Raw genomic sequence first — 102,990 nt, 5'->3', positions numbered from 1 at the left:
CGATCGCGGGTGCCCGGCGGAGATCGCGACCACCGGGCACACGCGCGGGAGTCAGGAGCGAGCGGGGGGCGTGCGTGCGCGCCCCTATTGGCTGCTGGGAGAGATGCCGTAGATCTACGTGATCTCGCCCAGCAGAGACGACCTGCCGCCGTAAAACTGCGGCGGCTGGTCGGCAAGCAGTTAATGTCTAAACTGCTGGCAACAAAAGTAAGTACACCCCTAAGTGAAAATTTCCAAATTAGACCCAAAGTGTCAATATTTTGTGTGGCCGCCATTATTTGTTGCCAGCAGTTTAGACATTAACCACCTCAACACTGGGCACTTCCACCCCCTTCCTTCCCAAACCATTTTTCAGCTTTCAGCGATGTCACAATTTGAATGACAATTGCGCGATTATGCAACACTTTTTTCCCCACAAATAGAGCTTTCTTTTGGTGGTATTTGATCACCTCTGCGTTTTTTTTTTTTTTTTCGCTATAAACAAAAGAAGAGCGAAAATTTTGAAAAAAAAAAAGCAATATTTTTTTCTTGTTGCTATAATAAATATCCCCAAAAATATATAAAAAAACTTTTTTTTTCCTCAGTTTTGGCTGATACGTATTCTTCTACATATTTTTGTTAAAAAGAAATCGCAATAAGCTTTTATTGATTGCGCAAAAGTTATAGCGCCTACAAAATAGGGGACTGTTTTATTGCATTTTTATTTTTTATGGCAGCGATCAATGATTTTTATTGTGACTGCGATATTGCGGCGGACACACCGGACACTATTTTAGGACCATTCACATTTATACAGTGAACAGTGCTATAAATATGCACTGATTACTGTGTACATGTGACTGGCAGGGAAGGGGTTTCCCACTAGGGGGCGATCGAGGGGTTAAATGTGTACCCTAGGGAGTGATTCTAACTGTAGGGGGAGGGACTGACTGGGGGAGGTGACCGATCGGTCCTGCTCAGTTACTGGGCAATCGCGGGTGCCCAGGGGACATCGCGTCCGCCGGGCACGCGCATCGGGTTCCCAGTAACGCGGTGGGTGTGCGCGCTGGCGTCCCCTAGTGGTTCGGCAAGGCGAGGATGTCATATGATGTCCTCCCAGAACTAGAGTATTATGCAGGGCCGGTAGTAAAGTGGTTAATGGTTATGTGTTGAGTTATTTTGAGGGGACAGAAAATGTACACTGTTACACAAGCTGTACACTCACTACACAACATTGTAGCAAAGTGTCATTTCTTCAGTGTTGTCACTAGGGTTGTCCCGATACCACTTTTTTAGGACCGAGTACAAGTACCAATACTTTTTTTCATGTACTCGCCGATACCGAATACTGATACTTTTTTTTAAAAATGTGTCCCCAAATGCAGCCATGTCCCCCCCCATATTGCAGCCATGTCCCCCCACATATGCAGCAATGTCCCCCCCATATATCCAGCCGTGTCCCCCCACATATATCCAGCCATATCCCCCCACATATATCCAGCCATGTTCCCCCATATATATCCAGCCATGTCCCCCCATATATTCCAGCCATGTCCCCCCACATATATCCAGCCATGTCCCCCCACATATTTCCAGCCATGTCCCCCCACTTATATCCAGCCATGTCCCCCCACATATATCCAGCCATGTCCCCCCACATATATCCAGCCATGTCCCCCCACATATATGCAGCCATGTCCCCCCACATATATATAGCCATGTCCCCCCACATATTGCAGCCATGCCCCCCCACATATTGCAGCCAAGTCCCCCATACCTAGTAGATGATGATGCCGCCGCTGCCGCTTTAATCAGTGTGCGGGGAACATTACAGGCAACTTTCGTTTGAATAGCTGTCCATTCCTTGCCGCGCCGTGTATAGACACTCCCCCTTGCTCGGGATTGGACGGATCTGTCCAATCCCGAGCAAGGGGGAGTCTCTATATACGGCACGGCGGGGAATACAGCTATTCAAACGAAAGCTGCCTGTAATGTTCCCCGCACACTGATTAACGCGGCAGTGGCGGCTTTGCGGTATGCGGCGGCGGCGGGAGGGGGGGCAAGTATTCTATTCAGGCATCGGGGGCATTTGCAGGAGTACAAGTACTCCCGCAAATACTCGGTATCGGTCCCGATACCGATACTGGTATCGGTATCGGGACAACCCTAGTTGTCACATGAAAAGATAGAAGAAAAGATTTACAAAAGAGAGAGAGAGAGAGAGAGAGGGGGGGAGAGAGAGGGAGAGGGGGGAGAGAGAGAGGGAGAGAGAGGGAGAGGGGGGGGGGAGAGAGAGGGAGAGGGGGGGGAGAGAGAGGGAGAGAGAGGGGGGGGGGGAGAGAGCGAGATCTGCCTCTCTCTATATACACTGACCGGCCACTTTATTAGATACACATGTAAAATTGCTTGATAACACAAATTGCTAATCAGCCAATCACATGGCAGCAACCCAATGCATTTAGGTATCTAGATGTGGTGAAGACGACTTGCTGACGTTTTAACCGAGCATCAGAATGGGGAAGAAAGGGGATTTAAGTGACTTTGAACCCACGTGGCATGGCTGTTGGTGGCAGACGGGCTGGTCTGAGGATTTATGGGATTTTCACACACAACCATCTCTCGGGTTTATAGAGAATGGTACGGAAAAAAAAGAAAATATCCAGTGGGTGGCAGTTGTGTGAAGGAAAATGCCTTGTTGATGTCAGAGGAGAATAGGCAGTTCCAGATGATAGAAAGACAACAGTAGCTCAAATAACCTCTCTTTACACCCAAGGTATGCAGAATACCATCTCTGAACGCACAACACGTCGAATCTTGAAGCAGATGGGCTACAGCAGCCGAAGACCCCACTCCTGTCATCTAAGAACAGGAAACTGAGGCTACAATTCGCACAGGATCACAAAAATTGAACAATAGAAGATTGGAAAAATGTTGCCTGGTCTGATGAGTCTGGATTCAGATGGTGGGGTCAGAATTTGGAGCATGGATCCATCCTGTCTTGTATCCCCGGTTCAGGCTGGTGGTGGGGGTGTTATGGTGGGGGGGGGATATTTTATTGGCACACTTTGGGTACCACTTGATCATCGTTTAAACACCATGACCTACCTGAGTATTGTCGCTGACCATGTCCGTCCCTTTATGACTGCAGTGTCCCCATCTTCTGATGGCTCCTTCCAGCAGGATAATGTCACCATGTCACAAAGATCCAATCATCTCACCACTGTCACTATGGAGCAAAATCTCTGAGGAATGTTTCCAACACCTCGTTGTATCAATTTCATGAAGAATGAAGGCAAAAGAGGGTCCAACCCGCTACTAGCAAGGGGGACCTAATGGGGTGGGCGGTGCAGGGGTCAAGTCCTGGGGAAAAAAGTGTGGAAACTCCCACCCAAGATCCACTCCCCCATCAAGAAAAAAAAAATGATTAGCATAATTACTAAACCGCAAGTTCTTTCTAAATCCCGCGATAACTGGCGGCAGACCTCCTCAATGTCTCCTGGGAACAATGACAAAAGCTCCCAGGAGACATTGCGGCATCGAGGAAGTGACGGAATACCCGCACACTACCCGATGAATCCATATACAGGAAGCGGCCAGTAACAAAGGCTTACTAAGGTTCGCCTGCCCCTGACAGTGACTCGAGCTGGGCATCGCCGCTTAGTAAAGGATTGGCTCGGACGGCTCGACTGCTCTAGTCCTGCAAAGGGAACTGAGTTCCTGCTGTGAAAAAAGTGCAGGAACTCCGTTCCGTTCCTGCAGGACTTGAGTCCTGTGGCGGTGAGTGTATAACAATAGAGCAAAATTAAAGAGTGACTATTAACTGCTTTCCGACCAGCCGCCGCAGTTATATGGCGGCAGGTCGGCTCTGCTGGGCGGGAGCACGTAGCTATACGTCACCTCGCCCAGCAGCCAATAGAGGCTCCCGACTCCCGTGCCTGGCGGGCGCAATCGCTCGTTACAGAGCGAGGCCAGGGAGCTGTGTGTGTGTAAGGAGACCCCTGACCTATAGCATTGAGGGGGTGGAGTTTGCCCTTGCCTATGCTGCCAATGAAAATATGTCCGCAACGAAAAAAAAGGCTGTATTTGTTGCACAGTCAAATACTGAAGGTACTGTCCTCACACATCCAATCAGGGAAGAAGCCTCCCAGGAAGCGGCTGCAGGAGGTCACATGGCCCATCAGGAATGGGACCGGCAGCTCTACAACTGTACCTGTGGATAGTTGCCACCCAGGCTAGACTCCAGCCATGGCTCCCTTAGTTCATCTCATTACATAACGGGTTGAGTAAAGAAAGATAACATTGTTTTTGATTCCAGTTCATTTCACAGGAAGTAATAGAGCCACTTCCATTTGTGGCAGGATCAACCGATCTTTTCTGTACTTACCAAAACTTTTCTTAGCTTGAAGAGTTAAAACAAACAAAACCACCACATCTAAGGACTGGTAATCTGAAATGGTTTAATTTTTGTTTATGGGTTTTGTTATCCTTTGCAGGGGTGTCAAACTGGCAGCCCTCCAGCTGCTGTGGAACTACAAGTCCCATCATGACTCTGCCTGTGGAAGTCATTCTTGCAATGCATCATGGGATTTGTAGCTCTGTAACAGCTGGAGGGCCACCAGTTTGACACCTGTGCTTTAGCGGGGTAGATGAAAGTTAATCTGCCCCCGGCTTTATTAGTACAATCCTTGGAGCAGGGAGCCAGATCATCAGCATTTTCAGCCAGCCATACATCAGTGACAGTTCCTTAGATTTCACCCATTACTTTTACAGAACTGACCAACTATGTTGTGAGAGGCAGGCTGGATTGGATATCAATTGGGTTTCCCTTCACACTACAGAACTTCAAAGTTGGTAAACTGGAATAAAGACACCAGTCCATCCAGTTGAACCTGTGTGGGTGTGTATGTTTTTTGTCAATACCATTTACCTGTTTGCATGGGCTAAGATGCCAATCTAAGAGTTTCTTTTTAAACTATTAACACTTCCAGCTAACACCATTGATTGTGGGAGTTCCACATCCTTACCGCTCTGACAGTAAAGAACACTCTACGCAATTTAAAGTGGAAGTTCACCCTAAAAGCAATTTTCTAACATTACATTGTGCTCACTCTCGACATTGACTGTACGCTGATGTTTTTTTTTCCGTACAAATCGTTGTATCGCTATTTTCCCCACCGACTTCCGGGTAGCGGCTCCCGTGGGAGTGGGCGTTCCTATGCACAAATTGACGTGATGACAAAAGCTTCCCCCCCGGCACATCACAAGTTGCCAAAAGAAGCCGAACTTCGAGTCGGCGCCTGCGCACCGACGTTCGGCTTTTTTCGGCAACTCGTGACGCGCCTTATTTGCCAGGGGGGGAAGCTTTTGTCATCACGTCAATCACTTAGCCTGTGCATAGGAACGCCCACTCCCACGGGAGCCGCTACCCGGAAGCCAGCGGGGAAAATAGCGATACAGCGGTATGTACGGAAAAAAAAAAAAAAACACATCAGCGTACAGTCAATGTCGAGAGTTAGAAAATTGTTTTTAGGGTGAACCTCCGCTTTAAGGTTGAACCACTCTTCTCCTCCAACTTCATTCAGTGCATGAGCGTCTTCTTAAAGTGGCCCTTCAATATTTTTTTCATCTTCTAAATCCTCTGCCCTTGTTGTTTTAACTTTGGATAGTAAAATATTTTTTGCCAGTAAAAACCTTATACAGCCAACTTCCTGATTCTTGTCTGGTCATTAGCCTAGGCTTATGACATCATGTACAGCTCTCTTTCTCTCTCATGAGTTTGCCAGGAACGGAGGGGATGAGTTATAAGAGGGCCAATGAGAGCTGCAAGCATACCATCAAGTGGCTGTGTAAGGCCTGATTCACAACAAAGCTAATAAGGGGACCTCAGGTACGAGGAACGACTACAAGCATTCGACGTATTCTCCCTGGAGAAGAGACGACATGATGATGATGGTGATATACACCTACCTCAATGGTGATTCTTGCTGTTGCCTGGTAACTTCCTGGATTCACACCTATGCATTTTTAGTGCTTTTTGCACTACAGAACGTGTTCCATAGAAAACTAAGTTAAATGGACTGCAGTACGAATCTGCAAAATGCAAAAAGCACTAAAACTGCATAGGTGTGAATCCGGCATAAATCCAGGAAGTTACCGGGCAGCAGCTAGAATTACCATTGAGGTAGGTGCATATCACCACCATGTCTCTTCTCCAGGGAGAAGATGTTGAATGCTTGCAGTCCTTCCTCGTACCCGAGGTTAGCTTTGTTGCCCTGCTCTGGACCGTGTCCAGGTAATGCATATGCTTCCTGAGGACTGCTGACCAGAACTGGACTACATACTGCAGTACACTGGTATTGTGCAATTATGCTGATCTCAGGGATATAAGAGTGGCAGAATAAAGGAGAGGTTAAAAACAGGCGACAGGATTTCATTAAAGATCAGAAAAGACAATAGATGGTTGATAGAAGTAGTGCCTCCAACTTAAAAGGGGAAGTGAAGTCTTTCTTTTTTGTACTTATACCTACAGGTGAGCCTACAAGGAGACTTACCTGTAGGTACAGTGACCATTTCCTAAACTTGCACGGTGTAGCAGATATTCACACTGCATGCAGCAGGTGACATCACCAGCCCATGCGCTCTGAAGGGATAGCATACCCATGCCATCCTTTCAGAGCTTTGTGCCGCGGCTCCTGCGCACATGCATGGGAATGACAGCATCATGGGTTAGCCATTCAGGGCACATGGATCCAGAAATAAGAGTGATGCCCTGCCAGCAGTGCTGCTGGAGGGCTTTGGTCTAAGGAAAGCAATTCTTGCATTTTTTTTTTTTTTTTAAAAGGAAACAGTTACTACCACTTTCACTTCACCAATGGACCTCGGTAAAGTCTTCACTCCAGTATAAACGCTGACACTTTTTCAACACTGTTGCTGGAGATCTCTGCTCCATCCAGACTCTATGCCCACTAATCAACTCTCTGCACTGATGGAGGACTTGGCCTCCTTCCTCAAACACTGCTAAAAAAAAAAAAAAAAAACAATTGCTGCTGGAGCGCACTGCTCCTTCTATTTAATTCTCCATCACAAGAAGATTCTGCTTCTTCCTCAAAAGCCTGATACATACTACAGTTTTTGTGCAACCCGCAAGTTGCACAAAAAAAAACTGCCAGTGAGACGCTGTACTAACAATCAGCGATCTCTCCTGCTGTACACTCCCAATCAGCACTCTCTGCCATTGGCTGAGAATGGTGAGCGGGAGTCGGTCAGCTGCTAGTTTTCCCAGCATAAACGACCAGCTTTATTAGGCCCGTGTATACAGGGCTTAAAGTGGAGTTCCACCCAAAAATTTTACTTTTTTGGAATCATCCCCCCCCCCCTTTCTGGTGTCACATTTGGCACCTTTCAGGGGGGGAGGAGGGAGCAGATACCTGTGCAATAGAGGTATTTGCTCCCACTTCCTGGCATGGATCACTGCAGAGATCGTGGTGACCTACGCCTACTCTGTACTCCCCCCCCCCCACTGGCTTCCGGAGACATAGGTCCCAGAAGACAGCAGGTACCAGTGAGAGTGCGACTCACGCATGCGCAGTAGGAAACCAGGAAGTGAAGCTGCACGGCTTCACTTCCCGAGGATGGTGGTGGCAGCCAAAAGCGACGCGGGCGCGCTAAGGTAAGTGTCCATATGTTAAAAGTCAGCAGCTAAATATACAAGGTGGGCCATTTATATGGATACACCTTAATAAAATGGGAATGGTTGGTGATATTAACTTCCTGTTTGTGGCACATTAGTATATGTGAGGGGGGAAACTTTTCAAGATGGGTGGTGACCATTTTGAAGTCGGCCATTTTAAATCCAACTTTTGTTTTTTCAATAGGAAGAGGGTCATGTGACATTAAACTTATTGGGAATTTCACGAGAAAAACAATGGTGTGCTTGGTTTTAAAGCGGGGGTTCACCCTTAATTTTTTTTTTCTAGCATGCCATCGCGAGCTACAGTATGCCTTTATTTTTTGGCACCGTACTCACAGTTTAATCCTGTAGTGAAGTTTTAGACTCCCCGCAGGGAATGGGCATTCCTATGCAGAGGTGAACATGATTGACGGCCGGCTATGGCGAGTCACGCTTCCCAAAAATAGCCGAAATAGGACTTGGCTCTTCACGGCGCCTGCGCAGTCAGCTCCTAGTCTGTGCGCAGGCGCCGTATAGCGCCGTGAAGAGCCGAGACCTACTCCAGCTATTTTCGGGAAGCGTGATGCGCCATAGCCGGCCGTCAATCATCTTCCCTCTGCATAGGAACGCCCATTCCCCGCGGGGAGTCTGAAACTTCACTACGGGATTAAAATGAGTACAGCGCCAAAAAAATAAATAAAGGCATACTGTACCTCACGCTAGTATGCTGGATTTTATGGTAGAAAAATGTTATTTAGGGTGAACCACCGCTTTAACTTTATTCTTTCATGAGTTATTTACAAGTTTCTGACCACTTATAAAATGTGTTCAATGTGCTCTCCAGTGACATGCGGCGAGTGCTACGCTGTGGGCTCTTGCTGAATGAAGCTAGGACAGACACTGATGTTTCTTCATTAGACCCCTTTCACACTGGATACGCCTATAGCGGAGCGTTAAAATCGCAGTAAATTTGCGGTGTTTTACCGCGATTTTAACGCTCCACTATAGGCGTATCCAGTGTGAAAGGGGTCTAATGAAGAAACATCAGTGGCTGTCCTAGCTTCATTCAGCAAGAGCCCACAGCGTAGCACTCACCGCATGTCACTGGAGAGCACATTGAACACATTTTATAAGTGGTCAGAAACTTGTAAATAACTCATGAAAGAATAAAGTTACGTTAAAACCAAGCACACCATTGTTTTTCTTGTGAAATTCCCAATAAGTTTGTGTTACATGACCCTCTTCCTATTTAAAAAACAAAAGTTGGATTCAAAATGGCCTCCACCCATCTTGAAAAGTTTCCCCCCTCACATATACTAATGTGCCACAAACAGGAAGTTAATATCACCAACCATTCCCATTTTATTAAGGTGTATCCATATAAATGGCCCACCCTGTATATTATTTTTTTCAGAGGACCTCCGCTTTAACTCTTCTGAAACAATCTGCTCCTTTATCCAACTCTCTTCTCCTGAAATACTCTGGTGGCACAGGGTACTTCAGAAAGGGAGAGTTAGGATGAGCAGAGTCCTCTGGTGGAAAAGCGTATTTAAAGTAGAGGAAGTTTGCTGCCCAAAGACTTAAGCCTCGTACACAAATCAGATTTTCCAACGGGAATTGTGTGATGACAGACTGTTGGCCTAAAATCTGACCGTTTGTATGCTCCATCAGACAATTGTTGTCAGACTTTCCACCGACAAATGCTGGATGGCAGGCTTGTAAATTTTCCACGGACAACGGTCTGTCGTCAAATTTTCCTATCGTGTGTACACAAGTTCGTCAGACAAAAAGCCCAAACATGCTCACCAGACACTACATAGGGTGGCGCTCAAGAGCTGAAATCTCACTTAGTACGTCACTACGTTCGTGTTTGTTGGTTAACATTTGTGTGCAAGACAAGTTCATGGCCAACGCCCTTCGGACAAAAGTCTGACGCTTTGCTTTGTCTGTGGAAAATCCGATCCTGTGTACGAGGCTTTATTTTCGCTCTCTTGATACTCTTAGAAGTAGTGGAGTTGGTAAACTCTCAGCTCCTGAAACACTCCAACCCTGGGGGACTCTACTTCTTCCTCTAAAAATGATACGCTCATATGCATAATTACTAAACCGCATGTTTTTTTCCGATCCACTGTACCTTAGTAATCCTTTATATTACTGCCCGCTTCCTGTATATGGATTCATCGGGTAGTGTGCGGGTATTCCGTCACTTCCTCGATGCCGCAATGTCTCCTGGGAGCTTTTGTCATTGTTCCCAGGAGACATTGCGGAGGTCTGCCGGGAGTTATCGTGGGAACCTTAAGGAAGTTCTTACTAAATCCCGCGATAACTCGCAGCAGACCTCGGCAATGTCTCCTGGGAACAATGACAAAAGCTCCCAGGAGACATTGCGGCATCGGGGAAGTGACAGAATACCCGCACACTACCCGATGAATCCATATACAGGAAGCGGCCAGTAACATAAAGGATTACTAAGGTTCGCCTGCCCCTGACAGTGACTCGAGCTGGGCATCGCCGCTTAGTGAAGGATTGGCTCGGGCGGCTCGACTGCTCTAGTCCTGCAAAGGGAACGGAGTTCCTGCTGTGAAAAAAGTGCAGGAACTCCGTTCCCACGCGTTCCCGCAGGACTTGAGCCCTGCTCTTAACCAAACTCTCATCTCCTGAAATATTCTGCACTCCCGGGGGACTCTGCTTTTACTTCTAATACTCTTGAAATACTTTGCTTCCAAGTCTCTGCCACTGGAATTCTCTGCTTTGCTGGAGTACTCAATTCCTCTTACCCTCTAGAAAAATACTGTGTTGCCGGAGTATTCTGCGCCTTCCTCCAACTCTCCTGTTCCAAAAATACTGTGCTTTGGGAACTCTACTGCTTCAATCTGACTCATCCTCTGAATTACTCTGCACTGCTGGGAGACCGTTTCTTCGAAAGAAGAGAATTTCAGGAAAAAAAGGATTTTTGTACTCACCGTAAAATCCATTTCTCTGAGTTCATAGACGGACACAGCCTTCATTGACCTTAGGGTTATGCTTCTTCCTACCAGGAGAAAATCTCCTGGTAGGAAGAAGCATAACCCTAAGGTCAATGAAGGCTGTGTCCGTCTATGAACGAAAGAGAAAAAGAGCTTTATACTTGGTGGAGCCGATGCCTTCAGCAGCAGACATTCTCAATTCGTCCTTCCATCATACCAGAAATTCCATTCAGAATGCTCATTTTGCTCATCTTTCGTAAAATGGCAGGGACAGTGGTCTTCTTAATAATAAGTCTGAGCCCAGTAGGATTGAATTGAGGTTTTATTAGACACAATGCAAGAAGATATAATCCATCAGCGTTTATAAGAACATGAACTTTGGAGACATTCTGGTCCATTCACCATCATGTAAGTATGGAGCCGCATCCTCACGCCATATTGAAATAAACAGTTCTTAAAAAAAAAAAGTAGAACACCGATGGCTAGAAGTGGTGGGGTTTAAAAGTGAACACAAAAACAATAAATAAATAGGGGCCCATATCCCAGAAACGCAATACATATTGGGTCAGGCGAGCAGAAATTTCTGGATCTGACAAATGCCGTATCCTTCTACCAGAGTGGTGAATAGAGAAGACTTGTTTCTGAGGGCTCAGCAATCAATTTATTTTAGTGAAGCTTGGAGTTGTCATTGCCATTTTATTTCATTGATTGACTCTAGCAACGTGCACTTTAAATTTTTACTATATAAAAACACAAAATATGACAGTTACTAATTCATTCTATGATCATTACAAACTTGTAGCTTTCTATTTTAGATACTCCTTTCAGCGACATAGACATCAAATAATGCAAAGAAAGAGTGGTTAAAAAATAAGAGAAAAGTAGAGCACTGCCTCCACTGATGGTGCAGTCCTCCAAGGAATAACGCAATGGAAGGAGGGATATTTACTCTCTTGCAAGAGCAGTCATCTTGGAAAACTGACTGAAACGGAGAGACAGAACTAAACCCAAACCCCCTGTACACTGACAGTCAGCCCCACCCAATGGCTATCTGCTGGGAGAAACATGCATTACATGAGGACATTCCTTTGGCAGGCGATTCCTAGAAGAGACGACGTGACTGTTCAGTTGCCTGGAGACTCATGGAAGATGTAAAAGTCCAGCTTGGGGGAACTCTACTGAGTCTATCTGACTCGTGAATGTCCATATAGTGGGAAAATCCTGAAGACACAGGGAGATCCATCTGCCGGGCGCTTCGTGAAAGACACGGGGAGATCCATCTGCCGGGCGCTTTGTGGAAGACACGGGGAGATCCATCTGCCGGGCGCTTTGTGGAAGACACGGGGAGATCCATCTGCCGGGCGCTTTGTGGAAGACACAGGGAGATCCGTCTGCCGGGCGCTTTGTGGAAGACACGGGGAGATCCATCTGCCGGGCGCTTTGTGGAAGACACAGGGAGATCCATCTGCCGGGCGCTTTATGGAAGACACAGGGAGATCCATCTGCCGGGCGCTTTGTGGAAGACACAGGGAGATCCATCTGCCGGGCGCTTTATGGAAGACACAGGGAGATCCATCTGCCGGGCGCTTTGTGGAAGACACAGGGAGATCCATCTGCCGGGCGCTTTGTGGAAGACACAGGGAGATCCATCTGCCGGGGGGCTTTGTGGAAGACACGGGGAGAGCCATCTGCCGGGCGCTTTGTGGAAGACACAGGGAGATCCATCTGCCGGGGGGCTTTGTGGAAGACACGGGGAGAGCCATCTGCCGGGCGCTTTGTGGAAGACACAGGGAGATCCATCTGCCGGGGGGCTTTGTGGAAGACACGGGGAGAGCCATCTGCCGGGCGCTTTGTGGAAGACACAGGGAGATCCATCTGCCGGGGGCTTTGTGGAAGACACAGGGAGATCCATCTGCCGGGCGCTTTGTGGAAGACAATCAATTTATTTCAGTGAAGCTTGGAGTTGTCATTGCCATTTTATTTCATTGATTGACTCTAGCAACGTGCACTTTATATTTTTACTATATAAAAACACAAAATATGACAGTTACTAATTCATTCTATTCATTCCGCTTTGTGGAAGACACAGGGAGATCCGTCTCCCGGGCGCTTTGTGGAAGACACAGGGAGATCCATCTGCCGGGGCGCTTTGTGGAAGACACAGGGAGATCCATCTACCGGGGCGCTTTGTTGAAGACACAGGGAGATCCATCTGCCGCGCGCTTCGTGGAAGACACCACATTGTATATTTGCTGGGGGGATTCATGGAGGACACAGGTACATTAATCTGCCGGAGAACTTGTAAAGGACACAGGGCTTTACATTTGCTGGGAGATCTATGAAGGACACAGAGAGACATCCAGCTGCTGTGGTACTCATGGAGGACATGGTGGTGACATCCAGCTGTCTTGGGACACGTGCAAGGAACTCGGACATCCAGCTACCAGGACACAGTGTTGGCCATATGTTGGGAGACGTACATCTGCTGGGAACTCTTGAAAAACATGGGGACACTCATCTGCCGGGAAGACTTGGAGGACATGGGTAAGTTCATCTGCTGAGAGACGTATTGAGGACATGGGGACAGTAATCTGTGTTAAGACTCGTGGAGGACAAATTGATATCCATGAGCTAGAGAACTCATGGAAGACCATAGAAGCACCCAAAAACATGTTAACAGCAGAAAAGGTTTCTTAATTTAATTTGTGATCACAACAAAACTTGAGAAGTCTGCGAGAACATTAACCGTGCAGCAATATAACGTGCAAAACGTGTGTGTGATTCTAGTTCTTAGATCCACCATCAGTCACAAAAATGTATGCAGTTCACAGCTGCTAAACTTGGTCTGGGCTTCTGCGTTTCAAACTTCTGGTCACAAAAAAATGCTACTTTGGCATTACGGTCTACGGGTATGAGCAACCCAACAGCATTGTCCTGGGTGCACACACACGCTCTGGTATTGTTGATAACCCCAGATATGAAGTTTCCCTGTTCCATTAGCCAAAGCTTTAGAGGGAAAGCTCAGGCTACAGCAGCTAGAAAGATACACAGATATGACAAGTTAGTCATTTGGAGACTAGGACTATTGACAATAGAGGGCCAGGAATCAATCTCTGGCACAACCCAGGAAACTCATTTGTATGTCCTCCTCAGTGCTCCTTTAGCATATCCATACTCTCACATTTCCATCTTCATCAAATGCAATCTGAACCTTCTAATGTAATCCAAACCAAGCTCTAAAAAGATGTTCTGGTTTGGTCACCATGATCATCGGCCTTCTTAGGTTATGTTACAGTGCAGTCACTAGTTTCCCTGGTCTTCTGATTTTCCGGCACAGCCACAATCATCTTTGGCCCAATGATGTCCCAATATGGGCACCTGTTAACATGCCAGTGTTGTCAGCATTCTAATATTCCAATGTGCGGTTCCCACTAGCCTTGAGTTTTTTTTTTCCCGTTTCAATCATTTTCATTCAGTTTAAAGCCAATATGCTTTATCGTTCCGCCCACACAAAGGCTAGCTTTGACAGTGTAAACAAGGGTTAGCTTACCAAAACGATGCAATGTAAAATGTGGTGACCACTACACCTAGCCTCCTCGTGGCTTATTGAGGTTACCATGATTTCTTGACAGCAGGGTTGTCACTGGCCGTCTCAGCGTTTTTATCTTGCAATGTGGTAACCATTATCTTGAGCGTTCCTGCAATTTAAATATGGTTCCCCCAACAACCTTGTTCTCCTGACATTTCGCACTGGCATGTTCCAGTGTGGCCGCAAGCTGCCTTTGCATTCAGATAACCCGTTGCTCAACCTCACGATTCTGTATCACATATATTCCCAAAGTGCAAATAAAAACACAGCTTCAAAATGTATATATTTTAATAAAATACTTTGTGTGTCTCTGTTGTAAATGTTTATATTGTCCTGTCACAACAGATGCTCTATATGTTTTGGTGTTCATTAAACCCACATGAGCACAATCTATGGAGTACAAGGACACAATTTTTTATCTTTTTAAGAGCCTAGTTGCTGTTTGTGTCCTACAAATACTTTCAATTTTTTTTTCAAGTTGTATTTGAGTGTTTGGAGTATTGAAAATTTCTGTCCACTTGATCTAAAAATAAGGATGTCATTTTAGGTTTCCCCTTTAATCGCTATGAATGAATGAAAACTTATATAGCGCAACACATGCGAACTTAATCGCCTCTGGGCTATAGTGTATTTTTCTTCATCAACACATTTGACGGTGTCGTGATAGTGCACTGTAAAGTGAAACCGATTCTTGTGGTGCTCCAGCGTAGTCACAGATGTAATGATCCCACGAGGGCACAGCCTTCCACCTCCACTGTGTGCTCAGCAACAACATTTTGCGATACTACAGCCAAGATCATCGCACATCTTCTGTCACCTCTTGAGGAAGGACCAGCCAGGACACCCGTGAAGAGAAACTAGACCTTGTATCAAACCCTTTTAGTAACCTTTCACTACAAATTTTTTTCCTAGTATGTGTGTATTAGAAATTTCGAAGAGAAATCTATGCCGAAATCAGATCTTGTGTGCGAGACATGATCCCAATGTGTTTGTGTGGAGCTTATGGCATATTGTTTGAGATTTGTTCCCTTTCACAATCTTCAGAAATGGCTCACGGTGACTAGCGCAAAAAAAAAAAATGCTAAGGTGGATTACAAAACATGTTAAACCATTAGGAGCAAGCAAAATGTAAAAACAGAGCACTTTGCTATAAACCAGTGTAATAATGAAAACAGTAACACAAATATATTGCCTTCAATTATTGTTTATTCGTTTCATTAAGCAAAAACATACAACCAACCCCAGGCGTGAGATAAAGTACCTCCCAGGTTCTCTCAAGCTGTGAAGTGTGACGCCACCGATGATATCACACACACGGCACAGGAACAATATCTTCTCCATCAGAATCACCATCCTTACTTGCACTGGAGCAGCCTTTTTCAACCAGGGTGCCTTGCGGTTTCTTCAGGGGTGCATTGGCAAAAACGACAAGCTAGCAAGTAGATGAAGGCTGCCTTTTAGTTACACCAATTCGCAGTTTTGCACGATGTGCGTCATTACAGCCTTCTAGCTGCCAGCGTCCCAACAACCAATGGCGTCAGCTAAAAAGGAGAATGTCAGTCGCCTGCACAGCATCCTTATATGACCCTCTCTCCAACAGCTTTGGGGGTCATATTAGCTGAGTGATGGAGAAAAACCTGAGGCAGAAGAGAAACTTTGGAATACTAGTCAGTACCAGTTTGCAAAAGTGTATTTGCTTTGGAAGAGTAAATAACCTCTAGCGTTGGGTGTCCTACTTGGACAAGTGGATGTTGCTGCATTATGTAAAACTTTCAAAACCGCTTTTACATTTTAGAATAAAGGTGCCGCAAGGCTGTCCATAATTTTTTAAAGGCGCGACTGCTTTGACGAAAATAGAATAAAAAAAAAAAAAAAAGGGTTGAGAAACACTGCACTGGAAGACCGAGGACCGCACACATTGGAATTTAGGGACAATATTGTCGCCGAAATGTCCTTCTTCCTACAATGGAGGAGGATGAAGACACATGGAATTCAGGAATATCTTCACCATCAGAATCACCTTCTTTCATGCAATGACGACGATGCAGACACGCGTGGAATTCAGGGACAATATGTTCACCATCAGAATCGCCTCCTTTCATGCAACGACAATGATGCAGACACGTGGAATTCAGGGACAATATGTTCACCATCAGAATCGTCTCCTTTCATGCAATGACGATGATGCAGACTCGCATGGAATTCGGGGACAATATCTTCACCATTAGAATCACCTTTATCCATGCAATGAAGAGGACACAGAGAGACACGGAATTCAGGGACAATATCTTCTCCATTAGAATGGCCTTCTTCCATGCAATGAAGAGGACGCACATGGAATTCAGGGATGATATCTTCTCGATCAAAATCGCCTTCTTCCTCACAAATTGCTCTGACGACCTAGAGACATGCATAATTTCACAAGAGAAGTCCCTGGTGAGGACTGCATGTGAAAAATACGACAAGTTGCAGCACCGGAAATAGAATCAGAACATGACGCTCTTCTAACCAGGTTTCATTTCATTTTCAGGAGTCTCCATTTTCCAAGAGGCTTGGTGGTCAGAAGCTAAAGAGGACACTACACAGAATGACTAAAAAAGTATTTATTTATATTAAAAAACATACAACAAAAATGCTGAAAAACACACAGCGAAGTCCAACAAGGATTAGAAATAAAGCTTCAGACGTTGCGCACGTCACCTGGTGTCGTCAAAATAAACCATCTTCCAGAAAAATCGATGTCTACCATGTGCATCTGGAATCTTCTTGGTCAGACAAAATAAATGAATCTACAAGCGAGGCAAGTGTGTCCACAGAATTTATTTCTCTAGTAAACCACTTTAAATGAACTACACAGAATATAAAATGCAAACACATGCACATTTCCGGGACAATAATATTACTACAACCGAGTCTAAGACGTTGCATCATGTACTTTTACGTTACATAACAAAATAAAATTAAACTTGTAGGGACAGAAGTGCATCCACTGCCGTCTTCACTGCCGTCTTCACTGCCTTCTGAGGGCACCTGGAAGACAAAAATCCCTCTTAGAAGTGCAAGCAACACGGCAAGAGCTGAATTCCACAGAACTAAGAACAGATAAAACATTAAATGCTACTGCCAGATAGAAATAATAATAAAAAAAAGGAGCCCAATAACAAAACGGGCCACCGGCTCCAAATAAAGCATTGACAAAATAAACTAAAAAAACATCAGCCATTTATAGAAATGTGATCTCTAAGTGGCTGACAAAGAATGGAGGCGACATACAGCTCGGGAATTATACTCACCACCTCAAATGTATTTGGTGCGGTTCAGTGCTCGCTCCGCCAAGTGTCCACTTTTATCAGTTATCTTATCCCAGTCCGTCTGGCCAACAACAAAGCCTATGGCCCTTTTCCGATCAGCATCTTTCTTTTCTTCCAGATCGGCCCATCTGACCTGGTGAAAAAAGAAATAAAAAAAGAAATGCAACACTTAAAACTTGTAGCAATGGAGCTAGGGAAGACAATTTCCATGGCCAGTTATATTAAAGCCATGGCTTCAACAACAAGATGTTTTTGAATGAAGCTGCTTTGAATGCTTTACCCTCTTTTTCCCAGGCTCAGACTCCCGCGTGTCATAATCATCCGGAAGTTGTAGATAGTCTTCCATGCGACTAGACACCGCTTCGTAGTCCCGCTTCCTCTTGTTGGCCTTTAAGCCGTCCAGCTTATCTGGGAAGAAAGAAGTATGCTGGATTAAAAACCCTCCTAATGACAAATCGACATTCATTATAATACAGCTCTGCTCAGGGGGACCAATCAGATCCCAGGAAGTGAAAGAAACCAAGTTGATGCCATCTAAAATGGTTACTATGGACAGTGCAGCATGGCCACTTCTGAAGATCGGCTGAGCCACAGATACTACTATGGCTCAGGTTGTCTGGCTTCTTCTCAAAATACATTTGCAAACACATGCATTCGAATAGAAAACGCAGTGTGACCTGCTTTGTCTGCAGTTTACACACACACTGGCTGCATCCAAAGATATGCAAGTGAGGTCAAACTCAGCCACTCAACTGTCATCTATTCTAATTCATTGTAGTTAATGGGAATTTGCTGACCTGTGTTTCAAATGGACATCGAGCACATGAAACCAACGCACGTCTACAAGAGATCTTATGATTTGTCTCAGCGCTTAACAGGAAACCTGCAGTCATTGCAATACAGTGTCAATAGGAAACACACTCCGTGTGAGCAAATGCACCATTATCTGCCCTGAAAGAGCATCTCCCTTTCACTCCAGTGAAAAAGCCTGAGGGCTTTCACACTGGAGCGGTGCGCTGGCAGGACGTTAAAAAAGTCCTGCTAGCCACATCTTTGAGTCGCTGTAGGAGCGGTGTATACACCGCTCCTAAAGCGCTCCTGTCCATTGAAATCAATGGGCAGCACCGCCAAACCGCCAGCAAACGGCCGAATAGTGCCGCAAAAACGACGGTAATGCGCTGCTAAAAATAGCGGCGACAACGCCCCCTCCCCAGTGTGAAAGTAGGCTGGATCCTTCTCTTCTCAAGTTCCTCTTCTGTGGCTCCTGCCCCCCTCGCTCCTGTTGAGTGCCCCCACTGCAAGCAGCTTACTATGTGACTTAGTGTGTGAACACTTTATTGGTTGTGGCAGCTACTTATTTTAGTTATTGGGTACATTTTGTTTTGCGCATTAGTTCCCCCTACATATTTACTATGGGGGGGAACTGAGCCGAGTCACAGCTGGCACAGGGCTGCAGCCAGGCCCTGCCCCCTCTCTCTGATTGGCTGACAGCAGCAGGAGCCAATGGTGCCATTGCTGTGTCTTCGCTAATCAGGAGGGAGAGTCTGACGGCCGAGACAGCCGTGGACATCGCTGGACAGAGATGGGGCTCAGGTAATTATTAGGGGGTGCTGGGGCAGCTGCCGCACACAGAAGGCTTTTCATTTTAATGCATCAAGATAAAAAAAACTGACTTTACAACTCCTTTAACCTGCCAAAAAGGACAATCCTGACATTTGCACAACCCTAAAAGCTGAAGGTCCTGGGAGACGCACATCAGAACAAGACCGCTGTGTATCGACAAGTGGCAATCTCAGCCTGAAACCCTGCCAGGCCATGCCCCAACATGTTTCACGCCGCCCAATGGAGCTTACTCGTGGGGATGCTTCAGCTCTCATCTAACATTGTCTGGAGCATTGGCAGGCTCCTTGGTGGCCCAGCACTTGGGCCACAGCCCTCTACTGCAGTAAAGTAATATAGCAGTGTCACCAACCTAGTGGGATGCAGGTTTGTATAAATATACAATAAAACCAATAAAAAAGTGCTGTAACAAGTGACTGTAGTGCATGAATCGAGTGGATAAATGCAATAATAAATACAGATAAATGCAATAAATATTAAATTCAGATAAAGTCCATAGTGTGTTGGCAATAGTGCTAATGAATCTCAGAAAAAGGAACACCTCTGGATACAAAGTGCAATGTAAAGGTGCTCTGTAGTATTGGCAGGTAGCACTGTGGACTTCAGTGGTAGGTGTATCTCCGGTGTAGGCAACACCCGTGTGTGTACTTCCTTCTTACCTTACTGCTGTAAGGTAAGCAGCATTTCAGATAGAGTAGAAGGGTTAATTACTCAGGATGGGGGGTTGTTTCCTGCATGATCCTTCTTTCCTGGATGTCCAAGTGTGTATAGAGCCCAAGGGCTGCTTCTCTTCATTAAGTGATGGGGGACGCTCGAAAAAACGGGCATGTATGGAGAGAATATAGAGCCTCTATGGTGTAGTATGTTTAAAAAGTTGATGTTTATTATGACAGCTTGAAAAGTAATCACATTTCAAATAAGATAGATGCACAATGTTAAAAACTAGCATGTGTGGTGGGCATGTATGGTGAGAATAAAGAGCCTCTATGGTGTAGTATGTTTAAAAAGTTGTTTATTTTGACAGCTTAAAAAGTACTCATGTTTCAAATAAGATGCACAATGTAAAAATGAGCAGCGAGCTTGACACCTTAGAATGTCACTTCCAGTGTCCGTAATGCCTGTGTCCTACGTGTTACATCACTCACGTGACCTCAACGGGGATCCCCATTGAAGACACATGAAAGTGACGCAACGCGTAGGACACAGGCATACATTGGAAGTGACGTTCTAAGGTCTCGAGCTCGCTGCTCATTTTTACATTGTGCATCTTATTTGAAATGCGATTACTTTTTAAGCTGTCATAATAAACATCAACTTTTTAAACATACTACACCATAGTGGCTCTATATTCTCTCTATACATGCTTGTTTTTTCGAGTGGCCCCCATCACTTAATGTAGAGAAGCAGCCCTTAGGCTTTATACACACTGGGACATTCTGGAAAGAAGGATCGCGCAGGAAACAACCCCCCATCCTGAGTAATTAACCCCTCTCTCTGAATGCTGCTTACCTTACAGCAGTAAGGTAAGAAGGTAGTACACCCATAAGTGTTACCAACACCGAAGAGCCACCTACCACTGAAGTCCACAGTGCTACCTGCTAATACTACAGAGCACCTTTACATTGCACTTTGAATCCAGAGGTGTTCCTTTTTCTGAGATTCATTAGCACCATCTGCACTATTGCCAACACACTATGGACTTTATCTGAATTTATTACATTTAATATTTATTGCATTTATCCACTCATCAATTCATGCACTAGTCACTTGTTACAGCACTTAAGCACTTTATTGGTTTTATTGTATATTTATACAAACCTGCATCCCACTGGATTGACTGCTATTGATATTTAGTGTTTTATATATTTATGTGCTGCAGTTGAACACACAATATACAGTTTTTATTTTATTTTTATTGTGGGAGCGCAACACCAACCATTGATTTTTCTTCCTATACCAGCTTGTAGGTAGTATTTGACCCTCACAATGTTTGCGGCACCCTTTAGTTCCACAGTCGTTTTTCCACATTAGCGCTGGAATATCAATTACACAATCCTATGTCACCAACCTGCCACCCCCAAACATATGATGGGCAAGCAAAACTAATGAGACCATCACTGTTCAGTCAGTTCTCTGTCAGCACATGCGCATACAGGAGAGCAAGACTGGCTTAGAGAGTTGCTTCTCCCTCTCCACAGGATATAGACAAGTTTCCGATGCTTACAATAATTTACATATTTCACAGCAAAATCATTTAAATGCAACTAATTTGTTAAGAACATCCTGAAAAAGTTGAACACATGCTCAGTTTGGTGTGTATTGCTAGAGGTTTTTTTTGTCCTTGGAACGGTGCATGTGATCAGCACAGGGCCAATCAACACTTTTCAGACAGAGGGCCAGGGGTCCTGCAGCCTCTTTAGGACAGTCAGAGGAGAATGAAAACTCATCCTATAAGCTTTAACCAGACACTGATATTGGGTTACAAGACTGCTATACACTGCTGATGAGAAAGTATATTTAGCCGTTTATATTTACTAAAAAAATTGCATTTTCATGTTCTGTGTACTGTGGGGGGCAGATATAGTGACTGCAAGCTCCTGGGTTTAGCAACACTTAAATTTATAATATTCAAAGCAATCTCACCCAATTATCTACGTCTATGCTTTTTTTTCCCTTTGAGAAATCACTTTGAAAAACACCCCCCCCCCTAGCATTTCTGGCCATTGCCATCTTGAGTAAGAAAACGATTCATGTAGCATTTACTTCCTAGAATCCATCTGCCCTTAGCTCAAGCATGCATGCAGGAGGGTGTGCTTAGCTAAACCCCCCCCCCCCTTCCCTCCCGAAGACTCCTGGGATGTATGACATTTGCATACACATAAAAAAAAAAAAAAATGTAAAAAAAAAAATGTAAAAAATAAAAATATATATAAAATAAAAAGTTTAAAAACAAGTAAATAAGATCTGTACTTTCCTATATTTAAAAAAATAAATAAATTCACAAGCTTTTTGCGCAATACAGAAGAGTATCTAGTAAGAAAATAACTGTGCCCCCCCAATTACAAAATATGAAAAAGTATACACAGATACAAGGATTTTAAATTAAGAGTAGATATAGGACAGCAAGCAGATCTCCTACATATTTATCCAAAGACAACATTTTTGGATGGAGTAGGGGCGAGATAAATCGTCTGTCAGGTTCGTCGTGCCTTGTCTCAATGGGAAAATGTCTCTTTACTTCCTGTTGTAAAGACTCAACAGGAAGCGAGAAGATATCTTTCAAATGTGAGGAAATCTTATAGGAGATTTCACAGGAACACGAGTCCCCTTTGTAAGAAGTTCCTTCTATTCCCATTGGAGGATCCCACAATTTTATACCCGGAGACATTGCTGACCCCAACAATTAGGAGCGAATAACCCCAGCATGGACAAAGACAGCAATAAACACCCAACAGTGGTTCTAACCACTCACCACTGCTTCTAAATCTGGAACAAAAGTTTACATATACTTTGAGAAAACATTGATACGCGTATTCTGCGCTAAAGTTAGCCATACACGGGCTGAAAAAAGGGATTTTTGTACTCACCGTAAAATCCATTTCTCTGAGTTCATAGACGGACACAGCCTTCATTGACCTTAGGGTTATGCTCTCCTGGTAGGAAGAAGCATAACCCTAAGGTCAATGAAGGCTGTGTCCGTCTATGAACGAAAGAGACATATATATATAAAGTTTTAACCGATTCCTTATATACAAAGCGGAAAAACTGTGGCGGCCATTGTATAAGATCGACAGCCTGCACTGGCAACACCGGCTGTCAAACTATCTGAACTGGTAACAGCATCCAATCAGGTGCTGTTCAGCCAACAACTTTCTGCTCGGCTCCTTCATGTTTTCAATCGAATTATGTCGAGCACGAGAGGGCAACAGCACCTTGCGCTAAGCGAATTTCAGCCGGTTCATCAAGACCTGGCAGAAATGTACAAAGTTTATAGCCAGGTATAGATTACATTTTACTCTAATGCCGAGAAGACACACGGTCCGTATTCATCCGATTCCCCATAGCGGAGGAAAGACAGGGCGGTCTCTGCACAGTGTGCGGGGACCGCCCTGTCCGCCGACAGCTCAGCGGGGATTTACGGATGATCCCCGCTGAGCCCACGGACACACACGGGGCGGATCAATACGGATTTGCTCTGTGTGAAAGGGCCCTAAAGCTGAAGGAAAACAAATCAGGGAAAGAGCCGAGGGAAGGATTATCCTTACACAGCCAATCAGGTGAAGGGGATTGGAGGGGGCTGGGAACTCCTCACAGGGAACAAGCACATGGAGAATTTTTTTTTACGAAAACAAGCCATTGTGCAGATGTTCATTTTAGGTGATAATGCTACTCAAGCAGTTGCAGAAACCCCACAAATGATAAGAAGAGTCACATGGGGCAGCTTCAAGGAGGAGAAATGAAGCAACAGATGGCGCGCATGTGCACTGAAAGTCTGAAAGTGGCAACGCAGGAGCCGGAAGAGTGGCTGCAACAGAGTTGCCACTGATATTGGAGAATGGGTGGAGCCAGTTTATATTCAAGAAATGAACAGATGAATGAAGACAATCTTAAATTTTACACTTTCTTTTTTTTTTGGGGGGGGGTTTGGTTAATGACACGTTAAAGTTGCACACTTAAAATCTATTTTAAAATCTGTGGAGATCAAAACAGTAATAAAGTTGTTTTAGGTATTTTTTTTATCAAATTGTAGCAATATTTTTATTTTATTACCGACCCCCGCATCAGTTTACAGCTGCCGTAAACTTCCTGTCCTTCCCATACTCCTCCATCACAGACACAAAATGTGGGCGGACACATACATTTATGACTTTCTGTATTTATAAACTCCATGTTTAAATATCAAATATGAAAAAAAAAAAGCGCAGTGCATCAAATGTTCCAATAACATGGCGCGATTTGTATAGAATTCCCCCAACATAAACAGACCTGTAAATCTCTCGTCTAATCAGGATAAGCGGTTTGTAAATCACAATAAGATTTGCTCAAATTAAAAAAAATAAAAAGTTATTTATAAGTCGCAATGTGTGTAATTGTATAATTTAATGTTCTCTATGCCAGTCATAATCAGTGTGAAGGGTATATTTTCTACAAATCACGGCTGGAATGTAGACGCCTGTGAAATGGCCATGAAAAAGGTGTTCAGCTCGGCATAAATATATTTTAAAATAGTGCATAATTGATTTATCACTTTGTCAATAATTGATGTATACGTTTTCTATGCAATTGGTTACGTTACTATAAATACGGATCCTGTAATGTGACAATTTAAATAAAGAATTGAAAAAGGCGACTAAGAGATGGCGCAGTGTGCAGCTCGCTTGAATATGAAGGGAGATCCTGGCCAGGAGTCTCACAACACTGCAAATGGAAAGGGGCTTTTCTTCTAAACAGTGAGAATGTATAAAGCGGAGTTCCACCCAAAAAAGTGGAACTTCCGCTTTAAGGCCTCCTCCCCAGCTCCTGTTTTTGAAACAGAGCTTTTAGGGAGGGGGGGGGGGGGGAGCAGGTAACAGATTTTTACAGGTACCCACTCCCACTTCTTTTACGGGCGCCTAGGCAATCAGAAGTGGAAGTTCTCCCTCCCGAAGCCTTCTGGGACATACGACAGGTCTTAGAAGACTTCACAGAGCGCAGCGCCGCTCGCACATGTGCAGTAGGCACCCGGTTGTGAAGCCGCAAGCTGTCACAGACAGATGCCCAAAGTAGAGATGCCGGCGCCTCCGAGGACACGGGGCGAACACAGCGTGGGTGAGTGCACCGCTGGACCGTGGGACAGGCGAGTGGCTGTTTATTAAAAGTCAGCAGCTACACTTTTTGATACTTAAAGCGGAGTTCCAACCACAATTATCATTTTTTAAATGTATGTCCTTTCATCCTGCGTTTTTAGAATATAAATCTGGTCACTTACTATTTTACAATCCCCTGCCGATCCGCATAGATATTCAAAAAAGATCGTTTATAAAACTATGTCTACACCGTTGTCATTTTGCTTGTGGGCATTGTGAAGCCTACAGGCACTTACTTCCTGGAAGTCTTGGATGGGGAGTGATAATTGGACAGCGCACTGCATCCTGGGAAATGATGACACACATTTCCCAAGAGCATTAGAGGGAGATGTCAGAATCCTAGGTGGATTCAAAGGCAGATTTCATGGAACCGCATAGCAACAGGCATTTCCAAATGAGTAAAAAAAAAAAAAAATGTTCTTTTTTTTCTTTTTTAGACGTAAGCTAGAGTTTAAAGCAAAATAGTTTTTTTGATGGAACCTCCACTTTAACAATATAACTGTAATTCCACTTTAAGTTGAAATTTGTACTTTGAAGAATTACTTATATTATGTAAAGCAATATTTACTGCACACAAAAAATAAATAAAAAAGTGACTTTTATACATATATATAAAAACACAAAAATAAAATATGGATGTATGCCTGTATTATAGCCCAACTCCGATTTAAACCTTTTCCACAACTGTATCCCTGACCTGTCTGGTGTGTTCATTGGCTATTTGTTTACCAATGTTCTCTAACAAACCTCTGAGGGCTTCACAGAACAGCTGTATTTATACGGAGATTAAATTACACACAGGTGGACTATTTACTAATTAGGCGACTTCTGAAGGCAAATTGGTTCCACAAGATTTTAGTCAGGGGTATCGGAGTAAAGGGGGCTGAATACAAATGCACACCACACTTTTCACATATTTCTAATAAATTTGGAAAACCATTTGACCATTTTCCGTCCACTTCACAATTATGTGCCACTTTGTGTTGGTCTATCACATAAAATACATTTAGGGTTTTGGCTTCAACATGACAAAATGTGAAAAAGTTCAAGGGGTATGAATACTTTTGCAAGGCACTTATATTGATGTGCGAGTTATAAAAATAAAATTCCGTTAAAGACTACATTTTTGGTCAAGGATCAATTCAATCGTAAATATATTGGGTTTATGTGAGGCTATAGTAGCCAAAAACCAACGATAAACTGTCAAGAGTTACCGTATTTATCGGCGTATAACGCGCACTTTTCCCCCCTTAAAATCAGGGGAAAATCGTGGGTGCGCGTTATACGCCAATCCGCGCTGTCTCTGAGCGCCGCCGCTGACATATACCGAGCGCAGTACACTCGGGTACACTCTGCCACGCTCGCGGTCACGCCCTGTGCTGCCTCCTAGCCTTTATGCGAGAGGAGCCGAGCGTGGCCTAGTCGAGTGTACCCGAGTGTACTGCGCTCGGTATATGTCGGCGGCGGCGCTCGGAGACAGTGCGGGAGAATGGATCAACCTGATTGGGCAATTGAAACCGGCACTCAATCCCGGGATTGTTTGAATGACTTTATTCAAACATGAACCAGATGCGCTCAGTATATGTTGGCGGCGCTCAGAGACAGCGCGGGAGAAGTGGGGAGGACACCACCAAGGCCGCAGACGGACGCTGGACCGGACAACGCGCTCGGTATATGTTGGCGGCAGCGCTCAGAGACAGCGCGGGAGAACACCACCAAGGCCGCAGACGCACCCCGGACCGGACAAGGCCGCCGGGCAAGACACCGACGAGGGGCATTCAAGCTGTAAGTAATTAATTTTTTTTCCTGAAATTTCCCTTCTAGACTTGGGGTGCGAGCTATACGCCGGTGCGCGCTATACCCAGATAAGTACGGTAAATTTGTAGGATTGGATTAGGACCTCTCTGGGGCCCAAGGGGTTGTGATATACAACTCATGATTGAAAGGGTCCCTCCACATTACCCCTTAGCAGGATGTGGGGCAGGGTTTCCCCTTTATTGTACACAGGCCACCCACCCTATGTGGCCACTTATGTTTTTGTGGCCTCTCACTTCTGCTGCTCATCAGTTTTGATGTACAGTAGCGGAGGTGCTTCTGAGGACTTCCAACAGGCGTTATTTTGTCATATGGGCAATGCCCTTGTAAAAACACACCACCAATGGCGGTGCAGACGCCCATCCTTTTTTGTCCCCATTACTGTACAGGAGCACCGGAATGCCACCACATTGGCAATTTGGTAGTGTCGCAAATTACAGCATATACCGTTGGGTTCCCACTGGATAGTGTTAAAGGACATGATTGTTGGTGGCTTTTTATATACATTCTGTCTGCTTTACCATTTAAAGTCACGTTCTAGAATAGAATCATTCACATTTTCCACAATCATTTTCGGTGCATACACTCCACCTTTGTAAAAATAGCAGCCAATATATAGACATATGCAACAATATTGCATTAGCCTACCCATTCACTAGAGACATCACCGACAATGAAGCCTTTGGTTCACAAATTAAAAAAAGCAGATCCTTCTATAGCAGGGCTCGACAAAATCCGGGCGCCAGGTCGCAATTGCGACAAGAAACTGTGACCTGGCGCCCGCCGGTAATTGAGGCCGCGGCTTTGTGAAGTGCCATGCTTCCTTCTGTGACCTGCGCCATCTGGTGGTGGCTGTTGGCATTACAAGTAAAACAGCAGTTCTAATATGTAATTTTTCACTGCCATCTCCTTCCCTCCTATTAGAACCCCCAAACATTATATATATTTTTTTTTATTCTAACACCCTAGAGAATAAAATGGCGATCGTTGCAATACTTTGTCACGCCGTATTTGCGCAGCGGCCTTACAAGCGCACTTTTTTGGGGGGAAAAAATACTTTTTTTTAGGGCTGTGCAAATTAACTTTTAATTAATCGATTAATCTTTATTGTTTTTGATCTATCAAAATCTTTTCGATCGATTAAAATTCTTTTGATTGGTACTCACCTCTCCGCCGGCTTCTGGGCCTTCAGGGAGTTCGGCCGGAGATCCAGTAACGTCACGGACACCGGCGGGGCTTGCCGTGTCCATCTGAAGGGCTCCTTTGCTGTGCCTTCATATCTGCATGCCGGCGGGACCTTACTATCTGCCACATGCAAGGGCTGTTACACTTCCCTCTATCAACCTGGGATTCTACAACCATCCACCGGGAGTTGTGATAGTTCCCTTCATGGGACATCAACATGCCGACAGACTGATGTTAACCCCCTCCTCATCTGGATTCAGCAGTGGTATCGTACACATTTTTATACCAGTATCATACTTAGCTACATGTTTTTATGACTGCTTTTGGTACCATTTTTACAGTTAATGTAGCTACATCGATTTTATCTCCAGTGCAATATTTATTTGGTTACCTACTTGAAGACTATAAACGTTTTAATGCCATTCCCATCGAGCGCTGCCTGTGTGTGTTTTGTATATTGCTATCCATTTTTCCAGCGGTTGGTAGCTGCACTGGGAATCAGCCTGCAAGGAGATCAGCTAAAAGTAGTTGGATCTGTATGTGCGTTATAATTAATCAAAATTAGTCGATTAATCGAACAGAAAAATTTTGATCAGTAACAGCCCTAATTTTTTTTTTTATTAATAAATAAAACCGCAAAGTTAGCCCAATTTTTATTTTATATTGTGAAAGATAATGTTACGCCGAGTAAATTGATACCCAACATGTCACGCTTCAAAATTGAGTCCGCTTGTGGAATGCCGACAAACTTTTACCCTTTAAAATCTCCATAGGCAACGTTTAAAAAATTCTACAGGTTGCATGTTTTGAGTTACAGAGGAGGTCTAGGGCTAGAATTATTGCTCTCGCTCTAACGATCGCTGCGATACCTCACGTGTTTGAATACCGTTTACATATGCCGGCGCTACTCGCGTATGTGTTCGCCTCTGCGCGCGAGCACGTCGGGACTGGGCGCGTTTTCTGGCTCCTAACTTTTTTAGCTGGCTCCTAGATTCCAAGCAAATTTGTCAAACCCTGTTCTATAGTGTGTACTTGCCCCAATCCAAAGAACCTAGTGTGATTCCTGTCTGCTCTCGCCATGAGTCACTTCTGATCATTTAACTTGCCACCACACAACCCCAGGAGACAGACACCAACTCCCCAGCATACAGTAGGTAATTGACATAATCAGATATGTAGGTTTCCCTATGAGGACTATGGGGGGGGGGGGGGTGTAATTTTTATTTCCTCCAACTCAGGTTTCAAATAATACTCAGCTCTCTGCTGAGCAGTGTGTGATGTCAGGGTCCACGCCCCCTGCCTTAGCTGAGAAATGCTGTGTAAGAGGTGCGTTTTAGGAGGCTATAGAGAAAAGCGGGCTGCAGATAAACGGGAACAATTTATATAGGAGAACTTGTTTAATCTCTGTGCATCACCAGAGGCCAGTCACTTCAGTGGGTATATGCAATTTTACAACCACCTTAAGTGTGTGTCAGGGCAAAAGAAAATAAATCTGTGGAATTTAAACATGTTTTTTCTCATGTTTTATCCCTTTGAAACAAAAACTGTAAGCACGGAAAAATAACTTGATATGCCAGAAATAGTGTGCGCTTTACTCTTCCAGAAATATAGTATGCTCCTACCTGCCACATGACATATCCTGTATTGTCAACTCTGAACGCCAAAACACAAGGTGTCAGCCCTACCTACTTCATTTTTGATGAATACAAAGAAAGCAGATTCTCTTATCTATATAACCTCTTTATGAACAGAGTTGGGGAATATATCAGATTTCTGGATGGTATTATTTTGAACAGATAACAAAACACTATTATACAAGATTTAAATAGCGCCGACAGTTTATGCAGCGCTTTACAACACAAGGGTAGACAATTACAATACAGTAGGAATCAATTCTTTTTATATTTAATGGGATACTTAAACCACCCCCCCCCCACCCACCGCCGATTCTGACCTCCCTGGGGCCCCAAGCAAAGTGACATGGCACATTAAAAATGAGAAGCAGGGGGCGCTGACGACAGTGACATGTCACATTAAAGAAAGTTGAGAAGCGGGGGGAGGGGGTCTTCTGCTGTCGGAAATGACTCAGCCAGCGAGTTTAGAAGCGGGGTGAGGGGGCGAAAATGACTTCTCACCAGGCGGGGCCTCTAGTAATTTGGGTGGCCCTTTGCAGCTTTTCGGGGGCCCCAAGCGGCTTGCATAGTGAGCCTATAGGGAGGATCGGCCCTGCCCCCACCTCAAACAAATATGCAGCCCCACTAGACTGGAGTTCTTTCTGAGGGGCCACATATTTGCATATCACTGCAGAACGCTCCCAGAACACAGACTGGGGTCTCACGAGGGCCCTGGGCCCCATACTAAAGTTCAGAACCCAGAACTCCCGATTCCGGGTAAGCTGATTGCTGTAGTAACCTCTGATTGGCTACCACAGTGATCAGTCACTGTGAAGCCGGCCACCATGTTTTCTCTCTGTGTATGGAGGAGAGAGATACATCATATCTTGCTTTCCTTGCAGAAAGAAAAATCAAAAAACCTAGATCAAGGTTTGATGTAGGCTAGTTCCAGAGTTAGTGTTTAGGTCAAGGTCAGTATTTTTATTTTTTTTAATTATCTGGTGTGTTCTAGGTAGGATAAAAAAATAAATAAATAAAAAAATGAAAAAAAAAAAAAAAAAGGCAAAATGCACACCATTGTTTCTGGGCTGTACTTATGCATTAATATTTTTGTACTTTCACACCGCTTTGTAGCAAAATCGATTTTGATATTTCAGATGCGTTTGCTGAGCGGTTTTGGGTTCCCGCACCTGTGAAAAATGAAAGCGATTCAAACGCAACAAAAAATTTATAAAAATCACGGTGTGTTTCTACTGTGATTTCCATTCATTATAATGGGAGGCTGCATTTTTGGTGCAGTTTATGCACCTGTAACACAGCAGTGTGGAAAGTGCCATAGGATTTAAAAAAGGAAAAAAGGATTTTTGTACTCACCGTAAAATCCATTTCTCTGAGTTCATAGACGGACACAGCATCCTTTGACCTTAGGGTTATGCTTCTTCCTACCAGGAGATTTAGGCAGAATTCTACAGCACTTAAGGTGTTAAAAACTTTCCTTCATGCCGCTCCTCCCAGGGGGCGTGGCTCCCCCAGGCATAACCCCCACTCTGCTTTAGCAGCCTCAGTTCGTAACAAGCAGTACAAACAAAGGAGGGGTGGGTGCTGTGTCCGTCTATGAACTCAGAGAAATGGATTTTACGGTGAGTACAAAAATCCTTTTTTCTCTTTCGTTCATAGACGGACACAGCATCCTTTGACCTTAGGGACGTCCCCAAGCAGTGTCAAAAAAATTCGAGGGGTGGGAAAATAACACAGCAAAAACAGGTTACACCCCAAACAAAATCGGAGTTACTCAACGGAGGAACTCCAACCTTAAACTGCCGCCTGTAACACCCTGCGGCCGAAGGAGGCATCAGAAGATGCACTCACATCCACCTTATAAAACTTTGAAAAAGTGTGGAACGACGACCAGGTCGCTGCCTTACACACCTGTAACACAGAGGCTTGGTGTCGGAAGCCCAGGAGGCCCCGATCGCCCTGGTCGAATGCGCCATGACCCGAAAGGGAGGCGCCCGCCCCTTCAGGGCGAAGGCCTGAAGCACAACCTGTCGGATCCACCTGGAAATGGTGGCCGACGAGACTGCCAGGCCCTTACTGGGACCGGACACAGACACGAACAGCGAGTCCGACTTCCGGAACGGAGCTGTCGCCGACAAGTAAACTCGAAGGGCCCGAACCACATCCAGAGAATGTAAAGAGGCCTCCTTCGGGTTCTTCGGCTGAGGACATAATGATGGAACAACAATGTCCTCGTTAATGTGAAAGGCCGAAACGACCTTCGGAAGAAAAGAGGGCTGCGGGCGCAGCACCGCCTTATCCTGATGGATGACCAAGTAGGGGGCCTTGCAATACAAGGCCGCCAGTTCAGACACTCGTCTGATAGAGGTAATAGCTACCAGAAAGACCACCTTCTGCGACAAAGTCAGCAAGGGGATCTCCCGAATGTCCTCAAAGGGGGCACGCTGAAGCGCCGAGAGGACCAAGTTCAAGTCCCAAGAAGGTAGCGGAGGGCGCACCGGGGGGGCCACATGCCGGACCCCCTGCACAAACGTGCGAACCAAAGAATTCGCTGCCAAGGGACGCTGAAAATAAACAGCCTGAGCAGAAATCTGACTCTTGATCGTGCTCAAGGCAAGAGCCTGGTCCACTCCCCGCTGTAGGAACAGCAGGATCCGGGACACCACGTAAGTACGGGGGTGCCACTTCATCTCCTCACACATAGAGATGTATGCTTTCCATGTACGATGGTAAATTTTTCGAGAAGTGGACTTCCGTGCACGCAGCATGGTAGAGATTACCGGGCCCGACAGGCCCCGGTCCTTCAGTACCTGGTTCTCAACAGCCACGCCGTTAAAGCCAGTGACCGTAAAGCAGGATGGAAGATCGGGCCCTGAGACAGGAGATCTTCCCTCAGAGGCAGACGCCAGGGGGCGTCTGTCACCAGACGTACCAGGTCCGCGTACCAAGAGCGACGCGGCCAATCCGGGGCGATCAGGATCGTTGGAATACCTTCGGCTTCCACCCTGCGCAGCAGGCGGGGTAGGAGCCTTAGAGGAGGGAAGGCGTAAATCAGGTGATATTGACCCAGGGAGCCACTAACGCGTCTGACGCGTCTGCCCACGGGTCCCTTGACCTAGCCACAAACCGTGGTACCTTCCGATTGAGACGGGACGCCAGAAGGTCCACGTCTGGAGTGCCCCATTTTTGGCACAGGATCTGAAACACCTCCGGGTGGAGAGACCACTCCCCTTGATCCAGAGTCATGCGACTTAGGGAGTCGGCTTGCCAATTCAGAACTCCCGGAATGTATACCGCCGACAGGGCCGGAACGGACCTTTCGGCCCACCGAAGTATGTGAGCGACCTCCGTCGCCGCGGCCGAGCTCCTTGTGCCGCCCTGATGATTGATGTACGCCACGGCCGTGGCGTTGTCGGACTGGATCCTGACAGGACGGCCCTGTAGCTCCAGCGACCACCTGACAAGGCACAGCTTGATTGCTCGGAGCTCCAGGATATTGATCGGCAGGCGGGACTCCTCCCGAGTCCAGCGCCCCTGGGCTGACTGGGTGCCCCCCCAGCCGAAGAGGCTGGCATCCGTCGTGACCACTGTCCAGCGGCACGGAAGAAAAGACTTCCCGGACCGAAGCACCGGAGACGTCAGCCACCATGCCAGGGAAGACTTGGCCAGATGGCTCAACCGAATCTGGTGATCCAGAGAAGATGGGACCCTGTCCCATCGTGACAGAATCTCCTTCTGTAGTACCCTGGTGTGGATTGGGCATACAGAACTGCCTCGAAGGAGGCCACCATCAGACCCAGAACCCGCATGCAGAAGCGAAGAGATGACCACTTCTGGGTCAACAACTGTCTCACTGCAGATTGCAGGGTCAGCAGGTTTTGCGATGGGAGGAACACTTTTGTCTCCCCCGAATCCAAAACCAGCCCCAGGGGTTCCAGCCTCTGGGACGGAACCAACACTGATTTTCTGAGATTCAGAAACCAGCCGAACTCCTGCAGAGTCCGACACGTGATGGACACGTCCTCCTCTAACTCTGAGCCTGAAGAAGCTCTCAGGAGAAGGTCGTCCAGGTATCCCACGATAGCGATCCCTCGCTGCCGTAGCAAGGCCAGGATCGGGGCGAGCACCTTGGTGAACACCCGTGGTGCCGACGCCAGCCCGAACGGGAGGGCCACGAATTGATAGTGGTCCTCCCCGATCGCAAAGCGCAGATACCTTTGGTGGCTTGTGCAAACGGGAACATGCAGGTATGCGTCCATGATGTCTAAGGACGCCATGAAGTCCCCCTGGTGGAGGGACGCCATGATAGAACGGACCGACTCCATCCTGAATCGCTGCACCTTGACAAAGGAGTTGAGGGCCTTTAGGTCCAGGATAGGGCGAACCCCTCCCTTCTTGGGGACCACGAACAGATTGGAGTAGAACCCCCGAAACCGTTCCAGCGAGGGGACCGGCACAACCACCCCCCTGTCCAGAAGATCCTGGACAGCCCCGGACAGGGCTAGCCGACGATCCGGAGGAAGCTGGAGGTTGGATGGAAAAAAAAAAAAAAAAAAAAATCTGTTTGGGGGACAAGAAATGAACTCTATCTTGTACCCCGAGGCGACCACCTCGCAAACCCAACGGTCGGATAGAAGAGAATTCCACCGATCCACGAAGTCGTGAAGCCGTCCCCCCACCCGAGACCCGGGCGGGGGCAGACCTTCATGCGGAAGCAGGCTTGTCCGCAGGCTTGTTCGGTTTTTTGAACCAGGGGCGCTTACGCCCGGCAGCAAGGGCTTTTGCACCTTGCGGACCTTTTCCAGCCGCGCTGGCGCACGAAAAAAACCGTTTAGGGGGTAGTAAAAGTAGGACCTTGCTTGCGGCGAGGTTCCCTACCCTTCCCCGACTGAGGGTGCAAGGTGCTCTTACCTCCAGTGGCATCCTTAATGATGTCATCCAGGGATGCCCCCAAAAGCCGTCCGCCCTTAAAGGGCAAATCTACCAAGGCCTTTTTTGAGTACTGGTCAGCCGACCAGCACTTCAGCCATACAAGGCGGCGCAGAACCACTGCGTAGACAGAAGCCCTGGAAAGCAAAGGAATCTAATCCATATCCGCCTCGCAGAGAAACTTCTGACCCTGAATCAACTGTTCAGCCAGGTCCCTAGAGGACTCGGAAGCCCCCTGGACCTCCAGGTCCTGCAGCAGGAGCTTCGCCCTTTCAGTCAGCGTCTGAGCTACCAGGGCTCCGGCCAGAGCCGGCCTTACCGCCGAACCCACCACCGAGAACAGGGAGCGGGCCACGGCCTCCACTCTCCTATTAGCGGGGTCCTTGAAAGCAGGAGCCCCCTCCACAGGCAACGTAGTAGCCTTACTCAGTCTGGACACAGGAGGGTCCACCGACGGAGGAGTGACCCACTTTTTTAAAAAAGTCCTCCTCCAGGGGGTAACGGTAGCAAAGCTTTTAGGAACCGTAAAAGCCTTTTGCGGTGTATCCCATTCCTTATACAACATATTGTCTAAATAAGGAACACAGGGGAATACCTTAGCGGTACGCGGTGGTTTGCGGAATCCAAAAGGACTGACACCGCTGGTGTCTCCGCCAAATCCTCTAAATGAAGAGCCTCACGCACCGCAGTAATAAGAGCTCCAACAAATTCCTTATCAGCAGACTCCGCAGCAGAGTCATCCTCGCTGTCCATGTGGGTTAAGCCCGCATCCTCTGACATGACAGAACCAGAAGCATCAGATTCTGCGTCAGAGATATCCCCAGAAACAGCCTCCGGGGGGGGGGGCGCTTTTTTACCCCCCAACCGAGCACTGGCTGCTTCAAACCTGGTGAGAAAAGACTCCAGGACAGCCGACACCGATTCAACAGATGTGGCAGGGGGAGGGGCGCTTAAGGGTTAATTCCGGCATTGTAAGAAATGAGGGGCCTGATTCAGGCTCCATATTGCCGTTGCCATTTCACCCCTACTGCCAAGGGCAGGAAAAAAGTCCCCCACAGGTCACCTCCCGGCCGCTAGAGCACAGTATGGGGCCCCCTGAGACTCACCACCCCCTGGTACAGCGCGGTCTGTGAAGGCAAGTGTGTGCTGAGGAGAAGCTGCAGCGCTGCGTCTGTCCCCTCAGATGATTCGCGGTCTTTTTTCCCCGCCGAAACGGCCACTAGAGGCCGAACTAGTGCTGAAAATGGCGCCGGCCACAAGAAAATGGCCGCCGAATAATACAAGCGCGGCTCCGGCAAAATGGCCGCCGTTGCGCAGTTTTAAAAAGACAGTGTACCCAAAAATGACAGTACACCAAAACAGCACACAGCACACACAAAAATGCCCAGAATGTCCACCACAGTCCCCTGCAGTGACACAGAACAGCCCCAGCCATACCCGAGTGAAAAAAAAAAAAAAAAAAAAAAAAAAAAATAATATGAGCCCCAGGGAAAAAACCCCCTGCACAGCCGTCACCCAAAGGGGAAAGGAGGGAGAGGAATAAGGGAGAGAGGAAAGCAGGGGAAAACCCTCAGTCGACCTCCCAAGGGAAAACATTCCAGCCAGACCACTTACCTGAGTAAGGGGCCACTACTTACCTGTCCTGCGACTACCTGGCTGGAGGTATCCCAGACAGAACCAACGTCCGCGAACGGCATGGCTGTCAGCCAGACACACTGTGACAAGGCCATAGAGACCGGTCATATGTGTGCCCTAGAACCGAAGTTCCCCGGCCGCCCCTGGAGCAATGGGGCCTGTCGTGGACGTCCCAAAGCGGAGCTGAGGGCCGGCACACGCTCGAAGGCCGAACCTGGGGGGACTACAAGGGTCGAGGACCCAGCCTGTCACCCAGTCGGCTGTTGATAGAAGAATCGCAGGATTCAAAAATAAAAATAAAATAAAAAAGCGAGGAAAAAACTCGCAAAATGCAAAAAAATTTGCAAGAAAAAACTCCAGAGTCCAGGACTCCAGAGAGAGCCTGACTCTCCTGACGGTTAGGCAGAAACAAACTGAGGCTGCTAAAGCAGAGTGGGGGTTATGCCTGGGGGAGCCACGCCCCCTGGGAGGAGCGGCATGAAGGAAAGTTTTTAACACCTTAAGTGCTGTAGAATTCTGCCTAAATCTCCTGGTAGGAAGAAGCATAACCCTAAGGTCAAAGGATGCTGTGTCCGTCTATGAACGAAAGAGAAACTTTTTTTTTTCTTGCAAGAAAAAAAAAAAAAAACACACACATCAGTGTGAAAGAACCCCAAGGCGTGAAGGTTAAGAGAGCAAATAAAAAAGTTAATTGTAAGCAATTAACACAAACTTAAACCTTATTATTTCCTTATCTATCAAGTAAGGAAATCCTACAAAAAGGAGAATCCAGGAGCGTGTTTGTACAGAAAACATTGCACAAATACCAAATAAATCATCTGATGCTTGTGCATTAAAGAGTCCAGCCTTTCCATTCAGTATACCCTCCCCCATCATTAGCGATGCTTCTACTCTAGCCTTTTTCTGCATTGAGGAGCAGCCAGTCTCCGAAGACACCGGTTTTTCCAGAACTCATTAACTTAAGTTTCTTATTAAAAAATGATTGTTGACAATTTAAGATAGCTTCCTGTGGAGCGTGTCGTAATGTAAAATGTATTACTATTCAAAATAAGCATTTAATGCCTGTGACACCGGTCCCAATCCAGGGACATCACCCGGCATGTGAATTTACTGACATTAGCCCCAGCAAACACTTACCCAGTTTGGCTTCAGACGTATCCATCTCCCACTTGCTTTTCGGAAGATAAACCTGTGTCACAGGAAATAAAAACTGCAAGGGTTAACAAGAAACATGCAGTCAGCAGAGGAATGTCTTTATATACGAGGGCATCCAAGCAGCAATGTGCCTACACTCGGAACCAAAGCCCACACACAAGGAATGCAAATGTCAGGCAGGCGAGGGGCCGGTGGTGACACGAAGGGGCAGCCAGGCAGGCGAGGGGCCGGTGGTGACACGAATGGGCAGCCAGGCAGGCGAGGGGCCGGTGGTGACACGAAGGGGCAGCCAGGCAGGCGAGGGGCCGGTGGTGACACGAAGGGGCAGCCAGGCAGGCGAGGGGCCGGTGGTGACACGAAGGGGCAGCCAGGCAGGCGAGGGGCCGGTGGTGACACGAATGGGCAGCCAGGCAGGCGAGGGGCCGGTGGTGACACGAATGGGCAGCCAGGCAGGCGAGGGGCCGGTGGTGACACGAATGGGCAGCCAGGCAGGCGAGGGGCCGGTGGTGACACGAATGGGCAGCCAGGCAGGCGAGGGGCCGGTGGTGATACGAATGGGCAGCCAGGCAGGCGGGGGGCCGGTGGTGACACGAATGGGCAGCCAGGCAGGCGGGGGGCCGGTGGTGACACGAATGGGCAGCCAGGCAGGCGAGGGGCCGGTGGTGACACAAATGGGCAGCCAGGCAGGCGAGGGGCCGGTGGTGACACGAATGGGCAGCCAGGCAGGCGAGGGGCCGGTGGTGACACGAATGGGCAGCCAGGCAGGCGAGGGGCCGGTGGTGACACGAATGGGCAGCCAGGCAGGCGAGGGGCCGGTGGTGACACGAATGGGCAGCCAGGCAGGCGAGGGGCCGGTGGTGACACGAATGGGCAAGCCAGGCAGGCGAGGGGCCGGTGGTGACACGAATGGGCAGCCAGGCGAGGGGCCGGTGATGACACGAATGGGCAGCCAGGCGAGGGGCCGGTGGTGACACGAATGGGCAGCCAGGCGAGGGGCCGGTGGTGACACGAATGGGCAGCCAGGCGAGGGGCCGGTGGTGACACGAATGGGCAGCCAGGCGAGGGGCCGGTGACACAGGTGGAGGGACAGAGAGAAGTGGATGGGGTGATCTGAAGGGGAGAGAGGTGACTAAAGAGCATATGTGATAATGGATAAATCCCGCTGCATTTAGGGGGTCATAAAAGATCTTGGGGCAAGGAGTAGTAGCCTGTAATAAAATGGTAATATAGTGTTATATCAGGTACAGAGCGGGCAGCAAGGGGATCCTATATGTCCTGGAAGACTTGCCAAGTATTTTAGAAACCTTCAGTATGCACGAGAAATATGTTATATAGAACATCTCCTACATTTTTCCATGAGTTGTAAGACACTGCAGCCTGTCCTACCCGATCGTTGTCTTCGTCTTCAGCCGCCCCCTTTTTCTCATCTTTTTGTGGCTCGGATGAAGGCTCAGAATCCTCCATTTCAACCTATGGAATCAGACACAAGCAGCTTAGCTATTATACACGATATTCACCACCAACAACCCAGTCTGGAACCCAAAATGTCTATCCCCCCACATTCCAAAGCAAGGAATCCAACCTCCACCACCCACAATCTTCCCAATAGGAGGAAGCACTGAGCTTGTGGTGGATGTCCCCCCAATAATTACCTCGTCAATTGCGGCATCCTGAAGCAAAGAGCGTATGTCTAAGCGAATCATGTGACGTGGAGCTGGCTCCCAGTTGTCAGACATCTAGAGAGAAGATAAGGAATGTACAGTTGGATGAATTGGGTACAGGGACGCAATAGAGGCCTTCGCTGCCATTGTGCTCTTGTTGGGCATCACGTGGGTCCCTGTGCCTTTAAGAAGGGGTGGGCTCCACCCAGACATACCTGCCATCAATCCATTGTGCTTCTACTATAGAGGCTCTGGGCATTTTAAATTAGGACCGCAGTATTTACAGAGGTCCCTTGGCGTGGACACTGTGGCTTGTGGATATATTTCCATATGTGTGCAAAACAAAACCCTCTGTTTTTAATGTAAACTGTTAGACAGGGCTAATGTGGTTGTTTTTCAGGCTTGCGAGTGTGCTTTTGTCTGTGCATTGCCCTTCCATGTGCACCTTGCTGCAAAGGCCAGTTATAGGTTGGGGTGGTTGCCACTTTTTTTTTTTTTCATATTTAAATCTTTTATTTTACTTTTCTTTTATGGTAAGGTTCACAGAAGATTAACATAACTTATACAATGGATACATAATCATATAGTTCTTATCACTACACACTTATGATGGATTAGCAAATAAACAGGTGGGGATTCAGAAACTTAAGAAGAATAAACCAAAAACAGTACCTTCCCTGGTCCCCTTACTCTGTTCCCACACCCGCCTGCCTTTTATCAATAACTTCTTTTCCCGTTTCTTAATACCACTGTATTGACCTCACACTTCTTCCTCCCCTCTGATCCCTTGTCCTTCCTATACCCCACCTAACCCCCCCTTAAACCTAAAATCAACATAATCCTCAACACACAAAAAAAAAAAAAAAAAGAAAGAAAGAAAAAAACCTGCCAACCCCCTCCCTTCCTCTCCTCTCCCTCCCCCGCCTCGCCGGAGACGGGCGGATCCTCCCTTACTTCAACCCTTCGGCCTCTCCCATTCCACTTCTACCCAAAAAGGATTCTTCTCTCCCCTATCTATTCCTCCAGTAGTCTCTTCCCCTCTTCCGTACTCAAACTGATTCCAACCTGTCCAAGTTTCTACGTACTGTTCCCTTTTGTTGGTTGCCACTTAATTGTACAAGGATTGGGCCAGACACTACACAGGAGGGATCATCAGATACTCCCACATTATTTACCTTGTTTATGTCCTTCAGCTTTCGGCTGTGCATGTTCCGCTTTGCACACGTCTGGGTGTCTGCAGTGATCTCCGCCAGATAGACCTAAAGCAGAAAGAACAGCCTTTATAAAATAGGAAAAATGGAAAGAATGGTCCAAAACCGTCCCGGGAGGGGGGTTAGTATAGAATGGGAAATGTAAAGCACAGTTCTGCGAGTCATTACATAATGAGGTATATGTAAAGGGTCATCCTGGGTTGGTTATAAGCTACGTTCTGAATAGCCCTGGAGGGGCCTATTATATAAAACAGGGGGTGTAAAGCACAGTCCTCGTTCTATAATTTGCGGGTATGTAAAGGACAATCTTGGGGGTTATTATATAATTAGGGTATGTAAAGGAAAGTACCAGGAAGGAGAAGGGGCATCTTATGAGAGATTGAAAGGATAATCTACATAGGGGGTTAAAGTAGAGGTACAGCCAAAGCTTGTTTGGCCGTACGTTTCCTGTGGATCACAGGAGTGCAGTTTGTTCTGCACTGTCGTGACCCATTTTCAGTAGACAGTGGGCTGAAGGCCGCTGTCGGCTGACGTCACAAAGCCGGTCCAGCCTCTGGAAAGATGGCCACCACATGGTTGGGATGCGCCCACATGCCTGGACTGTCACCCACTCAGCCTCTCAGTGAGCCGCTGAGAGCCTGAGTCGGCCACTCCTGCCCCCTCCACAGCCCAATGCTCCAGTGAGCACAGGAGGGTCGGGGGGAACCTAACCAGAAAGCCGGAGACTGACAGTCATCAGCAAACTGCTCAGGGAGACCCGAGAACTAATCTCTCCGCGTTAGAGCCGGCGAGGGACAGATGCCGCACTGAACCAATGCTGCATCCACCTAGGTACAGTGAGGGGCAAAAAAAGTATTTGACTCCCTGATGATTTTGTACGTTTGCCCACTGACAAAAGGACTTATCAGTCTAAAATTTTAATTGTAGCTTTTTTTTTAATCTAGAAAAACTTTACAAAAAGTTCAGTTGATTTACATTTTAATGAGTGAAATAAATATTCGATCCGCTATAAGCAAGATTTCTGGCTCCCAGGTGTCTATATAGGTCATGAGCTGAGAATTAAGAGCACTCTCACCTGTCCACAGAAGCAAACAATCAGATTCCAATCTCTCCACCATGACCAAGACCAAAAGAGCTGTCCAATGATGTCAGGGACAAGATTGTAGACCTACACAAGGCTGGAATGGGCTACAAAAGACCATCGCCAAGCAGCTTTGTGAGAGTGACTAATTTTGAAATAAGCTTTTCTGGATATTTTTGTTTTTAGCCTGTCTCTCTCATATACACACACATATATATATATATATATATATATATATATATATATATATATGTGTGTGTGTGTGTGTGTGTGTGTGTGTGTGTGTGTGTGTGTGTGTGTGTGTGTGTGTGTGTGTATATATATATATATATATATATATATATATATATATATATATATACCATTAAAAAATTAAACTGATTTCTTTGTCAAAATCCACAGAGGGTTAAAATATTTTTTCCCCTTAACTGTAAATATAATTCTTTAACACAAATCCCATACTTCTCTTAACATATAAAAGGAAATGTAAAGGAAAGTCCTGGGAGGCCATTAAACATAACATATTTTATATCATTGGTGAATTCACACTGTACCTCAAATCCTTTAGTCTTGGCAGCACTCCAGAATTGCTCAAAATGACGCACACGATCATGGATACTGTCCAGTATAATGAATGGGAAGAAGCCATCATCGAGAGTCTTCTTGAAGGTCTTCAGCATGCCGCTACGATACGTCTCCTCCATTTCTGGCTCATATTCATACTCCATAACCTGAAGCAACAAAAACAATTGCGTGTTACGGTGTGGGAGAATACAAAAAGGACCCCTTCCCCAACTTTTTCTCTACTCACCTTTCTTTTCACTTTTTTTCCTGATTCTGGATCCTTGTCAACCTTTTCCACCTCCGTGATGAAATAATCATCAAGACTCAAGACTCTGGGGGCCGATCCACCATACTCCACCTCTTTGTCCTGTGCAACAACATAAAGCAGAAAGTGAGAGGGGGTTCCTGTGCTGATACATGTAAGGGAAAAACCCAAAGACTACAACACTGGGCAATGCCCTGAAGTCAGTCAATAGGTTGTACCTTGCAACCAGTGACCGGTAGGAGTCTACACCGATAGGCCCACCAGTGACCAATAATACTCCCTCTGCTGGCCACCAGTTACCAGAAAGTCTCCCGCTGCTGGCAGAGCCATCAGTGACAGATAGGTGCCTCTTTCTAGCAGGGCCTCTGTTAATAGGAGTCTACCCTGTTGACAGGTAGGAATCTTCCCCTGCTGGCAGGGAACGAGACCTGAAAATGCACTTACCCTAATCAGTTTAGCAACATGCGTTTTTCCACTTCCTGGCAAACCCCTCATGATTACCACAATCTGAAAGAGACAATTTGTGTTTATTAATGGAATAAAGTCATGAAATATACAGCAGAGATGTATGGAAATAAAAGATGGCATACACGATCAGGCCGACTCTCTCGTCCAGGTTTCTTAAGAAGATCATCTACATTTTTGGTCTCTGGCTTCTTCTCTGGTGGTGGGGCAGGCATGGGAGGTTCCTCTGGGAAATTTCTACGGCTTCCTGCCAAAACACAAACCGTATAATTTTTGTTCCTAATAAGATACAGGCGAGGCGCAGTGGGGTTCATTTATTAAAACTGCAAAATCTGGTGCAGCCCTGCACCAATCAGCTTCCAGGTTGTATTGCCAAAGCTTAATTGAACAAGCTCAAGTAAGAAGCCAATTGGCTACCATGCACAGCTGCACCAGTTTTTGCATTCTAGTAAAACTAACCCCAGTGTGTCAGTCAGTCTCACCTCCATACGATGATGGGGGCCCCTCATATCCAGGTCGATCCACCTTCCGATCATATTGTTGTTTGTCAGAGGTGCTACGTCGGCTCGAGCTCTCTTTGTCACGGTAGGAAGACCTACAAAGATATACAGATGATTGTAAAATTCATGATGACACCCTGAAAAGCTTTGCACTCAACAGGACGATCACATACCGGTCTTCTCGGGAATGACGATCACGATCCCTCTCATGATCAGCACGATCTCTATCTGAGCGATCCCGTTCATAATCTCGCCGATCTGCATTTTTCATCCTTTCATAGTAGGGATCACGGTCCCTGAAGTCACGATCAAACGAATCTAACAAAAAGTCTAAAATAAAAAAGAAAAAGCTTCAGTGCTGACCCACTTTTGAGGCGGGCAAGACAAAAAAACAAACATGTACACAGTACCGGCTGACACACAAAGACGAGGAGACACAGCTAATGGGGTGCAGTGCTAAAATGGTCTCACAAGGAGCAGTTATAGTTTGACACATGTAGCACTGCAGGTGACCTGGCAGAAGAGGGGAGCAGGTATAGTGCGACACATGCAGCATGGACGGATTAGATTACAGAAGGTGGAGCAATTATAGCAGGGGTGTCCCAGAGAGTTCAGCATGCAGCCCATGCATGTCTGTAGAGATGGCGTGCAAGCATAAAAGCCACAGCGGTTGACAAGCTAAGCACATTCATGTATGAAGGGAAGTCATGGAATCATAGCAGCCGTGTTGGTCGACAATGAGAATCCAGGCACCTCTGGAGGGATGGCAAGTTTGTAAAGGCACTGGAAGTACCAAAGGCAAGGACAATAGTGGCAGGCAAAAAAAAAAAGCCACTTGTCCGTATTCTAGGGGATTGTTGCACCCAAGATTTCAGTTGTGCCCCCCAAAGCCCATATAGTTGAAATCAAATCCCCCTTATCTATAATGTTTTATTCTAGCATGGCTTCCACGTTGCAAAAGAAAACAGAACCCCCCCACAAAAAAAAATTCCAGGTGAAGGAAGATTGTAAGAAAAATTATTGCTCAAATAGGTACATCATCTATATCAGTGAGTGTTAACTTGTGATCTGCCCAAATATCTGCTTATCAGCTATTATTATTAGTGTATTTTATGACCAATACAATTCCTCTTCCAATGTGGCCCAGGAAGGTCCAAAAAAGAGCGTGACACGCATAGCTCACACAGCTGACCCACGGGCAGCACAGACAGGTAAACACTGACAGAAGGGTAACGGTTACAGTGTGACGCACATGTAGCATGGTTAAGTAATGTTTAGAACTCGCATATGGTCTTCAGTGTAGCATTTACCTTTCTGAAATGGGGTTATTCCACCTCTGTCCATTGTTGGCTCTGGAAGGAGCATAACCCGCTCACCATAGGGAGTCTGCTCCACTTTGCCAATAGCAAGATCTAAAACAAAAACATACTATGAGTCCCAAGTGCAGCAGATGGCACGCACAGAGGATAGTAATGAGGTGGTAACCAGTACAGCAGACCATGCATAAAAAGAAAAGTAATGGCGTGTACAGGGGACAGTTATGGAGGGGCTGCTCACCTCGGCCATGAGCATAGTCCACAGTTTGCTGAATTCCAGAAAGTTTTGAACTCAAAGTCCCCCTCCTCTCTTGTTCCCAAAGTTCACCGAACTGGTCACCGACAGCTCTACCGGCTGTTGAAGTGGAGGATGCTGGGTCCGCTCCAGTCACAGGAACATTAGGTAGTGGCTGACAGGAAACAAAATGCATAAGTGTTTTTAAAGTCTCCTATTGCTAAAGCTCAACTCTAGTCAAACGTTAAACCCACAAAACACATTTAAAGCTATTCAGCTGCAAAAAAAAAATTGTAATTCTGTTAGGCCAGTTTTTTTATTCACACATCTCTGGCACCCTGTATAGTCAGAGGGTAATGCTGCTTATATTCTAACTTGCTACTGATGCACATTTTACTTATGCAACTCTCCCCTGCATTCTCTAATCTTGCAAGCTGCCTCAACAACTCCCACTCTTACTCCCAGCACCTCCCCCTCCAACTCAAGCAGGCCAATACATTTGCCCCCTCCGAAGCCCCCAAACCCACTTATTTTTTAGTCCCCAGCACCTAAACAGGCTCCAGCTACAACACCCAGTGCCTAAACCCGCTCCCTCTCCAGCCCCCAATGCCTGAACCCACTTGCTCCAACTCCCAACCTGCTACCTCTCCAGCCCCCATTCACCTAAACTCACTTCCTCTCTAGCCCCCAATGCCTAACTAAACCCGCTTGCTCCAAATCTTAACCCGTTCCCTCTCCAGTCCCCCAGCACCTAAATCAAGCCACCAGCTTCCAAACCTGCCCGCCCTCTAGCTCCCAGCGCCCAAACCTGCCCGCCCTCTAGCTCCCAGCGCCCAAACCTGCCCGCCCTCTAGCTCCCAGCGCCCAAACCTGCCCGCCCTCTAGCTCCCAGCGCCCAAACCTGCCCGCCCTCTAGCTCCCAGCGCCCAAACTCTAGCTCCCAGCGCCCAAACCTGCCCGCCCTCTAGCTCCCAGCGCCCAAACCTGCCCGCCCTCTAGCGCCTCTCACTTAAAGTGAGCTTCTGGCATCTCCCTCCTGTTGAGTGCCCCCACAGCAAGCAGCTTGCTATGGGGAAACCTCAGCCGAGCTGCAGCTCTGTGTATCTCTTGAGACACAGAGCTGTGCTTTGGCCCGCCCCCTCTCTGATTGGCGGCGCTTGATTGACAGCAGCGGGAGACAATGGCGCAGCTGCTGTGTCTCAGCCAATCAAAGAATGCATTACGATAAAAGAAAAACTTGTGCCTTTACCACCACTTTAAAGTTACATTTCACAGCAACAGTAACTATAATAAATTACACAACTCTATACAATGCTCACCTGAGATTTTACAGGGTCACTAAAATCATAAGACATGCATTACTGAAAACTTACCTGTTTTGGTTCCCCACTGGCCTTTACATCTGACGCCGATGGTTCTTCATCGCCAAAAAAGTTTTTTAAATTATCCAGCTGCTCCTTCTGCTCCCTTTACAATTCAAATAGAATGGTAAGTGCACAATTCACAGAACAATTAATAAAATTCCAAAAAAAAAAAAAAAAATCATGTTTAGATGGCACCAAAAAATAAAAAAAATTTACCCACCTGAGCATTTTCAACTCGTGTGCCGCTTTCAGAATGATCTCATGTTGCCGCTGACTCAGGGCCAGAACGCTCGCTGCGCCAGCCTCCCCTCCTGGCATCTCTGACTGTTCAGGAAGAGCCGATGAATCTGAATCTCCGGGAAGTGTATTCGGGCCTTCGCTCACTCTTTCTTCAGGTGGATACCATCGACCATCTTTGCGCTCCAATTCTGATCTTTCAGAAAGCAAATCAGGATTTCTGTCTTCATGCCACAGAGGGCGTTCTGGATATTCTCTAATACGGAGCTCACCACGATCACGGAAATCTATATCTGCCAACTCTCTATCCGCCAACTCTCTATCCAATCTCCACCTATCATCCAGATATCGGTCAATTGGTGGGAGTGGTGGTAGAGGGGAACGTGCTCGGACAGGAGAATATGGACGATGTGGCGACAAAGGCCTTCGAGAAGACAACCAATCTCTATCCCGAAGTGGTAAATCAAGGTCGTCTGGAATCCTCAGATAGTCTCTGTCAAGATCCAGGTCAAATAAAGAAGGTCTTTCTAGCCTGTTGTAATTAATGACTCTGTCGAGTTCTCTTTCTAGGTATGGATCATACCGAGGATCATGAGGAAGATGTGGTGGCCGTAAGGGCAGTCGTTCATCTCTCAGATATAGATCCAAAAACGGATCTCGTAGGAGGTCTGGATGACGAGCTCTCCACAATCTCTCTCTTTCCCATTCATCCAACCTCTCGTCCTCGAGTGCAAAATCCCTCCTTCGCGCCTCTAAGAGTGGGTCCTGAGAAAACCGCTCTCTATCAAGAAACCTTGGTTCTCTAAGCAAAGGCTCTCGACCAAATGGTGGTGGCTCCTTCAAACCTTCTCTAAATAAAGCTCTCTCATCTGGCAAATGTCCTCGTGGCTCAAAGTCTCTGTCATCTAAAAGATCTCTCTCACGGCTGCCTGGTTTGGGTGGAGGTCGACCACGCATAAACCCTCTTGCTCTTCCTCTACCACGGCGATCAAATCGCCCATCATAATTTTCTGGCCAATCTTGTGCAAAAGGTTCATCATCTTCTCTAAAACCACCTTGCCTGTCTGGCTCTTGGTGGAAATAATCCCCTGCATCATCATCATCAGGAAGTTCTGGTCTGCCATGACCACCCTCTGGACCATGTGAATAAGTTCCCTCCTCTTCATCTGCCTCGGTATAGGGGTCGTCACACAAAGGATCAGCTCCCGTGGACGAATCATATTTATCACTGTCCTCACCTTCAGCCATTCTTTCTAGGGGCTCTTCCCAAGCAGAAAAGGGTCCCCCAGGAGCACCTGCCCTCGGCCCACCCATTCTAAGTGGAGGCCCTCCCCTTGGCCCACCCATTCTAAGTGGAGGCCCTCCCCTCGGCCCACCCATTCTAATTGGAGGACCTCCCCTCGGCCCACCCATTCTAACTGAAGGACCTCCCCTCGGCCTGACTAAAAGATCTGGCCTTGGCCCACCTGGAGTAGCTTCCCATGGTCCACCCGGCCTGATTGGAGGAGCAGCCCTGGGCCCACCCATCCAGAGTGGAGGAGCTCCCCTTGGCCCACCACCTGGCCTGATTGGAAGGGCTGCCCTAGGGCCACCTGGCCTAACTGGAAGAGCCCCCCTTGGTCCAGTTGGCCTAACAGGAGCAGCCCATGGATCAGCAGCCCTCAATGGAGGAGCCCAAGGGTCACCTGGCAATGAGTGAGGAGCCTGTGGCCTGAATGATGGCATGTTATGGGGTGTAAAAGGGCCACCTAACACAGGAGTAGGGAGCAGGCCACCTGACCTACTAGGGAAAGGACTCTGAAAAGCATCCTGTTTGCCAAAGGAACTTGGACCATCAGTAGGCTCTTCTGGCTTACTGACCACTGATGGGGTAGGTAGCGGAACATCTGGTTTAGCAGTCTTGGGAGATGAAACCTGTGACACCGAAGGCTTACTGGGGCCAGGCAATTCTATTTCACCCTTATCAGATGTACTTGTTGTCTCAATTTGACCAAGACCCTTTGTTGCATCTGAATGAACTGATGCAGGCAATGGCTTATTTACTTTACTCGGGTCAGGCAATGTTTGGCCACCCAATGGATCAGTTTTAGGCAAGTCTGAAGCTTTAGACGTATCTTTTTTGGAATCTGCAGCTTCTACTGGTTTAGGCAGCTCAGAAGATGCTGAGGTCGCAGTTTTTGAAGCATCCTGGACAGCTGGACCTTCTGCTTTCTTGGGTGCACCATCCTTCGAGGGCTCATCAACTTGTTTCATATCAATATTTTGCTGCTCTTGTTTTTCATCTCTCTGATCACCAGCAAAAGAATCGGCACCCAGACCGACTTCAGTCTCTTTAGAAATGTGCTTATTTTTGAATTGGCTTTGATAACTTTTAGTGGTAATATTTGCTGTGTTACCTTGTATTTCAGACTTCTCTAAAGCAGAACCTCCCAACAAAGGAGGCCTATTCCCCCCATCACCTCTCCCCCGTGGCCAATCTGGTCTCCCTTTTCTATCACCTGGGCTCCACCTATCACTAAAGGGAACCCTGTTATCTCCACGGTCATGTAAAGGCATATCTGCAGCACCAAAACTGTCTTTATCAGCAGGGCTCCAATTATCCCGACGTGGACCATCAAAATCCCCAAATCTATTTTGTGGTTGAGAAAAGGGCATATCACTGTCTTTAAAATGGTCCCCAAGGCCAGAGGGCATGTCGGGGCCCTTAAACCGGTCGCCAGGGGGCATGTCGGGGCCCTTAAAGCGGTCCCCGGGGCCAGGGGGCATGTCGGGGCCCTTAAAGCGGTCCCCGGGGCCAGGGGGTATGTCGGGGCCCCTAAATCGGTCGCCAGGGCCAGGGGGCATGTCGGGGCCCGTAAAGCGGTCGCTGGGGCCAGGGGGCATGTCGGGGCCCCTAAAGCGGTCGCCAGGGCCAGGGGGCATGTCTGGGCCCTTAAAGCGGTCGCCAGGGCCAGGGGGCATGTCTGGGCCCTTAAAGCGGTCACCAGGGGGCATGTCTGGGCCCTTAAAGCGGTCGCCAGGGGGCATGTCTGGGCCCTTAAAGCGGTCGCCAGGGCCAGGGGGCATGTCTGGGCCCTTAAAGCGATCGCCAGGGCCAGGGGGCATGTCTGGGCCCTTAAAGCGATCGCCAGGGCCAGGGGGCATGTCTGGGCCCTTAAAGCGATCGCCAGGGGGCATGTCGGGGCCCTTAAAGCGATCCCCAGGGCCAGGGGGCTTGTCTGCGCCCTTAAAGCGATCCCCAGGGCCAGGGGGCATCTCGGGGTCCCTAAAGCGATCCCCAGGGCCAGGGGACATCTCGGGGTCCCTAAAGCGATCCCCAGGGCCAGGGGACATCTCAGGACCCCTAAAGCGATCCCCAGAACCAGGGGGCATCTCAGGACCCCTAAAGCGATCCCCAGAACCAGGGGGCATCTCAGGACCCCTAAAGCGATCCCCAGAACCAGGGGGCATCTCAGGACCCCTAAAGCGATCCCCAGAACCAGGGTGCATCTCAGGACCCCTAAAACGATCCCCAGAACCAGGGTGCATCTCAGGACCCCTAAAACGATCCCCAGAACCAGGGGGTACCTCAGGACCCCTAAACCGATCCCCAGAACCAGGGGGCACCTCAGGACCCCTAAAACGATCCCCAGAACCAGAGCGCATCTCAGGACCCCTAAAACGATCCCCAGGACCAGGGGGCATCTCAGGACCCCTAAAACGATCTCCAGGACCAGGGGGCATCTCAGGACCCCTAAAACGATCTCCAGGACCAGGGGGCATCTCAGGACCCCTAAAACGATCTCCAGGACCAGGGGGCATCTCAGGACCCCTAAAACGATCCCCGGAACCAGGGGGCATCTCAGGGCCCCTAAAACGATCCCCAGAACCAGGGGGCATCTCAGGACCCCTAAAACGATCCCCAGAACCAGGTGGCATCTCAGGGCCCCTAAAACGATCCCCAGAACTAGGTGGCATCTCAGGGCCCCTAAATCGATCCCCAGAACCAGGCGCCATCTCAGGGCCCCTAAAACGGTCAGAAACATCAGGGCCACCAAAGCGGCCATGAGGTGTAAGCATATCAGGTCCCCCAAAGTGGCGCTGGGTAGATGGCATCTTGGGGTCTCTAAAGCCTTCCTGATATGAATCCTGTGAAGGTGGCTGTTCAGAACCTCTAAAACGTTCCTGAGAAGTTGGCCGTTCGGGGCTTCCAACGTGATCACGAACAAGTGGCTGTTCTGTGCCTCCCATGTGGTCCTGAGGAGATGGCAACTCAGGGCCCCCAAAGCGGTCTCTTGAAAAAGTCTCAGGATAGCCCAAACTGGATGGTCGACCTTCTGGAGCACCAAACCTGTGTCTGGGATGGCCTTCAGAAAATGGAAACCTGCCCCGTGGTGGTATGGAGGGAAATCTAGCTCTTCCCCTTGGCTGCAAGTCTGGTGCATTGTACCTAAAGCGCTGAGAACCATCAGGGTGGCCAAACCTATCCCGAAAAGGAACTTCAGGAGCAGCATGCTGGTCATATGGTGGACCCATTCCATCTCTTTCATAGGGAGCAACCTCAGGACCACCAAACCTGTTTGGTCCAGAATTCTGGGCATTCCCAAATCTGTCTATGGGGGATGAAGTATTTTCTACACCCCACCTATCCTGAAAATTGCTCCGCCTATCACTGGACTGTTCATTAGATCCACCCCATCTACTATCAGGAGGTTGATCCCATTTATTTCCCATGTCATCACCTTGACTACCCCGCTTGTTAAACTGAGGACCATCAGGCCTGTTCCACATTTCTGCTGGGTTCTTTGACTCTCCATCTGACACTGCTCCAGGGGGGCAATCAGCCATCTCCTTGGTTGTGGATTCTGCAACATTAGGTGGTTTAGGTATATCCCAGGACTGATCAGGATTATCTTTTGGTCGGTCCCATCGGTTAGCTGGAACCTTTTGATCACTAGTTTCTAAATACTGCTTGGATGCGGCTGCTGGGGTGGACTGGTCCTTCTGTTCATTTGTCCAAGGCTGGCTCTCCCTGTCATGTGTAGTAGGATGAGAGCCATAGAAACCATGTGACCCAGGAGGGGGGAAACGAGAAGGAGGTGCAAAACCATGTCCCTGGGCTGCGAATCTGCAAAACCAAGAGACAAATCATTAGTGCAGCAGACAGAAAAGATGACATATTACTTGTCTTTAGGCTCTGCATGTCTTCACTGGTCCCTGCTGTGTTCTGGGAGCTGTGTGTCTCCCAGAAGACAGCGAAGGGTACAGAGTAGGCACGAGGTGATCTTTGCCAGGAAGTGGAAGCAAATACCTGTATTAGACAGGTATCTGCTCCCCCTGAAAGGTGCCAAATGTGACACCGAATAGGGGGAGGTTCCAAAAAGTGGAAGTTCCATTTTTAAGTGGAACTCCCCTTTAAGGCCCCTTTCAGACGTCCGCTCCGCCTGTCCGTTATTACAAGTCCGTTAAGGACTTGTAATACATCCCTATGGGATCGCGTCCGTTAGCGGATGGAGCATCCGCTCGCGTCCGTAGGGATCCGGTTTTTGGACGGAAGAAAACCCTATTTTTCTTCCGTCCGGCGGAACGGAACGGATGCAGATGGACAGACGGTCCGTTTGCATCCGGTTCCCCATAGGGCAGAGCAGAGCTGAGACAGGGCGGTCCCTGCACTGTGTGCGGGGACCGCCCTATCCGCCGACAGCTCAGTGGGGATCCCCCGCTGAGCCGACGGAGACACACGGACTGGACCCAGAAACGGTCTGCTCCGTGTGAAAGAGCCCTAAGTGGTTAAACTGACCTCATTGACAGAAATTCATTCCTTTAAACTAAACAACAAAATGTTACAATGTTTAAAGATAGGAATGTACTTGGTAGACAGCGTTTTTTATTTATTTTCTGACAGCTGTCTGAGCAGAGAATTCCCTGCATAGAAATAATCGGGAAAATGGGGGGGACACAGTCTTGATTCTTAAATAACCATGCAGCTCTACAGCATGGGCTTTGACAGGTCCTCTTTATAGATTGATTTGGGGTCTATTTGACCCCAAATCTCTCCTCTGGCCTCCCATGCAGCCAAGCAGACACAAATCAGTCTTATTGGCTGCCATCCAGAAGTGACAAACTACTCGTCGCTCACGGTTTTCTGAGGTTACAGAGAGGGCAACGACGCTCTCTCTATACAGAGCAGTCATCATTCCTAGCCTCCACAATGGGACCGAGAGCCTAGAAGAGGGATGGGACCCTCTTCCGCCACCCGCAGAAGGCTAATTAGTGACTCAAATCACTTCTGAATGAAACAGAATCGCCGTCGGAAAAGAATGATATCTACAGGCTTAATTCCAGTAAAACCACTAAAACCCAAAAATGTCCATTGTGCGTACCTTGCCTCAGAGTGGTAAAAAAAAAGTAGTTTGGCTACCTGAATTCTAGAATCCCCCCTACAATACTAAGCAGATCACAGGAGGAACACTCTGCAGACACCATGGTGATACAGCAGCATCTTCTGTTACAGCTATCTTCTATACATGAGGCCTCCATGTCAAAGCCGATAATTTTTTAGATATAAAAACACACTTACCTTGGCTCTCTGGGCGCTTCGTAGGGCCCCCCTGCCATCATGCTAGGTGGGGTGGGAGGGACAGTGGGTGTCAACTCCCGATCAGGGGCCGGTGGAAGTACAGGTGGGTTTAAATGTTTGACGTCCTCAATTTGCTTGTCCAAGCCAGAAGGAAATTCCGGCGGAGGATTATGGGAAGGCATGGGAGGGTAAGACAGTCCGGGAATGAAAGTTACTGGCGGATCTGTTCCTGCTGTAGGCATTGTGGAGGGTGCAGATGTCATGACAGATGAGCTGGTGGTGGTGGCAGCAGGAGGACTGGTAGAAGACGATGCAGGCGCCGGAAAATATGTGGTTTTAGGCTCTGGGGCAGAGGTAAAGCTTTCTGCTGGAAGAGGTGGTTGTGCGTCAGGGGGTAAAGGAGGTTGTACAACTTCTGCTGAAGGGGAGCCAACAGGTGGCGGAGGGGGCGGAGCAGTAGATACTGGAGGAGGGGGCGGAGCACTAGATACCGGAGGAGGGGGCGGAGCACTAGATTCCGGAGGAGGGGGCGGAGCACTAGATTCCGGAGGAGGGGGCGGAGCACTAGATTCCGGAGGAGGGGGCGGAGCACTAGATTCCGGAGGAGGGGGTGGAGCAGTCGCAGGTGGAAGAGGTGGCGTGGCTTGAGAATATGGAGTTACAGGTGGGAGAGCAGGGCCATACACTGGTGCCACTGGAGCAGTATAGGGAGGCTGTACGCTCACTGCAACGGGCGTAGCTGCAGGAACAGCCGGAGATATGACTGGCGAGTATGTGGGGTATTGGGGTACCATGGCAATGCCTCCTATATAGTGACTGCCACCATACTTTTGCTTTAAGCTTTTCAGTGAGGCGATTTTTTCCTTTAGATGTGCCTTTGTGGATTTCATGTGGGTCTGCCAAGATGCCCACTGGACCTGGTAGTCATGCAGCTGATCTTTGTGGGGGTAGGTCTGCAGTAACTCCTGCCACTTCTTGAATTGAATCTCCCATTCTTGGTACAGCGGCACAAGCTGCTTCTGCTCCATCTCAAAGTGCTGCAGCTGAACATCTACAGTCATGGCCTGTGCAGAGAAAATAGAGATTGACGTGAGGAAGGACTGGAATACTAGATCAATTGCTCGGTCTTATAATTATTTTTTTATCATTAAGAAAATAAAGAAGAAAAGAAAACATCTGGTGTCACCTACTAAAGAAGCAGCGAGCCCACAACACATATATATCAGCCATAACACCGGTATTGCTTTTTTCAGCCGGCAGCTGTCTTTCTGACCCCAAATCTCTCCATAAAGAGCACCTGTCATCCTTATTTCTATTACAAGGGATCGCCGTGAGCCTTAGAGCGAGAGCAATAATTCTAGTGCTAGACCTAACTCTAAAGCATCACCTATGGAGATTTTTTTAAGAACTGTAGTCTGTCATCGTTCCATGAGTGTGCGCATGTTGGGTATCTATTTACTCGGCGTATCATCTATCGCATTTTACAAAGATGAATTGGGGTTAAATATAGGGTTTTGTTTTTAAATCTACTGAAGTATTTTTTGCCAAAAAATTGTTTGCGCAAATACCGTGTGACACAAAAAACTGCAACGATTGTCATTTTATTAAAATGTATGCGTGGGTGCCAAGTAAATTTTCTAGCAAAACTTGTAAACAAAAAGTGACAAAAAAAGGAGGAGGCCCACTCCCCTATACGAACATCTAAAGCAGAAATTCAGACAGAAACTCGATAATTCCTTAGTAATATCCTTTATTTGGCTATATCATACACACAGGATCAATGCCGTAACAGCCTGTAATGGCCGAAACATGTCAGGATTGATCTTGTGTACAGTGAGAAAAAAATAATTTGATCCCCTGCTGATTTTGTACGTTTTTCCCACTGACAAAGAAATGATCGGTCTATAATTTTAATGGTAGGTTTATTTTAACAGTGAGACAGAACAAAAATATCCAGAAAAAAGTTATACCGGTAAATTGATTTTCATTTTAATGGAATGAAATAAGTATTTGATCCCCTATCAGCGAGGTTTCTGGCTCCCAGGTGGCTTCAATACAGGCAATTAGCTGATATTAGGAGCACTCTCTGTATAAAAGACACCTGTCCACAGAAGCAATCAGATTCCAATCTCTCCACCACGGCCAAGACCAAAGATCTGTCCAAGGATGTCAGGGACAAGATTGTAGACCTACACAAGGCTGGAATGGGCTACAAGACCATCGCCAAGCAGCTTGGTGAGAGGGTGACAACAGTTGGTGTGATTATTCGCAAATGGAAGAAACACAAAATAACTATCAATCTCCCTCGGTCTGGGGCTCCATGCAAGATTTCACCTTGTGGTGATGATCATGAGAATGGTGAGGAACCAGCTCAGAACTACATGGGAGAATCTCGTCAATCCTGGGACTATAGTCACCAAGAAATTAATTGATAACACTACGCCATGAAGCACTCAAATTCTGCAATACCCGCAAGTCCCCCTGCTCCAGAAAGCACAGTACAGCCCATCTAAAGTTTGCTAATGAACATCTGAATGATTCAGAGAAGAACTGGGTGAAAGTGTTGTGTTCAGATGAGACCTAAATTGAGCTCTTTAGCATCAACTCAACTTGCCGTTATTGGAGGAGGAAGAATGCTGCCTATGACCCCAAGAATACCATCCTCACTGTCAAACATGGAGGTGGAAACATTATGCTTTGGGGGCGTCTTTCTGCGAAGGCAGTAGTTCTCAACCTTTTTAGTGCCGTGACCCCTTAAAATTCTTTCTCATGCTTTCTCTCCCTTTTCTTTGTTCCTTCCCCTCTTTTCCTCTGCCTTCCATGTATTGATCAAGGTCATCTGCTGATCTGAGAACTGTAGTGGGGACTTTTAATGGTAACTATAATCACAGGTAGTGGTAGGCTGGGTTCACACTACTACACTACTTTCATCCTACTTTGCTCTGCTACATTGGTCCTACATTTATCCTACATTGGTCCTACATCCATCCTACTTTCATGAACAGGATACTACTTTGGTCCGACATCAATGATATTCAATGGGCCTGAAGTAGGATCAATGTAGGACCAAAAGTAGTACAGGGAGCATTTTCAAAGTCGGACGGACTTGTGTAGGACGCTACAAGACGCTCTCATAGGGAAACATTGAACACAGAGCAAAGTAGGATGAAAGTAGTGTAGTAGTGTGAACCCAGCCTTACTCACTGTCTCCGATTTTGGGTTGTCTCGCAGCAGTGACACCTATGACGAAATCAGGACATAGGGTCTCCTTCAACCCCTCCCACTTCACATTCCTCACCAGTCAGCTGACCTCTAGTCTCTGCCCCCCACCCATGCCGTCAACTGAATGGGCAGCTGCGAAGAGGTTGAGTAGGTGGCCGCGGGCTCTAGGAACAGCCCTGCTGGGCGGCCACAAAAAGGCTGGGAGAGTAGTGTGGAATTCAGGAACAGCCCAGGATTTGGTGACCCCTGGCAAATCATCATTTGAGCCCCGAGGGGGTCCCGACCCCCAGGTTGAGAACCACTGTGCTAAGGGGACAGGACAACTTCACCGCACCAAAGACAATGTACCATCAAATCTCCTTCCCTCAGCCAGGGCATTGAAAATTTGTTGTGAATGGGTATTCCAGCATGACAACCACACAAAACAAATGGCCAAGGCATCAAAGGAGTGGCTCAAGCAAAAGCACATTGAGGTCCTGGAGTGGCCTAGCCAGTATCCAGACCTTAATCCTATATAGAAAATATGTGGAGGGAGCTGAAGGTTCGAGTTGCCAAACGTCAGCCTTGAAACCTTAATGACTTATAGGGAATCTGCAAAGATTAGTGGAACAAAATCCCTCCTGAGATGTGTGTAAACCTGGTGACCAACTACAAGAAACGTCTGACCACTGCGATTGCCAACAAGGGTTTTGCCACCAAGTACCAAGTCATGGTTTGCAAAGGGGACAAATACTTCTTTCACTCATTAAAATGCAAATAAATTTATAACTTTTTTGAAATTAGTTTTTCTGGATATTTGTTATTCTCTCACTGTTAAAATAAACCTACCATTCAAATTATAGACTAATCATTTTGTTTGTCAGTGGGCAAAAGTACAGCAGGGAATCAAATACACCCCCCCTGCCCTCCCTTTCACTGTATATGATGTAGCCAAATAAAGGATACTACTAAGAAGTTATTGAGTTGTGAGCTGTAGTTGTGTTTGAGTATTGAGGCGATTGTTATATTAGTGTACGACTTTGGACTGCGACGTTACTGCAACTTTTGATGGGTATGACGTGGATGCAACTCTGGCTTTGACCACTGATAATGGACAACTGTTTGCATGTATAACATTCAAGAGCGACTTTTGAGGCTTAAAGTGGAGGTTCACCCTTTAAAACAATTTTTGACATCACACGGAGTCGAGCCATCCTACAGACAGAATGCCGGTGTTTTTTTTTTTTTTCCTCAGCACATACCTCGTTATCACGATTTTCACCTCGCGGCAATCCGAACGGCGCATACTGCGCGTCACAGGTTGCCGACAGAACCCGAACGTCGGTGCGCAGGCGCCGTATAGAGCCGCACCGACGTTCGGGATTTTTCGGCTACCTGTGACGCGCAGTATGCACCGTTCGGAAGCCTGTCAATCACAGGCAGTGCTTGGGAACGCCCTCTCCCGCGGGATTGCCGTGAGGTGAAAAATCGCACATAACGAGGTATGTGCTGAGAGAAAAAAAAAAACACCGGCATTCTGTCGGTAGGATGGCTCGACTCCGTGTGATGTCAAAAATTGTTTTAAAGGGTGAACCTCCACTTTAACATTGAAGTCTGTGGCCTTCATGACGCATACAGTTGGACCAAATGTAATGCAGGAACTACCCCAAAGTCGCTACAACTTCAGACCCTTCCTGTCTGTACAAAGAAACCCCCCCCCCCCCACACAAAAAAAAAAAGCACATCTCTGACCCGTCCCTCTGTCACTTACAGCCAGGTGTGGAGGCTCCTGGACAATCTGTTGGTAGCGCTGGAGCAGCTGCTGCATGGCGGTGTGTTTTGCCATGATGCCCTGGTACTGGAAGCCTATGCGGTGTTGTTCATGCTGCTGCCAGTGAGCAGCCGCTTCTTGCAGGGTCTTTAACCTTTGTGCTTGTTCCGGATCTTCCAACTAGATTGGAGGGGAAAAAAAACAAAAACAGAAAAATCATTCACACGGCTCTGATCACCCACACAAGACAATACATTGCCAGCTTCGCTTACTCCAGGTAATCACATTACTAGAATGATACCATCTGAGCCTTGTCTTAAAGTGTATGAGAACCCCAACAATTCGCTTTTTTCTTAATGGATCTCTTTTGGTCTATAAAAGTGGAACTGCACTCTCATAATTAACATTGCAGAAAAAGAAAGAGTTGCCCTTGGGACTTTAAATGAGGTGGTCACAGTTTGCCACTGAGTAACAAAAATAGTAACGGTATAACTTTTTTTTATTAAAATAGATGTACATACATGAATAATACAGCATGGTAGCTCAGCCAATGGATTTGCACATAATAAAGGGTAATTAAAATTGATACAAACGTTATACAATGCAGTATATACAAATGTACGCATTAGAGAACCCGACGCACGTTTCGCAAGATCATTGCTCGCTCATCAGGGGTGGATGCGGATGGAATGTATCTAAAATAGATAAGGAGATGTGTCACAGTGGTAAATGCAAGAACAATGGCAGAATGGGCCAGAACAAACTGACCCATTGGGGGTTCAGCAATGGAGACACTGGCTTCGTTCATTGGTAAGTATTGGGCCAGTTTGTTCTGGCCCATTCTGCCATTGTTCTTGCATTTAGCACTGTGACACATCTTATCTATTTTAGATACATTCCATCAGCATCCACCCCTGATGAGCGAGCAATGATCTCGCGAAACGTGCGTCGGGTTCTCTGATGCGTGCATTTGTATATACTGCAATGTATAACGTTTGTATCAATTTAAATGACCCTTTATTATGTGCAAATCCATTGGCTGAGCTACCATGCTGTATTATTCATGTATGTACATCTATTTTAATAAAAAAAAAGTTATACAGTTACTATTTTTGTTACTCAGTGGCAAACTTTGACCACCTCATTTAAAGTCCCATGGGCAACTCTTTCTTTTTCTGCATATGCATACAGGGATGGAGGTGTATCACTGGTGACTGCAGACCTTTTATCTTTATTTCATAATTAAAATTGATCATTTTTAATCTTCAGGCTGCTAGTACTACTAAAATAGACAAGCATATCATATATACTTGTTTTAACCACTTAAGCCTCGGACCATTTTGTTGCTAAATGACCAGGCCACTTTTTGTGCGACGTGGCTCCCAACAAAATTGGCGTACTTTTTTCCCCACAAATAGAGCTTTCTTTTGGTGGTACTATTTGATCACCTCTGCAGGTTTTTATTTTTTGAGCTATAAGCAAAAATAGAGCCACAATTTTGAAAAAAATATCAATATTTTTTACTTTTTGCATTATAATAAATATCCCCAAAAAAGATATAAAAACCTTTTTTTTCCTCAGTTTAGGCCGATACGTATTCTTCTACCTATTTTTGGTAAACATAGTTTTATGGCATTTTTCTTAATTTTTTTTTTTTTTTTTTTTACTACCAATGGCAGCGATCAGCGATATTTTTCGTGACTGCGACATTATGGCGGACACATCGGACAATTTTGAAACATTTTTGGGACCATTGTCATTTTCACATAAAAAAGTGCTATAAAAATGCACTGATTACTGTGAAAATGACAATTGCAGTTTAGGAGTTAACCACTAGGGGGCACTGAAGGGGTTGTGACCTCATGCGTTTCTAACTGTAGGGGGGCGGGGCTGGATGTGTGACGTCAGTGATCATCTTTCCCTATATCAGGGAACAGACGATCACTGACATTGCCACAATGAAGAACAGGGAAGGTGTGTTTACACACACACACACCTCTCCCTGTTCTTCAGCTCCGGTGACCGATCTCGGGACACCGGCGGGAATCGGGTCCCGCGGTCACTGAGCTTCGGACCAGGTCGTGACCCCACGGTTGGGCGTTAAAGAGACAGGTACGTGCTCGTGCCCAGCCGTGCCATTCTGCCGACGTATATCGGCGTGAAGGGGTCCTTACTTGGTTAAGCAGGTTAAAGGTCGGGAGTTGATTCTAAGTGTGTTATTTCCATTTGGAATCTATTGCTGGGAACCTACATCATGCGTTCAAAGGAGCTCTCCATGCAAGTAAAACAGGCCATTGTAAGGCTTCAAAAACAAAAATCCATCAGAGAGATGGCAGCAACATTAGGAGTGGCCAAATCAGTTTGGTACATTCTGAGGAAAGAACAATGCACTGGTGAGCTTGGCAACATTAAAAGGCCTGGACGTCCATGGAAGGCAACAATGGTGGATGATCGCTCTATCCTCTCTATGGTAAAGAAAAACCCATTCACAACATCCAGACAAGTGAAAGACACTCTCCAGGAGATGGGCGTATCATTTTCAAAGTCTACAATCAAGAGGAGACTTCATGAGCGCAAATACAGAGGGTTCACCACAAGGTGCAAACCATTCATAAGCCTAACAAATAGAAAAGCCAGATTAGACTTAGCCAAAAAACATCTAAATAATCCAGACCAGTTCTGGAAAACAATTCTTTGAACAAACGAAACCAAGAATAATTTGTACCAGAATGACGGGAAGAAAAAAAAGTATGGAGAAAGCTTGGAACAGCTCATGATCCAAAGAACACAACGTCATCTGTGGTCACATGGTAGAACGTGCAGTGTGATGGCATGGACATGCATGGCTTCCAATGGCACTGGGTCATTGGTGTTTATTGATGATGTGGCAAAAGACAGAAGCAGCCAAATGAATTCTGCAGTGTTTACAGATATACTGTCAGCCCAGATTCAGCCAAATGTAGCAGTTGATTTGATCGCGTTTAACCGCAAAGAGTACAGTACACATGGACAATGATCCAAAACACACTGCAAAAGCAACCCAGGAGCTTTTGAAGGAAAATAAGTGGAATATTCTGCAATGGCCTTCGGCCGAGTAGGTCACCTGATCTCAACCCAATTGAGCATTTCACTTGCTGAAGGCAAAACTAAAGGCAGAAAGACCCACAAAGAACTGAAGACCGCTGCAGGTAGAGCCTGGCAAAGCATGAGAAAGGAGGAAACCCAGTCTTTAAATAATGTCCATGGGTTCCAGACTTCAGACAGTCATTGCCATTAAAGGATTCTCAAAAAAATATTAAAAAATAATATTTTATTTGTGATTATATTCATTTGTCCAATTACATTCGAGCCCTGAAAATGGAGGGACTGTGTATAAAAATGGTTGCAGTTCCTAAAATGTGTACTTGATATTTATGTTCAAACCCTTTAATTAAAGCTGAAAGTCTGCACTTCAAATTCAGTTTGGATTGTTTAGTTTTAAATTTTATTCTGGTGGCGTACAGAGCCAAAAGTAGGGTTGCCTCGATACTAGTATCCGTACCGATACCGAGCATTTGCCCGACTTGTACTCGGGCAAATGCTCCGATGCTTCACCCGATATCTGGGCAGTCAGGGTGATCAGTGCTGTGGAGGAGCTACAAGCACTGATCACCCTGTATAGAATAATAGTCTGACAGCTGGTCCTCTGTCTCTCAAACCCCCCGCCGCGGCTTTCAGCGGTGATCGGTGCTTCTCTCCCACACACGGTCACCGCTGACTGTCCCCTATCCTCCAGTCCCCATCCGTCCTTCTCCATGCTGCTCCGTGCATCTGTCCCCCTCACTTCTACCCCTGCGTGCTGCCATCCCCCTCGGTATCTCAGGATGGAGAGCGGAGGTAGGAGCCGGTAAACCCGGCTCCTTCGTTTTCTGAATGGACAGAGTCAGTCATAACCGACTGTTCATTCACATAACTGAAACATCGTAACCTCCTGTGATTACGATGTCTCAGTTAATGAATGAAGAGAAGCCGCTGTCTTCTCTCCTTTCATTATCAGTGCAGCTGAGAAAGGGGCTGGGGAATCTGTGTCCCTAGTCCATTTCCCTGTCTCAAAGGGGAGATGTCAGAGGTCTGTTAAGACCCCTGATATCTCACCATAGCCACCCCAACAGGGATGATAAAAAAAAAACAACAACAACAACAACAACAACAATAATAATTGTAAAAAAATTATAATTATAAAAAAAAAAGGATTTTTGTACTCACCGTAAAATCCATTTCTCTGAGTTCATAGACGGACACAGCCTTCATTGACCTTAGGGTTATGCTTCTTCCTACCAGGAGATTTAGGCAGAATTCTACAGCACTTAAGGTGTTAAAAACTTTCCTTCATGCCGCTCCTCCCAGGGGGCGTGGCTCCCCCAGGCATAACCCCCACTCTGCTCTAGCAGCTTCAGTTCGTAACAAGCAGTACAAACCAAGGAGGGGTGGGTGCTGTGTCCGTCTATGAACTCAGAGAAATGGATTTTACGGTGAGTACAAAAATCCTTTTTTCTCTTTCGTTCATAGACGGACACAGCCTTCATTGACCTTAGGGACGTCCCCAAGCAGTGTCAAAAAAATTCGAGGGGTGGGAAAATAACACAGCAAAAACAGGTTACACCCCAAACAAAACCGGAGTTACTCAACGGAGGAACTCCAACCGTAAACTGCCGCCTGTAACACCCTGCGGCCGAAGGAGGCATCAGAAGATGCACTCACATGCACTTTTAAGACTTAGAAAAAGTGTGGAACGACGACCAGGTCGCTGCCATACACCCCTGTAACACAGAGGCATGATGTCAGAAAGCCCAAGAGGCCCCGATCGCCCTGGTCGAATGCGCCGTAACCCAAAAGGGAGGCGCCTGCCCCTTCAGGGCATAGGCCTGAAGCACAATCCGTCGGATCCACCCCGGAAAAAAGGTGGCCGACGAGACTACCAGGCCCCCTGGTAGAACCAGCCAGCGACACGAACAGTGAGACCGACTTCCGGAACGGAATCGTAGCAGATAAGTACATACGTAGGGCCCGAATCACATCCAGAGGATGTAAAAGTGGCCACCTCCCTCCATTTCGGCCAAGGACATAAGGATGGAAGAACAATGTCCACACCAACGTGAAAAGCCGAAACCACCTTGGGGAGAAAAGACGGCTGCGCCGCAGCACCACCTCATCCTTATGGATGACCAAGCAGGGAACCATGCAAGACAAGGCCTCCAGTTCAGACAAACACTAGTCTGATCGAGGTAATTGCTACCAGAAAAAATCACAGTGGAAATGCCCACGACGAGCCACGGCCACGTGACAACGCAGACCTTCCTGGGCTAGAACCCAGAGTCAAATGCCTGAACTCTAGCACTTGAGCTAAACCTGCTCCCGTCTCGTGACAGTCAACAAAAAACCTCCCGAATGTCCACAAAGGGAGCATCCAGAAGAACCAAAAGGACTAAATACAAGTCCCATGGGGGTAGTGGAGGGGCCATATGCCAGACCCCCAGAACAGACGTACGCACCAAGGAGTGAGACGCCAAGGCTCATTGAAAGTAACAGCCAGAGCAGAAAACTGATTCCCAACTGTACGTAAGGCGAGAGCCTGATCCACTCCCTGCTGTAAAAAACAGCAGAATCCTGGATACCACGTACGTACGTACGTACGTACGTACGTACGTACGTACGTACGTACGTACTAGGGTGCCATTTCATCTCCTCACCAGAGATGCAGGCCCTCCACGTATGATGTAAATCCTACGTGAGGTAGACTACCGTGCCGGCAGCACGGTCGAGACCACCGAGCCCAATAGGCCTCGGGCCTTCAGCCCCAGGCTCTCAACAGCCACGTCGCTAAGCCAGTGGCTGTAAAAACAGGGTGGAAGATCGGACCCTGTAACAGAAGATCAACCCCCAGGGGAAAATGCTAGGGGGCGTCAGCCACCAGACGCACCAGGTCCGCGTACCAGGAGCGACGCGGCCAATCTGGGGCAATCCGAATTGATAAATACCCTCGGCTTCCACTCTGCGCAGCAGGCGAGGAAGAAGCTACCGAGGAGGGAAGGTGTAAAGCAGGCGATAGCGACCCCAAGGAGCCACCAACGCGCCTGAGGCGTCAGCCCACGGGTCCCGTGACCTGGCCAAAAACATGGCACCTTCCGGTTGAGGCGGGACACTAGAAGGACCACGCCTGGAGTGCCCCACTTTCGGCACATATACTGAAAAAACCCCTACGGGTGGAGAGACCACTCTCCGTGGTCAAGCACAATCCGACTTAGGAGTCGGCTTGCCAATTCCGTACTCCCGGAATGTACGCGGCCAATAGAGCCGGAACGGACCCTTCGGCCCACCAAAGTATGTGCGCGACCCTCGTCGCTGCAACAGAGCTCTGTGTGCCTCCCTGAAGGTCAACGTACGCCACAGCGTTGACGGACAGGGTCCCGAATGGTCGGCCCTGTAGATCCAGGGACCCCCAGGCAAGGCAAAGCTCGATTCAGAACAATGATTGGTAGGTGGGTCGCCACCTGAGTCCAGCACCCCAGGGCTGACTGGGTGCCCCAAAAACCCCTCCCACAACCGGAGAGGCTGGCATCCGTCGCGACCACTGTCCAGTGGCTTGGCCGAAACGACTTCCCGGCCCGAAGCACCGGAAAACATCAGCCACCACACCAGGGACTAGATGACTCATCCGAACCTGGTAATCCAGAGATGACGGAAGCTAGTCCCCACGTGACAACAGGTCCTCCAGTAGCACCCTGGCGTGGAATTGGGCATACGGAACCGCCTCGAAAGAGGCCACCGTCAGATCCAGAACCCTCAAGCAGAATCGCGGAGATGACCACCACTAGGTCGACAACTGCTGCCCAGCAGATTGCAGAGTCTTAAATTTTTCCGTTAGGAGAACAAAACTCCCGCCCCGGCGGAATCCAGGACTAGTCCCAGGAATTCCAGTCCCAGACGGGACCAACACTGACTTCTGGACAAAAACAGAAGCCAGCCAAACTTCCTGGAGAGTCTGACACGTGATAGACACGGCTCCACAAATGCAGAGTTCTCAGAAGCTCGTAGGAGAATGTCGCCCAGACACCCCACGATAAACCCCCGCTGACACAGCCGGGCCAGTATCGGGACGAGCACCCCGGTAAAAACCTGTGGTGTCGACACCAAGTCGAGCGGGAGGGCCACAAAAAGAAAAAGTCCTCCCTGACCGCAAAGCCCAGAATCTCTGGTGCTTAGAGCATATGGGAACATGCAGGTATGCGTTCATGACATCCAAGGACGCCAGAAAAAAATTCCCATCCTGAAATTTTGTACTTCACAAAAAAACAAACGAGGGCCCTGAGGCCCAGGATTGGACGGACCCCGTCCACCATGGGGATTACCAACAGATTGGAGTATTACCCCTGAGACCGTTCCATTGAGGGAACTGGCACCATCACTCCCCCGATCCGAAGATCCTGGACAGAACCAACCAGCGAACCGGAGGAAGCCAGAGGACGGAGGAAAAAATCTGTTAGGCAGCCAAGAGAGAAAATCTATCTTGCACCGCGAGAAAACCTCGCAAAGCCAACGGTCGGAAAGAAGAGGCCTCAACCGAGCCGCAAAATCACAAAGCCAGCCCACCACCCGACACGGGCGGGGGCAGACCTACATGCGGAAGCAATACCGTCCGCAGGCCCATAAGGCACGTGGTGCCAGGCGCGTCACAGCCCCGCAGCGGGGGCCTTAGCACCCTGCAGAATACCCTCCGTGCTGGGCGCACGAACTGCTCGGGAGAGGAGGGCCCTCGCCGACGGCGAGGCTCCTTGCCCTTCCTAGCAGAGGAAGCAGCGTACTCTTACCACCCGTGGCATCCCTAGGGGTGCCAACCCGGGAGGCCCAAAAAGCCGCCCACCCCTAAAGGGGTGAGTCCACCAAGGACCCTTTGAGGATCGGTCCGAAGACCAGCATGTAAGCCACACGAGGCGGCGCAAACACCCCCACACAGGCGGAGGCCCTGGAAAGCAAGGGAAGCGCATCCAGGACCGACTCACAGACGAACTACAGACCCCGAACCAAACGTTCAGCTAGGTCCTTACAGGGCTCAGCAGCATCTTGTGCCCCCAGCTCCTGCAGCAGGAGCTACAGCCCTCTAGTCAGAGTCTGTGACACCAGAGACCGCGTCAAGACCGGTCTCAGCGGGGTACCCACAGGCAGGAGCCCCTTCCACGGGCAACGTGGCGGCTTTGCTCCATCCGGACACTGGAGGGTCCACAGGAGGAGAGACCCACCTACTTACAAAGGGGTCGCAAAGCATTCAGGGACTGCAAAAAATAAATATATATATATATACACTGCGGTGTAACATAAAAAGTCCAAATAAGGAACACAGTTGCAGTGCGCTGCGTTTTTGCGGAACCCAAAAGGGACCGGTACAACTGGTACCTCCGCCAAAACCACAAACCGTCTAGTTACTGAGCTATAAGCTCTAACCGCAGAAAATAAGAGCTCCAACAAATTCCTTGGTCGCATGGGTTTTTATAGCCCGCATCCACTGACACCACAGAACCAGACGCAATAGCCGGGCATAGTATAATGTCAGCGGCATCCCCCGAAGCAGGCTCAGGGAGGGGGCGCTTTTTTACCCCCCAACCAGGCACTAGCTGCTTCAGAAATAACACTCCCTCAACAGAAGTGGCAGGGGGAGGGGCATCAAGGGTTAACTCAGGCCTTAGTGGGGAGGATAGTACCTAGTACAGGCTCCAGGGCATCCCACCACCGAGTTACCCAAACTGCTAAGCAGAGAACCACCCACGGTCACCTCCCGGCTGTTCCAGCTCTATTCTGAGCATGAGGGCCCCCAGGGAACTCACCACCCCGCCTGGTGCATCGCGCTGAGAGGAGCCTGATGATGTGCTGAGAAGCCGGCTGCGCTGCTGACAGTCCCCACGGAGAGATTTGCGGTCTCTCCGAGCGCTAAAACGGCCACACGAGGACAAACGAAAATTAAAGATGGCCGCCATAATGCAAAAAAACTGCCAAGGACCACAAGAAAATGGCCGCCGAGATATACAAGGCGCGACTACGGCAAAATGGCGGCCGTGGCGCACTTTAAAAAAAAAAAAAAAAAAAAAAAAAAACAGACAGCCAGCAGCCACAGCAGCATAGTAAAACAGCACACAAGTCCCGCAGAGAACACTACAGCCCCCTGCAGTGAACACACACAGCCCCCGCTACGCACACAGGCCCCGGTGATAATAAAGAGACCCCAGAAAAAACCCCCCTCACAGCCGCTACCCAAAAGGGAAGGAAGGAGAGGAATAAGGGAGAGAGGAAAGCAGGGCGGACCCTCAGTCGACCTCCCCAGGGAAAATTCCAGCCAGACCACTTACCTGAGCAAGGGTCACTACTTACCTGTCCTGCGACTACCGGCTGGAGGTATCCCGGACAGAACCAACGTCCGCTAAACGGCATGGCTGTCGGCCAGACACACTGTGACAAGGCCATAAAGACCGGTCATATGTGTGCCCTAGAACCGAAGTTCCCCGGCCGCCCCTGGAGCAAAGGGGCCCGTCGTGGACGTCCCAAAGCTGAGCTGAGGGCCGGCACACGCTCGAAGGCCGAACCTGGGGGGACTACAAGGGTCGAGGACCCAGCCTGTCACCCAGTCGGCTGTTGATAGAAGAATCGCAGGATTCAAAAATGCAGGAACAAAATAATAAAAAGCGAGAAAAATCGCAAGAAAAATCGCAAGAAAATTGCAAGAAAAACTCCAGAGTCCAGGACTCCAGAGAGAGCCTGACTCTCCTGACGGTTAGGCAGAAACAAACTGAAGCTGCTAGAGCAGAGTGGGGGTTATGCCTGGGGGAGCCACGCCCCCTGGGAGGAGCGGCATGAAGGAAAGTTTTTAACACCTTAAGTGCTGTAGAATTCTGCCTAAATCTCCTGGTAGGAAGAAGCATAACCCTAAGGTCAATGAAGGCTGTGTCCGTCTATGAACGAAAGAGAAATAATAATTAAAAAAAAAAAAAAAAACACTGACACTGCTCCCCCCCCCCCCCAAAGAAGAATGCATTGAAAATAAAATAAAAATATTGACACATGTGCCACTGTCAAGTGAAATTAAATAAAAGTATTGGTACTCGGTATCGGCGAGTACTTGAAAAAAAAAAGTATCGGTGCCTGTGCACTTGCTGGGGGGGATGCCCACTCAATTGGACCGAATGTCCGGAGTGGGTGGAATGGCACCCTTCCCTTAGCCCATTTAGAACTGTATCCCGGATGTAATGCTTGACTGTGCTCGGACTATGTTAATGTGACATTGTTCAAATGCCACTGTATTTTGTATTTGTTTTGCACTTTATTTTTGTCTCTCTTTTATAAAATAAAACACTTATACAAAAAAAAAAAATGGTGCCTGTGTCCAAATATATATGGACCCAAGTGTAAACAATTTACTTTTCATGGAATAAAAACTACACTGAATGATTGTTAGTGTCATATTGCAGCCGGGAGTGCAGCTTTATAAACACCGGATGTATGAGAAATTGCAGAGCAGAAAATGCTAGCTGACTGGCTGCCCCCTACTTCCATACTTTGTATTATTGACCCATAATAAGTGTGCAGAATGTGAAATCAGCCCCTCAATCCAACACTTTATTCCAGGAGAGCGACAAAGGATTCCAGCTAGAAGAGTAGCATGACCGGCTAATCCAGCCATAACAAGGTTATATAGGGAGACGGCCCTCTCTTCCACTGTCACATACTGAGCTTACCACAACATCCTCTGCTGGCAATGGCGGATTGACTTCCTCCACAGTAGGAGGTGGAGGCTGCTGGTAATGAGGTGCTGCGCCATATCCCGAAGAAGGTGGTGCCGTAGTCTCTAGCGCAGGAGGAGGGGCTTCTCTACCAAGGTTCTTGGCTTTTTGCTGTAGGTTAAACAGGTGCTGATTGTACCAATACTGCTGCTGGTCCTACAAGAATCCAACACAGCACATCACCGCATGCCCATCACCCAACCCTATACATTACAAGCCCATCACCCAACACTCATCCAACCCTATACATTACTAGACCAACACTGATCATCCAACCCTATACAGTATAAGACCATGACCCAACATTGATCATCCAAACCTATACATTACTAGCCCATCACCCAACACTCATCCAACCCCATACATTACTTGCCAATCACCCAACTCTATACAGTAGTAGCCCATCAACCATATACATTACTAGCCCATCACCCCTCAGACCCCTTTCACACTGCTGCGACTTGAAAGTCATGTCATTTCAGGGAATGCCTGGGTGAACTTATGGTCTATGGACCTCAACTCGAATCAAAGTCGGACCAAAGTAGTACAGGGACTACTTTGAAGTCGCACAGATTTGAATAGTACTTGTTGGAAATCATAAGATAAGACTTGTCATGCGACTTTGCAGTCCCAAGTCGCAAAAGTGTAAATGGGGCCTCACTGATCAACCCTATACATTACTAGCCCATCACCCCTCACTGATCATCCAACCCTGTAGTGCCTTAAGAAAAAATAAAATAACATTTTCCACATTTTGTCATGTAACAACCAAAAATATAATATATTTTATTGGTATTTTATGTGATAGACCAACACAAAGTGGCACATAATTGTGAAGTGGAAGGAAAATAAATCGTTTTAATTTTTTTTTTTTACAAATATGTGAAAAGCGTGGGGGGTACATTTGTATTCAGCCCCCTTTACTTTGATACCCCTAACTAAAATCTAGCGGAACCAATTGCCTTTAGAAGTCACCTAATTAGTAAATAGAGTCCACCTGTGTGTAATTGAATCTCCGTATAAATACAGCTGCTCCGTGAAGCCCTCAGATGTTTGTTAGTTAGAGAACCTTAGTGAACAAACAGCATTATGAAGGCCAAAGAATACACCAGACAGGTCAGGGATAAAGTTGTGGAGAAGTATAAAGCAGGCTTAGGGTTTATAAAAAATAAAAAATCCAAGCTTTGAACATCTCACGGAGCACTGTTCAATCCATCATCCGAAAATGGAAAGAGTATGGCACAACTGCAAACCTACCAAGACATGGCCGTCCACCTAAACTGACCGACTGGACAAGGAGAACATTCAAAGGAGCAGCCAAGAGGTCCATGGTAACTCTGGAGGAGCTGCAGAGATCCACAGCTCAGGTGGGAGAATCTGTCCACAGGACAACTATTAGTCGTCTCTCCACAAATCTGCCCTTTATGGAAGAGTGACAAGAAGAAAGTCACTGCTGAATAAAAAGCCATAAGAAGTCCTGTTTGCAGTTTGTGAGAAGTCATGTGGGGGACACAGCAAACATGTGGAAGGTGCTCTGGTCAGATGAAACCAAAATTGAAAGTTTTGGCCTAAAACCAGAATGACGGGAAGAAAAAAATGTGGCGAAGGCTTGGAACAGCTCATGATCCAAAGAACACAACGTCATCTCATCTGTGGTCACATGGTAGAACGTGCAGTGTGATGGCATGGACATGCATGGCTTCCAGTGGCTCTGGGTCATTGGTGTTTATCAATGATGTGACAGAAGCAACCAAATTAATTCTGCAGTGTTTAGAGATACTGGTCAGCCCAGATTCAACCAAATGCAGCAAAGTTGATTGGACGACGCTTCACAGATGGACAATAATCCAAAACACACTGCAAAAGCAACCCGGGAGCTTTTGAAGGAAAAGAAGTAGAATATTCTGCAATGGCCGAGTCAGTCACCTGATCTCAACCCAATTGAGAATTTCACTTGCTGAAGGCAAAACTAAAAGGCAGAAAGACCCACAAAGAACTAAAAAGACAGTTACAGGTAGAACCTGGCAAAGCATCAGAAAGGAGGAAACCCAGTCTTTAGTCATTTCCATGGGTTCCAGACAGTCATTGCCAGTGAAGGTTTCTCAACAAAATATTAAGAAATTAACATTTTATTTATGATTATATTCATTTGTCCAATTACATTTGAGCCCCTGAAAATGGGACGGTGTATAAAAAATAGTTGCAGTTCCTAAAATTTGTACTTGATATTTATGTTCAACCCCTTGAATTGAATTATAGCTGAAAGTCTGCACTTCAAATTCATTTTAGATTGTTTAGTTTTGAATTTTATTCTGGTGGCGTACAGAGCCAAAAGTATGAAGATTGTGCCTCTGTCCAAATATATATGGACCTAACTGTAAACAATTCACTTTTATAAAAAAAAACTACACTGAATAATTGTTAGTGTCATATTCCAGCTTTATAAACACCGGATGTATGAGAAATTGCTAGAAAATGCTAGCTGCCTGGCTGCCCCCTACTTCCATACTTTGTATTATTGACCCATAATAAGTGAGCCGAATTTGAAGTCAGCCCCTCAATTCAACACTTTATTCCAGGAGAGTGACAAAGGATTCCAGCTAGAAGAGTAGCATGACCGGCTAATCCAGCCATAACAAGGTTATATAGGGAGACGGCCCTCTCTTCCACTGTCACATACTGAGCTTACCACAACATCCTCCGCTGGCAATGGCGGATTGACTTCCTCCACAGTAGGAGGTGGAGGCTGCTGGTAATGAGGTGCTGCGCCATATCCTGAAGAAGGTGGTGCCGTAGTCTCTGGCGCAGGAGGAGGGGCTTCTCTACCAAGGTTCTTGGCTTTTTGTTGTAGGTTAAACAGGTGCTGATTGTACCAATACTGCTTCTGGTCCTACAAGAATACAACACAGCAAATCACCGCATGCCCATCATCCAACCCTATACATTACAAGCCCATCACCCAACCCTCATCCAACCCTATACATTACAAGCCCAACACTCATCCAACCCTATACATTACTAGCCCAACACTGATCATCCAACCCTATACATTACTAGCCCAACACTGATCATCCAACCCTATACAGTATAAGACCATGACCCAACATTGATCATCCAACCCTATACATTACTAGCCCATCACCGATCATCCAACCCCATACATTACTTGCCAATCACCCAACACTCATCCAACCCTATACATTACAAGCCCATCACCCAACACTCATCCAACCCTATACATTACTAGCCCATCACCCAACCCTATACATTACTAGCCCAACACCGATCATCCAACCCTATACATTACAAGCCCATCACCCAACCCAATACATTACAAGCCCATCACCCAACACTCATCAAACCCTATACATTACTAGCCCATCTCTGATCATCCAACCCTATACATTACTAGCCCATCACCCAACCCTATACATTACAAGCCCATCACCCAACACTCATCCAACCATATACATTACTAGCCCAACACTGATCATCCAACCCTATACATTACTAGCCCATCACCCAACCCTATACATTACAAGCCCATCACCCAACACTCATCCAACCCTATACATTACTAGCCCATCACCCAACACTCATCCAACCCTATACATTACTAGCCCATCACCGATCATCCAACCCTATATATTACTAGCCCATCACCGATCATCCAACCCTATATATTACTAGCCCATCACTGATCACCCAACCCTATACATTACAAGCCCAACACTCATCCAACCCTATACATTACTAGCCCATCACCGATCATCCAACCCTATATATTACTAGCCCATCACCGATCATCCAACCCTATATATTACTAGCCCATCACTGATCACCCAACCCTATACATTACAAGCCCAACACTCATCCAACCCTATACATTACTAGCCCATCACCGATCATCCAACCCTATACATTACTAGCCCATCACCCAACCCTATACATTACAAGCCCATCACCCAACCCTATACATTACAAGCCCATCATCCAACCCTATACATTACAAGCCCATCACTCATCCAACCCTATACATTACTAGCCCATCACCCAACACTGATCATCCAACCCTATACATTATGCGTCCATCATCCAACCCTATACATTACTAGGCTAGCCCATCCCCCAACACTCATCCAACCCTATACATTACTAGCCCATCACCCAACACTCATCCAACCCCTTTCACTACTAGCCCATCACACAACATTGATCATCCAACCCTATACATTACTAGCCCAACACCCAACCCTATACATTACTAGCCCAACACCCAACCCTATACATTACTAGCCCATCACCCAACCCTATACATTACTAGCCCATCACCAAACCCTATACATTACTAGCCCATCACCAAACCCTATACATTACTATCCCATCACCCCTCACTGATCATCCAACCCTGTAGTGCCTTAAGAAAATAAAATAAAAAAGGTATTCATACCCCATGAAATTTTCCACATTTTGTCATGTTACAACCAAAAATATAAATGTATTTTACTGGGATTTTATGTGATAGACCAACACAAAGTTGCACATCATTGTGAAGTGGAAGGAAAATAATAAATGGTTTTAACCACTTAAGACCCGGACTATTATGCAGGTAAAAGACCCGGCACCCCTTTGCTATTCGGCACTGCGTCGCTTTAACTGACAATTGCGCGGTCGTGCAACGTGGCAGCCAAACAAAATTGGCGTCTTTTTTTCCCCACAGATAGAGCTTTCTTTTGGTGGTATTTGATCACCTCTGCGGTTTTTATTTTTTGCGCAACAAAAATAAAGCGACAATTTAAAAAGAAATGCAATATTTTTTACTTTTTGCTACAATAAATATCCCCAAAAAAATATATAAAATACATTTTTTTCCCTCAGTTTAGGCCGATACGTATTCTTACATATTTTTGGTAAAAAAAATTAAAAATTCGCAATAATCATTTATTGATTTGCGCAAAATGTATAGCGTTTACTAAATAGGGGATAGTTTTATGGCATTTTTATTAATAATTTTGTTTTTACTACTAATGGCGGCGATCAGAGATTTTTTTCGTAACTGCGACATTATGGCGGACACATCAGACACTTTTGACATATTTTTGGGACCATTGTCATTTTCACAGCGAAAAGTGCAAAAAAAATGCACCAATTACTGTGAAAATGACAGTGGCAGTGAAGAGGTTAACCAGGAGGGGGCGCTGTAGGGTTAAGTGTGATCTAAGGGAGTGTTCTTACTGTGGGGGGGCGTGGCTGTGCGTGTGACATCACTGATCGTAGTTCCATAACACAGGGAACACACGATCACTGGCAGCCACACTAGGAAGAACGGGGAAGGTTTATCTACACTCGCCTCTCCCTGTTCTTCCTCTCTGTGACCCGATCGCGGGACACCGCGGCCGATTATTATCTAAAAAAAGGCCGATTGTTAGGGACCTGAGGCAGGGATAAGCTGGGTGGAAATCCCCCCCCCCCCCGTCTATTTTAAACGGCTGCGATCACGGCCGCTGCCTGACTTTTTTTTCCCCAGTGGAGGAAGTCGGCATTCTAGGGATTGTAGTCTGGAGGCAGAGGCAGGCCGCGCAGCACGTCAGGGTACAAATGGAGGTCTTTGGCCATGCGAGGGGAAAGAACGGAAGCGATCCGCTGGTGGGCACTGATGAGGCGTCAGTGTGAAAGACAGCTTGGCACTGGTGAGCTTACCACTGGTAAGCACTGATAAGCTTGGCACTGGTGGGAGCACTGATGAGCTTGGCAGTGAATGACAGCTTGGCACTGGTGGGCACTGATGAGCTTGGCAGTAAATGACAGCTTGGCACTGGTGAGATTGGCACTAGTGGGCACTGGTGATGTTGCAGTGAATGACAGCTTGGCACTGGTGGGCACTGATGAGTTTGGCACTGAGGTAGCAGTGAATGACAGCTTGGCACGGGTGAGCTCGGCAGTGAATGACAGCTTGGTACTGGTGGGCACTGATGAGCTTGGCACTGATGAGGTGGCAGTGAATGACAGCTTGGCACTGGTGGGAGCACTGATGAGCTTGGCACTGAGGTAGCAGTGAATGACAGCTTGGCACGGGTGAGCTTGGCAGTGAATGACCGCTTGGTACTGGTGGGCACTGATGAGCTTGGCAGTGAATGACAGCTTGGCACTGGTGAGATTGGCACTAGTGGGCACTGGTGATGTTGCAGTGAATGACAGCTAGGCATTTGGCACTGATGAGCTTGGCACTGGTGAAGTTGCAGTGGATGACAGCTTGGCACTGGTGGGCACTGATGAGGTGGCAGTGAATGACAGCTTGGCACTGGTGGGAACTGATGGGCAATGGTGAGGTGGCAGTGATGACAGCTTGGCACTGGTGGGCACCAATGAGGTGGGCACTGGCGGGCTGAACTGGTAGGCACTAATGGGGTGGCACTGATGGGCTGCACTGGTGGGTACAGAAGAGGTTGCACTGACAGGCACAATTGGACAGTGATAGGCTGCACTGAATCTGATGTGGTTGCATTGACAGGTTGCACTGGTGGGTACTTATGAGGTGGCAATGATGGGACACTGATAGGCTGCACCCCACCTCTCCACCCTAAACAATAACCTCCTCCCCACCCTAGATTTTCTGAGATGATGATGGGGGGGGGGGGGGGGAACGGCCTAAAATATCAGCCATCCCGATTTCTAAATGTGGGCATCGGGCAGAGAAAAACCCTCTATCGGTCGACCTCTAGTCGCTCGTGACTCACAGACGCTCTCCATCCAATCAGACAGAGCTTGTGATATTTTGCAAAGAAGAATGGGCAGAAATGTCCCTCTCTAGATGTGTAGAGACACCCCCAAAAAGACTTGCAGCTGTAATTGCAGAGAAAGAGGGATCTACAAAGTATTGACTCCGGGGGGCGCCATACAAAATGTACCCCCCACACTTTTCACATATTTGTAACAAAAACTTGAACCATTTATCATTTTCCTTCCACTTCACAATTATGAGCCACTTTGTGTTGGTCTATCACATAAAATACATTTACCTTTTTGGTTGTAACATGAGAAAATTTGGAAAATTTCAAGGGGTATGAATACTTTTTGAAGGCGCTGTATACAGTACTAGATTCCAGATCCCTCCCCCAATAATAAATACACAGAGCTGTACTCCTGGTAAACTACAGCAACCCGACCACAGATATGCACAGTCCTCTCAGAAAAGGGTCGTCTCCTCTGCTCACCCATACCCCTCTCCTCCACTTACCCAGGACACTCTCACAGGGGACCCCCACTCCTCCACTCACCCCCTCTCACAGGGGACCCCCACTCCTCCACTCACCCCCTCCCAGGGAGACCCCCGCTCTCCTCTCCCCCTCCCAGGGAGACCCCCCTCTCCTCTCCCAGGGGACCACCACTCCTCCACTCACACAGGGGGGGCCCTCTCCACTCACCCCCTCCCAGGGAGACCCCCCCTCTCCTCTCACAGGGAGACCCCCCCCACTCCTCTCCCTCTCCCGGGGTGACCCCCCCCACTCCTCTCCCGGGGAGACCCCCCCCACTCCTCTCCCGGGGAGACCCCCCCCCACTCCTCTCCCGGGGAGACCCCCCCCCACTCCTCTCCCGGGGAGACCCCCCCCACACAGGGGGGCCCTCTCCACTCACCCCCTCCCGGGGAGACCCCCCTCTCCTCTCACAGGGGAGACCCCCCTCTCCTCTCACAGGGGAGACCCCCCTCCCACCAAGGACCTTCACTCTCTCACTCAGGACCCCCAGGGGCCCCTCTCCTCCACTCACCCCCTCAACACAGGGGGGGCCTCTCCACTCACTCCCTCTTCCCTCATCACAGGTGGGACCCCCTCTCCCTCACACAGGGGGGAACTCTCCACTCACCCCCTCCCAGGGAGACCCCCCCTCTCCTCTCCCTCTCCCGGGGTGACCCCCCACTCCTCTCCCGGGGAGACCCCCCCCCCACGCCTCTCCCGGGGAGACCACCCCCCCACGCCTCTCCCGGGAAGACCCCCCCCCACGCCTCTCCCGGGGAGACCCCCCCCCACGCCTCTCCCGGGGAGACCCCCCCCACTCCTCTCCCAGGGAGACCCCCCCCCACTCACACAGGGGGGCCCTCTCCACTCACCCCCTCCCGGGGAGACCCCCCTCTCCTCTCACAGGGGAGACCCCCCTCTCCTCTCACAGGGGAGACCCCCCTCCCACCAAGGACCTTCACTCTCTCACTCAGGACCCCCAGGGGCCCCTCTCCTCCACTCACCCCCTCCCGGGGAGACCCCCCTCTCCTCTCACAGGGGAGACCCCCCTCCCACCAAGGACCTTCACTCTCTCACTCAGGACCCCCAGGGGCCCCTCTCCTCCACTCACCCCCTCACACAGGGGGGCCCTCTCCACTCACTCCCTCTTCCCTCATCACAGGTGGGACCCCCTCTCCCTCACACAGGGGGGAACTCTCCTCCACTCACCCCCTCAACACAAGGGGGACCCCCCCTATCCTCTCCCCTCCCACCAAGGACCCTCACTCTCTCATTCAGGGGCCCCTCTCATCCACACAGGGTATCACACAATGACTTACCTCCTCGTTGCCGGGGGGTGCACCGTCAGGCGGGGGCGGCGGTGGCTGGTGATCCGTTGCAGGGGGTGGTGGGGGCGGTTTTTCGGTTTCCAGAGGGAGGGCGGGGGATTGGTACCCCGGAGGGGGCACATTATGGGTGTAGGGGGGAGGGTAGTGGTAGGCCTGATGAGGAGGGTAGTATGGTCTGGGGGGGGCGGGGGCCCCTAGAGGAAGAACATTCTCCAGCTGTTTGTGGTGCATCCTCTGGAGCTGTTCCAGCTGGGCCCGGTGCTGGTCCCGAAAGCTCTGCAGTCCCTGGTCCCCCGGTGGGGGCGTAGGGTAGGCGGAGGGGCCGCCATACCGAGGCGTCCATCCCGAGAACATGGCGCCTCTCTCCACACACTCGGCTCAGGACGTGACGTTGTGCAAACCGCGCAGCCGCAGCTTGGGGTCGTGTGACTAGTCCGAGGAGGCGGAGCCTTCCTACTGAGCATGCGCAAGGGTAAAGAAAGGCTCTCCGGAGGCTCAGGCCGCCATCTTGGTACTCTCAGGTTTCAGGAGACAATTGACATCTCAGCGCTATGGGGTGGGGAGGGGGCAGTGTGACAATTTCCATTCTTGGTTTGGGAAAAGAGTGATCAATAAAAATGTGTTATTATAAAAACAAAAAATCGGCAACTCGAAGATCACTGCAATGTAGATTTTTAACCACTTGACCTACATCTTTTTTGGGAGGAAAAAATCCCAATGGGGTAGATTCAGGTAGGGGCGCGCAATGATACGGCGGCGCAGCGTAACGTATGTACGCTACGCCGCCGTAACTTACAGGAGCAAGTGCTGTATTCACAAAGCACTTGCTCCGTAAGTCGCGGCGGCGTAGCGTAAATGGGGCCGGCGTAAGCGCGCGTAATTCAAATGTGGAAGGGGGGGCGTGTTTTATGCTAATATGTGATGACCTGACGTGATTTGCGAACGGCGCATGCGCCGTCCGTGTACATATCCCAGCGTGCATCGCTTCCAAGCACGGCGCAACGACGTATTGGTTTCGATGTGAACGTAATTTACGTCCAGCCCTATTCGCGAACGACTTACGCAAACGACACAAACAATTCAAATTTCGAAGCGGGAACGACGTCCATACTTAACATTGGCTGCGACACCTAATAGCAGGAGCAACGTTACGACGAAAACGACTTACGCAAACAACGTAAAAAACTACCGCCGGGCGCACGTACGTTTGTGAATCGGCGTAACTAGTTTATTTGCATATTCTACGCCGAAAACAACGGAAGCGCCCCTAGCGGCCAAAGAAATATTGCACACAATTCTACGCCGCCGCATTCAAATTACGTCGGCGGAGGAAGCCTATTTTTAAAGCGTATCTGCCTTTCTGAATCGGCGGCGCAAAATTCAAATTACGGCGGCGTATCTGGAGATACGCCGCCGTAATAGCTTCCTGAATCTACCCCAATAAGCGTATATTAACTGCTTGTGGACCGCCATACGACGAATGGCACGGCTGGGCACAAGGGCGTACATGTACGTCCCCTTTAAGAACCCAGCCGTGGGTCGCGCTCGCGACCCGGTCCAAAGCTTCGTGACCGCGGGACCCCGCGATCGGGTCACAGAGCTGAAGAACGGGGAGAGGTGAGTGTAAACAAACCTTTCCCGATTCTTCTCCGTGGCTTGTCACTGATCGTCTGTTCCCTGTCATAGGGAACGACGATCAGTGACGTCACATGCCCAGCCACGCCCCCCTACAGTAAGAATCACAAACTAGGGCACACTTAACCCCTACAGCACCCCCTGCAGGTTAACCCCTTCACTGCCAGTGTAATTTTCACAGTAACCAGTGCATTTTTATAGCACTGATTGCTGTAAAACTGACAATGGTCCCAAAAATGTGTCCGATGTGTCCACCATAATGTCGCAGTCACGATAAAAATCGCAGATCGCCGCCATTAGTAGAAAAAAAAATATTAATAAAAATGCCATAAAACTATCCCCTATAACTTTTGCGCAAACCAATCGCTAAACGCTTATTGCGATTTTTTTTACCAAAAATAGGTAGAAGAATACGTATCGGCCTAAACTGAGGAAAATATTTTTTTTTATATATTTTTGGGGGATATTTATTATAGCAAAAAGTAAAAAATATTGATTTTTTTCCAAAATTGTCGCTCTATTTTGGTTTATAGCGCAAAAAATTAAAACCGCAGAGGTGATCAAATACCACCAAAAGAAAGCTCTATTTGTAGGGAAAAAGGGACGTCAATTATGTTTGGGATCCACGTCGCACGACCGCGCAATTGTCATTTAAAGCGAACCAGTGGCGAATCGCAAAAAGGGGCCTGGTCCTTTAGCTGCATAATGGTCTGGGGCTTAATTGGTTAATTGGTTTGCACAAAGTAAACCTTTTTTTTACTACTAATTGCAGCGATCAGGGCTGCGATATTGCGGCGGACAGATCGAACACTAACTGACACTTTGAACACTGGGGACCAGCGACACTAATACAGTGATCAGTACTTAAAGGGGGTTGTAAAGGTTCGTTTTTTATTTTCTAAATAGGTTCCTTTCCTGACTGACTCCATGGCAGCCTACGTGTGGGTTAATCCCGCCTCCTCTCCAATGTGATAGGACCCCATACCCATAAAAGTTAACTCACCAATAGACTCAGTGTTCCTTTTTTTTCCTCCTCCATGGATCAAGGTCATATTTCAAGGAATGAAAAGAGCACACTTTAAAGCGGTGCAGCTCGGATCCCAGCCATGGGCGGGTGGAGAGCTTGCCCAGCATATCTGGTTATGTGCTGTGGCGTGTGCTGAAGACAGGATTCGACTGGCAAGGTCCATCTTTACTTTTACCTCCATGGCAGTCGCCTATTTGTTCATATATGTTGTCTATTTGTTTGTATGTGGCGGCTGGAGCGCTTCTGCGTTCCAGCACACCTGTGGCTTCCTGGTTCCCCATCGCCTGAGCCCCCGCGCATGCGCTGTACCTACTCCCGGAGCGAGGCTTGGTCGCGCATGCGCAGTCCGTCGGTTCCCGCGGCAGCCGCGCAGGCGCCGTGGGTTCGCGGTCCACTGCGCAGGCGCGTACGTGGAGGACGTGTGACGTCACCGGCGGGCCTTTTAAAATCAGCTGCTGGCCTGTGTACTTTGGGTTTCCCTACAGGCGAGCAGCTGATTGACCGTCTGTGATACTCTGCTAAAGCTGTCAGGTCAGTGAGAAATCCTTTTACTTCTGGCTAAATTGATTTTACCATTTCCTGCTGTGCACTTTCTACATTGTCTATTCCAATTAATTGTTTAATTATTTTCTAATACTAAATTTCATTTATTTATATGCATTGATTTTATTTAGTTGGTTCTGTTCATTTATTTATTTAAAAAAAAAAAAAAAAAAAACACAGATGAAATAAGAAATTTCTTACTCTTAAAGGGGCAGTATACTCATTTTATTTTGTATTGTTCGGCACCATAGGTTCCTTTTTGGTTCCGAATTAGCGTCACCCTTTACACGCAGGTCCGGGAATTATGGACCAGTCACCGTCTACAGGCGGCCAGCCCTCACGCACAAGGTATGTGCGGGAAAGGGTTCGGGTTTGGGGCTGCTAGTCACATTTTCATGTGTGTTGACAGTTTCCTCCCTAAATGTTTTTTATTTAGCCCTTCCAATCCAGAACCGGAAGACCTTGCCAGACCGCAACGCACTTCTTCTTCCTCAAAGTCGAGGTCCAAGCGTAGATCTCCATCTACTTCTTCCCACCGGAGGAGAAGCTCACATTCCTCCTCAAGACACCGCTCCCACCGCCATGATAGTCGCTCTGATCGCAGAGCCTGCTGGGGATGTGACACTCGTGTCCCTGAGGGCAAGTCATTGTGTGACCGATGCTACGCCCATGCGGTCAGGGAAAAAGAGACTGAAGGTCATCGTATCGAGTCTCTGGTGGAACGTGTGGTTCAACGAACTCTAAGGCTCCATTCACACCTAGGCGTTTTTACGCCTGTAGCGTGACGCGCACAAACGCCAGAGGGACGAAAAGTAATGAAAGGCAATGGGGATGGTTCACATCTGAACGCCTAAACGCCTGTAGCCTGTAGCCTGTAGCTCAAAAAAGTTCCGGACCCTTTTTTGTCGCTCCTAGCGCGCGATATGCGCGTATTTGAGCGTTTTTTTTTACATTGAAGTCAATGTAAAACGCCTGATACGCGCGTATTGCGCGTAAACACGCGCTTGTACAAGCGTTTTGACGCCTGTGTTGCTGAAATCCGGAAGAGGTATATTCACCCAGGAAGAGGAATAAAAAATTCCTAGGAGAGCAACAAGTGATGTCAGGGATGATCATTTTTCTTATTGGCTAATATGGAAAAAGACAAAGTACAAAAACGTCGAACGCCACTGTGCGAAAACGCGCGCATACGCGCGCAAACGCGCATATACACGCGACAAAAACGTCGGTAAAAATCGCCTGTAAAAACGCCTGTACGCCCTACGCCTAGGTGTGAATGCAGCCTAAGAGAGAATATGCCCCACACGCAGATTCAGACCAACACTGACGGGTCTGTTTCTCCAATCTTGGAGATCCTAGAGGATCCAGGTCCTTCCCGGCCTCAAGCCTCCACTCCGGCTTTTAGGTAAGAGAGCTGCCGCTCCAGGTGAGCTCACTAGGGTAATTGATGTCCACTCAGAAGCAGATGGGTGCTGGCAATGCACAGGATGTGCAAAAACAATAAGGATATGGACAGCCGCACTCCAGTAACTTGAAAAAAGACGTGCCCTTTATTGGGTACAGGAAAAAATGCACTACAGATATCAGCACACAGTGGGATAAACAGCTGACGCGTTTCGCATTGAGTGTCAATGCTTAATCATAGCTATAGCTATTCCTGAGGGCTTTTCCTGAGGGTGACCTAGAGAGTGACGAAGAAGGCTTAGAATTTGACTTCGCGCAGGTGACGCCACTCGTCAAAGCGATTAAAGAGGCTCTCCTATGGGAGGAACAACCCGCTTCTCCAGCCAAGCAGAAAAAATATTTTAAGCGCTTGGGGAAAGAACGCCCTACGTTCCCGTTCCTGACTGAACTAAAGGGTATCTTTGAAGAGGAATGGAGCAAGGTGGACAAGAAATCTTCCATGGCTAACAAAGCCTCAAGGCTCTATCCCTTCAAACAGGAAGAGGTCAAACATTTGGAGAATGTTCCTCTAGTAGATGCGGCAGTAACGAGACTAGCTAAACACGTCACTCTACCTATTGCTGACTCCGTCTCTTTCAAGGATGGCCTGGACAGAAGAATGGACCAGGACCTTAGAAGAATTTATGGCCTAGCAGGCACAGCGTGCAAACCGGCTCTAGCCTTAGCGGCGTTATCAAAGGCCATGGAAGCCTGGACGGAAAACGTTGATTCTTTCCTCAAAGGCGTCTCTGAAGAACTAGCTAAGAACTCAGCCACTGCAGAACTAAAACTGGCGGTCGCATTCCTGGGTGAAGCCTCCGTTGACTTAATCCGCCTGTTAGCTAGGATTATGCTTTCTTCTGTGACCACGAAACGGGCCCTCTGGCTACGCCCCTGGGTTGCTGACCCATCATCGAAGCAGAACTGGTGCAAGATTCCCTTCGAAGGGTCAACCCTGTTTGGCAACAAGCTGGATGATGCCATCTCCAAAGCCACGGGTGGCAAGTCTGGTTTCCTTCCTCAGGACAAGCGCCAAACAGGAAGAAAAATACCCCAATTTCGGCGATACAGCCCGGACCGCGCTAGGGAAGCTCGCGCTTACAGACCTGGCGGAAACTACAGAAGGAATTGGAGCAGAGGTAGAGGCTCCTACCGCAAACCTACTCCAACTACTCAAGCGTCAACTGGACGCGACAAGGGGAAATCTTTTTGAGACAACGCCCGCCCAAGCGGATCGTGTTGGAGCTCGTCTACTCCTTTATCGGCACGTCTGGGCGGCCTCAATCAAGGACTTTTGGGTCATCAAGACCGTGACCTCAGGACACACATGGTCCTTTTCCAGTCCTCCCTGTCCAAAGTTCATCTCCACCCTTCTTCCAGGGTCGCTGGAGCAGAGACAGGTCCTTCTAGACTACATTCACCTCCTGAAGATTCAAGGGGCGGTGGTACACGTCCCAAAAGACGAACAGTTTCTTGGGGTGTACTCCCCTCTCTTCTTAGTGCAGAAGAAGAACGGTACGGTTTTATAACACACAAAAAGTTCAAAATGGAAACTTTATCAACCATCCAACAAGCAATATAGCCGGGCGACTGGATGATTTCCGTGGACCTAAAGGATGCCTATTTCCACGTCCCAATAGCAGCAGAGCTGCACAAGTTCCTCAGGTTCTATGTCAACCAGGAACACCTTCAGTTCGTGTGCCTACCCTTCGGCCTAACAACATCCTCACGGGTCTTCACCAAAGTTCTCTTGGCACTGGTAGCTCTCATCAGGCTGAAGAAGATTCGTTTGTATCATTATCTGGACGACCTCCTGGTCCTGTCCCAAGACAAAACCCTTCTCTTGGCACAGAGGGATCAGGTCATCTCGACCTTGTCCGAATTCGGGTGGCTCCTGAACCTGGCAAAAAGCCATCTAGAGCCAACTCAGTGTCTAACCTATCTAGGGGCTCAATTCGACACGGTAAGGAAGACCATCTCTCTACCAGTAGAGAAGATTCCGGTAATTCAGGAGAGGATTTCCCGGGCCTTGAGTACTCGCCATCTAAGAGCTCATCAATGCTTGAAGATCATTGGGACAATGGTATCCACAACACCAATGGTGAAATGGGCGCTATGGAGGCTACGTCCCTTCCAATCCGGCTTTCTCAGGCAGTGGAAGTCAGGGAGCATGAGTCAACGGATCCACATTTCAACGTCAATGAGGGGCAGCCTCTTCTGGTGGCTTCAACCGAAGAATCTGCTGAATTGTCACTCCATCGCTCCAGTTTCTTGGGTCACAGTGACGACAGATGCCAGTGGCTCCGGTTGGGGGGCCCTGTGCGGCACAAGCATGGCGCAAGGCAGGTGGGACGCTCGCCTCCACAATCCAGGCTCGAACACCCTGGAGCTTCGAGCGGCCAGGTGTGCCCTACAGTCCTTTTCACAAGGGAAGGGAAAGTCAGTAATACTAAGGATGGACAACACCACAGCAGTATCATATGTCAAGAGACAAGGCGGGACTCGGAGCTCTTCCCTTCTTCAGGAAGTCGAACCCATTATGAAATGGGCCCAAACGAACCTGGTCAACCTGACGGCTGTTTTCATTCCAGGCATTCAGAACTCCCAAGCGGATTTCCTGTCACGAACTCAGGTGGACGTCAACGAATGGTCTCTCCACGATCAGTCCTTCCGTTGGATATTATCCCTGGGAGTCAATCCCCAAGTGGATCTCTTTGCTTCCCCGAACAATGCCAAATTGAAGAAATTCTACACGAGGGGTTACTACAGCCAGGCAATCGGGACAGATGCCCTAACGGATCGGTGGTGGTTTCAGAGGGCGTACGCCTTTCCCCCGATCCCAATAATTCTGAAATTCCTGAAGAGACTTCTAGCGGAAGAAGTAGAAATTACAATGGTGGCTCCATACTGGCCGAACAGGCCATGGTTCCCTCTTCTAGTTCAGCTGAGTCTTCAGGACCCAATTCTAATACCATGCAGACCAGACCTTCTCTCCCAGGGGACACTCCTCCATCCCTGTCCGGCTCAAATGAAACTAGCGGTCTGGTTCTTGAAAGGGAAAGGCTAGAATCCCTTGGCTGCGCCTCTCGGGTGATCTCTACCCTTATGAGCTCAAGGAAAGTAAGCACAAATAAAGTGTACGGTAGAATATGGTCTAAGTTTGTGGAATTTTCTTTAACCGCGGGCAGTTCTTTCAAGAACCCAGAAATCCAAAACATCCTAAGCTTTCTTCAATCAGGGCTAGACCTTCCCCTGTCTGTAAGCTCACTAAGAGTTCAAATCTCAGCACTTTTTTTTTCCAGACAGAGTGGTTCTGATACCTATGCTGGGCTCCAAACCGAAGGTCTCGTCGGTTTTCCATGAGAATCAGGAAGTAGTTCTCCCTACCTTTATAAACCCGGATTCTGACGAGACTCACCCTCTGGATATGGGCAAGATACTCACTGAATATCTTCAAGTTACATCTACATTCAGATGTTCTGATCACCTGTTCATCCTGCATTCAGGCAAGAACAAAGGGAAAAGGGCATCTTCAAGAACAATCGCATCCTGGATCGTCCAGACGATACAACAGGCTTATTGTGCAAAGGGCTTGGCTCCTCCGCAGGCGGTAACAGCTCACTCCACGAGAGGGATGGCAGCTTCCTGGGCAGCAGCCCGTCATGTGGCGCCAGACGTCATTTGTAGAGCGGCCTCTTGGTCTTCTATAAACACCTTTATGTCCCAATACTGTGTTGAACCTGCAGCACTTTCTTCTTTGAATTTTGGTTTATCAGTCTTGTCGGCTGACGGGACAAATTAAATATATTTCTGTTCAGCATACCCACCCGTGTGTTTGGCTAGTTATTTCCCACACATAGGCTGCCATGGAGTCAGTCAGGAAAAGGGAAAATTTATTATCATACTTACTGTAATTTTCCTTTCCTGATGGACTCCATGGCAGACGGAGTTCCCACCCTGAAATTATGGAGTCGGGATAGTTACGGAACACTGAGTCTATTGGTGAGTTAACTTTTATGGGTATGGGGTCCTATCACATTGGAGAGGAGGCGGGATTAACCCACACGTAGGCTGCCATGGAGTCCATCAGGAAAGGAAAATTACGGTAAGTATGATAATAAATTTTCCCTTTTAAGCCAGTGCATTGTTGGGTTCACTTACCTTTTCCTTCCATTTCCCTTCTAAATGTTTTTTTTTCTTTGTCTGAATTTCTAACTTCCTGTTCCTCCTCAGTAAGCTGCTAACCCCCAGCCAGAACGGCTCAGATGATGGGGGCAAGCTTACTGAGGAGAAACAGGAAGTGAGAAATTCAGACAAAGAAAAAAAACATTTAGAAGGGAAATCGAAGGAAAAGGTAAGTAAACCCAACAATGCACTAGCTTAACTACTTGCTTATTGGGCACATATACCCCCCTCCTGCCCAGGCGAAATTTCAGCTTCCGGCACTGCGTCGCTTTAACTGACAATTGCGCGGTCGTGCGACGTGGCTCCCAAACAAAATTGACTTCCTTTTTTCCCTACAAATAGAGCTTTCTTTTGGTGGTATTTGATCGCCTCTGCGGTTTTAATTTTTTGCGCTATAAACAAAAAAAGAGCGACAATTTTGAAAAAAAACAATATTTTTTGCTGTAATAAATATCCCCCAAAAATATATAAAAAAACATTTTTTTTCCTCAGTTTAGGCCGATACGTATTATTCTACATATTTTTGGGAAACAAAAAAAATCGCAATAAGCGACTGGTTTGCGCAAAAGTTGTAGCGCCTACAAAATAGGGGACATAATTATTATTTTTTTTATTTTTATTTTTTTTACTAGTAATGGCGGCGATCTGCGATTTTTATTGGGACTGCGACCTTATGGCAGACAGATCGGACACTTTTGACACATTTTTGGGACCATTCACATTTATACAGCGATTATAAAATGCACCATTTCGTTTCCCAGTGCTGAACCTTTCATCCAATTTCAAAATTGCTGCATTTGGACCAGTATATGAGCGGGGTGTTTACCGCTCCTATACCGCGCCTTCCCATTGAAATCAATGGGAAACCGCGGTATTAACCCTTATTTGGCCGCTAGCGGGGGTTAAAACCGCACCGCTAGCGCCCGAATATCGCGGTAAATACGACGGTATAGCGGCGCTACAAATAGCGCTGCTATACAGTCACCGCATCTCCACTGCCCAATGTGAAATCAGCCTTATTGAGGACCACGTTTCTCAGGGACAAGTTCTACCACAGCTCCAGTTATTGAGGACCAGGCTTCTCTGGGACAGGTTCTACCATAGCTGCAGTTATTGAGGACCAGGCTTCTCTTGGGATGGGTTCCACCACAGCTGCAGTTATTGGGGATAAGGTTTCTTTCAGGATGGCTTCCACCATAGCTGCAGTTATTGATGACCAGGCTGCTCTTGGGGTACCGTAGGTTCTACCATGGCTGCAGTTATGGACCAGGCTTTTCCTGGGGTGGTTTCTACCATAGCTGCAGTTATGAAGGCCCAGACTGCATTCAGGACAGGTTCCATTAGAGCTGCAGCTATGGAGAACCAGGCTGCTCTTGGGACAGGTTCTACCTTTGCTGCATTTATTGAGGACTAGGCTGCTGTTGGGATGGGTTCTATCATAGCTGCAGTTATTGAGGATCAGGCTTCTCTCAGGACGGGTTCCACCATAGCTGCAGTTATTGATGACCAAGCTGCTCTTGACGTAGGTTCTAACATCAATACAGTTAAGAAGGACAAGGCTTCTTTTGGGTGGTGTCTACCATAGCTGCAATTATGAAGGGTCAGGATGCTCTCTGGACAGGTTCCATTATGGCGGCAGCTATGGAGAACCAGTCTGTTCTTGGGGTGGGTTTTACCATAGCTGTAGTTATTGAGGATTAGGTTGCTGTTGGGATGGATCCATCTAATGTCAAATATTTCACATGCCACTCTAGGCATGATTAGGCTCCACAATCACTTCTCCGGTGCTGGCTCAGCTTGTCTCCACCAAAGAAATCAATTGTTTGAGACAGCTCTGTGTCTAACATGAAACATGTTAGAATAGAATGTGCCCCCTGCTTCTCTCGGACTATGCTATTTCTTACCTGTTCTTTACTTCCCCTCTGTCCCCCACTATGGGGGTTTTCTTGGTGTAAATACGAAAAAAAAAAAAAAAAAAAGCTTGGGATTGGGCCCATGGAGACCTAGGGCTTTTCATCAACATTCACGGGTGGCACACAGGTCTCTACCAGGAAGGGAGGAGGGGTACTTTCTTTCGACCCCTGTTCGCTCTGGTACATATGTTGAGAACCTCGGCCGGATGGCTGACTATGGTTGGACGCTAAGGGAAGCTATTGGATTGTCGCTGCCGCATATTTTGATTATGTTGTGTGCCACTGAAAGTATGTTCATTGTACTATGTGCCAGCGGACTTATTTACTTGTATGATGTTTCCCAGATGTCTGTGTTTTTTACCCTGTACCATGTGGGCCCCGTTCCCGTAATAAATAAACAATAAAAAAAAAAAAAAAAAAGAATAGAATGTGCTCTTGCTAACTGTTTTGATGAAGGTGTGCACTGCAGCATTCCTGTAATTGGTACAGTTGATTGCTCTTGGAATGGGTTCTACCATAGCCACAGTTATTGAGGATCAGGGTCTTCTGGGATGGAGGTCTTATGGTAAAACCTATCCAGAGTGCAGCCTGGTCCCCAGTAACTGCAGCTATGGTAAAAACCTATCCTAAGAACCAGGCTGCACTTAGGATACGTTTTACCATAGCTGCAGTTACTAAGGACCAGGCTGCACTCAGGATGGGTTCTACCATACCTTGCAGTAAGGATGAGCTCTGGCTTGTTCGTATAAAAACACGTGCAGAGCCCGCCAGGAAGTGTGCACGGAGCTGCGCTAATAACAGCCAGGCAGACATTTCACGATCCCTGCAGCCGAGCATCGGGACAATGTCTCCCTGGCTGTGATTAGCACAGCGCCGTGCTCACTTCCTGGCGGGCTCTGCACGTGTTCTATGCGAACACGCCGGAGCTCATCCTTACCTTGCAGCTATTGGAGGATCAGGCTTCTCTGGGATGGGCCCTGCTACAGCTGCAGTAATTCTGAGCTTGGCCTTCAGTCTGTTGAGGCAGCCTGGTCCATCGCGCTGAAGAGCAGCTGATAAAAGTATAAGATGAATACGTGATCAACAAAACACATTTTCCTGTTTTATAAACCCACTAGTGAGCCAGGCAGCTGATAAAATAATGATAATAGGAATGTGACCCTGCGATACACATCTCCTTTGTTGCATAATCCCATTGTGATTAGTTGTAGTAATAGAAAGAGATCACTAGATGGCCTCAGCTTCTTTCGCAGTCTGCAGCATGGCATTGAGGAACAATAGAAGATTCTACCCCTTTCTTTGTGCCCTTTGCATTGCTGTAAAGCAGCCCCTGCTGCACACATCAACATGAGCTTCAGCATTGTTCTTGCACAGTCACTGTGCACCGCTGGCCATTTTGATGGTCTTGCGTTGTGGTTTGACCTTCTGCACAGTCATACATGGGAAGGCAACTCAGAGGAAGAGAGTGTGCAGTCTAATACACTGCAGATCTGAACAGGAAAGAGGGAGGAAACACAGATATGAGAAAAGAAATTGCAACACAATCAGATACCATCAAAATAACCGCTGCCAGCATATTGTTTCCTTGAACAACTTTAACTGTCGTGTAAGACCACCAGACTGGGGCTCCCCTCTTATTGGCACATTCAGAGACAGTGACAGTAGAGTAGGGTGCCCATGTGTACCGGATTGCCCGGGACTGTCCCGCAATTGACACGTCTGTCCTGGGTCCCGGGCACCTTCATTCTGGGACAATACAGTGTCCCTGAATGAAATAGAGGACACAGCCACCCCCTACTAACTAGTAGCTACATTTCTGGAACTGGTTGCTAGGGCCAGCGCTGCCTTGCGTTTTACAACCAGTGACAATTTACTCTCAGCCAGTGAAGCCAGGAGCGAGGCTTGCGCCTAGTGCAGCGCTGCTGTCCCCACCCACCTCGGCACCTCCTCCTTCTCCTTCTCCTGCACCCAGCGGCAAGCAGCAGGGACTGGTGTGATCTTTACTCTCTAGACAGTGGGGTAGATTCAATAAGATTTGCGCAGTTTTTACGTAGGCGCAGGGCACCGTTTTTGCCCTGCCCCCCGGCAAATTATCTGCGCTACCCTCGATTCACGGAGCAGTAGCTCCGCAAATTGCGTGGGCGCTCCGGCAAAATGCCTGGCGTAAGCGCGCGCAATTTAAATGATCCCGTAGGGGGCGGGAATCATTTAAATTAGGCGCGCTCCCGCGCCGAGCGTAGGGCGCATGCTCCATCGGGAAACTTTCCCGACGTGCATTGCGGCAAATGACGTCTCAAGGACGTCATTTGCTTCAAAGTGAACGTGAATGGCTTCCAGCGCCATTCACGATTCACTTACGCAAACGACGTAAAACTTAAACTTTGCGACGCGGGAACGACGGGTATACGTAACATTGGCTGCCCCTGCTATTAGAAGGGGCAGCCTTACGTGAAACCCGACGGACGGAAACGACGGAAACTGCGTACGCAGGGCTTGCGTAACGTTGTGAATTGGCGTTAATATGCAATTTGCATACTATACGCTGACCACAATGGGAACGCCACCTAGCGGCCAACGTAAGAATGCAGCCTACGATATGACTGGCATAAGATCCTTATGCTAGTCATATCTTAGGCTGCCGTCGGCGTAACGAGGTTCCTGAATCAGGAGCATTCGTAACGCCGGCGCAAGTAAGCAATTGCGCTGCGTAACTATGGTTACGCAGACGCAATTGCTTCTTGAATCTAGGCCAGTGACTCCACCCCTTTCCCTCAATGCACGGGGCTTATGCAGAGGGAGTGACAGCAACACTGCATCTGGTGGCAGGCTATGGGCGTTAAGCGGCACTGCATCTGGTGGCAAGCGGCACATTCACCTGACAAATAATCTGCAGTTAAATTCCCCATCAACCCTGAGACTACATTTCCCCCCCGCCCCCCTTTTTTGGGGGAAGGTGATAGAGGGGGCGTGTCCCTGAATGGCAGTTTGGAAATGTGGTCACCCTACAGTAGAGACTTTAGTCCAGGAAAGGTTGAACCCAGCCAGGGGCCACATAAAGCGGTAAGTAGGGGCCAATGAGCAATTGTCCATAGGTGAGGAGAGAAAAAAAGAATGATAATTTTTGGGAGGTTAACCAGTCTACTGGTTTGGGGGAGCATTGCTGAACCCCAGTTATGATATATATATATATTAGGGGTGCAACGGATCACAGTTGATCCGTGATCCGAACGGGTCACCCCCTTCGGATCGGAACACACTGTGATCAGCGGATTGCCACGGCTCCGGAGCTAGGCCGAAGCCGCGGCCTTTCCTAATGTTATGGCCGCGGCTCCGGAGCTAGGCCGAAGCCGCGGCCTTTCCCAACGTTATGGCCGCGGCTTCGGCCTACCTCCGGAGCCGTGGCCATAACATTAGGAAAGGCCGTGGCTTCGGCCTAGCTCCGGAGCCGTGGCAATCCGCGGATCTAAGTGTGTTCCAATCCAAAGGGAGTGACCCTAGCTCCGGAGCCACGGCCATCTTGGTACACCCGGCGGCGGCCCTCCTCTGTTTACACCCACAGAGGAGGAGCCTGCACTCGTGGAAAACACGCTGGGAGTGTCTGTACTGCCCGAGGGGGGGGGGTCTCTTGCCCTGAGGGGAGGGGGGGTCTCTTTCCCCGAGAGGAGGGGGGGTCTCTAGCCCCGAGAGGAGGGGGGGGTCTCTTGTACTGAGAGGAGGGGGGGTGTCTGCACCGAGGGGGTACTATAGTTGGTGGGGGGGGTGAACAGTGGGGGGAGATGTGTATATTACAGTGGGGGGGGGGAAGATGTGTATATTACAGTGGGGGGGGGGGGGGAGATGTGTATATTACAGTGAGGTAGATTTTTTATTTTTTTTGCCGATCCGAAAAATGATCCGATCCGTGACTCCTGATCCGAGGAACGATCCGAACCGTGAGTTTTTTGATCCGTTGCACCCCTAATATATATATAGGGATTATAATCATTGGTGGTTTTGTGGACATATAGATTGTGCTCCAAAATCCATGCGGCTCTATCCCTCCTTATTCTCTTTTTTGCTCCTTCCCTGACTTCATCCATTGTACTTTCCATGCAGTGCTCATGGATGTGATCGTTTACCTCTGCCTTCTAACTCTCAGTCTGAGTCTGCAGAGGAGGAAGAAGGGGAGGACAGGGATAGGGGAACCTCGAAATACAATCTAAAAATGCAATTTAATTAATTTTTTTAACAACTTCAGACCCGGAAGAATTGGCTGCACAATGACCAGGCCCTTTTTTTGCAATGCGGCACTGCGTCGCTTTAACTGACAATTACGTGGTCGTGCGACGTTGCACCCAAACAAAATCAACGTCCTTTTTTTTCCACAAATAGAGATTTCTTTTGGTGGTATTTGATCACCTCTGCGGTTTTTATTTTTTGTGTTATAAACAAAAAAAGAGCGACAATTTAGAAGAAAAAAAAAAAAGCAAAATTTTTTACTTTTTGCTATAATAAATACCCTCTCACAGTTTAGGCCGATATATAGTCTTCTACATATTTTTGGTAAAAAATAAAAAAATACGCAATAAGCGTATATGAATTGGTTTGCGCAAAAGTTATAGCGTCTACAAAATAGGGGATAGATTTATGGCATTTTTTTTTTTTTTTTAGTAATGGCGGCGATCTGCGATTTTTATCGTAACTGCGACATTATGGCGGACACATCGGACACTATTTTGGGACCATTGTCATTTATACAGCGATCAGTGCTATAAAAATGCACCGATTACTGTGTAAATGACACGGGCAGGGAAGGGGTTAAACACTAGGGGGCGATGAAGGGGTTACGTGTGTCCTAGGGAGTGATTCTAACTGTGGGGGGCTGGGCTACCAGTGACACGACAGTGATCACTGCTCTCAATGACAGGGGGCAGTAGATCACTGTCCTGTCACTAGGCAGAACAGGGCAATGCCTTCTTTGCATCTCCCGGTTCTGCCGCTCCGTGGGACGATCGCGGGCATCCGGCGGACAAGTCCGCAGGACCCGCGGGCACGCTCAACAAGCACGCGGCAGGGGCGCACAGCGGCAAATTTAAAGCAACGTACAGGTACGTTGCTTTGCGAGAGTCGTGCCATTCTGCCGACGTATATGTACATGCGGCAGGCAGCAAGTGATTAAAGTGTTACTAAACCCACAACAGCAAAATGAATGGGCTCAAATTACACCACATTAAAGCGCATGTGAATTGCACAGGAATGCAGTGCAGTTCCTGTGCAAATCACATGCAGGTTATAGGGGGTAATTTACTAAAGGCAAATAGACTGTGCACTTTGCAAGAGCAGTCGCTCTAGACTAGAGCATGGTAAATGAGCAGAGGCTCTGTTGACTTCCATCATCCAATAGTGTGCAAGCAAAAAAGTTATTTTTTTTTTTTTTTTTTTATTCTCTTGCATGCGATTGGGTATTCTTTGCAAATTAAGCTTTACCTCATTTACTAAGCTCTGGAGCAACTGCACTTTGCAAAGTACACAGGCCCGGATCCACAAAGAACTTACGCTGGCGTATCTATTGATACGCCGCGTAAGTTCTAAGATGCCCCGTTGGATCTTTGTTGTGTATCCACAAAACAAGATACGACTGAATGTGGGCTCGGTCCGACTGACGTACGTCTTAGTACGCCGTCAGATCTTAGGTGCATATTTTCGCTGGCCGCTAGGTGGCGCTTCCATTGATTTCCGCGTAGAGTATGCAAATTAGCTAGATACGTCGATCCACGAACGTACGTCCGCCCGGCGCATTTTTTTACGTCGTTTACGTAAGGCTTTTTTCAGCGTAACGTTACCCATGCTCTATGATGTGTACGCAATGTTAAGTATGGACGCCGGGCCAGCGTCAAATTTTCCGTTCGCGAATAGGGCTTTGCGTAAATTACGTTCACGTCGAAAGCATTGACTATTTGCGACGTGATTTCAAGCATGCGCACTGGGATACCCCCACGGACGGCGCATCCGCCGTTCAAAGGAAAAAAAAACGTCATTTACGTGGGGTCAAGTTGAATTTACATAAAACACGCCCACATCTTAGTCATTTGAATTCCGCGCCCTTACGCTGACACATTTACACTACGCCGCCGTAACTTACGGCGCAAATTCTTTGCGGATACGGAAAATACGCTGTAAGTTACGGCGGCGTAGTGTATCTGAGATACGCTACGCCTGCCTTAAAGATAGGCAGATCTTTGTGGATCCGGGCCACAGTCTTTTTGCCTTTAGTAAATCAACCCCATAGTGTACACCCTCTTGTTTCTTTTCACCTTAATGCATCCTATGCATTAAGGTAAAAAAAACTTCTCAGACTAACCGACCCCTCAGCCCCCCCCGTTTTACTCACCTGACCCTCTTCGTTTCCTCGGCGGAGACGCACACTATACCTCTGTGCCCGGGGGTTCTCGACAAGGTAACCCTCCGGGAGAGCGCTCCTCCTCTAGGGGGTTATACAATGCGGGGAGGAGCCAATAGCGGGGCCCTAGAGGAGGATCGGGGCCACTCAAAAACAAGAAAACATAAGAACAATTACTTTAATGTTTATTACCGCTTTACACCACAAGCCGAGTGATCAATGGCCGCTGATTGCTCAGTCTCAAGCTTCAGTGAGTAAAGAGCGGGTTACTAGAAATCACTGTGTCTCTGCCCCTCTGAAATGCTGGACTGTGGAGGGGACTACCAGTCAGGCACCTGGGTGGATCCCAGGATCTCTGGATCAGCTGAGTGACATCAGCTGGCATCGGACTTTAGGCCAATGTTGGCCGATTACGTGTCATAGGATTGCAGAACGAAGTGTGCTCCTGTAACGTGCAGTGAAGTCCTTTTGATGCGGTGAAGTTGTCCTGTCCCCTTAGCAGAAAAACACCCCCAAAGCATAATGTTTCCACCTCCATGTATGACGGTGAGGATGGTGTTCTTGGGGTCATAGGCAGCATTCCTCCTCCTCCTCCAAACAAGGAAAGTTGAATTGATGCCAAAGAGCTTGACTTTGATCTCATCTGACCAAAACACTTTCACCCAGTTCTCCTCTGAATCATTCTGATGTTCATTATAAATCTTCACACAGTCCTGTACATGTGATTTCTTGAGCAGGGGGACCTTGCGGGTGCTGCAGGATTTCAGTCCCTCACAGTGTAGTGTGTTACCAATTGTTTTCTTGGTGACGATGGTCCCAGCTGCCTTGAGATCATCGACAAGATTCTCCCGTGTAGTTCTGGGCCGATTCCTCACCGTTCTCGTGATCAATGAAACTCCACGAGATGAGATGAGATCTTGCATGGAGCCCCATACTCTGCTGTCTGTTTACACCTGACTGGCTTCTGATCCGATTCGCTAAGACTGAGGAGGACAGAACGCCTTTCGGGTTTTTTTTTCCTCCCCATTAGCGGACCGGAGGTAGACGGTAGTGAACAAGTCCATTTACACCCCGCAAACCATAGGGCTGAATGTGACTACACTAAGGCCGCGATTCAGATACATTGTCGTATCTTTGAGCGGGTGTAGCGCATCTCATATGCGCTACGCCAACGTAACATTGAGAGGCAAGTACTGTATTCAGAAAGCACTTGCTCCCAAAGTTACGTTGGCGTAGCGTAAATGGGCCGGCGTAAGCCCGCCTAATTCAAAGTAGCAAGGCAGTGGGCGTGTTGTATTGTAATGAAGCGTCACCCCATGTAAATGCATGGCCGATTGAACGGCGCATGCTCAGAATCACGTCGCAAATACTCCCTAAGATACGTCGCCTCAATGCTTTCGACGTGAACGTAACTTACGCCCAGCCCCATTCACGTACGACTTACGCAAACGACGTAAAATACGACGCTGTTCCGACGTCCATACCTTAACATGACTTACACCTGCTTTATGAGGGGTAAACTTACGACCGGACGTAAGCCTTACGTAAACGGCGTAGCTAAACCTGACGGGCGCAAGTACGTTCGTGAATCGGCGTATCTAGGTAATTTGCATATTCAACAGGGCTGTGGAGTTGGAGGAAATTTTGGGTACCTGGAGTCCGAGTCGGAGTAAATTTTGGGTACCTGGAGTCCGAGTCGGAGTCAGCAAACAATGCACCGACTCCAACTCCGACTCCTACTAAATTTAGATTGTCGGAAAATTTAGGAGTCAAAACATTTATCTACCGACTCCACAGCCCTGATATTCAACGCGTAAATCTACGGAAGCGCCCCTTGCGGCCAGCGTAAATATGCACCCAAGATACGACGGCGTAAGGAGACTTACGTCGGCCGTATCTTGCAAAATTCAGGCGTATCTCAGTTCCTGAATCAGCGCATAGATACGACGGCGCACATTTGGACTAACAACGGCGTATCTGGAGATACGCCGTCGTAAGTCCTTTCTGAATCCGGCCCTAGGTCTCTAGCCGTCATGCTGAGCAAATGGCTGCGGGAATTTCGAAGTCACCAATTCAAAGCCATGTTAGGAGTTCTGACTTCTTTCTAACGTTCCTAACCTGTATACCTCCCAGGCTAATGGATCAAAGACCAAGGCGATTTCAGGAGGAGATAAGCCATGACACCCCCCCCCCCCCTGTCATGGGTTAGGGTTCTCTCTGTGGTGCACAATGGGAATTCCAGCACTGACGTAGAGGACATGGCTCTCCGTGAGGGTAGAAGATTGGTTGGTAAAATGAATTCATACGAGAAAGACAACAGAAGGAAAGAATCATGGGCTGGAAATTGTTTTAATTGTGACTTTACATTTATAAAAACTCTAGGTGTGTTTATAGAATAATATCTGTACAGAAGGTGATCAAAGGGGATACAATACTTGACAACAGAGCGAAACCCTGCCATATGTATATATTCACCAGGGGGGGGGCTAAGGGTCACTTTAAAGTTATTCATAGAGGCTTCTCCAACAATCCTTGCATTTGCTGAAGACCTGATTATACCTGTCCACAGGCTACTGAAGGCCCTTGGAAGAACATCATGGGATCCTGACAACTGACCAATCAAAATAATCAGTGATCTTAAACAGACCAATCACAACCAGTTCAATAGGTAAGCAGCAATCCTAAAAGCGCGGAGCTCCGTAGTCATCTGGCATTCTCTCAATATTATACCTGGAAAAGAAAAGAAAAAGTAATTCATCTTTATCAGGGAGAGGAGCCAACGTATGGGAGGGGCAACCGCAATTCATCTAACCTGTGACTGGAAATGTACATGATGGGAACTCCGGGAATCTTCCTGATCCTCCTTTTCAGGTCTCGGTCCACTGTGGCCACAATGTAACACTTATGCTGCAAACAAGAAGGAAATCTTACAAAAGTGCCTCCAGATTGCCTAGATGTATACCTTTCTATAGATGTATTGTATAACCTGTAATAGATGTATAGCTTCCTATAGATGTACTGTATACCCTGTAATAGATGTATACCATTCTATAGATGTATTGTATACCATGGGTAGGCAATTTTAAAGTTATCTGTTGTTAGGGCCAGTTCACACCAGAAGGCAATGCCAGAAAGGCATATTCCATGTGTGTTTTTTGCACCACGTTCAAAACGCACTGCTTTTGTGATCTACTGCAGGTGGTGATGATACATTGTTAACCCCAAACGTAGATTGCAAACGCAGTGTAAAAAAAAAAAAAGTATTAGAAAAGAGTGCAGGGCTCGGGAGTGCATTGCGCTCAGAAAGCAGGGGCCGGGAGTGCGCTGCGCTCAGAAAGCAGGGGCCGGGAGTGCGCTGCGCTCAGAAAGCAGGGGCCGGGAGTGCGCTGCGCTCAGAAAGCAGGGGCGGGGGGTAAAGTGAAAGGTGGCAGAGGAAACTGTTATGGGGGTGGCCCTGCCCATAGCAGTGTCCACTGCCTCTCCCTCACACACACACAGTAGTGTCCCCCCCTTTTTCCCATAGCAGTGTCCACTGTCCCCTTCACATTACAGCACCCCCCATCCCCCCCCCCCCCCCCCACACACACAGTTGTGCCCCCTTCTCTCCCATCGCAGCATTCCATTGCATCTTACCTGTGCACATGAGACCGAGAAGCATTACAGTTCTGGACAGGGGGCGGGAGCAGGAGCTGGCCGAGTGACTTTTCATATTAACAAGCAGGCAATTGGTTGCTAGGTCCTAAGCAACCAATCACCTGCGGGTTAACTAGAAAAGTTAACTTGGCCAGCCCTCCGCAAAGACCAGCATCTAGCAGGAGGAGGTGGGGGTCGGTGGCGCAGACCTGCTCCCGGTCTACTTGTCACCTAATCACAGTCGACAGGTAGTCCGCGATTGACAGGGTTGCCGACTTCCCATTGTATACCCTATAGATGTACTGTATTGCCTGTTATAGATGTAAACATGCCCATAGATCTACTGTATGCCCTCTAATATATACCCTCTTAACATGTATACCTACTGTGACAGAGGGAGGCCCTCTAACAGATGGTATACTTTCCTGTAGATGACTAACCTCTTATAGATATAATGTATTCCCTCTAGTAGATATATACCTTCCTATAGATGCACTGTATACTCTCTAACCTCTTATAGATATATACCCTCTTACACTTCAACCAAGCAATGACTGTTCATTCCCAGCTATCACCACCGCTAACCCATACACTGCCATGTCCACCACAAGGACTGGTACACACCTTTCACCCACTAGGGCACTTACCTGGGTGACTCTCTGTACCAAGCAGTCGTCGGCATATGTTCCTGCATGTGTGCACGGCAACCGCTCAAATGTTGTATCCTTGGCAATCCTGCAGGACACCAACCAGAAAATGTAGTGACACCACGAGACACACAGGAAGCACAACATTCTGACATCACTCACCAAACATGAGATAAGACAGTCTACAGTACAGGGCACACATCACAATTATGGGGGGTTTCAATAAACAATTCACAAATCCATGGGGAGTACATAACATTACAGACATCTACAGCCAATACACACAGGAAGATGTGTGGGATGTACAATATATCACTGTAAGCTCATCCGCACACACAGATTTATAATTCATGCACTTGGAAGAGACTGACACAGCTACACGTGGAGGACCAGTATGGACCTGACACAGCTACACATGGAGGACCAGTATGGACCTGACACAGCTACACATGGAGGACCAGTATGGACTGACACAGCTACACATGGAGGACCAGTATGGACTGACACAGCTACACATGGAGGACCAGTATGGAGTGACACAGCTACACATGAAGGACCAGTATGGACTGACACAGCTACACATGGAGGACCAGTATGGAGTGACACAGCTACACATGGAGGACCAGTATGGAGTGACACAGCTACACATGGAGGACCAGTATGGACTGACACATCTACACATGGAGGACCAGTATGGAGTGACACAGCTACACATGGAGGACCAGTATGGAGTGACACAGCTACACATGGAGGACCAGTATGGAGTGACACAGCTACACATGGAGGACCAGTATGGAGTGACACATCTACACATGGAGGACCAGTATGGAGTGACACAGCTACACATGGAGGACCAGTATGGACTGACACATCTACACATGAAGGACCAGTATGGACTGACACAGCTACACATGGAGGACCAGTATGGAGTGACACAGCTACACATGGAGGACCAGTATGGAGTGACACAGCTACACATGAAGGACCAGTATAGAGTGACACAGCTACACATGGAGGACCAGTATGGAGTGACACAGCTACACATGGAGGACCAGTATGGAGTGACACAGCTACACATGGAGGACCAGTATGGAGTGACACAGCTACACATGGAGGACCAGTATGGAGTGACACAGCTACACATGGAGGACCAGTATTGGACCTGACACAGCTACATATGGAGGTCTGGTATGGAATGCCATGGCTACACCTGCAGCAAGCAACATGGACTGACACGGTTACACATGGAGGCCTGGTATGGACTCACACAGCTATATGTGGAGTAGCAGTATGGACAGACACAACTACACATGACTTGTACACATAAAGATTAGAATTTGATTTAAAGTGCCAGCAGATATACAGTGCCCTGCAAAAGTATTCACCCCCCTTGGCTTTTTACCTATTTTGGTACATTACAGCCCTTAGTTCAATTTTTTTTTAATCTGAATTATATGTGATGGATCAGAACACAATAGTCTAAGTTGGTGAAGTAACATTAGAAAAATAGAGACATAAAACTAATTTTTCAGAAATAAAAAACAATAATTGGCATGTGCGTATGTATTCACCGCCTTTGTTATGAAGCCCATAAAAAGCTCTGGTACAACCAATTACCTTCAGAAGTCACATAATTAGTGAAATGATGTCCACCTGTGTGCAATCTAAGTGTCACATGATCTGTCATTACATAGACACACCTTTCGGAAAGGCCCCAGAGGCTGCAACACCTCAGCAAGAGGCACCACTAACAAAACACTGCCACGAAGACCAAGGAACTCTCCAAACAAGTAAGGGACAATGTTGTTGAGAAGTACAAAAAATATGATATATATGTGCATATATAAATTTATATATATATATTATATATATATATATACACACAAATCTTTGATGATCCTTAGGAGCACTATCAAATCTATCATAAAGAAATGGAAAGAACATGGCACAACAGCAAACCTGCCAAGAGACGGATGCACACCAAAACTCACGGACCGGGCAAGGAGGGCATTAATCAGAGAGGCAGCACAGAGACCTAAGGTAACCCTGGAGGAGCTGCAGAGTTCCACAGCAGAGACTGGAGTATCTGTACATAGGGGGACAATAAGCCGTACGCTCCATAGAGTTGGGCTTTATGGCAGAGTGGCCAGAAGAAAGAAATTACTGTCAGCAAAAAACAAAATGGCACGTTTGAGTTTGCGAAAAGACATGTGGGAGACTCCCAAAATGTACGGGAGAAAGGTGCTCTGGTCTGATGAGACTAAAATTTAACTTTTTGGCCATCAAAGAAAATGCTATATCTGGCGCAAAACCCAACACATCACATCACCCAAAGAACACCATCCCCACTGTGAAACATGGTGGTGGCAGCATCATGCTGTGGGGATATTTTTCAGCAGTCAGGACTGGGAAACTGGTCGGAGTCGAGGGAGAGATGGATGGTGCTAAATACAGGGATATTTTTGAGCAAAACCTGTAGCACTCCGTGTGATTTAAGGCCGGGAGGACGGAGGTTCACCTTCCAGCAGGACAATCACCCCAAACACACTGCTAAAGCAACACTTGAGTGGTTTAAGGGGAAACATGGAAATGTGTTGGAATGGCCTAGTCAAAGCCCAGACCTCAATCCAAAAGAAAATCTGTGGTCAGACTTAAAGATTGCCGTTCACAAGCGAAAACCATCCAACTTGGAGGAGCTGGAGCAGTTCTGCAAGGAGGAGGAATGGGCAAAAATCCCGGTGGTAAGATGTGGGAAGCTCATAGAGACTTATCCAAAGCAACTTGGAGCTGCGATAGTCGCAAAAGGTGACTCTACAAAGTATTGAGTTTAGGGGGGTGAATCGTTATGCACATTAACTTTTTCTGTTATTTTGTCCCATGTGTTGTTTGCATCACAATAAAAAAATAAAATAAAATCTTCTAAAGTTGTGGACGTGTTCTGTAAATTAAATGATGCAAATCCTCAAACAATCCGTGTTAATTCCAGGTTGTGAGGCAACAAAACACAAAAACCGCCAAGGGGGGTGAATACTTTTGCAAGGCACTGCATTTTCTTTTCATCCAGAGTTTGATCTCTTCCTTGATATTAAAACTAAAAAAGGCGCATCAACCCTAGCCCCTCCGACTAGAAATACTGACCTGAGAGCAACTCTGTACTTCTGTCCCAGTTTTTCCAGCTCAGCCATGACACAGTCTGTGATACATGGCACACCTGGTGGAAAACAAAACAATAGTGATGGCACAGAGACACTACAGTGACGGGTGAAAGAACTGGTCCCAGGTAGAGAGGTGGCTGAAAAGTGGAGACTGGCGTCTTGATTTAGCATATAAAAAAGGTAAGGGCAGCTACATTTGGGAGGCAAGTTAATATAGGGACACACTGGGTACAGGCAATAGAGGGTAAGGGCTGGCAATCTGAGACTGCTGGGGGTACAGATCATATTGGGCATGGATGGGGGTACAGATCATATTGGGCATGGATGGAGGTACAGATCATATTGGGCATGGATAGAGGTACAGATCATATTGGGCATGGATAGAGGTACAGTTCATTTTGGGCATGGACGGGGGTACAGTTCATTTTGGGCATGGACGGGGGTACAGTTCATATTGGGCATGGATGGGGGTACAGTTCATATTGGGCATGGATGGGGGTACAGTTCATATTGGGCATGGATGGGGGTACAGTTCATATTGGGCATGGATGGGGGTACAGATCATATTGGGCATGGATGGGGGTACAGATCATATTGGGCATGGATGGGGGTACAGATCATATTGGGCATGGATGGGGGTACAGATCATATTGGGCATGGATGGGGGTACAGATCAAATTGGGCATGAATGGGGGTACAGATCATATTGGGCATGAATGGGGGTACAGATCATATTGGGCATGAATGGGGGTACAGATCATATTGAGCATGGATGGGGGTACAGATCATATTGGGCATGGATGGGGGTACAGATCATATTGGGCATGAATGGGGGTACAGATCATATTGGGCATGAATGGGGGTACAGATCATATTGGGCATGAATGGGGGTACAGATCATATTGGGCATGAATGGGGGTACAGATCATATTGGGCATGGATGGGGGTACAGATCATATTGGGCATGGATGGGGGTACAGATCATATTGGGCATGGATGGGGGTACAAATCATATTGGGCATGGATGGGGGTACAGATCATATTGGGCATGGATGGGGGTACAAATCATATTGGGCATGGATGGGGGTACAAATCATATTGGGCATGGATGGGGGTACAAATCATATTGGGCATGGATGGGGGTACAAATCATATTGGGCATGGATGGGGGTACAAATCATATTGGGCATGGATGGGGGTACAGATCATATTGGGCATGGATGGGGGTACAGATCATATTGGGCATGGATGGGGGTACAGATCATATTGGCATGGATGGGGGTACAGATCATATTGGGCATG

At 47.7% G+C, this 102,990-nt stretch overlaps 2 protein-coding genes across 5 annotated transcripts; both read right to left on the bottom strand.

Annotated features, from left to right (window-relative positions):
• Positions 1–16,791: 16,791 nt before the first annotated feature.
• On the bottom strand, positions 16,792–77,524 carry YLPM1 (YLP motif containing 1). 4 transcript variants are annotated; one of them, XM_040333182.1, is made up of 22 exons: positions 77,120–77,523; positions 71,255–71,455; positions 68,521–68,721; positions 57,761–57,940; positions 52,789–53,852; positions 46,213–51,336; positions 46,002–46,095; positions 44,635–44,803; positions 44,388–44,489; positions 43,251–43,407; positions 43,060–43,172; positions 42,703–42,824; positions 42,557–42,619; positions 42,095–42,214; positions 41,838–42,014; positions 40,167–40,250; positions 38,983–39,066; positions 38,678–38,800; positions 37,313–37,364; positions 17,795–17,922; positions 17,497–17,647; positions 16,792–17,233 (listed from the first exon to the last, which is right to left on the bottom strand). In XM_040333182.1, exons 1-21 carry the CDS (start codon positions 77,480–77,482, stop codon positions 17,501–17,503), a joined length of 8,868 nt encoding a protein of 2,955 aa, XP_040189116.1. In that variant the 5' UTR covers positions 77,483–77,523; the 3' UTR covers positions 16,792–17,233; positions 17,497–17,500. The 4 variants fall into 4 exon arrangements, with proteins under 4 accessions (XP_040189116.1, XP_040189117.1, XP_040189118.1 ...); XM_040333183.1 differs by having other exon boundaries at positions 38,717–38,800; XM_040333184.1 differs by lacking the exon at positions 44,388–44,489 and having other exon boundaries at positions 77,120–77,524.
• A 19,059-nt stretch (positions 77,525–96,583) lies between these two features.
• On the bottom strand, positions 96,584–101,744 carry FCF1 (FCF1 rRNA-processing protein; the record flags this gene model as incomplete). The annotated part of the gene is given in 4 exon segments (XM_040332945.1): positions 96,584–96,983; positions 97,066–97,160; positions 98,534–98,621; positions 101,672–101,744. Coding segments are annotated over 4 exon segments (305 nt in total), but the record flags the coding sequence as incomplete, so codon positions are not given.
• Positions 101,745–102,990: the final 1,246 nt, after the last annotated feature.

Source organism: Rana temporaria, chromosome 13, assembly GCF_905171775.1.
Source record: "Rana temporaria chromosome 13, aRanTem1.1, whole genome shotgun sequence".
Taxonomy (NCBI): Eukaryota; Metazoa; Chordata; class Amphibia; order Anura; family Ranidae; genus Rana; species Rana temporaria.
This window is presented reverse-complemented; position numbering and strand designations above follow the sequence as displayed.

Excerpts from the sequence above, each read along its gene's own strand:
- YLPM1 (XM_040333182.1), bottom strand. The coding sequence starts at position 77,482 with ATGTTCTCGGGATGGACGCCTCGGTATGGCGGCCCCTCCGCCTACCCT. Across the intron at positions 44,804-46,001 it reads CCAGTGGGGAACCAAAACAG|CCACTACCTAATGTTCCTGT; the intron begins GTAAGTTTTCAG and ends GTTTCCTGTCAG. Across the intron at positions 44,490-44,634 it reads GGACTATGCTCATGGCCGAG|ATCTTGCTATTGGCAAAGTG; the intron begins GTGAGCAGCCCC and ends TTTTTGTTTTAG.